The 144,179-nt window shown below is 37.0% G+C and overlaps 6 protein-coding genes and 1 long non-coding RNA gene across 20 annotated transcripts; 4 read left to right on the top strand and 3 right to left on the bottom strand.

Annotated features, from left to right (window-relative positions):
- Positions 1-48,628: 48,628 nt before the first annotated feature.
- LOC122281602 (conserved oligomeric Golgi complex subunit 6) lies at positions 48,629-54,823 on the top strand. The gene is made up of 10 exons (XM_043093249.1): positions 48,629-48,975; positions 49,056-49,203; positions 49,287-49,394; positions 49,472-49,539; positions 51,963-52,086; positions 52,188-52,334; positions 52,457-52,720; positions 52,800-53,075; positions 53,581-53,727; positions 54,041-54,823. The coding sequence occupies exons 1-10, from the start codon at positions 48,698-48,700 to the stop codon at positions 54,560-54,562; spliced, it is 2,082 nt and encodes a 693-aa protein (XP_042949183.1). The 5' UTR covers positions 48,629-48,697; the 3' UTR covers positions 54,563-54,823.
- Positions 54,824-57,829: 3,006 nt separating this feature from the next.
- LOC122281758 (WAT1-related protein At4g19185-like) lies at positions 57,830-68,505 on the top strand. Of its 2 annotated transcripts, XM_043093521.1 has the most exons (7): positions 57,831-58,164; positions 58,684-58,746; positions 58,879-58,995; positions 59,131-59,416; positions 66,786-66,941; positions 67,717-67,868; positions 68,152-68,505. In XM_043093521.1, exons 1-7 carry the CDS (start codon positions 57,950-57,952, stop codon positions 68,354-68,356), a joined length of 1,194 nt encoding a protein of 397 aa, XP_042949455.1. In that variant the 5' UTR covers positions 57,831-57,949; the 3' UTR covers positions 68,357-68,505. The 2 variants fall into 2 exon arrangements, with proteins under 2 accessions (XP_042949456.1, XP_042949455.1); XM_043093522.1 differs by lacking the exons at positions 58,684-58,746; positions 58,879-58,995 and having other exon boundaries at positions 57,830-58,164.
- Positions 68,506-75,009: 6,504 nt separating this feature from the next.
- Positions 75,010-77,280, bottom strand: LOC122281836 (probable carotenoid cleavage dioxygenase 4, chloroplastic). The gene has a single exon (XM_043093641.1). The coding sequence runs from the start codon at positions 77,086-77,088 to the stop codon at positions 75,226-75,228; it is 1,863 nt and encodes a 620-aa protein (XP_042949575.1). The 5' UTR covers positions 77,089-77,280; the 3' UTR covers positions 75,010-75,225.
- Positions 77,281-83,275: 5,995 nt separating this feature from the next.
- LOC122282088 (bifunctional peptidase and (3S)-lysyl hydroxylase JMJD7) lies at positions 83,276-94,736 on the bottom strand. Of its 13 annotated transcripts, none has more exons than XR_006230380.1 (7): positions 93,929-94,735; positions 93,652-93,827; positions 87,203-87,419; positions 86,756-87,103; positions 84,623-84,756; positions 84,426-84,519; positions 84,183-84,344 (listed from the first exon to the last, which is right to left on the bottom strand). XR_006230380.1 is itself a non-coding variant. In XM_043094027.1 (4 exons), the coding sequence occupies exons 1-4, from the start codon at positions 94,592-94,594 to the stop codon at positions 84,130-84,132; spliced, it is 1,128 nt and encodes a 375-aa protein (XP_042949961.1). In that variant the 5' UTR covers positions 94,595-94,728; the 3' UTR covers positions 83,768-84,129. The 13 variants fall into 13 exon arrangements, 3 of the variants coding, with proteins under 3 accessions (XP_042949961.1, XP_042949962.1, XP_042949964.1); XR_006230379.1 differs by having other exon boundaries at positions 84,272-84,344; positions 84,426-84,496; XR_006230377.1 differs by having other exon boundaries at positions 84,426-84,756.
- A 6,145-nt stretch (positions 94,737-100,881) lies between these two features.
- LOC122280889 lies at positions 100,882-105,479 on the bottom strand. Its single transcript, XR_006230078.1, has 2 exons — positions 105,419-105,479; positions 100,882-101,339 (listed from the first exon to the last, which is right to left on the bottom strand). It is a non-coding gene; the product is annotated as an uncharacterized LOC122280889 (long non-coding RNA).
- Positions 105,480-110,961: 5,482 nt separating this feature from the next.
- Positions 110,962-111,750, top strand: LOC122281905. Its single transcript, XM_043093770.1, has one exon. The coding sequence runs from the start codon at positions 111,241-111,243 to the stop codon at positions 111,565-111,567; it is 327 nt and encodes a 108-aa protein (XP_042949704.1). The 5' UTR covers positions 110,962-111,240; the 3' UTR covers positions 111,568-111,750.
- A 9,914-nt stretch (positions 111,751-121,664) lies between these two features.
- LOC122281834 (uncharacterized zinc finger CCHC domain-containing protein At4g19190) lies at positions 121,665-128,544 on the top strand. Its single transcript, XM_043093639.1, has 7 exons — positions 121,665-121,965; positions 122,081-122,143; positions 122,403-122,545; positions 122,720-122,836; positions 125,958-126,159; positions 126,781-126,895; positions 126,992-128,544. Exons 1-7 carry the CDS (start codon positions 121,741-121,743, stop codon positions 128,017-128,019), a joined length of 1,893 nt encoding a protein of 630 aa, XP_042949573.1. The 5' UTR covers positions 121,665-121,740; the 3' UTR covers positions 128,020-128,544.
- Positions 128,545-144,179: the final 15,635 nt, after the last annotated feature.

Genomic DNA, 144,179 nt, shown 5'->3' with positions numbered 1-144,179 from the left:
ATATAACTGCCCGTGTTGAGATGGGGAGTTGCAAAAGAAGTACGGGAAACCAAGTCGGAGGAAAGAAGAAAAAGCACACCAAAGGGAAGAAACCAGACAAGTTAGCAATGCTAGGAGACCACACCGCATTAAATGGGTTAATCAGATAATCGCATTAAATGACTGATCCAAGAGGGCCACACCGCATTATAGACAGCATGGCAAAAGGAGTTCTTGGAAGATTTCCCCTTCTCCCAAGTCACACGGCATAGCCATCTAACTCTTTGAACCGAGTATAAAAGGCTCCTTCGACCACCAGGTAAGGGAGATTGAATCCTCTAGCTAAAGATAGATTAATGCTCATTGTTTCATAAATTTCCCACTGCTTAGAAAATCCAAGTTAACTTAGGCATCGGATGTTTCCCGAGCCACCCCAAGGCCACCTTTCCAATCCTCTCGTCGTTCCTACAGGTCCCTAAAATAGAAGACTTGAATAGCTAAGGACCCAACCTAAAGGTATACGAAACACATCGTTAACAGGTGGCACCGTCTGTGGGATAAGAAAAATTTTAAAAACAAATGTATCCTTTGTATGCTTACAAGAACCCATTTTCAGTTGGTGCGAGACCCAGAAGAAGAAAACTCGGGCGACATGGAGACAAGATTGGCGGCCATGGAACAACTAGCCAAAAGGACCCCCCATGACCCTCCGAGAGTTCATGGATCAAACTGACAACTTCATAAATGTTGAGGATACTCTCCGCGCATTGGCCGAACCTAGACAACAAGAGCTAGAGCAAGTAAAAACCCACACCAAAAGCCACACCTGGGAGAAGGCTGAACTAAAGCAACGAGATGTAAGGAAAGAAGAGCCCGTCATAAGGAGCCTACCACACTAGCACGACCGATCAACATTCATTGTCATGAAGGAGGATAAACAACCAAAACCGGAGGAGTGTCGTTACTACACTTACCACCAGTCAACCATCCACAGCACAAGGCAAGGCCATTTACACTAGGGGGATAGGGCTCTACCCTGATACCCTTTGTCTAAGCAGGTAGACAAGCCATGGTGAGAGTGCTCTCAAGAGAGGAGCCCCTATCGAAGATATTAGCACAGGAGGCAGGAAGCCCCCGAATGAGGGAAGTCGAATGAGGGCCACTACATGCCCCTCCACAACAACCATGCCAAGAGGTGCCCTCGGAGGGAGAAGTCTGCACCATCCCGAGAGCTTTTGTTAGTGGCAGCTCCACCTCATCTAGAAGGAAAGCACATGCAAGAAAGGCCCGATACTGGGAAGTTTGCTCGACCTCCTACAGCCCCACTAAGTACCGTAGAGGCTAGCCCGCTCTCTTGATCTCCTATGGAGAAACTGATGAAGAGGGATTCTTCTACTGGCATGATGATGCCTTAATAGTCACCATGTAGATCTCCAACTTCACCACCAGAAGGATCCTCATCGACAATAGTAGCTTGGCGAATATGTTGTTTTGGAAAGCATTCGTCTTTATGGAAATAGATGTGGCCCAGCTCTTGTCGGCCCTAATGCCAATCAAGGGCTTCTCGGGAGAAACAGTTCAACCAATGGGGACCATCACCCTATCTGTCTTGGTCAGCAATCTGCCCTATACCACCTCAGTCATGGTCATCTTCTTGATAGTGAGAGCTCCCTTGTCCTACAATGCCATCATCGGCCGACCAACGCTCAACAAACTAAAGGCAATTACCTCCACCTATCACCTAAAGGTAAAGTTCCCAACGGCTTAAGGGGTGGGCAAGCTCCAAGGAGAACAAACCTCGGCAAGATAATGCTATGCACAAGAGCTGAAGCTGACGGTGGGAGGAGTTATGCCTAGCACGAGTAGGCACCCCTTATAAAGCCACGACAAGCTCTTGTTGACACACGAGTTGTCCCGATTGGGGGGAGGAAGAGGGGTGCATAAGAAGAAAAAGGAAGAAACACCTCAGGTTTTTTTTTTTTTTTCTCTTTTATGTAGATTCTTTTTTCTGTATAAACTCTACTTAATGAAAGCATTAGCCTTTTTTTAGGAAATCAATTAAATGAGTCTCCAGCTACAATTACTTCTAAACTCCAACTCGACATCAACTAATTACCTCCTCGCAGGGTTATAAAGGGATGAGTGTAATGCCAAATCGCTGCTCTACCCCTCCCGTGGTGAAGAGCGTGTCTGTCCTCAAATAGTCGACACACACTACTTTCCTTGTGGGCATCGACCAACGGGAGTGGGTCCAGTCAGACATATTATCCGAATAGACGACCTCCCTTCGGGACACCAAAGGGCAAGCTGAGCCAAAGGCCATCTCAACCCTCTCGTGGGGGAGAGTAGGCCCAGCTCTGAGGTTGCCTGAACATACCCCGTTCCACCATAACGAAGAGTGGGCACAAAGCCTACCCCTCATCTACCTTTCCTATGCCATCAACGGATGGGATAGGGTCTAGTCAGACACACTGCCCAAGCAGACTACCTCCATGTAAGGGTCAATAGGCGAGACTAATCCTAGGTTAGGCTGACCTCCCCTACAAAGAAGAGTAGGACCAACCCTGAGGCTATCGGAACATTGACCTTATCCTGCTGCGGTGCAAAGTAATCCGATCCGTGGGCTATCGACTACCTCCCTCGGCCAAATGTATAAGGTAGAGAGTGATTTGAGATGCTTTTACCTCTCCCTTGGCGAAGTGTAGGTCTGTCCTTAGCAGCCGACACACATTACCTTCCTCATGGGAGTCAACCAATGGGAGCAAGTTCAGTCAAACATACTGCCTGAACAGACGATCTCCCTTCAGGGTACCAAAGGGCGGGATGAGCCAGAGGCCACTCGACCCTCCCGTGGGGGAGAGCGGGTCTAGCCTTGAGGTTGTCCAAACATACCTCGTTCTGCCATGACAAAGAGTGGGCACAGCTCCAGCCTGGCCCACACTCCCCTTTCCTATGACATCAATGGATGGGAGTAGGTCCAGTCAGACATACCGCTCAAACAAACTACCTCCACGTAAAGGTCAACAAGCAGGACTAACCCTATGTTAGACTGACTTCCCATGCAAAGAAGAGTGGGACCAGCCCTAAGGCTTCCCAAACATTGACCTATCCCGTCGTCGCAAAGGGATGACGACCTTCCTGAGGGGGCTAATGGGGAGGGTGTGGCTTGAGGCACCACTATCCCTCCCTCGGTGGAGTGCGGGGTAGTCCCAAGACTACCCATCTCAACCGCAGAAGACGTCGCATGCTCTAAAAATGAGCAGAGAACCTCGAATCTCATCACGTTGAACCGACAAGGCAGGTTGGTAATTGTCAAGTAAAATAATACATATATCTTGGATTTGATTTTGCATCACGTCCATAAAGAATCTAGACGAATGCGGGCTTATATGCCACTTGTCCCCTCTCATCGAACGCGAGGGTCAATGAGGTGCGCCCAATCTTACAAATCGCATGACCTCCACAAAGGATCTAGGCGAGTACATGCTTACGCGCCACTAGCCCCATCCCACCGAGCGCAAGGGTCAATGAAACGTGCTCTATTTTACATACCGCTCGACCTCCACAAAGAATCTGGGAGACTGCAGTCAAGGCCCTGCTTATGCAGGGCAAAGCCTCAGTGAGAGTTAAAAGTAAGCAAGACATCGTGTGAAAGGAATCTGAGTAGATGCAAGCTTACACACCACCCACCCTCTCTCGTCGAGCGCAAGGATCAACAAGGTGAGCCCGGTCTTACATACCGCACAGCCTCCACAAAGGATCTAAGCGAGTTCTGGCTTACGAGCCACTCATAAGGATCAGCTACGTTAGCCCAGTTTTACATACCGTGAAACTTTTGAAAAGGCCTTGCACGCGCAATACAAGGCCTTAGTAGAAGTTGAAAGTGAACAAGATGTCGCTCAGACAAGTATTTAGTCCTAACAGAGATAAGCAAATGAAGAAGCCATTACACTCGACAGGGTGCCACCCAAAAGGTTATTAATTTATCAAGATTGAAAGACAAATGTCAAGTCTCAATAAACAACCAACATAAGGCTGCCAGCAAGGGGCATGCACAAAGCGCTGGCAAGCAATACGGAAAGAGATAATATAAATGGAAGAACATTTTATTCATCAACTATCAGAACAATTACAATGGGAAGATTGCAACACATCCGCGAGAAACCATGTAAAGAGAAAAATAAAAGTAATCCGCCAGCTACATTAGGCTCGACAAGGAATCGTATGACACCATTGGCAAAAAGGATGGAATTGATGAGGCTGCCGAAGAGGCACCATCACAAAAGTATAGAGGAGCCACAGGAGATGAATCGCCTGGAAGACGAGCCAACAGGGAAGAAGCAAGGAGCGGCATCGGTCAACTCAAACTCCCAAACCACACAACTGTTGAGGATAACCAAGGAAGGAAAACCAGCTTCAGTCAAAACCACTTCCACAAGGTGTGAGGGCTTATATGGACTCATCCAAAGAGGGCAGGATAGTAGAGAGCTCGAGTTGAAGGTAAAACCCTCCACGTTCTCCATGAAGCCCCCCCCCCTCGCGCATCGGCTCAAGCACCTCCTCTTTTCTCCTCCCCTAGCCAGTGAGGAAGTGTCTAAGCCTGAGCAAGCTCAGAACATCAAAAATCTCCTTCGATAACAAGCCTAGGGGAGAAGCCCAGCTCCACACCTGATAGGGGGCGAGCAGAGATGTAAGGACTGAATGTAAATTGCACCGGGAGTTCTAAGATAGAAAAACCCATTGAATGGCCCAGTTGCCCAAAGGAGAGCATGCCTTCTTTTCAAGGCATTTCCTGGTGATAAAGGATGACATAGGTTCCAAAAAAATGTTCTCTAAAAGCTGAGAGAAACTGCCTAGCACATGTCTCCACAAAAGCCCACCGCAAGATGCAATACCAAAAGACTGGCCTAAGGCCAGGAGATCCATTAGAACCAGAAATGGTTGACAGTAGCACAAAAAGAAGATAGAGCCACCAAGTGCTTGGAAAGCAAGCAGGGAGAGGTGATGACAAATGACGAGGGCCAAAAGCGCTATTTATAGGTAGGGGCAATAGTTCACTTTCTGAAGTTCACCGAAGGCCCCATCAAATCTAGCACGAATCTCGCGAAGAGACTCACATGAATCCCATGCCAAATGTGGGGCATTATCCAATGCCATAAATACGAAGAGACAGACGAGCATGCGTTAAATGGCTAACTACTCAAGATCATCACAGAATCACAACCGCACATTGGCCACCGAACTATTCTCATGGGAAGACTTAAAGGAAGTGTGCGGTGAAGGAACTAAAGGGGCAAGAGCATGAGGCATCCCCTCAGTAGGAGGAATCCATCGGCAAACAAATGGATAGGCAAAAAAAAAAAAAAAGAAGAAGAAGAAGAAGAAGAAGAAAAAAAAAAGAGAAAAGAAAAGGAAAGAAGAAGATGAAGCACGAATATTGGGAGGCAATCAGGGCATAAAGGAAATATGTTATTAAATTAAAAGGGCATATGAGAGTAAAGGGACACATGGCATCCATAATCCTTACGAGCACAAACCTAGAGTAAAAGGCTACACAAAGAAAAGAAAAAGATGACAGCACCAAGCGAAGTCAACACCAGGAAGCTTTGCGATCTTCCCTAGAGTCAGAGGGGCTCGTCTTGGCAGAGCTAGGCCTTTGTCCAAGCTCGGAGGGGTGAACCTCGACCTTCTCCAAGCTCCCTCCCCCTAAGTCAGCACTGGCATCATCTCCAGGAGAGAGGTTGGAGGGATCATCATCCTCCGGGTAAAAGGCATCCAGGATCAGCTCCCACCCTATCTCGCCAGCATGGCTGAGAGCAGCCATGTCAGGCTTGGGGTCTCTAGATTCAATTGCCCACAAGTGTGCCTCTAACGTCTCAAAATCCTTTTGAGGATTGAAGAGAACAAAATCGCACATTCTCTTGAGGACCTCCAAGTACCCATGCGACTAGGCTTCATCACGAACATAAAGAGCCTTGTCCACTGCCAACCTCAAAGCAATGTTATTCCTTCCCTCAGAAGGGGTCCTGACCAAAGTGTTGTCGCGAACTCTATTAATGATGGACCTCCTTGACCTTCACCTTCATCTTCTGTGGTGCACTCAGGATCTTTTCCAACCTTTCGAGTGCCGACATTGAGGTTAGGAAGGATAGCAAAAACCCTTGAGTCAGTTGGAATAGCCGGAGAGCCCCCTTCCAACACGCCAATATCGACTTTTAGAAGAGCTACCTTTGTCTCCCTCACCCCTTCCATCACTACCTCGGCACTAGCTCATATCAACGCTAAAGCCAAGATGGTGTCAATGAAAGACAATGAGGCCCCAGCATCGACAAAAATAACCGAAACTTCACTAGCTCCCATTGATGCCATTGCGACCTCAGCCCTAGCTTCAGCCAATGCTCAGCCCCACCCACCTTGCATGGCGAAGAAGAGTAAGACACAGCTTTCAGAGATAAAGAAGGTTTCCTACCTTCTTTGAGGGAGGATTTGGCTATCGAACAACCACAGAAACAAAGACTACCCCAAGGAGCCATCGATGCCGAGTCAGAGCTACTGCGGGAGGGAACATCCCTCCTAGGCTTCTTCCTTTCCCCACTGTCAGCGAGCTAGAGGAATGCCCACGAACCTTGGGAACATTTGACTGCATAGGAATGTGATGATTGTCAAAATGCATGTTTGTTGGGGGAGCCAAATATCGATAGAAGTTTCTCTTGTCTAGCAAGGCCTTGGAGTAAACATATTCCAGGTACACCTTCACCCAGGCCCTATCAACCTTGATCCAACTCAACTCTTCAGGAGTTGCCGATGGCCGAAAGCTCTTGTCCTTGTCTACAGCCTCCCAAATTGGTTAAACAAGGTAGTCACGTCGATTGACCTTGCAGATTGGAAACTCCCATCCTTTACCTAATAAGAAAAAGAAGCTCTGGTTCCACCCCTTCACCTAATTACATTGTGACTCCCATACTTCGAACACACGAATCGAATAGGGTGAAAAGGAACTCACGAGCAATGATCAGGGTGTTTTGAACACACCTCCTCCAACGTTCACTATCAGATGATGTAGCAGGACACCAAAATCCTCCATGCATTAGGATGAAGTTGTCTTGGTGCCAAACATAGGTAGTCTAGCACATCATGAGCTGGACAGTAGAAGGGCAGCCAAAAGTTGCTAGAGAACATGCTTAGGTATAGGGTACCTTCAAGGCGTAGCGTTCAGAGTCCACTGCTCCTTCTTGGGGCTCTCTCACCATGAACTCCATGATGCCTAGTACGTTGAAGGTAGAATTGAGAGACTCCAACTCACTTGGAGTCACCATCGATTGTCAGGAAAACCCATCAAATCATTGGGACTTGGTGTGGACCTTATGAGGGTCTAAACCCCCAGAAGCCCGAGAGAAATTGAAGGGATTGATGTAGTTAGAGCTCTTGGGAGCGGCACAAGAAGACTTCTTAGGAGCCATGAGAATATGAAGATAGAGGAATAATTGGCAAGAAACACACAGAAGAAAGGAAAGCACAAAAACACAAGGGATTTAGAGAAGGAAGACGGTGGTAAGGAATGCGAGTAGGTTCCAAATGACGACGGGGTTAAGGGTTAAATAGGCCTCAATGATGGGTCAGATCCCAAATCATGGGAACGCACACACCTTACGAGGCCAACAAGACAAGCATGAATTCCACAATGTGTACTATACAATGCTATGTGGGAGAGAAAGAGCCGCTTGACAGAACTAAATGGATGCAATAAAGTGCCAAATCCAACTATCAGAGAAAATGCCACTAAAGCCTAAAGAAACAGTCACTGACACCATTAGTGATCGAGAAGCCAAACTAGTGTAATCAAGTACAAACAGTCTAACATGTGCCATAAAAGTCAGGAAGGGTAATAACCACCCATTTCGAAGGCATCAAAATTCAACAGACACAACCACATAAAGGAAAGAACAAGAAGATAAGGGCAAAAATAAATTCCTCCCAGATTAGTCCAATAGGATTAGCAGGATAACTGTAAGGAAATTTTTCCTCCTCTTAGGCCCATGTGACATGCCCATGAGGGACCACAAGAGGCCCATGAGGGACCACAAGGGGCCCAACTCGGCCCAACAATTCTTCTCTAAAGGAGTCATTGCACCCCTTTTTAATACCCAACCTGCAAGCTAAACCAGCTCGTGAAGCAAACCCCACACAGGAAAGATGAATGCCAGGGACAGATGGGACTCATCGCCCTAGCATCCCCACTGACACCTAACACTCGAGGACTTGTACTTACATGTGGGTGAGAAACCTGCATGGCTTTTGATTCCCTGATAGAGGGTATGGGGGAACGCAGCGCTAATCATCTATCGGTAAGACACCACTCTAGGAGCCATGTCACATTAATAGCGTCATCCCTTGGCCCTCACACATCATTAATGGCACCATCCTAAGAGCCAAACAGCATTAAAGAACTCTGATTAGATAATAGTCGAAACAACATAAACCCCCTAATGTAAGTTATGGGATGTCCCCACAAAAACCTTGTATAAAAGCCAACCCCCATGCAAGAAGAACTCTCTCTTAGCTCTCACACTCTAACACAAACTACTAAGGTGCATTACTGACTTAAGCATCAGAGTTTCCCCAGTCACCACCGAGCTCCTCTCCTTTATTTTCTTGAGTGCATAGGTATAAAGACCCAAACTTGAGTTGCTAAAGCCCAAGAAATACAACGTTAACAAGCTAAATAAAATCATAAACTAAATCTTAAAACAACATTAAAATATCTATAATAAAGAAAACTATAAAAATTGTTAACAACTTTACTTTCTATTGTGTGCTTGAACATGCACACCTATGTTATGGGTGGAAGGAAGAATGGTAGTTAAAGTAGTTAATAGGAGGAGAACTAATTAAAGAAGTGGTGAAAAAGGCTTGAGATCAAAACGGTGTGCAAAGATTAATGAGGCAAACAAAACAGTGGGTAGGGAGTTAGTGAAACAGGGAGTTTTGAGAGGGTTGAATTTAGCCTTACAATTAGGGTTTAAATGGTGTATTGTATTTTTAGCATAAACAGTGTGTTTATTCATATGTTATTTCTATAAAGTTGCGGGAAGGGAAATAAGGATATCATCTTAAATATATTGAATTCTTGAAGTGGAGGTTGAGCTTTCTTCAAATAAAGTTTAGTTCTTAATTCTCTTTGTTCTCGAAGTTCTTTTCTTTCTTTTTCAATTATATTCTTCTTGTGTACCCAGAATCCCCTTAATGTTGGTATCAGAGAGGGAAGGTCCTCTCATGGCTAAAGGTACCCAAGCAACTTCTTTGAAGGCCCACGAGGAGATGAATCAAAAGCAACAGAAAGTAATGTAGCAACAGTTGGATGATTAGTAGTAGGCCATACATGTCATCTCTAACAAGTTAGATTAGATGACTGATATGATTAGAACTTTGATTGAGAATCAACGTTTGTGTTCACCTAGGGATGAAATAGAAGAACTTAGATTGGTGGTTCAAGAAGATAGGCAATTCTTGCCTAGGGGGTCAGGTTGGATTTTCCCCATTTTGATGGGGATAATTCTTTAGGTTAGGTCTTTAAGGCCAACCAGTATTTTGATTATCTCCAAACTCCTCCCATTTATAGGCTTTTGATGGCCTTTAGAAAGCACAGTTTGAAGGCTTGCCTAATAGATTGAAGGGTCTTTCAAAGAAGTTCAAGTTGAGTTACTTCTTAAGTAGCCTCAAGGATGAGATCAGGTTGCCTATAAAGATGTTGAGTCCTATTAGTTTGAATGTTACTTCTGGATTGGTAAAAATACAAGATGAGTATGTATAGAGTTCTATAAGGGCCCTTAAGTTACCAGTATGAGTATGACAAGGTAAGTGCAGTCAAAGGAATAATTTACAGGCTAGGAAGGTTTCCTCTATGCAAATGAATGAGAATAGAAGGAAGGGGTTATGCTACAACTATGAAGAGAAGTGGAACCCCACACATGTGTGCAAGAACCCAAAGGTATACCTCTTGTAAGTTGAAAACAATGATGAAATTAAAGGGAGCTGGAGAGGCTCAAGGAAGTGGGGGGAGTATCGGAGGTAGTGGAGTCGGAAGATCAGGATGGAGAATTAGAGATATCACTCAATGCTATCTCAGGTTCTTCTAGTCCTAATACTATGAGGTTATTATTGGTGCTTAGCCAGTAGTGATTTAGGCAGCACCCATAATTTTTTGGATCCACATATTGCTAAGATAGCTAACTTAAGGTGTGTGAGTGGACTCAGCTGCAAGTTAAGGTAGCTAATGGAGAAAAGTTAGTGAGCAAGGGAAGGTGTGAGGAATCTTTTGTCAAGGTTCAAGGAAATAAATTCCCTATTTCATTCAATATATTGACATTGGGTGTTTGTGAAATGGTTCTTGGGGTGTAGTGCTTGAGAACACTTGGCCATATTGTGTGGGATTTCAACCAAATGACTATGCAATTCTGCGTAAAAGGAAGGAATGTGAGGTTGCAAGGCTTGTATGATAGGGGTACTTTCATGATAGATAGGAATTAGTTTTTGAGGCCTTCTTTAGTAAGGAAGCAAGGTTGCAATTACTATCTGTAGAACTCAGTAGTAAGGGGGATGTAAGTCCGTAGGAGATCACTTTCAAATGATCTTTGAGGAACCAACTGGCCTACCATCTCCTAGGTCATCATGAAAAATGGGACTCATCCAATCTAGGTTAGACCTTACAAGTACCCATTATATCGAAAGACGAACACTGAGAAAGCTGTGCAAGACCTCTTGAAGTCTGGAGTTATAAGGCTAAGTTGGAGCCATTTTTCTTCATCAGTTCTCTTGGTGAGGAAACCTACTGGGAGTTGGAGAATATTTGTGGATTATAGAGCATTGAATCAAAAGGCCATCAAAGTTAAGTTCCCTATACTTGTGAGTGATGAATTGCTGGATTAATTGTTTAGAGCTCAAACTTTTTCCAAGTTGGATCTAAGGTCTGGTTACCACCAAATCAAAGTGGAATAGAAGATGTATCAAAAACAACTTTTAAGACCAATAAGGGTCACTATGAATTTTTAGTGATGTCAATTTGGCTCATAATACTCCTGCCACCTTTCAAGGGCTAATAAATTATGTGTTCAAACCCTACCTAAGGAAGTTTGTGCTTGTATTTTTTGATGATATACTCGTGTATAGCAAGCCATACTCTAATCACTTGAAGCATTTAAGAATAGTCTTGGATACATTGAATCGGCACATCTTATTTGCTAAGATGTCCAAATGTAGGTTTGGGGTAGCTAAGGTCGATTATTTGGGATATCACTTGCTTGTTAAAGTGGCCAGTTCCCACTTCCTTCAAATCTTTGAGAGAATTTGTTGGACTCATTGGTTACTATAGAAAGTTTATCAAAGTATATTTCAGCACCTTTGATAGCATTATTGAATAAGAAAGCTTTTGGTTGGTTTGAACCAGTAGAGGTTACCTTTAGAGAGTTAAAACATGTTGTGATGCAACCAAAAGTGTTGAAATTACCAGATTTTTACAAACACTTTATAGTGGAATGTGATGCTAGTAATACTGGATTGGGAGCAGTTCTTATGCAAAAGGGATGGCCAATTGCATACTTAAACAAGGCTTTTAAGGTAAGGAGTTTGCTACTATCTACCTATGTGGAGTTGTTGGCATTAGTTACTATAATACAGAAGTGAGGCCTTATTTGTTGGGTCAAATATTTAAAATTAAGACTGACTAACAAGCTCTTACGTTCCTTTTAGAATAGAAGATGGGAACAAAAGCTCAGCATAAGTGGATTACAAAATTGTTGGGGTATGATTTTACCATTGATTATAAAAAATAGAAAGAAAATAAAGTAGTTGTGGACTTTCAAGAAGGGAAGAGAAGCATAATGCCACCTTGGCATTGATCTGTTTCCTGCCCCTTATAGATTGATAAGTTAAAGGATAGTTATGTATTGTCTCCAAGAAGCCAACACATCTATACCAGGCTTCAAGGTGAAGAAGCAGCTAAGAAACATTATTCTGTTCAACAAGGGCTACTGCTCAAGAAGGGGAAAATGGTGGAGGTACCTTCTTCTCCCTTTAAAGACAAGATTATGTAGTATATATACAACAACCCACAGTCTGGGCATGTAGGGTATCATAAAACTCTACAAGAGGCCAAATTGGATTTCTACTAGGAAGGAATGCTTGGGGACAAAAGAAGTTTGTTAGAGAGTGTGGTGTTTGTTAGACTACAAAGCATGAAACACTTCATCTTGCAAGGTTGCTACAACCCTTACCCATACCAACTCTGCATTAGTCAGATATCTCAATAGATTTTGTAGAGGGGTTGTCATTGTCTCATGGATCCAATATGATTTTCTTTGTGATTAACAGAGTGACAAAGCATTCACATTTCTTCATACTAGCTCATCCCTATACAGCGGTGAGAGTTGCTCAAATTTTCTTTTCTGGGGTGTTCAAACTCTATGGTATGCATAAGTCAATAGTTTCATACATAGGCCATATTTGCACAAGTTCATTTTAGAAGGAGTTGTTTTAGTTGTAGAATACTAATTTGGTGTTCAGTTCTGCCTACCATCTGCAAACTGATGGTCAAACTAAAGCTCTTAATAAGTGTGTGGAGACTTATTTGAGATGCTCTATTGGCTCCAAACCAAATATTAGAGCTTGTGGCTTCCAATGGCTGAATGGTGCTACAATACTACAGTCCATTCTTCCACTGCAGTGTCCACTTTTAAGGCATTGTATGGATATCCACCCCCAAGGCTTTTGTCATATGTCTAAGGGACAACGTCCATTAAGGATGTGGATCAATAATTATGGAAAAGGGAGGAAGTTATGAGATTGTTGAAGGAGAACTTACAGAAGACACAATAAAGAATTAAGTTTTTTTCCTTATAAGAAGAGGAATGTCAAAAGTTTTGAAGAGCGAGATTGGGTTTTCTTGAGGCTACAAACTTATACGTAAAAAACAATGGCTCTACACCACAATTTGAAGTTGGCACTTCATTATTGTGGTCCCTCCAGTTCATAGCTAAGTTAGGGACTGTAGCTTACAAGTTGAACCTGCCAACATCATCAAAGATACATCTTGTTATTCATGTCTCACGTCTCAAGAAGAAGCTAGGCTAGCAAATTATACCTTAGCCATCCTTGCCAACCATCAATAAGGATGGAAGGATCCAACTAGAACCTGAAGCTATTTTGGATAGGTGTTTGAAAAAGGTGGGAAAACATGCAATGACTGAAGTACTAATCAAGTGAAATGGCACTCTTCCTGAAGACAATACCTACGAATCCTTATGGAAGATGAGAGATGTTTTTCTTACCTTATGGGCAAGATCTTGTACTAGAGGGGGAGCTTAGCCATTAGCCTTGTGGTCAAGGCTCATTGAAGAAGGGGGGAATATTATGGGTGGAAGGAAAAATGGTAGCTAAGTAGTTAACTAGAGGAGAAGTGATTGAAGAAGTGGTGCAAAAGGCCTGAGATCGAGATTGTGTGCAAAGATAAATGATATCAAGCCTTCTGCAGCGCTCGGCCATCAGCCTTTTGCTCCTTTTCCAGGAGTTAATCATCATGGACAATCTATTCTTCTCAAATGTGGCTTAATGTCAAGTAAAGATGCAGACACCTTTATTTGCTTATTTTAAGCATGACTAGATTTTATGGGTGGCCAAGCTCTTAGAATGATAATTACATATCAAAATAATACAATGCAAATTGCAATTGATACGGTTTTTCCAACATCTTAGCACCAATGAAGAAGTTACTAGAAAACATTTTCCTCCCACTCTTAATACGAAACAATTCAGGCTTGGATACATAATTGTATTTACGACTCTTTGATTTTTGAAGAATTTGAAGACTAATGGTACATGATGCTTGACACATTCAATCTACATTATAACGATTGGTAGGATTGGTTGTATAGGGAGAGTCGTAAGTCGATGCCCGCTTATGTGGAAAATACATTTTGGGCTAGGATGTCAATGAAATAACAAAGCAAAAGTATGAACGTGTTTTTTGATGATTACTGTCATGGCTAGCCGGGTGGAAAATCCCAATCCCAAGAATGTTCTAAACCCAGCCAACCAAAAAAAAAAAAAGGTCGAAAACAACATCAATTTGGCCAAATCCTAAAACCTCATATTCATTTTCCCCTTCCTCGGTCCAACTCTTCTAGCCCCTAACTCTCTCTCTCTCTCTCTCTCTCTCTCTCTCTCTCACACACACACACACACACCTTAGCCTCCCTCTTAACAAGCCATGACGTTCAACCACCTTGGAGTCACAGTCAACCTCGTAGCCCATTGATCAGCTTATAATTTTGTCTTCTAAGCGTAGAAGCTGTCAAAGTAATACAAGGGTAAATCCCAAGATCGAATTCACAGGGGCAATGGGAATTAAGCAAACCTTTTATAATCACAAGATAAAATATTGACATTTATGGTGACAAGAAATTTTGAAAAGAAGAAAGTCTTGAACTAAAATGTGGACTATTTACTAAGGAAGTGTGGACTGAATCAAGAGTATGATTAGTGGCTATTTTGGAAGTTCAAGCTCGAATTAAACTGAAAATAAAAATAAATCTATGATTCTAAAATTACCAAAACTAAGAGGCTTAGAGAAAGTGTGTAGCAAATGAATTAAACATGTAAGAAACAATAAAACAAACACTTGGGATTCAATTTTCACCCACTGATTTGGAGATTGATTTACTTCTCTTTTCGTCTTCTCTCAACCATGCTCGCATTCCTAGAAGTCATAGTAGGATAATATAGCAATGAACCCCAATTCTTAGCCTGATAAAACTACTTGACAGATTATATAACAATTGCAAAATAGTGAAAGAAAGCCATCAAAGTCTTGTTAATTGTTCAATTATCAATTGTGCCTTTACGTCTACAACTAATCTAAACCAAGAACAAAGAACTTCAATCCTTTCTAGATGTAAATTGAAATATCATCCAACAAATTAATCATTAAAATCACATAACATTGAAGAAAATCCACCCCAAAACAGTCATAGGTTACTCATTGAATCCCAAGCCAAAAATTTAGCCTATCATTTCTAAATTAGCAAAATGCCCAAAAATGATCAACCCTAACATTTCAAATTATTGTATGAAAATAAATGCAGAAGAATAAATAAAACAAGCCGAATGAAACTAATCTGGAAACAACTAAGAAAATAAAGCCAGAAACATAATGAAAATAAAATAAACCAGCCAAAAGAGCACAAATCTGGAAACCCCCAGTCCGTAACGTCAAACGTAGAACTAAAGTATGAGAAAAATTAAATCCAAACCAGCCGACAATCCCCAAGTCTGGAACCACTCAGAAACGTCAAAACTCAAACTCTAAGAATGAAAAAGAAAAACTTGACTAAATGTCGAAACAAAGAAAAATAAAATGAAGACTTTGAGAGAGCATTGCTTTCGCTGACTCTCCTCCTAAACGAAAATGAAAAAACAACAAAAACTAGAAAAGCCTCCCCTATACCCATTCCATAAACCCAAGGGAAAAGAAAAATAAATTCTAGCTTACTAAAAACCCAAAACCTCTTAAATGAAAAATGTAAACAACATAAAGCCAGGAAAATCAAATTGATTTGCCACCTCCATGTCTGAAAACAGAAAATAAATTACTAGCCGACTCCAAAAAGAAATAAATTAATCCTCTAGTCAGTCCAAAAATGCCCACCAACCAAGCTCTGTTCTTTCGAGACCAGCTTTGTGCACGATTTGGTGCTATGGTACGAGCTGAGGAACGCTGTTGCTGCTGTTGTTTCATACACTGCCGACTCTAAGTGTGGTACTCCCATTCTTTTGTCAGCCAGTTTAATTGATAGCACTTTTTCAAAAATGCCCTACATCAATTAGGGTTAAGTGTTCACAATGAGAAGGGAAAAATTGAGATATTAATTTGATGTGGCACGGATGTATAATAAATATTTTCAAGTGTAAATTATCAGAATTTATCAATTGAATAATCAACTACATAATCAAGTGCTTAACTATTTTTTTGGTTAAACAATTAATTCACTTAAACAGCTTAATCATGCAATTTTTACACTTCACCCATTATGTTGCCTACATGAATAGATGGTGATGTCACCACACAAGCCCTAGTTCAAATAGCCCTATTGGACAATCCTTGCTACTGTGAACAAACAACCACAGTGGTACACCTCTATTTTCCTCTCCTAGTCTCTCTCCATCATTTTTTCTCTATAACCCATATGTTTTGTCTCTCTACCAATCTCTTTCATGTTGCATTGCCACACAACTGCTAGCTACCATGACCTTAGTCCCCACTGTTCAAACCACCATCTTGGTAACTTCTCTCTCCTACTAATTTTGTTGAGCTTGTTAAGATTTATATGGTTCTTTGATATGATGACTAGGCCACAGGTGTGTGGAGTTATGGTAATATATGTTGAAGACACGATGTTTGGTGAATGGTTGTAAGTTGAGGTATTAGATGTCGATTTTAAGCATAATTAGAAAAAAGTGAATGATTTCATAAGGTTGTTTGTCATGGTTGTACTAAAACGAAAATGGAGAATTGGGTGTGAAAATGGGAAATGAAAATTTGGGTTTGGTCATGATTTTTTGCTAGTGGATCTTAGATGAGTTACAACGTTGTTTTAGGGAGGTAGTGTAAAAAGTTAGAATAAGCTTGAAAATTTTCAAGACTCGGCATGAGGAGGGGAATAAGTTTAATTTTGGTAAAAAATTGGTCAATTAGGTATGCATGGATAATATAGAAGTATTTGGGGACCTACTTGGAGTGTTTTTATACAACTTATCACCTATTCGAAATGGGAGTTTGTTTGTGGTTGGAAACGTATTGATGATATGTGGCTAGTCTTGATTAAATGTGTTGACCTGTAACGCCTTCAGATTCCGCTTGGGATCAAACGGACATCTAAAGCATCGGGACATGCAACACAAGGTTACATGCCCCCTTTCATGACATAGAAGATACAATGTTCCTAACATACATCTAGCATTATACAATATTCCCAGCAGATAATTATTTTTTTTAGCAATACTATGCACCAAACTAAAAAATCCCAAATACTTGAAACATACTTCATACATAAAAGCATACTAAATGGCCATGATCACAATATCAGTCCAAAATAGTTGTGATCAAAAGAGTACTGGATATACAACTCCATAAGTACAAGTAGTAACCTAATTTAAATACTATGTCATCACGGACGTCGCACCATAGCTTAGTCGACCGTGTTCAATTGGTCAGATTTCGATTCTCCTTCAGGTCCTGTAACAAGATCTACCATTCTGGAGCGAATAGTAGTTGGGACTACCACAATGAGATTTGATTACAAATCTCAGTAAGTTAATAAGAAACTCCCACACAGGTTAATGATGCATGCATGACAGCAAAAGCATGAATACATAATTAAAGTCATAAGTAAGCATAGCATAACTTGACATATAGCATGGCATAACTGACGTAACCTGAACTGAAACGTAAACTGAATTTTACTTGACATAACATGAACTTGAACTTAAAACAAAATATAACTAGCAGCATAACATGAACGTGAACTTGAAACATAATATGAACTTGAAACATAGTATGAACATGAACATACATAACATAAACATCAACATGAACTTAACATAAACCTGAGCATAACATGACATAAACGTGAACTTGAGATTTAATGTTAATATGAACATAACATAACATGAACTTGAACTTGAACATAATATGTACGTGAACATAACATGACATGAATGTGAGCTTGAATATAACATAAACGTGAACATAGCATGATACGAACATGAACTTGAAACTTAACGTGAACATGAACATAACATGAATGTGACCTTGAACATAACATAAACGTTAACATAACATGATATGAACATGAACTTGAAATTTAACGTGAACGTAAACATAACATAACATAACATAACATGAACTTGATCTGAAACTTTACTTAACATAAACTTGGAATCTTGCTTCTTTACTTAACATGAACTTGGACTTGAATTCTGACAATCAAAATGATTTTGCCAGTCGTTTCATCAGGAATATTAAACAATCAGAATGATTTCACCCAACATATTCCATCAAAGATACTCAGACAATCAGAATGACTCTATCATGGGTATTTTAAAACACATACCCTAGCAATCAGAATAATTACACCAGGAGTACCTAGTAATACTCTGACAATCAGAATGATTCCATCACGAGTATTTTAAAACACGTACCCTAGCAATCAGAATGATTACACTAGGAGTACCTAATAATACTCTGACAATCAGAATGATTCCATCACAAGTATTTTAAATAAGATACCCTATCAATCAGAATGATTACGCTAGGAGTATTTGCATAACTGAACTTGAATGGCATTCTGACAATCAAAATGATTTCGTCAAAATTATCTCGTGTGAATTACAACTGGAAATGCTTGGACAATCATAATGATTACATCGCAAGTATGCTAGACATAACTGACTTAAACGTAACTCGAAAGACATGACTTACTTGATATAGAAACATTTTGTAACATGACCGAATGTGTAACAGATATCATACTTAACATAACATACTTGCAATAATGAATATTACATGATATGACATACATGTAACATATGACATACTTCTTGGCATACTTATAACATATAGCAATACATTACAGAATAGATTGTGTAACAGATAAATATTCATGACAGAATAAATCATACATAAGAGATAAACATCTAATGATATGGCATGGCATGGCATATATGATAACATACATATATAAGCTGTAGTTCTCTTACCCATTACACATACATAATAAACTGATAGTAAGTTAAAAATTAACTTACCTCGATCGTCACGTTCTGCGAGAATAAATTGTGAAACACGAGGAACTGTAAGAGGGTATTTTAAAAGTTAAAAATTTAATTACTAACAATTAGAAACATGAGAACAAGCTGACTTAGAGTAAAATTACCATTTTACCCTCTACATGTGGAAAAATGACCATTTTACTCATAACTTAAGAATTTCACATCCTAACTCCAAGAGTTTTCAAAATTTACATTCTTCATGTAAATTGTGTCCTAAACTTAAATATCAATTCAGAAAAATCTAAAACCAATTACAACTATGAAAAACACACTATGGCCAAAACATCCATTTTTGTTGCAATTCCTTCCAACTTCAAAACTCTTAATTAAACCAAAATTTTGCAACAATGATCTTCCTATCTTAAGTTTAAAACCATACTTAAAACATCCATTTAGAAAAAACTAATAATCAACACCAAACTTTTTGTAAAAAGATCGAAACACTTGAATCACAAACTTTGACCCTTAATCAAAACATCTCTAAGAATTTCAAAAAAATCAAATCTTACTTCCAACATATTCATAACATCATCCTTAGATCAACAATGATTTAAACCATCAAACTAAAGTCACAAAAATCACAAAATAAAACTTGGAGTTTTTGGTTTTATACTTAGTCCAAAAACATAAATTTTTTCCTCAACTAGCTTTGATAAATCTCTTGATCAATGGCTTAAGAAGGTGAGATCTTCAAAATAAAGCATTACATGGTTTAAAAATATGTCCTGAAGAATATCCAACTATCAAACTTAAAATCACATGGCTAAAAATCAATAAAACGAGAATCTAATCCAAAAAATCAAATCTTAGGCATAACTGAAATCATCTTGCATAGAAAACTCATATCTTTGAAACTAATACTAAATATCTTCAAAATAATATCCTAACATGAAAATAAGAGACTTAGGATCATCATATAAAAATTATCAAAGCCTTTAAAGTATGATCAAACCACGAAATATTCAAACTTTCTCCAAACAAAAACTGTTTTTCCACTTCCAGTTTTCAAGTTTCTAAATCTAAGAAAGTCTATCATCAAAAACTTTATTCATGCAACAAAACCTCTATGGAAACTCATAAAAATAATCTAACAACACTCCATAAAATGTTTGGACCAAGATATGTCCATTAGCTTGGTCAAAATTTTCAAAACATACATACTCTCCAGTTTCATGCCCAAAATGAGCTTTCCATGGTTAAAAATATTTTTTACCAACCAAATGACCATGTAATGATACGAATAATATATCTACGGAAACTAGACTCAAATAAGAACAACTTTTATGAATGAGTAATTATGTGAAAATACTTACAAAGGTCGAGAATCTCCACGTAAAAAGACCCAGAAATATGCCCGAGAGAGCTCTTTTGAGTTTCTCTCTAAGAACGGGGTGAAGAAGTAATGAAAGGGAAGGAAGTGTGTCTTGCACAACTCAAGACTTCTAGAGGGGGGGATATAGACTTGAATAAACCTTGATTTGAGGTGGATATGTGACATAAAGTAGAGAATAGTGAGGGGTAAGGGACTACCTGCAGAAGCTCTGAGGTATGAAGGTTGATGAGGTGGATTTCTCCATCTCATCAAGGCACGATTGGGTGCAGCTAAGAGCAATGAATGGTCTGCCATGTGGGGGAGGAAAATTCTTCAAGAAGCTTTGACAAGGTGGCCAAATTTGTAGGCCTTGGTGGGGCTCAACCAAGTGGGCTTCAATTTGGGGTTTAAAGGGGGTTTGGTTAGGGTTTGAGATACTATCAAGCCCAAATCTAATTTTTCTTGGCCCAATCAAATTTCTAAGGTTTAAAAGGTTGGATAATGATGTCATAACAAGCATTTGAGAAATTAATAGTATGTGAAAGTGACTTAATCAAGTGATTAAACACAATGTTAGAAATTGGATCAAAAAGGGTTTGAAGGCCAATTTAGGGTTTGGGGAAACTGTTCAAGATTTCTGTTTCAACCAAACTTTTGGGATTTTAATTGGATTCCAACCATTTAGGGTTTCACTAGGGTTGAAATCCTCTTTGATCTGACTCAATTTGGTTGATCAGATGAAAAAGGTTTTGCTTAGGTGGCATGATTTTATATCTCGATTTCCTTCACAAATCCATCTAATGGTTCCTCTTTGTGCCAATTGTTTAATACTATTCACTATGTGTGGCTAAGATCTTACCAAGTGTCTAAATAAAACTTCTCTAACCTAATTTGGACATTTCACACTGTGATTTTGAAAACACTACACTTAGTACGCTTATCGAGGTTACTATTCCCTCCACAAAAATGCGTAATAAACTTAGTACTGAAAAATCCTAAATATTCATATTAACCTACAGTAAAAATCCCTTACCAAAACTCAACCCTGAAGTGCCCCTAAAAATAAATTCACAGTTTCAAACAGCTATTTCGTCCAAAATTATGAAAATGGGTTATTATGTCATTCAATTCTAAATAATCAACTGAGTCTAGTGGAGCAGACCGTAACATATTTTGACATTTCTAACTATCTCAAATAATTAAAATCGCAATTTTGTCATCATAGTGAGTGATAACACTAACTATATTGATAGATTAAAACCTATGCGATTGGTCGATTCGTGAAAACTTATGAGATTTTCACGAGATTTATGAAGTCTATAAAAATTCTACCATTGAATTTCTAGCAAGATGTTACATGACCCATAGGTAGTGGGTGTTTATGAAATATTTGAATGGAAATATGCATAATTACAATAGTTTGGACCAATCTTGAAAGTGATTTTTGGTTGGCTTGAAGTTGTGTAGTGATTGGGTTTGAAGATTGGGAAGCATGTGGTTGTTGTCATGGAGTTATTTAGTACGTTTCATCTAATTTGTTTTAGAGTATTCAGTTATATATTTCTCTTATATACCGTACTATTTTGTTTCTGGTTTTCATCAATTTTGCTCAATCATGTTGTTAGACAAGTTTGGTTGGGCTAATAAAGTCAGGTAATCGGTGCTCCTGTACTAGATTTTACCATAAATTAGCTAAGTTTGAATTTTTGAAAAACTAGTATGTTTCTATTAAGGAACCAACCTCAGTTATTTTCTGCACTACTTTCTGTATCTTAGAAATAAAATGTGACATTTTATCATGACTTATAAACATTAGCAATTTTTATACTCTATTTCTCTACTGCATAAAATGTGAATATGGCATCTGAAATGTTTATCTAGTTGTATGATATGCTTTGGTTACAGGCCTTGCTGCGAGTAATAATAATGGCCTCTATTTTGTTATTGGCCCTGCCACGAGTTACAATTATGGCCTTTGTTCTAGTCTAGCCTTTCCATAGGTATAAAATGTGGCCTCTAATATTATTTTGGTACCAACATCTCTATTCTAAGTGCACTTATATTTTAGACGAAGTGGTTTCTATTCTACTTGGCTAACCACAGATCTACACAACCTTACCACAGAGGTAAACATGGCCTTTGCTTATGTTTCTAGTTTTTTCTATTATCCTTATGCCAAAGGTCTTTTGCTTTAATAATATTGTAATCAAATGCTTATGAAATAATGTCATGTTATTTTTTAGACTCTTTTTCTGAATTCTGTAACAAGCTTATATTTACACACTAATATAAGTTTGCTACTTGCTAAGTTGTTGATAACTTACACGTTTACTAATATACAAAATCTTTTCTTAAGGGGGGGAGGATGTGATAACCTAGTGTAACCTAGGTCCTTACCCATATTTGTTTTATTTTTTGATTTAATCCAAATGGACTTAAGCCTGTAGATTGGAGAAGGTTAAGGGTGTAAGACTAACTTAGGCCATGATCTGTTGATGCAATACATGCCCAAGCCCAAGGAAGAAGCCTAACACTTAGTCATTTCAGCCCTTTAAGGGTTTAGGGTTTGGATTAAGTGAGAGGTGCTGCTTGGATGGATGGCCCTTGAGGTTCCCTATTATGCCCACAACATTTGCTTGGGATGGAATAGAAACTTAGAGCGTTGAGACATGTAATAAAGGTTACATATCCCCGTTCATGACAGTTAATATGTAATGTGATAAATGTTCAATTATGCAGTATTAATATTCTTAAATATCTTGGGTTAAAAGAGCTTTATGTGTTAAAATAAGAATATTAATTAGATAATGTGAATCAACTTTGTTTGGCATGTGAAATAATATTTTACCTCTAATTAAATATAAATGTATTATGTTGTGGGGCTAACTAACATTTAAGTAAACATACAATTGAATCTTGGCCCATTACAGGAGTAAAGCCCATTGAAGCTTGTAACCAAGGCCTACATCTATACAAAATTTGCAAAGAAAATGAAGGCAATTGGCAAGAGAATAAATGCATTCAGTAATTGAGGTATTAGAAGCCAACATGATGCTAATGCAAGCCCACAAGTGTTGTCCAAATAAGAAAAAAAAAAAAAAAAAAAAGCAACCCACATCACAAAATCGAAGCCCATAGAGGATTATTCTGTGTAGGAAAGAAGCTTAACCCATGAAGAATTCAAAAGGGGCAAACCGTGATTTAATTAAAGACCCAACAGTAAGCTAACCTAAGGCAATTTTATGCTATTTTTCTAGAACCGGAGGTTGGGGACCACAAAAAGAAGCCATTACGATGGAGAGGCTGCGATCCGTGGCAAGGAGAGAGAGAGAAGGAGAGAAGATTCAGAGTGTAAAAGGAAGAAGGATTTCTGGTGAAGGGTCAGAGAGTTTTTCCATTTTTATTTATCCTTTCTTTCCTGCTTGGTTCAAACGTCCTTTTCACATTTTTCTGGAGTTTTTTTTCATTTCAGTATTTTTACTAGCTTGTGATGAAGATGATCGGCTAATTTCTGTAGCTTGGGTTGTGGTAAAGCTTCTGTGCTTCTCATTGTGGCTAGATTTTTGCTAATTTAATTTCACACCTTACTTTGTTTAATGACCAAATTTTAATGAGGGAAAGTTGATAAATCTCTTGCTCTTATTTCTTGTTTTGTTGTTGACACTAGGCATAGCAAAACCTTGAATTAAACCTTGAATTTAATCAAAGATTTTCATCAGCTAAGTGTTAAATGAATTTTGGTTGAAGATTAGTGAGAACATTTCAATTATAGGTCTCAGCACTTTTTACACCTTGAGATTATAATTTCCTCATTTTGTTTTATTAATGCCTTAATTGGATTAGTAGAAGAAAGGTAATGCTCAGAAATTTTGTAAATAATGGAAGCAAAGAATGTTTGGACCCATAAACCAAGTATTTCTTTTTTTTTTTTTTTTGAGAGAAAAGGTACTTCATGCATTAAAGCAAATGTTGAATACAAGAAGGATAGTCCTCGATTAGAATACACTCTTTTGATCAAGTAAGGCCAAACTTAGCCAAATGATGAGCAAGTACATTGACTTCCCTAGGGACATATTGGATAGACCAATGCTTTGTCCTAGAAAGCATGAGTTTGACATCTCTTAGGACTACTCCACTTGAACTCCAACTGTATTCTCTGTGTTGGATAGCTTTTACCACTGCAAGAGAGTCTCCTTCAAGGATGATATCACTCAGACCCAGTTCAGCACAAAAGGAGGTAGCTCTCCGAGCAGCTACTGCTTCACCTAGCAATGGATCAGGGTCCAGGTCCAAAGATGAACAAAGGGTCGCAACAATCTGTCCCTCTGAGTCCCTAACTGCCACTCCAATGCCCAGCTTTGACTTGCCTTAATCAATGGCTGCATCCCAATTGGCTTTAAAAATGTTTGGTGGGGGTGTAGACCATATGTTGTTTGGAGACCTGAAAGACTTTTGCTGTTTTGGTTCACCCTCTAGCCAGGCCTTTATAGAATGCAACGGATGACTGACCTGCTTGGAGACTTGGGAAGGGAACTGGAACTGCTGTTCAAAAATCCAAGTATTTCTTCTGTGCCATATTGCTTTTGCCGTGACAGCCACTTCACTGACCTCCAATGGAAGGAACTGGGTAAGGATAGGCTTCAGGATTTCCTTGAATGTTCTTGCATGAGAGCTCAGCTTCTGAATTCTTCTTGAACTCATTGACCACACATCTTGGGCTGCATTACAGGACCATAGAGCATGGGAGACTGACTCAGGCTCTAGTAAACAAACTGCGCAAAAGGGTGACTCAACCATTTTTCTTTTGAATAGGTTGAGATTTGTGGCAAGTGACTCAGTTGCTACTCTCCAGAGGAATGATTTGGTAGCTTGAGTTGCCTTGATGCCCCAAACTTTATTCCAGAAGCTTGAGGATGAAGTTTGGTATGAGGTTTGTCCCACTCTGTTCTCTTTAATTGAGCCTTCTAGATGATAGGCACTCCTGACAGTGAACTTACCATTAGCTGAGCACCTCCAGGTCAACAATTCATTGCTCCTACAAGGACTAATGGGGATCTTACTGATCAATCCTACCTCAGACTTAGAAAATATAACATATAGAAGAGGGAGGTCCCACTGCATAGAGTTTGGATCAATGAGTTCAGAAACCACTGCTTCTGCTTCCAGTATGTTAACAGGTGACTGCACTTAATAGGATGAGGGACAAGGAATCCACTTGTCCTTCCAAATTCGAATCTTGCTCCCATTTCCAACTTTCCACATAAGTCCTTCTTTAAGAACTGGTCTTGCAGAGATGAAGCTTTTCCACACATATGAGTCACTGAGTCTACAGATGGCTGATAGGAAATCTGAGTTAGGAAAGAATTTAGCTTTAAGAACTTGAGCAACAAAAGATGAGGGGTTTTGGATCACCCTCCAACCTTGTTTAGCTAATACTGCTAGATTGAAAGATTCAAAATCCCTGAAGCCCAGTCCACCATTTTGTTTTGATTTTCCTAGTGTTTGCTAGCTCAACCAATGAGTTTTGGAACTATTCTCTTTTCTGCCCCACCAAAAGGATTGTAAGAGCTGGTTAACCCTTTTAAGGATGGTCTTGGGGAATTTGAAGATTCCCATACTATATGTGGGAATAGATTGCAGAACAGCTTTCAGCAAAGTTTCTTTCCCAGCCTGAGACAGCATATTGATTTTCCAACTAGCCATTTTAGCTTTGATCCTATCCAACACTGAGTTGAAGGCTTTGGTTTTACTTCTTCCCACATAAGAAGGTAGGCCCAGATATTTGTCAAAATTTCCTGAAGCTTTAATTCTTGCAAGCTATAGGATGGCATGCTGGGTTTCAACCTTGGTATTACTGCTGAAGAAGATAGAGGATTGTCAAGATTAAGCCTTTGCCCTGATGCTTGTTCATAGTTGCTAAGTACATGTTGCACTTTACCCCATTCTATTGGGTTAGATCTGCAGAAGACTAAGCTGTCGTCTGCAAAGAAAAGATCATTTACATGGATAGCCTTTCGGGCAGCTGGGATCCCTGATATGAGTCCCTACAACTCAGCTTGATTAAGACTGTAACTTAAGAATTCAGAACATAGAATGAATAAATATGGGGATAAGGGATCCCCTTGTCTGATTCCTATAAAAGGAGCGAAGTAGGTTTGGGGTACACCATTGATTAGAAGAGAGTACTTAACAGTGGTAACACACTGCATTACCAGGTCCACCCATTTGCTCGAAAAACCCATTTTAAGCATTACTTTATTCATGAACTCCCATTCAATTCGATCATAGGCTTTACTCATATCAAGCTTTAGAGCCATGAAACCATTATGCTTCCCTTTCAACCTAGTTTGCATAGAGTGCAATAGTTCATAAGCAACAATCACATTGTCAGAAATCAGCCTCCTAGGAACAAAGGCACTCTGAGTAGGGGAGATAAGCTTAGGCAGTATGAGTTTGAATCTATTTGCTATCACTTTAGAGATGATTTTATAGAATACATTGCAAAGGCTAATGGGTCTAAAATCTGTTACAAGCTGAGGGCATTTCTTCGTAGGAATCAGAGAAATGAATGTTTGGTTGATCTCTTTAAAACCCTTTCTAGTGTTAAGTGCTTCAAGAGCTGCTGCTGTTACTTCATTTCCAATATTATCCCAATGTTGATGATAAAAGGCTGCTAGGAAGCCATCTGGGCCAGGAGATCCGAGAGGGTTCATGTCTTTGATGGCAATGTCCACTTCCTGAGCAGAATAAGGCCTAGATAAAGACCAATTCATCTCTTCAGTAACTGAAGATGGAAAGGAGTGAAGAGCAGCCTCTATATTCCTCGGGTTAGATGAGGAGAACAATTTTTGGTAGAAGTCTTGGAAAGACTTGGCTATCTCCTCTTTGCTAGAGGTTAGAACACCATCTTCACTTCTAATTTGTTTGATAGTGTTCACTTTTTTCCTTTGAGAAGCACTCTTGTGAAAATATTTGGTATTTCTATCTCCCTCCTAAAGCCATCTTTGCTTGGCTCTTTGCCTCCATTTCAGTTCTTCTTCTTCAAGATGTTCATCCACTTCTTTTTGTAGAGAGACAATATGACTAGTATACTAGCCAGTGTTAGCTGCTTGTAATACCCTTATCTTATCTCTCAGTTGCTTAAGTAGCCTCTTCTTGTTTCTGAAAGCTTCTATGCTCCATACCTTCAGTTTCTCCCTACAAGTTTTTAAGCCTTTTTGAGTGAAATCTAGCTTAGACCTCTGAGAGTAACCTTGCCTCCATGCAACTTTTACAATTTTGGCACACTCCTCTCTTTTCCCCCAAGCAACTTCATATCTAAAGATCTTCTGTTTTGGGTCTTCCATTTGGACTGGGTTTGAGCTTTGAATAAATAAAGGATTATGGTCTGAGCAAATACTTGGTAGGACAAAAGACTAGTTTACTTCAAAGAGATTCAACCATTCATCATTAACCAGTACCCTGTCCAGTCGACATTTAGTGAATTCAGATCCTATCCTCTTATTACACCAGGTGAATTGTGATCCTATGAAGCCAATGTCTGTAAGACTAGTGTCCACCAAAGCCAACCTGAAGTCTTCCATCTGCTTAAAAGGACGGATAGTGGATCCAAAGTGTTCATCCTGATACAAAATTTCATTAAAGTCCCCTATACATATCCAAGGATTATGGATTTGGAATGAATAAGCATAAAGAGTTCCCAGCTTTCATTTCTTCTAGAGGTTGTAGGCTGCCCATAGAATCCTGTTAGAGTTCCCTTTTTATTACAGTTATCAAAATTTATGGAGATTGAAATATGGTGATTAGAATATGAGTCCAACACAGCATCAACTCCATCTTTCCACATAAGTGCCAAGCCTCCACTATTTCCAATGTTGTCTATTGAAAAGCTATGATCAAAGTGCAGTTTATCCCGAGTGCACTCAACCTTGCCTCTTCTACATTTAGTTTCACATAGAAAAATTACTTCCGGGCTCTTTTCTTTCACCATTAGATGAAGTTCACAAACTGTCCGAGGGTTCCCAAGCCCTCGGCAGTTCCAAACTAAGTGTTTCATGGGGACTGGCAGGGTTGGGGTTCAGCCACTGCCATTCTAGCTTGTTTTGCTCTCCTTCTGGTCATTATGGGCTCTACAGGTTCTACACCAGGCCTTTTCTAATGTTTTGGAACAGTAGGGTCCAACATGATAGTGTCTGGTGGGCCAAAAATTTTAGAACCCAGACCTCTTGCTCTCCTCTTCCACGTTGGCCCTTTTGAAACACCATTCCTAGGGGGTTTCATAGGAGAATTATGAGAAGGGGAACTAACCTGGGTCGTGTCTCTGAGTGGACTAGAGTTTCTAAGTTCAGATGGAACCATAGGAGGACAATGGTTGGACAGGATCCCTTTAGAGGCCAGGGAGTCCTTTGAGAGCACATCACTCAGAAAAGGGGTCTCGAGGCTATCAGAACTTGGCTGTAGTGTATGTCCAGTGTGGTCCCTATTGCTGTTCATATTGCCTTTTCCAAGTAGAGGTCCCTTCAGTTCGTAGTTGTTAGAGCTTCCAAGGTCAGTTTGCTCAAAGTCTGCATTGTTAATCCCAAAAATATTCTATCCCATCCCACCATCTTTGTGCCTACTGTCCCCAGGTTTGGTTTGGCGCCAGCTGCTGGAGTTTTCGAAAACACCCTCCTTCCCGCTGAAAGTTTGAAAGCTTCTCATCTGTGTGTTGGCTCTCACCCAAGACCCGTACTGAGATATGGATCCTTCATTAGATTTTCCTCTTAAAGGTGATGATGGACAGGAGGGCCCTGAGAGTTTAATGGCACCACAATGAAAACAGAACATGGGAAGCCTTTCATACCTGAAAGGTATCCAAAAGCGTTTCTCTCCCAGAATGATAAACCTACCACGGGTGAGAGGTTTCAATATGTTAACCAGAACTCTAACCCTGAGGAAGCTGCCCCAAGCCATTCCATTAGCATCCGCATCCACTGCTAGCACAGTGCCTGCCACTGCACCTGGTTTTTCTCCCATGGTTTTGTTCATGCCAGCAAAAGGCAAGTCGTGCAACTGTATCCAAAAAGGTTCTTCGTTCAAGGCTATATCTTTAGGGGCCAGGTAGCCTTCACAGTTAAACAAATAGACCAATGATCTATCAAATGACCATGGTCTAGCCTCTAAAACTCGTTCCTTTTCCTTAGGACTCTGAAACTCAATTAAAAACCTATTGGACCCGAGGTTCTTGAAAGAGGTCTGGCCCTCAACCTTCCATGCCTTGCTCATGGTAGCCTGAAAAGCTCCCCTGTTAACTTCTTTTTCTACTATCACAAGGGCAGCCAAGCATTTCTGACTTATATCAATGGATATTTGGATTTCCTCTTATGGTATGCATATTGCCTATTTTTCCTCCTCCGTGAGGCAGAGGCCCTCATAAAGACTAGATAATTCTTCTGCCATACACGTTACTATCTAGACTAATAATCAAAGACTAGAAACACTGGAAACCACACTAAGCCTCTTCGAACCATGTTCAAGAGAGAGACCTCTACGTTCTAAAGAACAGTAGAGAGAATACCCCACCTTTCCGAAGAGAGAGGGGAGGATCGAACGTAAATCATAACCCAAGATTAGTGAGAACATTTCAATTATAGGTCTCGGCACTTTTTACACCTTGAGATTATAATTTCCTCATTTTGTTTTATTAATGCCTTAATTGGATTAGTAGAAGAAAGGTAATGCTCAGAAATTTTGTAAATAATGGGCAAAGAATGTTTGGACTCGTAACACAAGTATTTCTTAAATTATTTTAGTGACGCTAATTAAATTTTAGTTACTATTTTGAAGCTTATTTCTGAGTTTGGATAATACATAAATTACAGTTTAATCTCTTTTGAATCATTTAATTTTTAGTAAATTTCCTAAAAAAAGTTACAACTCCGAGACCCTCAAAGTTCAACCATATATTCTATTTTCATCAAATCCATCATTGTGAATATAATAATTTCCAATTTTGCTCATCGTTTATACATTCATACAAAAAAAATCCAAAAATAAATTTACATAACATTTTACTTTATCATATTTCTCCTACATCATTTTATTGTACAATAAACCTTCACAAATACTTTGATTATCATGTGTCCCTATAGAATATGATCCTGAACTTATCCTTAATACAACTTAATACTTTGACACTTGGAAGCACATTTGAGATCACGTTACAATGCATCCTATAAATGCATCTAGCAATATGAAATAACCGTAGCATAATAAGGGTAATTAAATAAAACTTATGCCAGAATAAGCTAAAACACCCCAAAATCATTCATAACCATCATAAGTTTAAATCATAAGGTAGCATAATCTTAGTACAATTATTCTTAATAATAAGTCTCCATGGCTAAATCAACTGCTTCATGCTTTCTAATACGTGAAGAGTTAGGGCTATAAACATCAAAATGAGGTCTAGTTTTTTGTTGGGATCTGGCTCCTCTTCAATCAATTGGGTGTACTGGTCCATCTGGTCCGTCCTCGTCAGGTTCTGACACAACTTTTATCATTCTAAGAGGAATGATATTGGGTCTACAAGGGTTGAGATTTACTTGAAATCTTAGTAAGTTAGACAACTAACGTATACAAAGATAAATTATGCATTATGAATGATAAATGATAAATATGAAATGCGTGCTATGTAAAAAATCAGTATGTCTCTCATCCAGGTTCCTCAATATTTTCAAAAAAACTTTGATGCACATTTTCTTAGAGAATATTTTTCAGTTCAACTATCAAAAACATATGTTTCATCATAACGTTTTCATCATTATTAGCAATTCCACATATAATCATAACATTAATATCATAACATATGGTATCATTACAATTTTTCATATGCACTATCAGTACCTGATAATGACCGTAGTACAACTCATGTTGAAACTACATTGTCTACAGACTCGTTCTCAATGCATTGGTAACATAACATAACATCATCATACCATCATAACATGTTCACCCAATAGCCTTAGGTATCATAACATTTGACTTCGCTTCAGCTTTCTCTAAAAAGAACCCATTTGAAGCCCTTTAACTGTTCTTCGTCAACCTAGGGGTTATCACTCCATTTTTACTTACTCTAGAGTGAACAGATGAGTTCCACTAGGATAATTCCCCATCCTAGCCTTTGGGGTCATGACAAAAATTATTTTCATGCTATGTTTAAAAAACGTTATTCATGAAATGTGCATATGTAGCAAGCTTTTATGTGAAAATGACATTTATATGCAATTTGCTAAAAATGGTAAAAATGTCACATGTCATGTAGGCAAGTAGTCATGTACTCAATGTATCATAAAATATGATGTTTTCATGGTCGAAATGAAAATTATAACATGAATGTGGCATTTATAAATAAATCATAAATAACTTATCAAGGTGTAAGTTAAAGGCCAACTTTCAAACTGCCTAAATTTAGAAAAATCACGGCAGTTGTAATCAAATTTATACTAAGTTAGGATTTGAATTACCAAGGAAGATGTTCATAATTAAAAGGTTTCAAAAATGGGTATTTAAAAAATACCCCTAAACTTTCCAAAATTACTACTAAGGTCTTAATTTTTCACTATTTTCAAACGAATTCCAAATTTAACCAAATTTCATAATCCTCATATTTCCATATTCTAAAACCATATATGCCCTTATAATTTGAAAAATCAAAGTGGAACTAGTCTAAATACACTCAACCCGTGGCGTGCACTCTAGTTGATGCCTAAGTGTAATTTCAACTACTGACCCTTATGAATGCATGCATATTCAATTTCTTTAACTGAAAACAATTACCATAATCATTAATGACATGTTAAAACCTTAATCTTGGGTAAAAAAGTTCATCCCAACACTTAATCATGGCTGAAAACTTTAATCATCATTAATCTAGTCTTTAAGCATGCACGATATCTCTAAGTCTTTTTCATCCAGGAAAGTTTCAAATTGGAATTAAATCATGCATTTTCCTTCTTATCCCAATCACAAGGTTTTTTAAGTGCTCATATTTCAAACCTAGGTGGAATAAATCAAAACTTCATAACTTAAGCATGATTTAATGAAATTTGTGCATGCTTGGATGATCAATACAAGATAGAATTAAAACCTATCATGGCATGCTTTCAACCTCAAATCTAAACCTTCAAAAATCATTCTATGGCATTAACAAATCATATCAAAATATGCTACGACATGCCATCGCTAAAATTCCCACTTAAAGCAATTTAAACACTTAATCCAACCTTAATGGATTTGGTTTTGATTCAAGCATGGTAACAATTTCTAAACTCGACCAAAAATTACTTCAACCCTTAAAAGAAAAACATAACATTCAAACTAAGATCTAGGGCAAGAAAATTACAATTTTCATGGCCCTCTAAAGCTCCCAACACAATAACTCTAAAAAACTCCCAAGAACACTTAAGAACACACCCTTCGATTTACTCTAGATTTTCTAAAGGAAGAAGGCTCTCAAAACTCAAAATGAGGATTGGAGAAGTGGTGTGAAGGAAATATAGGGGGTGAGGGAGGTATTTATAGGAAGCCATGTAGAGAAGACGTTGGCCTTAGTCCATGGTGATTGGGTGATGTGGCCGGTGGTGAAGGGAGTTTGAATTTCCAAATTGGTTGTATCACTTTGTGCAGGTGAATAATAACCCAAATCAAATGATTTTATTCATTTTTAGGTGTTGACATGCAAGGAGGGTGTGTAGGTGCTGCCATGGTGCATCATTAAAAGGAATTAATAAAAAAACAAGATAATGATTTATGACATCAAGCATTGTAGCCTTTAGGTTCAAGGCTAAAATCCTTGGACAGTTTTGATAATTTCTTGACTCACCCTCTTGTCCTCTCTTCATGGTTGTTTTATGCATATCATTAGTCACTCTTTTAATGCTTTTCCAGGTGGTGGAATGTGGAAATTGGCTACCAAGTGATGATGAAGTGGTAGCTCAAAGGAAAGAGGTGAAGGGAAGGTGTTGTCGTGTGGGGTTGTTTGATGCCATCAGTTTTGTGTATTTCTTTGTAGGAAAAAGTTTGGCCAATTTACCATAATGAATTTGAGGGTCTCTTGGGTATTGGATGGTAATGGGGGTAGCGTGAGGGTGTGGGTCATTTGAGAGCAGAAAATTAAACCAAAATGCAAGGCATTCGGTTACCATCCAACTAGTGTTTAGGTGCATTCAATTTTTGGGTTTTTGGTTTGGTTCTTGGAACCAATTTCGTCCACCACTATGCCTACATTGAGACGGGTATTTTTTTTACTAAAAGACAATAATTCCCTTGAGAAGAAGGCACAAAAATTTTAAACTAGGGCTTGTTCAATCCATTGCATACAAGGGCACACATGTGTGCCAATTGGTGTGGGTTTAGGGTGTTGACATGTTATTACCCTTAATGACATGTATGGAGATTTATCTAGGATTCTAATATGATCTAAGAATGATGTAACTGAATAATAAAATAAGATAATTTCATATCAAAAAAGCTAAAAATATTAAGAAAGAAATTAAGCTCAAAACATGGTTTAAAGACCACTAATCATGGGTAAGTTGAGTAAGTTGATTAATGTCCTTAACTCAAGTTAAAAGCTTAATTATGGAAAAATGGGAGTCCTAAAGGTGTGGGGTACCATTTGGGCTTGAGAAAAACTAATGATATGGTATATGTGGGCTTCAAATAGAATTGTGAAAATGCAAGACAAGACTTTGGGCCTTGCTGGGCTTAAGAAGCCCATGAGTAGGAGTTGCATGGTTTATGGGCTTTGGGTTTGAGTTGATAGGAGGCCTTAGTTTTAGATTTTAATAGGTCATGAGAGGTCTCAAAATCCACAAAGATAGAGCTTGAAAGACTTGCCTTAACATAAATGGGCACACTATAAGTTACGCCGCCCAAAAGGCCTTATGCCTTTCTCACAGTTGGGCCAAATCTTTCTAAGACTAACCCACAAAGACTTGATCTCTTATAAGGCTTGGTCTAAGGGTTCTAAATCTTAGCCTATAACATTCTAAGGGTTTTAAGGGCCTTAAGTGAAGTACTAATAAGCCTGTTTACTAAACCGTTCATACTTAACTATTAAGCTTAACCACTAATGATACTAAATGCCATAGTATAATGGTTTAAACAAATCCAACTAACTCCCTTAAGAAAAAAAATTATAAAGAATAATAATAAATCTTATGCTAAAAATATAAAGCCCAAAAATAATGTAGTATTATAAGCTCATTTTAAGCAAGATAAAGGGTTAATTCTAATAGGTAATTAGGCAAGGTGTTATATTCCTTAAGATGTAATCATTAGATCCATAGGGATGGGAGATTCGGTTCATAAGGGATCTGCCACTTGATAAGCATGCAAGACGGCTTCTAAAAGTTACATGAGAGAAGGTTTAGGGTTCAGTTTACTAAAGTATATGCCCAAACCCAAGGAAGCTAACTTTCTTATGGTCATTTGTCACACTTACATAGGGCTTTAAGGCTTTTAGAAGAATTAATGATGAGGAAGGTGAATGGGGGCTTTGGGAAGAGCCATATGTCACTCATGATGGCTCCTAGAAGAATCCATGGATGAAAGAAGATAAGAGGGATTTCGGTTAGGGCAAGAGTCACAGGCCCACCTCGTGCCATTTGGCATTCATGCAATGTCTTCCCCTTAGGTTCATTGTATCTAGACAAAAAATGGATGAAGAGGAGGCATGGAATTTTGATCACCTCAAATGAGGCACCACATGTCCTCCATGCAAGGGACACCCTTACATTCCCAAGAGAAGGCAATGATGAAGGGAAGAAGAACAAATTTTCAACTAGGGCTAGAAGAAATGAGACACTTGGCACCCATGCAAGAGATTCTAAAGACTTTTTACTTTTCTAGAAGATTGGAGAGAATAAGTGTCTTTTTGGGGGCGAGGGGGGGGGGGAAGCATTTAAATGGGGTAATGTATGGCCGAATCTCATACACATGCTAGAGGAAGATCAAAGTCATTTTGTCCATTTTCATATTTCACTCTATTTCTCTCTCTATCTCACCCATTCTAGGTGAAAGCCAAATACTCCCACCATCCAAACACCCTCTATGCACAAGCATAGGAAGGAAGATTCAGATTCAGATGCACAAGCATAGGAGAGATTAGCATGGTAAGAATCTTCATGTTTCTATCTCTTCCGATGAACAAGAGAAGAGTAAAGGATGTGTGTTATGGCCTTGCCATGAATCTTATGGGATGTATGGAGTATTTGGTTCAACCATGCTTAATCTTAATGAGATTGGGTTGTCTAGGGTTTTCTCAAAGAACTTGAATCATTAGTGGCCAAATAAGAAATGAACCCTTGTAGGGTTAGGTCACTTTTGGCCACCACTAGGGTTTCCATGAATGTCTTTCTTCTATTAAGACACAAGTTAGAAATCCTTGCACATCTTCAAGAAACTTTCGGCCATAGAGTTGATGGACACACACAACTATACTCTTTTCACACAACGCACACAAACGTTCATTAGGGCTACAAGGATCAACTAACACCAAACCAATATGGGTTCTATCAATTAAGGGAAGTGCTAAATAACATTCGGCCTATAGTTTCCTCAAGGCAAAAATCTATAAGGCTCAAGGCAAGAGAAGGGCCACAAAGTGAGAAATGAAACCCTAGAACCGAATAGGGTTAAACCCTAGAACACAACACACACATTTGGTTTAAAGTATTGTTGATTTTGATCAGTCTAATGATTGAAACATACATTTTCAGCTTGCTTGATCGTCGAATTTTGAAGTTTTGTAAGTTAGCCTCTAACTTACTCCTAGATAATGTATTTATGTCATGTGTATACTTTGCATTTTTTCATTCAAATTGGATTATGGAATTGTTACTTGTCGCATGTTGTGGTTTATATCTTATATGTACATGCTATGCTCAAATGTTGCTTATTGATTTAAATGTCATGTTTGAAGTTTTGAAAAATGGTGATATGCTTTGTTGAGCTTCTATATGTTATACTTAAGTATACATTTCTCCATGTTATAATTCTTTCAAGCTATAAACGTGATCCACTCTTAATACATGGCATAAATAGATGACATTGCTGCATGAAAGTAACATGCTCACATGTTTTTTGATTATGCATTAAAGAAATAGTATTGTCACAACTCCAAATTTTAGGATGGGGAAATATTCTAGTAGAACTCTTCTGTCAACTCTGAAGTGTCTAAATTGGAGTAGTAACCCCTGGGTTGAAGAAGCACAGTTAATGGATTTCAAATAGGTTCATTTTAAAGGATTTCGGAATGAAGTAGCACCTAATGCTAGTGGATGCAACGCATTAGAAATGCAGTGCATACAAATTGCAAAAAGTCATATCATATGGTCTCTTACATACTCACATCCAATCAAGAGGCCTGGCAAATTGATGCAATAACTAGCAAGAAGCCCACAATGCATATGGGAGCTGTGAGTTGTCCCCCACATTGTTATATGGACAAATGGTTATAAGTGATTGATATAAATTAAAAAATGATATTCTCACATAGTTATTTGTCACGTTGTTACATGATTACATAGTCAACATTTTCAAAAGATCACACACAAGAAAGAAATAAGTTTTTGGTCAAGTTCATTTCCATGCATTCATAATCATGATTTGCCTATACATGCTTATATTATCTTCTTGTACGTTATTGGTTTAATTTGTTGAGATTTCTTGAAATCTCACTATGGTAGTTTCCATTACCATTTCCCCAGAATGGTAAAGGTTGTGACAAGTCTAGGAGAAAGCGATGGGAAAGCGCAAGCATCCTAATTCCCCCAAAGAATAAAAAAAAAAAGTTCAAAGGAAAACACTAGTAAGGGTGACGGATATATAGCCTCTAGCTCTCAACATGTTGAGGGAGATAGTCGCGAAGAAGCAGTCATTGACTTGACAATGCTACTTGAGCATATCAAGGAAGTCTGATAACTGTTGGATCAAAAGAAACGTTGTATTTGAGAAATCGAATGAGCTTACATGTCATCCGTGACTTTTGATGGATTTTGTAAACTTAGTAGCAAGGGTTGTGGTTTAATCATTTTTTATTTTAGGAGTCTCTAAACAAATTCTTTTGGGATTAATAGTTTTTTTTTATTTGTACCATACTTTAATAGCTTAATCTTTACTTAGATATGAATTTTTTACACTGCAAATATTGCAAACTGTTATAAATATGCTAGGTGCATTGCATATTAACTGTTATGAACAACGGGTTTGTAACCTTAAGTTGCATATCCCAATGCTTCAGTCTCCATCCAACTCCCAATACGGTCTAGGGGTGTCACAATTACTATACACTAACACAAGGTTCAAAGAAGTTCAAAATAAATTTCATGGGCTTTTATATTGTCAATTGTGAAGGTCTAGTCCATACTTAATAAGGTTACTAACGAGGTAAAAGTAGTGGATGGGTACATTAAATGAGTGGTATTTTAGGATTTGTATATTGAGAATGATTTTGTTGTTAAATGCAATTGTAGATTGTTTGGATATGGGGAATAATGTGTAAACATGCCTTGTGTGTCATGATAATACTTGAAAAGACATTGTTGCCCTCAAAATACATTCTCGATTGCATAATGAAGGACATGAAATGGAGATATACTTCAGAGTAGTTATGAGGATCTGGTGGATAACCTTGAAGTAAAAATATATGACTCACAAAGAAATTTTCTAAATTGCATTATTAGCATTTGAAAGTTAGGAAAGTTCAAGAGACCAATGGGACATATGGATGTGTTGAAGGACTTTGGGTAGAATGAAAATCAATACAATGACAATGCAACATCCAGTGATCCTGGTGATTAGGGAGAAGCAATAAAATGTTTAACTTATTAGTTGTTCGAATTTAGGGTAAACTTCCATCTGAGTAAAAAGCCTATATGGTGGAAAAAACTATTAATAGATTGAAGACAAAAACAAAAACAAATCAAGTTGGCTTCCTATCTATTTCTATATGTTTTGAGAATGATATGCTTTATTTTAATTATAATGTTGGGTTATGCAGTCTAAATCGAAGCCCTAATAGGAAGCAAACCTTTATGGATCAAAGCAACATGCAAAGCCTTAAACACAACACCAGGTAAGTCTCTCCAAAATATGTTTTACATGTGTTAATTATAGTTGAATTAATAATATGTACTAATAATATATCCATGTTATTTAGTTTTAGGATCACTGTATTTGGAGTCAAGCGAGTACACATTTGGCGCACCTTCCACCATACAAAATGACAAGATAGGAAAATGCAGTAAAGATGTAAATCTTGATATTGGTAAACACTTTCATCAATTGTGAAGAAATGATTTTTTTCATGAGAAATTTGGTCATAACCCCTTCTGCTTTTGCCCATTTGCAATTAGCCCCATGTGATTCTTTTAGGATTAACCTCCTGTGGTATTAAATAATGTAGATCAAATCCTTCCGTCACATTTTTTTTATATCATATCAATTAACAGATGACACGTTTCTTCCCGTGACCCTGCCACGTGTCATTCTATTTTTTCCATTTTTTAAAATTCAAAATGAAAACAAAAAAAAACTATTAGTGATATTTATATTAAAAAAAAATATTGGATGTTTGTAGGATGAGAGATCTCCCCTCCCCATCGGCAACTACCTTGTTGTAGCCAACCAATTCAGGCCCCCATAGGGTGGCCAAGCTTAGGTCGTCACGGGTTGGCCACATTCATTTATGCAACTACTTAGCTAATTTTAGCTTCATTGTTCCCCAGGTTTGGCCAACTTTCAAACTCAACATTCAATTATATCAAACTAACGTTTAAGTAACTTCTTGCCATAATTTGGAAGGTTAGGATCAACCCAACAAAAATCTTTATATGATCTCTCCTTTTATATCAAAGCAAATTTTATTAGACAATCCAATTATGTCAATTAACAAAACAAGCAAATGGCAAACTAGAAAGAGGAATTAAACTTCATGTAGAAATTAAATACATTTCAATACTATTTCATTTCACCTTCTAGTTTTTATAAGTAAAAAACCGTCATCCGAATATCTTATCCTTGCTAGAAGTCTTCATGCATGCTTTTACAACACAATAGCAATATGGTTCATTAATTTATAATTGTGACTTTCTACCACTGCTTGATGTTGACATCTTCCCAACACAAAGTTATGGTCCTTAGAATTAAAAATCAACAAGCAAATCCAACAACATAAACACTATTCCCAACTAGATAACCCATTACTCCCAACAAATAATCAATAAACCAACCAACAATTTGTGTGTACTTTTAGAATCAATATTTTGCAAACTATCCAAGCCAATGTGTACACTTTAAGCATACATAATAAAGCAAACCAACAAAGAAACCCCATACACTGAAGATAATCTAAAAATTGCAAACATACATATAGAATTTCAATAAAATGATTGCATATTGCAAATATAATGAAACAACTATTACTAGTGGAAAATAACATATCATCAAAATTAGCTTGGAAGAATAAGACTCTAGACACTAAAATTGCTTGCTAATACTAGTGCATTGAGTTAGAAAGAATTGCCCCATTCATCTCTCCCTGTATGGTTCCGATTTCATGTTATATGACAGATCTAGATCAACATGGATTAACAAATTAATCTAACAAAATGTATAGACCAGGAGAAAATTGTATAGATCACCGCTGCAATATTAGTTTCCAAGTGAAGAGCTTGAAACCCCAAACTTCAAACCGTTTATAACTTGAAACCCATCCCCAAAGTTGCATAACCATCGGGAAAACATAGAACCATTGTGTTTTCAGTGTCAAGCACTACTAAATCTCATCTGGATGACCAATCAATGATAATATCAATGCATTTTGGATAGATAGGCGCTAAGGTTTCACGATCGAGACCGGTTTAGATGCTAAGGGTTTAGGCTTGAAAAAACTTAATCCGAAAATAGAGATCTATTTCATTTTCTAGTATTTTCTTCTTCTTTTTAACATGGTACTGACATGTGTCAATGTCGCGTGGAAACATAAAATTTTGTAAATTTTTTGTTCGCACATATAGAATTTCCTATCAATAAATATGCCACCTTTAGATCAAAGCATGGAGCCATAGCGTGGGTAAAAAGGGAAAACCATAGTGTCAACCATAGAATGAGAATATAGAGATAAAAGATGCTTAGTTGATGGGATGATTGCTTAACATAAAGACAGGGAATTGTAGAAAGGGCTGACATATGCATTCGAGATAAATCTAAATCCTAAAGGGTTAGCTATTTGCTGCATTAAACTCCAACCAAGTCTCTTCACTAAAGAAAACAAAAATAAAAAATTGTAGAAGGTTTCTACCCATATTATATGTGTGTGTGTGTGTGTGAATATCAAAAGTTCAATTTGAAAGTTTGCAGTCTTAAGAGTTCCAAAGTAGAATAAAAGAGTAGCCATGAACTCGAACCCACAATGCACCAACAAAAAGTAGCTTACTGTGGACGATGGAGAGCTTCAAAGTAACGAGTGCTTGGTGGGCTGGAGAAGTCAGTAGTTGACACACAATATTTGGTTACTTGGAGGCATGATCAAGGGGAGAGAGAGAGAGAGAGAGAGAGAGAGAGAGAGAGAGGTATATGATTTGGAAATTGGAATGAAGTCATCGGGCTGCTCTTTCACCCGTTAAAAAGCAAGTTGGATGATTTCCAACCTATTGTTTAGCTAAACCTGCATTTAACGGGGCAGGCCAGACAAATTTATCAGACGGATTGGGCTATAATTTTTTTTTTTTTTAACAAGCCTAATTTATGGTAGGATTTCCTTTAGGTGATATTCACTGCTATTATTAGCTTAGAATAAATAATATTCATTATTAACAAAAGTGTCAAAATTCAATATTGTGGTTTCTTTACTTCCAACCGATATTGTGGGAAACCCAAAAATAATACACTAGAAGTTAAAAGTAAAATTCCAATATTAAAATATTGCATGATGACATCGGTTTGGTTAACACGAAATATCCTATTGTTTTTGCAACATGACCCAAGTTGGATCCTTACGCACTTTATAACTATAAATATAATTTCTCAGAAGCTAAATACTCAATTTCAAAGTACTAATCCGTTAATCAAACATATTAAGGTATCTTTAACAAATAACCTAGTCAAGGATAAATATGCAAAGCTCTTTGGACAAACACATGAACAGCAGAGGAGCACAGTAGATAAATCACCTCTTAGCCACATCATTAGCAAGGAATAACTAATTGTAATTTCAAGATTATTCTAGAATCTTTTCTGTTATTCACTGCAATGTAAATGAGAGTTTATATATACCATTACAAGTTTGTACACAAATATATGGGAAATGAGAATCATTAATAGAATTGGTGCAAATCATATTCACTTCTAGACCTTCTATCAAACACCTTTCCTGCATTTAGCATGGTATCAAGAGCACAATAGGAGTAGCATCCCCTTCTTCTTCCCTTCTTACATCATGAACCCAGAAAATCCAAACCTTTATGCAACTTCCACCCTTCTCAATTCTCACCTAAAAGCTCTCAATTAACAATTATCTCCTTTGGAAAGCCCAGATTCTCCCATTCCTTAAAGGAAATCAATTGTCTGGGTATGTCGATGGCACCATCATCGTGTCCCCTCCCACCATTGATGATAAACCAAACCCAGAACATCACAAATGGCTTCTCCAAGACCAACTCATAATTTCGACCATTAATTCTTCACTCACAGATACAATGCTCTCCCAAGTTCTTGACTGCACTACCTCTCATGAAGTATGGTTGACATTACACAGCATGTTTTCTACCCAAACCTCAACCCATATCATGCAAACACAATACAAATTAGCCACCCTATAAAAAGGCTCGGATTCTATTACACAATACTTTCACAAAGCTAAATCTCTCTCTCAGCTTCACTTGGTACTTCTGGGCAACCACTCACCTCTATTGAGTTCATCACTTATTTGCTAGCCAGTCTCAATTTTGATTACGAGTCTCTCATTACTTCGATTACTACTAGACCAGATCCCCTATCTCCTTCTCAAGTGTATGGGTACCTGTTTAATCATGAGTCAAGACTCCCCATCAAATTGAGTCTCTCTTGTCCAACACCACCCTCTCTGTAAATAATATTACTGTCAGCCCACCATTTCACTCTTCTGCATCATATCGTGGTCATGGCCAATGGCCTCGTCGTGGACATCGGTCTGGTTGCTCTCATCCCTCCCCTTCCTCCCCTTTTTGTCCTCACTCATTTTCTCACCCCACATATCAAGTTTGTCATAAAATAGGACACTCAGCCATTTCATGTTACTACCCATTCGATCAAAGTTAGGGGTGTAACTAATCCAGTCCGGTCTTGTTTTGGACAAAATTTAGGATCGAACTGATATGCACCAGTTTTACATTTTTTAAAACCTATTATGCACTAGTTATCATCCTAAATCGGTACTCCAGTTTTACCTGTTTCATGTCTGGTTCAGTTCAATTTTTCAGTTTTAATATACTATAATATAGTATATTATAGTTTATAATACTATAGTAATAAAATATTGTAGTATATTATAACATATAGTGATATAGTATTAGTATAATTTTTAATATGCACTATATAATATTAGTATAACTATTAATACAATAAACTATAGTGATATAAAATTTTAAAATCTAATATTATATTGATTAGTAATTTATCATATAATACAAAACTATTTTATATATAACTATATATTATATATAAAAATTATATACAATATAAAAAATTAAAATATATCCGACCCGGTTTTAGAAAAAGAAAAACTGAAACCGTACTAATTTTAATCAATTTTTAAAAAAATAAAACCGGTACCGGATCGAACCAAACTCGGTACCAAACTAAACCTACCAATTCCGTCAGTTCGGTCTGGTTTACCAATTCACTAGTTTTTTTTTTTTTTTATAGCACTAATCAGAGTTATCAAGCCTCACCACCTCCCTTTCTAGTAGCAAACTACACTACTCTCCCCAATCCCTCTCCTCCCACAACAAACTGGTTCCTAGATAAGGTTGCCACCAACCACTTTACAGCTGAGTTGTCCAACCTCAATCTTGGTTCCACCCCTTATCATGGTCCAGAACAAGTCTACATCGGTGATGGGTCGTCTCTCCCAATTTCAAACACTGGCATGGCTCATATTTTCTCTTCTACTAGCAAATTTTTGCTTACCAAGCTCTTACATGTTCTAAATATTACTCGAAACATTTTATCAGTTCGTCAATTCTGCTTGGACAATTTGGTTTATTTTGAATTTAATTCTTCTAGTTTTCTCGTGAAGGACCTGCATACATAAGCAATGTTGTTTGGGGATTCGTTAGGAATGACTTCTATGTGCTTCCCTCCGATGCCGAGTGCACCTCTCCTACCATCTAGTCCCCTTCGGCCTTCATTGATGAAAGAACTACATCACAGCTTTGGCACTCCCACTAAGGCCATCGTTCATCTCGTATGACTTCCTTTACTATTTCTAGTTTTCAGCTTCCAGTTAAAAATAAATATGTGATTTCTCCATGTTCCTCATGTGTTCAAGCAGAATCCCACGCCCTTCCCCATCCCGATCACACGAACCTTTTGATTTATTGTTTTTAGATGTTTGGGGTCCAGCGCCTATGTTGTCAACCTCCACTCATAGGTTTTATCTCTCTATTGTAGATTACTACATAAAATATTTTTGGTATTTCCCATTATATGCAAAGTCCGATGTGTCTACCATATTCATGGCCCTTTTAAGATATGTTAGCAATTCTTTTTCCTCTAATATAATTTCAATTCAAACGGATTGAGGCAATGAATTTTGCTCCATTCACTTGTTATTTAAACAATTTAGTATTTCTCATCGTATTACTTGCCCAAATTCCCATGCCCAAAAAGGCACGGCCGAAAAACGTCATAGACACATTGCTGAGATAGGTTTATCCCTCTTAGCTCATGCCCCCATTCCAACCAAATATTGGACTGAGGCATTCCAGACTGCATTGTTTCTCATAAATAGAATGCCTACTCCCATTCTTCAAAACAAGTCACCATTCCAAGTCCTTTTTGGTCACATTCCTGATTACTCATTTTTACGTGTGTTTGGGTTTGCATGTTGGCCCAATCCACAGCCCTTTAATAACCACAAAATAGATTTTCATTCCAAATTGTGCGTATTTATCGGCTATACACTTGACCAGAAAAGGGTAAAATTGCTTGCATATACCCACTGGTAAACTTTTTGTGTGTCAGGAGATTACCTTTGAGGAAACACATTTCCCTTTTCAAAATCTGCCCAACCCATCCACATTAATGAGTCCATCCTTATCTAACCCATGGCCTCTCACTCTTCCCACTATTACTTCTCCTACTAGGTCTCTCTCTTCTTACTTGGCCCAATGAATACCTCCCTTACATTCCTCCAGCCTAAACCTAAGCTCCACTTCACCCTCTCTATTTGATAGATCTTTTTCCCCTGATACAAATCCTAATGTATCACTCCCTTCATCTACTTCCCCTTCTCCTCCATCCATTAGACCTCCCCCTCTACATCCCATGGTTACCCGCTCTCTAGTTCATATTCATCAGTCATTTGTGTATTCTGATGTTACCATCTCATGGCCTAGAAAACCCTCTACATCTTTGGTTGAATCTCTCTTAGTTCCTAAGAAACCTTCCTCATTCACAGAAGCCTACAAATTTCATGAATGGCATCTTGCCATGAATACCGATTTCCAGGACCTCATCCATAATTGGGGACCTTGTTCTCCCTTCTTCGAATTTCAATGTCCTTAGGTCCAAATGGGTCCTCACGAGTTAACGACACTCTTGAGTAGTGTAAGGCTCACCTTGTCACCAAGGGTTTCCATCAACGAGCCAGATTAGACTATACCAAGATCTTTAGCCCGATTGTCAAACCAAGCACCATTCAGCTTCTACTTCCCTTCTCATGCACAACAACTAGCTCATCCATCAACTTGACATCCAGAACACCTTCCTACATGGGGACCTGGAGAAGGACATCTATATGTAGCAACCCCAAGGGTTTGTTCACTTTGATTTTCCCTCTTACGTTTGTAAATTGTATAAGTCAGTCTATGGCTTGAAACAAGCCCCTAGTACTTGGTTTTCTAACCTTAGTGCTAAACTGTTAGAACTAGGTTCTTTTAGTTCCAAATCTAATTCCTCATTATTTATTTACTCTACTTCTCATATGTCAGTTTATGTGTTAATTTATGTCGATGATATTATGGTAATAGCATCTAAACCATCTCTAATTACTGAGTTTATTTATGCTCTAAGTTTGTCATTTCCTGTCAAAGATTTGGATGCTTTACATTATTTACTATAGTTAGAAGTTCATCGTGATGCTACGGGTCTTTACATGTCTCAAGCTAAATACATTTATGATCTATTAACTAGGACTAATATGATCCTTTCCAAACCTATTAACACTCCTATGGTAGTTTCTTATAAACTCACAGCCCTTGAGGAAAATTCATTCAAAGATCCACATCTCTATCATAGTGTTGTAGGAAGCCTTCAATACTTTGCCTTCACACAACCCGATGTTTCTTTTGCTGTCAACCAAGTGTGCCAGTTCATGCATTTACCTCATCTTTCTCATTGGCAAGCTATCAAGAGGATTCTTCATTATATTCATCAAACACCTACTCTTGGTTTAGATTTTCCACCCAGCTCCATCCTTGAACTCATGGCCTTCTCTGATTTAGACTGGGCTGGTTGCCCTTATTATCGGAAATCAACTGGAGGTTTTTGTGTCACTTTGTGCAAGAACGAGTGGTTGCCAAGATGCTCAGAGTCTCTTTTATTTCAAGTTGGATATGTTCGCCAGTTTCTTCTGTTTCAATACCTTATGAGCGGAGAATAAAACATATGGCGAGTCTGCAATAGGCACAGACTGTTCTATAGCATCAGAAACTGCATGCTGCAACTCCACTGACCCTTAAGAATCAGCTGGCCGACATCCTCACCAAAACTCTCTCAGCTACAAGGTTCTCTACTCTCTGTTCAAGTCTCACAATCTTGTCTGTGCTGCTTGAATCGAGGGGAGATATTAAAGCATCTTCAACAAATGACTCAGCCAAGGATAAACACGCAAAGCTCTCTAGACAAACATATGAACAATAGAGGAGCACAATAGATAAATCACCTCTTAGCCACGTCATTAACAAGGAATAACTTATTATAATTTCAAGATTATTCTAGAATCTTTTTATGTTATTCACTACAATGTAAATGAGAGTCTATATATACCATTACGAGTCTGTACACAAATATATGAGGAATGAGAATCATTAATAGAATTAGTGCAAATCATATTCTCTTCTAGAACTCCTGTCAAACATCTTTACTGCATTTAGCAAAAGACATCTTAAACAGTTGTAAAATAACATTTGACCCATGTCTCAAGGGTCAATCATATTTTCGAACCAAATATGTTGGGAATAAACCTTTGATGTTGTTAGGTCCTCAAAAGGGTACAAGGTTTTGGCATATGATTGCTAAATGTATCCCTCTAGTTTTGAGTAATTCTAAATGGAAACTTAATGATAGAAATGTTTTCTTTTGGTATGATAAGTGGATCAAGCAGGGGACTTTTCCCGAAAGTTTACTAGTGGTTGAGTAGCCTCTTTTAAAAATTAAGGAATGCAATCTTGAAAGTGGTTGGGATGTGGTATTATTAGAAAGGTTGTTGGGCATCGAAACAACTGATATTGCTCTCAAAATCTTGCAAAATGTAAAGAGGGAGGAGATGTGTTAATTTGTACCAAATCTGATAGTGGTATTTTTACCACTGAATCAACTTGGGAGTGGATTCAGGCTAGAGGTCTTGTTTTGGAGGAGCATAAGTGGATATGGAATAATATGCTTACTAAAAAATTTTCCGTTCTAATGTGGAAGGCGTGGCGTGGTGCACTGGCTGTGGATGATAAACTAAGAAGGATTGGGATTCCTCTTGCTTCGAAATGTGACTGTCGTAGGCAAGGAATATATGAAGATCAAATCATGTACTCTTTGACGGGGAGATTGCAATTAAGGTATGGCAGAAATGTAGTTCTCTTCTAGGATTACCGATTGGTAGAACACGGCGTTAAACTGCTCTAAGTTGGTTTAGGAGAGCTTCAAATTCATCTCAAATAGGTGTCATTCTAGGTTTGTTGCCTACTATTATTTCTTGGAGATTATGGAGTAAAAGATGTTCTGCACGTATGGAAGGTAAATTTGAATCGGTACATGCTGTGTGGCATTCTATCAAACACTGGATAGGTGTGATTTTTCAAGGAATATCAAAGGTTAAGAAGTTTACTCAAGCTAACTCTTACATCCTTAACAACTTAAATATCCCTTCAATTCCTATTCATCAAAAGCAAACTCAATTTATCTCATGGTCCAAGCCACCATAGGGCAGAGTTAAACTAAACATAGACGGCAGTAGTCTTGGCAATCCGGGATCATCGGGGGCAGGTGGCATTATTCGGGACATGCATGGTTATTTGTTGTTTGCTTTTTCAATTAATCTTAGCTATGGCGCTAGTAATTGTGCAAAATTGTGGGCATTATTAGAGGGTGTAAAGCATTACTTGCTGCTTAACTTTTTATCGGTTGACATTGAAATGGACTCAAAGGTGCTTTTATCTTGGTTGCAAAAAGCTCGATGCGGAATCTGGTATTTAAAGGACTACTGGGAGGAATTTCAAAAGCTGCTTCTTGCGATTGACTACATTGTTTGTCACACTTATAGAGAAGGAAACGTAATTGCTGATTGGTTAGCAAGATTTGATGCAAGGGAAGGTGATGCTGAATGGCTTAACATGCGAGATTTGCCTCATATGTTGCATGGTTTGCTTAGAGAGGATAAATGGGTACTTCCTACTATTCGGTGCCAGGGTCAAGCTTAAAGCTTTTAATGTTGTGGTGCATTGCCCTATTTCTTTGTTAGTTTGCATTGGTTATGTTTTAGTTATAGTTTTATTTCTGATATCGGTTATCTTTTGAGATGTTTGTTCTGGTATTCCTCGCCTAAAGTGAGATCTTTTAATTAAGAATTTTGTTATGTATAAATAAAGTCGTGTACTAATCTGTGTATTAATACTGATTCTTCATATTCAAAAATTAAATTAGTATTATCTTCAATCAAATTTATTTTTTGACTAATTACATTATAAAAAAAAAAAAAGAAAAAGAAAAGAAAGGCGGGACCAAGATCTCCTCCAACGGATCCAATTAACCAAAATTTTCCTTGTGCTGCTTCGTTTGAAATCCCATTGTACCCATTTGCCGAGACAGAGAGAAGATTTCTGGGCCTGCTCTGTGGTCTAGGATCAACCGATGAAGGTCCAGCTCACACGAAACTAAAAACAAACAACTAGGCCATGTCCCTTAGAACTGTTGTTATTGGACTTTGAATTGGCCCATACTTTTCCGCGAGTGTTAAACAGAAGGAAATATCGAGCTGTGAATGCATTTGATTCAGAGAGTGAGTCAGAGATGGCGACGTCGGCGGTTGGATTGGCGCCGGGGCTATCTCGGAAACTGAAGAAGGTGTTGGAATGTCGGACGGACTCGCCGGATCTAGTGTCTTCTCTGAGCACTCTGTCTACGTTCTACACGGAGAACAACCCTCGGTCTCGGCGCAACCTGAAGAGTGCCATCGAAACCCGTGCCCTCCAAATCAACCTTGAGTTCCTCCGAGCCTCCGAAGCTGCCCAACAGGCCCTCGATCGCGTCGAGGAAGAGGTCAACTCCCTCTCCGACTGTTGTGACAGGTGTGTGTATGTCTATTTGCCCGAGATGTGAGACGAGCTAAGATCTCACCTAAAACTTGTGTCTTGGCCCTGTGGCGCAGGATTGCGAAGGCATTGAACAGTTGCAGTGCTAGCACGGGAGATATTATTAGTACAACGGAGAGGCTCAAACAGGAACTTGAAATTACTACACAAAGACAAGAGATCGTTTCGTGCTTCCTTCGTGATTATCAGCTCTCCAATGAAGAGGTTTTAACCTTGTTCATTGGATGTTCGTAAATCGTTATATTACTGTAGATTGACCTCAGTTTACTGGTTCTCCCTTTTTGTAGATAAATGCACTAAGGGAGGAAGAGCTCAGTGATAACTTTTTCAAGGCGCTTACTCATGTTCAAGAAATTCATGCCAACTGCAAGATCTTGCTAAGAACGCATCACCAGGTTTAACTTCTTCCTACTTTTCTAAAGGCTTAAAATTAGTTTTTGTAATGATCATTCACATGAGCCCCTCTTTACAGCGGGCAGGCTTGGAGCTCATGGATATGATGGCTGTATACCAAGAAGCAGCCTATGAGCGCTTGTGCAGGTGACACTTATCTTAAATAAACAATTTATAAAACGTATATTAGCCTCTACGTCATATATTAGCCTCTACGTCTTCTCCCCTTCCAAATTGGTAGAACGAATAAATCCGGATCCGATCCCCTTTTGAATAACATTATCTCTTTACTTCATGGAACTAAGCTCCATTTTGTAATCACGCTAGTAGTCCTATGGGCTGTGGTTCATAATGCTAGTCGATATTTGTCTCTTTTATGGACAAGCATTTGAACTGTAGTTTTCTTATAGAAATTGGTACTCTTCTCTGACGTTTTTATTTTTTGGGCTAAATATCTCTACCTGGTTTCTTCAGCTGTTACTGGGCTTTTCTTGTATTGATTTTAGTTTTTAGTGGAAATGTGGAATAGTGTGCATCGTTTTGATATAATGATTGTGGATTTTTTTGATAAGTTATAAAGAATTATTACTTTAAAAAATATATATATAAGAAAAAACTCACAATCATTCTGTTGAAAGCCATGTTTATACATTTTTTTTATAAGTAATAAAGAATTATTACTTGTCAAAAAATAAAAGGAAAAAACTCACAATCATTCTGTTGAAAGCCAAGTTTAAATATTATTATTGTCGCCGTTGTGGTTGACCATAGATAACCTAATTCACCTAAACTAGGGTAATTTCCTGCAGTCAATGGTATCAATCGTTTCTAGAAGAAAACCTGCCCCTCAATCTGCATGATGGGGTTTTATGGTTTCAGTTTCAGGGCACTAGCAAGATCCCTCACCCTAATTGTGAATTATATATCTGTCTTAAGTTATAATACTTGAGACCTGCTCTTGGTTTCGATCTGTTTTTGCTTTCACTAACAGTGCTTGGTTGCTCGTGAACCCTGATGTATTTCTAAGAATTGCTAGTCTTACTCCTCTTGCTCTACCAGTATAGTTCTCTTAACTAGATATCCATATCAAAGCAAATTCGTTTTCCTGTTTCTTTTCAAATCTTCTTCACCCAAATTTATCGTCCGATATGTCTTTTTAGCAATGATTGGATAGGTATTTTTTTTACAAGTTGGGTAGGTGTTTTTTTAGTAATATAATTAATATTACGAGCCAAAGGTGCCATCAGGTACACAAGAAGTATACATGAGAGACACCAAGGTAGTAAGAGTAAAAAGATAAAGAAAAAGTCTGCAAAAATAATGTTTGAAAAACTAAAGATTGCTGCCATCCAACGATATAGAGATCTAAAAAGGAAATCCTTTAACTCCTCCATGTTCTTCTAGCAATTCCTGATGCTAAAGTATTCCTCTATTTCCAAATGTACCATAGTAGACAAATCGGGATCGTTTCCCACAATCTTTCACAATGTATGCTACAATCTTCCACTGATGTTGCTAGTAGTGATTGGATAGGGTATAATCATATTTTTTTTTTTTAACAAGAAATCGAAGATTTTATTGGAGAAATGCAAAAGGCATAGTTGATGTATTTTGGAAGCATATAAGTGGAAAACCTGATGAGAAAAAGAAAAGAAAGAAGAAATCATTAGAATCTCCAGAATCTACTCAGATAAACAAGGTCTTGAAAAATAAAGAAAGTTCTAAGCTCCATTGTCTGCACTCGGCCTTCAAAATTTCTAGCATTATTTTCCCTCAAAATATACCGCACTAGATAAATTTGGTGGTATTTTCCATACTGTTACAGTTTATGGGCTATCTCTGATTGGCAAAGAGATCTACAATTCTTGTGGACATATCCCAAGCCATTCAAATTGTACTGAAAGGGTCATTCTACAGAATACTGGCAATCTCACAGTGGAGTAGAAGGTGGTCTATAGATTCTTCGCTCTCTTTGCACATACAGCACCAGTCTGTTACAATGATATGCAGTTTCCTTATGTTCATGGTGAGGATCCTTTTTAAAGAGGCCATCCAAGCAAAACTAGCTGCTCTCAGAGGCATACTAGTCTGCCAAATAATTCCACAAGGGAAAGGGTTGTTATCCCGAGGTATAAGGACTTTTTATAAAGATCAGACAAGAACTTCCTTGTCTTGGTAGGGGCCCAGAAAATTGCATTACACTGCAGAGAGTCATGGAGAACTCCAAGAGATTAGCCACTGAAGTGTTTTGCGCCAATATTATACACCTATGTGAGAGCTTCCTTGAGGTCTCTGCTACTACACCACGAATCATTTCAAAATCCAGTTCTAGTCTCCTACAGCCACACCCACCACAAGTCTAGTATGTTTAGAAAACAACCCTATCTTCCCCTAATATTTTTCCCTCACCTCACTCCATAATAGGTTTAATAATTTATAGCTCATATATATTGATATCCTTTTCTTAATATGTCATAAAATTTCATTAAAAAGCTCTTATATATTGATTCTTATTCCTTACTCATTTTAATTATCAATTATTTAATTATTTAATGTTTATGTCTGCCTAGGTGGGTTCAAGCAGAGTGTAGAAAATTAGGTGACACTGATAATCCTGAAGTTAGTGAGCTTTTGAAAACAGCAGTTCGCTGCCTCAAGGAGCGCCCTGTTCTTTTCAAGTATTGTGCAGAAGAGGTGATTGAGTAGACAGCTTGATAATCGACATACTTAAACATGTTATATGCCTCATGGTTATTCCTGTAGCTTTTCTCATGTTTATTCATTATTGCATGCAGGTGGCAAATATGAGGCATAATGCATTGTTTAGAAGGTTTATAAGTGCTCTTACGCGTGGAGGACCTGGTGGATTGCCTCGGCCCATTGAAGTGCATGCACATGATCCTTTACGATATGTGGGGGACATGCTAGGGTGGCTGCATCAGGTGTGACATGAATGCCTTTTGGTTTTTTGTTAACGCCTTTTAATAAGGCCTTTATTTATTTATTTTTATCTGTACTGAGGCCTTTTAAATATAGATAATAATTTTTTTTTGTATGTAAGCAGGCTTTAGCATCTGAACGAGAACTTGTTCTTGCATTACTCGATCCAGATGCTGTGGTAGATACTGGACCAACTGCAAACCGATTTTCCAAGAGGCTGGAGAGTGATTTTGCAAAGACGGAGTCTGACTTGACATTTGTTTTGGATAGAATTTTTGAAGGTGTTTGCCGGCCATTTAAAGTGAGAGTTGAACAAGTTTTACAGTCTCAACCTAGTCTTATAATTTCATATAAACTCAGTAATACGCTGGAGTTCTACAGCTACACTGTGAGTTGAGTTCTTTTTCTATTATTTATATTACTAGTTGTTTCAGATACCTTTTTATAACCATTTTGATGAATTGTAGATATCAGATTTACTTGGGAGAGAAACAGCTCTCTGTAATACTCTTTGGGCACTGAAGGATGCAGCTCAGAAAACATTTTTTGATATTCTGAAAACTCGTGGAGAGAAGCTTTTACGGTATCCTCCCCTCGTTGCTTTGGATCTTTCCCCTCCTCCTGCAGTAAGAGAAGGAGTCTCTGTACTTCTTGAAATCATCCAGACCCATAACAGCATGATGGTTCCTGCTTCAGGGAATTTTGATCCAGTGATATCTGCTTTACTTGATCCTATTATTCAGGTTGTTTTGCTTGATATCTTCTGGTAAACAGCATATGCTTAGTAATTTGCATGACGTTGTAACAGAGTAGCCGAAGTATTTCAGTGTGCTTGATTTTTCCGTAAAATTTGATTTTATGTGAAGATCATTTTAAATGTATGGGTTCATGTCATTGTCGGATGGTATAATCCCACAAACATGTTACCTATATGTGGGATCCTTCAATCAATCAAGTGGTTCAGGTTGGCACGCTGAGCCTTGTAAGCCAGATTTGAGGAGTCTACCTGTGTGATCGTGTTAACACGATGCTAACATAGCAATGAGCAATTTCTTTGCTTGCCTTCTTTGGATAAGCTCATTTTTTTGGACTGGATATGGTTAAACTAAGTTGCTCGATCTTTAAAAAAACTTGTCTAATAATTGAAAACGTGATTTTTATGTTTGGTTTGAATTTGTGGATTGTTATAACCTGTTCTTTTGTGTGTAGAATATTCCCAATGAAATTTATTACCTATAATCACTGCAGATGTGTGAGCAAGCTGCAGAGGCACACAAGTCGAAGGGAGCCAATTACTCATCAAGAAGAAGTAGAATGAGTTCTGACACGGGTCAAATGAGTAAATCATCAGTTGATGCTATCTTGTCAAATAGCAGCTCTGCTCTGTCCTCCCAGGTCCGTGCTAGACTGTGTTCAAGTCCTCTGCATTTATTGCTTGCCAGATTTCAAGTATTTCTTTGCCAGTTCTAATGTGGTTCTGAACTCTTTTCCAGTCATGTTTCTTTCATGGATTTACATGAACATGCATGCCATTTTCTGAATTATCCCACATTGCTTTTCTAGCGACAAAGGGATCTTATGTATTCTTTACTTGGTGTAGACAAGCCTTATGTATCTTCCTCTGTTTTTTTTTTTTTTTTCTTTCTTTCTTTTGAACATTCAAAATTATGTGATTAATAGTTTCTTTTTTAATAATGAGTTTTTGCAGAATAATGAAACTCCTTCAAAGATCTTCCTCATCAACTGCTTGTCTGCCATCCAACAACCATTGTATGGACATGAGGTTGCAGCTGAATATGTGAAGAACTTGAGAGCAATGATAAATAATCACTTGCGCATCCTTGTGGAAAAAGAAGTTGATTCCATCTTAGGAAGATGTGGCCTGTCTCAAAAGATGCATCACTTCCATAGTTCACTGAACAAAGAGGCCGGCAAGACAGCAATTTGGGCCCCTTTAGCAGAATTAGAGGAAACATCTCCAGCTTCTCTTTCAGATTGCTTGAAGGCTTTCTTTGGGCTAGTATTAAGAAGTGAGACTTCTCTGCCAGAATTTGAGCAGATGCAGGTTCCAAAGCTGCGATCGGAAGCTTGTATCCAGGTTGCTCAATCACTGGTTGAAGTTTATGAACTTATATATGAGGCAATCATGGATCCTGAGAATCGCTATCCGGACCCCAAATCGCTGGCAAGGCATCCTCCTGATCAGATAAGGACCATTTTAGGAATATGAAGCTCTATGAGCATAATTCTCTTATACATATCTTTGTTAGTTTTTGTTTTCACAAAAAGGCAATACACTACTTATTATTACCAGACTCATATGGAACAACTCTTTTTCCCTACCGACAAACAAGCTGTGTCATCCATTTGACATAGTATCGATATTCTTTTGTCCTTGTCACTTTGTGTTTCGATAGTCTATTGTACGTGTGATTCATAGGTGAGTTGTTTTGGACATAATGAATAAATTTTTTCATTTATCTTTTTCCTATTTATTTGTTAATATTTATTTTGTGCAATTTATGGATGTGATGTTGCCTGAGTAAATTTTCCTTTACCTATAACATGGTTATTGTAGACTATCATCTTTCATGGACTTAAGTGAAGCCTTCTACCACTCCATTTGCATCTGGTCATGCCAGCATTTTTTTTTTTTTTTTTTAAAGAACAAAGTCTGGACTAATTCCGGTCTGGTCGCCACAGCTCTTTTGACAGCTTGTCTAGCTAAACATCTGCAATGCACATTAAAAAAGAAAAGGATTATTCCATGAGCATTCTAGAGAATGACATTGAGTGGTGGTCTTTTCCGGTAGAATATCATCATCATTGTTGTTATTACTAGTGTTTCAAGCATATAACCGGAGACAGAAGGGTTGTTTATCTGATGTGAGATGGTTCTTGAGAGGTCCGCGTGCTTTCTTGATTAAACTTTTTTTTTTTTTATGCATTAGATAGAAAGCATCAGCTCGTAAGTCATCTCTAACTACGTTATATGTACTTTATAATAAAAACTTATTTTAGAAGTTGACTTAACACGTCAAACTAAGCAGTTTTCTTGTTTTTTTAAAAAAATAAAAATAAAAAAGTACACGTGCTGACATGAATTCCTGTGATTGAACCATCACGGAGCATGATGTCAGGCAATTAATTGCAAAAAAGTGGTTTGTTCTTTAGATATTATTTATAGGAAAAGTCTTTTTTTTTTAATAAATAGTGTATGGTAACCCTGATCTAACGGTTCAAGTTTGTTTGCTTTTTTAATTTACTGGCAATCTAGTGGAAAAATACGGGACCATCTCTGAGGACTCAAGTTGTGAAAAAGGTGGGTTTCCAAGTTGCATCCAAGCAAGGAAGGACTCGGGTACACCAAACTCGTTGCGTGCACAAGAATGGTTGAATCTAATTTCTGGACCTAAATGAGTCATTTTTGGGTAATATGTCATATTCCAATGTCAGTTTCGGGCTTCCAACTTCCAAGACATGCCATTGACCTCTAAATTCTAAACCCACTTGGGAATACTTTGCTCTAGCCAAAACCGAACAGCAATCTTTCCTTAAGGTCCATCGAAGTTAAACACAAATAAGATCAATTCAATTTAGTTTGATTTTAAGTGAGTCTAACATATAAGCATTAAACTCTTAAATTACTAAACTCATCTCAACTCAAGACTTTTTTATATGTGGAACCCACAATCTTTTTCAACACAACACCTCTTTACAAGTCGGATCTACAACTTTTTTCAAGTTTTCATAAATACATCTAAACTCATCTTAACATCCAGACACGTCTAAATTCATCTTATTTAGGTTTCACAAAACTCACTCTATCATTGCAACTCATTAGTATTTATAAAGAATTCAATTTATCTCAACCCAACTCAACATTCAAACAAGACCTAAATTGTCGCATGTTAATTTTTTTTTTAATAGATAAGGTTAGATACAGTATTAGGATATTCGAAGTCTAATTATATATATATATATATTAAAAGAGATCTCAAATTTAAAAATAAAATAAAATAAAATGGATGTATTTTTTATCTCAAACTGGAGGATCTGTTTAAACTGAAGACTCATTCTATCATAAAAGCCCATAGGAAAGGTCTTTGGGCGATCAAAGGAAGTAAGGGAGACCAAAGTTCATCAAAATTACACATGCACACGCCATTTTTCACGGAAAGATAGAGACTTCATATAGTTATGTGATCATTCCAAGTATCAAGTGATGATCTACACCGATAAATTCTGAATAAGATAAATATTATGTATGAGTCTATATATACCAAGTAACCTTTGATAATAAAAGATCCGAATTCTCTTTTGAATTATGAACTCTTGGGTTGCATTTACTAACTTAAGCACCGATGTTTTCTCAGGTGAATCATACCAGAGCCTCTCATCAATACTTCATTGAATGGTTACAGAGAGAAGTGGGACACGTCTTTAACTCAAACTTACTCATATTTTTTCAAAAACAATTCACCAAAGTTACATACTTAGTAAATATCGTTCTTCTTTGTAATAAGATGGACTGTGTCTATACTATATAAATGCTAGACAATTCATTAAATGATTGTCGTTTTAGAAGGAAACTTTTATTCAAAAAATAAATTATACGGATTATTTTCCTTGTAAAGAATGGATTGACAACTGGACAATTACCACTAGGCTTGAACAAAAAGCCTGAAAATTTGACCCGACCCGTTTTTCGAATTAACCTGATCCGATAACCCGACTCGTTTACGGTTAAAATCAGAAACGGGTATTACCTGTTACCCGATTTTAACATATACAGACTACAGTTGATTTCCTGGCCGTCTGCCCGTCTCCCCTGAAACCCTAACCCAACTGAGCGATACGAGAGGGAGAGAAGCAAGAACATGACGACCCGTTTCAAGAAGAACCGGAAGAAGCGCGAGCACATCAGTGATGGGCACGGTCGTATCGGTAAGCACAGGAAGCACCTGGGAGGTAAGGGAATTGTCGGAGGGATGCACCACCACCGATCCTCTTCGACAAGTACCATCCGGGGTACTTTGGCAAAGTCGGCATGAGGTATTTCCACAAGCTGCGCAACAAGTTTGTGATTTGGAACTGGGATATTGACTCAATTTTCGTGATTTTCGTGGTATTTATTGTGATATGGAACTGGGATGATTTTCGTGGTTTCTCTGTTATCATCATATTTAGTATTCGGTTCCATCCGATGATGATTTTAAGACGATTTTCGTGGTTTTGATTGTGATTTGGAACTGAGATGATTTTCGTGGTTTCTCTGTTATCATCATATTTGATATTCCGTTCCATTTGATGATGATTTTCGTAGTTGTTATTGAGAGAAATCTTCCCCAACCCAACCCAAACAAAAACGTAATCGGGTAATCGGTATGGAACAGATTCGGGTAGGGTCGGAAATCTGTGTTTTAGGGTCGGGTCGGTGAACAGTCCTAAATTTACCACTGAAATTAAATGTATATTTTTATCCCTTTGTACTCGAGTATTTAAATATGAGGTTTTCAAGTTTTAAGCCCAGGCAGAAGGCAGGATCGACTAGCCATTGACCCATCAACCAAACAACAATCCCCAACCCCATCAAAATCTTCTTCGCCGGTTTCCAATGAGAGAGATGGCGGCATCAGCAGTAGCCGGCGGTGGTGGAGTAGACGTACGGAAGGCTCATATAGCCATGGCGATGGTTCAGTTATTCAACGGAGGGTACCATGTCATAACCAAAGTGGCCCTCAATGTTGGGATCAACCAGCTCGTCTTTTGCGTCTTCCGTGACCTCATTGCCCTTTCCATCCTTGCCCCCGTTGCCTATGTCCGTGAAAAGTACCTTCTCTTTCTTTTCTTTTCTTCGATTCACATTTCTTGTCGCTTAATCACTTTTGCTTCTTCTTAATTACCATTTATCAATATGGGTAAATGGTCATGTTTGGCATTGATGCTGCATGTGAAGCATAAGGAACTCCCAATTTGGGTATCCAAGATTTCCTGTTGCAGACGAGTCGAATCAGTTTCTTTCATTCAGTACATCGACAACTTTGTTCCTGTTGTCTTACTGTCCATCCCGTTAGTTTTTGCGTAGAATTACTTTCCATAGAAAAAACCCAATATAGGATTCATTTTAATGCCACCGTTTCGGATTTTCACTGTTATTTTTTAGACGCTACTGCAAATTATATTCTGTAATGTCATAGATTGCAGAATAAAATTAGCTGATTCAGTATTTATATATGATATGCAGACTGGTTCACAATTGTTATTTGGATCAAACAATTTTTGTATCCTTACTAATATAAACTGTCCATTTACAGCATCTTGTAAGATTTATTTTTATCCTCTCTGTAGGCGGGTAAGGCTACCGATGACTAGACGCCTCCTCTTGTCATTTTTCTTTCTTGGGTTAACTGGGTAAGTTAGGATGCTTTTTAGCCTCAATCGTACTGGTTTATTTATAGATTACTCATCATTTTATTGTTTATCTGTAAAACTGTAACAACATCCGATTGATCAATCTATCTTTGCTGCTTTAAATCCACTTAGGATATTTGGGAACCAGCTTTTGTTTCTTATTGGTCTTGGCTACACAAATCCAACTTATGCTGCTGCCACACAGCCTTCAATTCCAGTCTTTACATTTCTATTGGCTGCAATGATGGGGTCAGATTGAAAAATTCTTACCGTGCTTTTAACTCAGCTGATATTTTTTTTAGTCATCTCAGATACACACACTTGTTTGTTTGCTTTTCAATGGATTTGACTTGTTCAATATCATATGTTGACTTGTTCATGCAGTACAGAAAGAGTGAACTTGCTTCGAACTGAAGGTCAGGCCAAGGTTGGAGGCACACTCATTTGTGTTTCTGGTGCCATACTAATGGTTCTATTCCGTGGCCCAGCTTTGATTGGAGTTGCAGAACCAGACTTTTCAGTGCAAAATGAAATAAGTGCCAGGGGTCAGCCAGAGCCTGCTGGATGGTTAATGTCTAGTTTTATGGAGTTCGGAATTGACCATTTCCACCTTGGAGTTTTATGCCTAATTGGGAACTGTATGTGTATGGCTGCATTTCTAGCCATTCAGGTACACATCCAGATCCTTTTGTTTTTAAATTGTGATTTGCAATGAAAATAGTTATAGATAAATAGATGAGCACTTCATGTGCATGGCTTTCTACATTTTTTGTTTTTTTTAATGCACTACTACTTTGATTACTTTGAAAAATAAAATGTAAGACAAAGTTAGATATATTCTGGCAGGTTACTGATGTTGTTTAAACACTAGCTGATATGGGGTAGAGGAAGTCCCTTTTTATGCAAACCAGGGAGCTCACAATAAGAAGCTCCATATCCCAATAAAATGTGCTTAGGATTCATGTTGGTGCAGGACAACATGGGAGCATTTGTGATTATTGAACTATTTTGCTATGAAGGTGGTTAGGATCAAGTGTAGATCATTTAGGAAAGTGGAGAAGTGTGGGGTGGCAAAGTAGAGTGGAGATAACTTGTTTTTCTTTGAAATCACACGAGGACTCATGGAGAGATAATGAGATGGGAACTTTGGGAATTTTAATGATGGTGAAGGAAAGAACTAGTTGGAATATCATTGAACTAAGAGACCTTATGTTCAACTCTCTTTATGTATGGATGGCAGCATCACACAATAGCTTCCATTCCCATAGCTTTCTAGAATTTATGGAATTGTGTTATTTTTCTTTATCCCTATAGTTGGATGTTCCCTATTATAAACTTATAGCTGGGTTATGTCCCTTTCACTTTAAATAAAATTTTCTCTAATTATAAAAAGAAAAGAATATAAGCAAGAAAGGGAGAAAGAGCTGCTGATAAAATCAGTAAGTAAGAGATAATAGAGAAAAAAACTAGGGAGGAAGAGAGGGAGATGTTGGGGTGTGGGGGTGGGGATCCAAATTCCAAAGTATAGCTCAATTTATCTCTGCACCTCCAAAAGAGTGCAAGTTACATCCTTTTCTAGCTAGGACTACTGTTTTTTTTATAAGTAATAGACTTTATTAAAAGCAATGAAACTAGGCAGAGCCCATGTAAACAAGAAGTATACAAGATGAGACCTAATTACATTCTAGAAAGCTGAAAAGAAAACAAAAACTCATTAACACTCTCTCCCCTCAATACTATAGTAGAAAACCACTGAAAAAGAGAAGACAAAAAGAAATTCCAGATATCTCCCACTGCTCTTTCCCTGTTGTTGAAGCATCTGTCATTCCTTTCTGTCCATAAACACCACAATAAGCACAATGGTATCATCCTCCATGCCGCATCCAGTTGAGAGTTATTATGATTTCTGTTCCGGCAGGCTAAAACTTTCACCACCCTCATAGGCATAACCCAACTCAGCCCAGCTCTACAAAGGATACCTACCCATAACTCCCTAGCCACCTCACAATGAAGAAAAAGATGATCAATCAACTCACCATCCTTCTTACACATTAAGCACCACTCCATAATAATCATACCACGCTTGCTCAGATTATCGATCATCAAAATCTTCCCTAGAGCAGCAGTCCAGGTAAAAAAGGCAACTTTAAACAGCACACAAACCTTCCAAATACTCTTCCACGGAAAAGAAACATGCTGTTGGGCAGACAACACCTTATAAAATGACTTAACAGAAAAATTATTGCTCCCTGAATGTTTCCACAGCAAACTATCACTCCCAATTGCACCTATCTTTATAGAATACAAAAAAAAGTAGGGAGTTGAGAAGGCTTACTTGGTCTATTAATTATGATGGCAAGGATGGAAAGGAGGGGAGTACAAGTCGTAGTAGAAATAAGGGAAGGGCTGTTTCAGTTGTTAAATGAAGCCAAAAATTCTGAGCTGGAATGTAAGGGGGTTGAATGAGGTTAACAAACGCCTCCGGCTACGATCTTTGTTGAGACAATGGAAGCTGGACATTATTTGCTTGCAGGAAACAAAATTGAAGATTATTACAAGAAGAGTCATAAGGAGTTTATGGAGCTTCCAATTTGTAGGATGGTCCTATTTACCTTCAAAAGGGGCCTCGGGGGGGGTATTAGTTATGTGGGATAAAAGGGTGGTGGAGAATATTGATGAGTTTGTGGGAGAATATTCGGTGGGGTGCTTGTTCAAAAACTTTGAAGATGGGTTTGCGTGGGCTTTCGCTAGCGTTTATGGTCCTAATTTGGATTGTGAGCGGCGGATGCTTTGGGATGAACTTGCAGGCATGGCTTCATGGTGGGAGGTTCCATGGTGTATTGGAGGAGATTTTAATGTGACTAGATTTCCTAGCGAAAGATTGGGGGAGGGTCGACAAACTCTTGCTATGAGGGAATTTTCAGAAATTATTTATGAGCTGGAATTAATGGATGTACCACTAATGGGGGGTGATTATACTTGGTCCTCAAACCAAGCCTGGTCAAGACTAGATAGATTCTTAATATCTCCTTCTTGGGAGGAACATTATCCAGATCTCTCTCAGAAAAGGCTCTCTAGGATTTGTTCGGACCACTTTCCCATTGTGCTGGATTGTGGAGGGATTCCAGGGGGTAGAAGGCCTTTTAAATTTGAGAATATGTGGTTAAAACATGAGGGGTTTGTGGAGTTGGTGGGACAATGGTGGAGCTCATATCATTTGCAGGGCAACCCGAGTAATGTATTGGCTGGAAAGTTGAAGGCGTTGAAAAAGGATTTGAAGTTATGGAATGAGCAAATATTTGGTCATGTTACGCTACAAAAAAAAAAAAAAAAGATCTGTTTCAAGAGTTACAAAGCTTGGAGGGAAGTGGAGATGAGAGCAATCGCAAAGGGCATGTCGTTGCTGATTTGGAAAGAGTGATTCTTATGGAGGAAATTCCGTGGCGACAAAAGTCAAGGGCTTTGTGGCTTAGGGAGGGAGATAGGTGCACAAAGTTTTTTCATTGCATTGCAAACTCTCACAGGAGGTTCAATACCATTGAGTCCCTAAACGTGGATGGCGGTGCACTTACAAATCAAGCTGAAATTAAGAATCATGTGGCTGGACACTTTGAACACTTGTTATCAGAACCTCATGATTGGAGACCTACTTTAGACGGATTAGATTTTGAGCACATCGACCAAAGTAGTATGGTTTGGTTGGAGAGACCATTTGAAGAGGAAGAGGTACACATAGTAATCAGGAAAATGAATAAAGACAAAGCACCGATCCCGGATGGCTTTACTATGGCTTTCTTTCAGAAGTGCTGGGAGGTGGTGAGGGAAGATGTAATGCAGGTTTTCCAGGAATTTTTCACATATGGCAAATTCGAGAAGAGTTTGAATGCTACTTTCATCGCACTGGTCCCAAAAAAAAGGGTGCTATAGAGGTGCAAGACTTCAGGCCTATTAGTCTGGTGGGGAGCATTTATAAGATAATCTCTAAAGTCCTGGCTAATAGAATGAGCACAGTTATGGATAAAATTATCTCTAAGACTCAAAATGCTTTTGTGAGAGGGCGCCAAATACTGGATTCGGTTCTTATAGCAAATGAGTGTTTGGACTACAGGATCAAGTCGGGAGAGCCAGGTATTTTATGCAAATTAGACATGGAAAAGGCCTATGATCATGTCAATTAGGACTTCTTGTTATACATGTTGAGTAGATGTGGTTTTGGGACAAGATGGAGAAAGTGGATGAGACATTGTGTCAACGGCTTGTTTCTCAGTGTTAGTAAATGGAGATTCAGTGGGCTTCTTTAATAGCTCGCGGGGATCACGACAAGGTGATCCATTATCACCCCTTTTATTTGTCATCGTAATGGAGGCCCTAAGTCGAATGCTGTCAGCTGTGGTGGAGGGGTGTCTTGGCTGGTTTTGTAATGGGAAACATTAACATCTCACATCTATTGTTCGCAGACGACACATTGCTGTTTTGTGAGGCAAATGCAGGACATGTACAAGCTTTGAAGGCCATTTTATTGTTTTGAAGCAATATCGGGGTTAAAAATTAATCTTGCAAAGACGGAGATGGTTGCGGTTGGTGAGGCGAGGAATATTAGAGGGTTGGCCAACATTTTGGGATGCGGAGTCTCTTCTTTGCCATTGAAGTATCTTGGCCTGCCCTTGGGGTCTACTTTTGAAGCCAAGGTAATTTGGGAGGAGGTGTTGGAGAAATTAGAGAATAAATTGGTCGGGTGGAAAAGGTTGTATTTAACTAAAGGGGGGCAGACCACTCTTATCAAGAGCACACTATCCAACCTTCCTACATACTACTTGTCTCTATTTCCTCTCCCCGCCAACATAGCAACAAAAATGGAGAAACTTCAACGTGATTTTCTGTGGAGTGGCTTAGGCGAGGAGCTCAAATTCCATCTAGTAGGGTGGAATAAGGTGTGTACTCCGTTGAGAGATGGGGGCTTGGGGGTCCGGAATGTGAGGGCCTTTAATGAGGCATTATTAGGAAAATGGTTATGGCAGTATAACAAGGAAAAGGGAGCCTTATGGAAAGAAGTGATTGATATGAAGTATGGAAGTGAACGGGAGGGTTGGTGCTCTAAGGAAAGTAGGGGGACTTATGGGGTGGGGTTATGGAAGTACATAAGGAAAGGTTGGTGTACCTTTGCTAGTAACACTCGTCTTTGTGTGGGAAATGGTAGGAGGGTCAGCTTTTGGAATGAGGTGTGGGTGGGAGACATGGTTCTAAAGGAGGTCTATCCTAATATTTTCAGAATTGCTCGGAACAAAGAAGCAATGGTGGCTGATTTGAGGGTAATAAGCAATGGTGCATAGGAGTGGACTATAAGTCTTACCCGGGATGCACATGATTGGGAAGTTACCGGGATGGTGGAGTTTCTCAGCTTGCTGTATAACACGGTTATTGATGCTACAAGTGAGGACAAGATAGTATGGAAACCTTTGAGGAAAGGGAAGTGTTCTGTGTGCTCCTTTTATGATACAATTACTATGCAGCGAAGCCACAATTTTCCTTGGAAGAACATTTGGAGGAGCAAAGCACCTAAAAAGGTTGCATTCTTTGTATGGACGGCAGCATTAGGGAAGATTCTTACTATGGACAATCTAAGAAGAAGAGGCATAATCATAACCGAATGGTGCTGTATGTGCAGAAAGAATGGTGAAACGATAGACCACTTACTTTTACATTGTGAATTTGCTCGGGAAATCTGGAATTTTTTCTTCAGCAGAAGGGATATAGCATGGATCATGCCGGAAAGAGTGATAGAATTAATTGCAAGCTGGAGAGGAATTGTGGGGACACCACAGATTGCGGCTGTATGGAAGATGGCTCCTCTTTGTATTCTTTGGTGTATTTGGAGTGAAAGAAATTATAGACTTTTTGAGGATCAAGAACGTTCCATAGAAGAGTTTAGGAGGTTTTTTTGGAAGACTTTATTTATGTGGGCCATCGCTCTAGAGCTGAATGGTCTCAGTTTCCAAGATTTCCTTGTATCAGTTACTAGATCCTAAATAGGTGTATTCACATGTATACCTCCAGTGCACCTGGAATATGCTTATTAATAAAATTTCTTATTACTTATCAAAAAAAAGAATACAAAAAACTCAAAAAGCCTGCAATCTCATCAAGTTCCCAATCCTGGGCATTTCTTTTGAAAATAATATTCCAATGTATAGCCCCATTGACACAACACGACACAGCACCTCTAAAACAGCAACCTGCTGATTACCAACCAATCTGAAAACTACCGGGAAAACAGCAAAAGGAGGTTTCTCACAATACCATTCATCAAACCAAAACCGGATTCTATCCCTAACTCCAACCTCAAACTTGATATGTTTTTCAAAAATATTCCACCCCTTTCTACTATATTTCCAGAGGCGAACACCATAAGACCCCCTACCCTCCTTAGAACACCATCTCCCCCACTCACACCCGTACTTCCGATCAATCACCGCTCTCCAAAAAGAATCTCCTTCCTTTTGATACCTCCACAACCACTTCCCCAATAATGCCATATTAAAAAAGTTCAAATCTCTCACCCCCAATCCACCATTCACAATCGGAAAAATCACCCTTTGCCAATTCACAAAATGAAATTTATTCTCCTCCCCCAAACCATCCCATAAAAAGGCTTTAAAAATTTTTTCAATCTGATTAGCCACTCCCACCGGTAATGGAAATAAAGAAAGATAATAGATGGGAAGGTTGGAAAGAGTGCTTTTGATAAGAGTTAACCTCCCCCCTTTTGATAAGTAAAGCCGCTTCCAACCCGACAATCTTTTCTCAAACTTCTCCATAACCCCATCCCAAATCCTCCTAGCTTTAAAAGATGCTCCCAAGGGAAGTCCAAGATATTTCATTGGAAGAGAAGCAACCTTACAACCCAACAAATCCGCCAAAAAGCTGACATTCCTCAGCTCACCCACCGGCACCAATTCCTACTTTCCCAAGTTCACCTTAAGGCCCAAGACAGCTTCAAAACACAGCAGGACAGCTCTTAAAGCTTGAATATGGCAAGCATCAGCATCACAAAAAATAAGAGTATCATCTGCAAAAAGCAAGTGAGAAATAGAAATATCCCCATTACTATTGTTTCCCACTGAGAAACCACCAAGAAAGCCTCCCACAGCTGCCTCCACCATTCTACTCAAAGCCTCCATAACAATAACAAAAAGGAAAGGAGATAATGGATCTCCTTGTCTCAAACCCCGTGAAGACATGAAAAAACCACAAGAGATACCATTCACTAAAACAGAAAACCGGGCATTAGTAACACAATGTTTAATCCAACCACACCACCTCTCCCCAAATCCACACCTTCTAAGCATATAAAATAAAAAATCCCTGCACACATGGTCATATGCCTTCCAAGGAGTAATTGCATTCTTGTCCACTGAAAAACAACTAAAACAACCCACAAGTTATGAGGATAATTCAAGTACAACAGCAGACAGTTGACGGAAAAAGGAGGGGGGGGGGGGGGGGGGGGGGGGTGGGCTGCTCTTAGTAAGTTCTCTGCATTTTTTATTATGTGTATCTTTTCAACTAACCAAGTTAAGTCCAGCTATATCCACTCGGTCGACAAATGCTGTTGAATTTTAGTTTGTTTACATGGCAACTTAGTTCTTCATGGTGAACTTTATTCGTTAAAACAATTAGTTCATATGGATATGGCATATCAAACAATGGGGTGGGCGGAGGCAAGAGTTTCGATTTTTAATTTTGATAGAAGTGATCATGATGATGATAGCGATAATAACAGGATGACAGTAACAATGTAAATGATAAAGAAAGGAAGGATTATAATAATAAGAAGAAGCACACTCTGTATCAAGAAATTGTAAAGTAGCTTACACTGATTAGAGAAATCGAGAGACCCCATACATTTCTTGTAATGGCCCAATGGAAGGCCCAAACCACATGGCCTATACTCCAAAAGGACTAGTCAATGATACAATTGACTTTTGTGTTTTTTGGTAAGTTAATCTCTGTGTATGCTGAATGTGTGTGGAAACTTTCAGGCTCCACTTCTAGCAAAGTATCCTGCCAGCCTATCAGTCACAGCATATTCCTACTTCTTTGGTGCTCTATTGATGGTGACAACAGCATTCTTTATGACCAATGAGTCAACAGACTGGAGTTTGACAAAGTCTGAGCTTTTTGCTGTCATTTATGCTGTAAGTTTTTTCTATTAAGAATATCTTTGTCTTGAGTATGAATTTTCTCCTTGCCAATTCGATGCTTGTCTTAGCTGTAACTCCATCTGACTTCAAATAACTCTTCGGTGACTTTTCATCCTCTGGGGTCATTTAACTTTTAAAGACAGTTCATTGTGATAACTTTGTTTTCAGAAGAGGGTGGTCCTCACTTGATCATGATTATGGTCAATGTTGTGATGGTTCGCCTTCACTAACCCTGTAAGGTAGAGTGCTTCTATTTATTTATTTTAATCTTGAGCATCTTGATGATTTTTCATCCTCTGGATCCATGTGATCTGCTGGTTATTTTAACTTTTGAAGACAGTTTATGGTTCTAACTTTGCTCTCTTAAGAGGGCTGTCTTTACTTACGAAGATTATGGTCAATATCATGATGGCTCACCTTCGCTAACCCTATAAGGTGGAGTGCAGTTTTTTTTTTTAATAATCTTTCGATAGTAGGTGATTTTCCATCCTCTGGGTCCATGTGATCTGCTGGTTATTTAACTTTTGAAGTCAGTTTATGGTTATTTAACTTTCTCCCCAGACTTCACAGTTCACCATGGTTCATTTATAACAGTTGATGACTTGGTTCCATGCATATTTGTAACCCTCTTACAAGTAATAGAATGTTATGATTGTATCTGACATTACTATTACTCGTGCATGTATGCTTTTCCCTTCAAACTTTACATTTTTGTATCTAGCACATGGGGGAAAATTATGGTTAAGTGCATTGCTCCTTTTGTTCTCAGGGAACTGTTGCATCTGCCATTAATTATGGACTCATAACGTGGAGCAATAAGATGTTAGGCCCTGCTTTGGTTGCTCTCTACAATCCACTACAACCTGCAGCTTCTGCCTTCCTTTCCAGAATTTTTCTTGGAAGTCCCATCTATTTTGGAAGGTTTTGCTCCAATCACTCCTAGTACACTTTTGCTGACTTGCTTTATTTGTTAATTTACCCTGGATATAATGTAATACATCTTGACATGCTTAGTCAATACATCTTGTAGACATCCTTTTTTTTTTGTCCCTTTCCTCCCCTTACCAAGTGATATGTTTCTGTTAGTGTTGTTTCAAGAATATCCTTTTGATAATAATCAAAATTTCTCGATTTCTGTAGTTCTTAATGGAATTTTTATTAGAATGGTGCTGCTTACTTCGTGTTTTTTTACATGTTGAAACAGTGTTTTAGGGGGATCTTTAATCATTGCGGGTCTTTATATGGTCACCTGGGCATCTTATAGAGAAAGACTAGCAGCTTCGGTGATTGTTCCTACTCGGGCTACTGAGCCGCTCGTTCACAAAGATCCATCGATTAACAAGATTCCGTACCAGAGAAGTCTTATTTTCTCAGGGCCATCCACTACACTGCCAAAATCCTCAGATTAAGACATTATGTGATGGGAAGTGGTGTAAAGCTTCTCTTTTCTACCATACACTTTTGTTCACATAAGATAGCACATCTTGAATGTCTTTTCCATTCATTAACTGTCTTGAAATTAATGTCCAAAGAAATATAATTTTCTGTGTTCTCTATATTCAAAGGATTTTATCTTTCCCATTTAGATTTTTTGGTACATTTTTGTCCTTTGATTTCGTGGCTATATATTATATATAATACAGGATAATGCCATGGGGCAGCCTAGCTTGTACCACTAGGCGTCTCCTAATGTATTTTTTTTTTTTTCTCTTGAATATTTTTTTATTATCTTTAACCGTCAAAGAAAAAAAATAATTCACTTTTTACTAATACTCAGTTTCATAATCATTAAAAAAAATATATGGAGAGTGGTCAAACCCAGACTGGCTATCATTTTCCATATAATATAATATAATATATATTGAGTTTTGTTTCCCTAGTTACATGGTTACACGTTTCGTCTATATCTTCACCACAATTGTTCTGGGCCAGGAGCTCTCTCCGTCTCCGATTGCTCAGTAGTATGAAATACAATGGAAGTGGCCCCCTCTCTATAGTGAAGGAGGAGTTTAATTATTATTCGTATTAAAGTAATCTTCTCGCTTTTGTTTGTTTGATTGTATGCAAGTAATGAAGAGAACTCAAACTCATACATGAGTGTTCCTTACACGACACGACAACCTGGAGTGCTGCAGAAGCATCAACTTTAATGAAAAATAGTGTATCTTGCGAAAAATGATATTTATAGTTTTAAAGTATAAAATGTTATATATTTATTTAAAAAAATAAATATTAGATTTATATAAAAAAATAATAATAATAATTAATTTTTTAATAATAAATTTTTATTTTTATTTTTATTTTCTAAAAAATGTGTTTTGGGGGGGTGGTGTGTTTTGGTACTGGCTTTCACGCAATTGTTATTAGGGCTGAGCAGAAATCCGAAAATCCGACTCCGGCTCCGACTCCGCTCCGACTCCGACAAGTCAGAGTTTTTTCTCCCCTGGAAGTCGGAGTCGGAGTCAGAGTCGGAGGTGGAGCTGTCCCGACTCCGCTCCGATCCGACTCCGACTCCGACACACCGACTCCGACTCCGATTAATCCTCCGACTCCGACTTCCCTTCCGACTCCGACTCCGACTTCCATCCCGACTCTGACTCCGATTTTCACTCCGAATCCGACTCCGACTCCGACGCCGACTTCCACTCCGACTCCGACTCCGATATTGTGCATATTTTATAAAAATATGTGTTATCAATATATTAACATCTAATAAATAATAATGTATAAACATTATAATGAATAATATAAGTTAATATAGTTAGTATAAGTTAATTTACATTACTAATTTACTATAAGTTACTATAAGTTAATATAGTTATTAGTTACACTATAAGTTGCTAATTACTATACCTTATATAGTTAATTTACATTACTAATTTACTATAACTCTATAAGTTACTATAAGTTACTATACCTTATATAGTTAATTTACATTACCAATTTACTATAAGTTACTATATAAGTTACTATAGCTTATATAGTTAATTTACATTGCTAATTTACTATAAGTTACTATATAAGTTACTATAGCTTATTTTATATTTTACATTACTAGTTTACTATAAGTCAATATATAATATATAGTTATATTATATATAATATATAGTTATATATATACTATATATATTAAGGGCTTATATAGTATATAGTTACTATACTATGTATTTTTTATGCATTAATCATATATATTTATATGTTTTACTAGGTAGAAGTAACGTGCAATGCACGTTTATCTAGTTTAATGAAATAATTATTTTAAAAAAAGGTATATATTTCATAAAAAAGAAAATTGATTTCAATCGATAATTTAAAACATATGGAAAAAAAATGTGAAATCTAGTAAACATTTAGGGTAATGATAGTTAAATATAGAATAATAATTACATACTTGTATAGATTAAATTTTGGTTTTAATTTTGGTTATGTATTTTTAATTTTATGTTTTAATTTTGGACCTTTGGTTATGTATTTTTAATTTTAGGTTTTAATTTTGGTTATGTATTTTTAATTTTAGGTTTTAATTTTGGTTATGTATTTTTAATTTTAGGTTTTAATTTTGGTTATGTACTTTTAATTTTAGGTTGTAATTTTGGTTATGTAATTTTAATATGTGTATTTGGTTTTAATTTAGTTTTTAATTTTGGTTGCACATTTGAATTTAGTTTTATTTTTTATAGTGATAGATTTTGAATTTAGTTTTATTTTCTAATGTGATAATTTTGGTTAGATAAATTAGAAATCTCAAATTATATTTTTTAAAAACATTGATATAGAAGCTCAAATCCGATTAAAGTTGTAAATTGTAAAATTAAAATGTTAATTAGGTCAAAGAAAAAAGGCTAAAAAAAAGTCCAATAAAAAAGCCCAACAAAAAGCCCAACTCCGACTCCGCTCCGACATGTCGGTGTCGGAGTCGGAGCGGAGTGGGGTGTAAGTGGAGTTGGAGTCGGAGGTCGGATTCGGCCTCCGACAAAGTCGGAGTCAGAGTCGGAGGAGGCCAAATCCGACTCCGACTCAATCGGTGCTCAGCCCTAATTGTTATCGACTTTGAGGTTGATGTAGCACCGATGAATCCATTATTCCTCGTGGGCCTTCTTCTTCAAGTCTTGCCACTTCTGTTGACGAAACTTTCTATTGTTTAGGTTGAAGATGGAAAATGTTCCCAAACATAATAATAATCAATTTCAATGTGATTGCTGTAAGAATCATATAGGAGGAGGTTAGATTGTCACTAAATATTACTTGAGGTGAGTCTAGTCCATTTTTTTTAAAACTTTTTTTTTTTTTTTTTTTTTGTTATCTTCTTATGCATTTCAATTTAGCCCATTTATGATTTTTTTTTTCCCATTTTCCCCTACCTCACAGCCAACCCCAAGCAATGTATCATTTTTTATATTTTTCCATAGAACATCACTAAATGGAAAATTTTTATTAAATTTTCAATAATTATTAATGTATAAATTAAAATAAATAAAATTTTACAAATGAAATATGTGCTAATGGCTAAGTAATGATTTTTTTTTTTAAATATTACCATCAAAGTTCCAATAATTATTAATGTATGAATTAAAACAGTAATGAACTTTTTTTATAAAAAATATTATTAAATTTGCAATAATGATTAATGTATAAATTAAATCAAATAAAATTTTACAGCATTTAAAATTTTATTTTTTTATATTTTAAATTCTTAATAGAGTTTTTTGTAAAATTCATATATTAAATGGAAAATTTTAAATGAACTATGTGCTAACAACTAAATAAACAAATGCAAATATTAGAGGAAAAATATTTTTGCCTAACATTTTTGTATGCCCTAATTATTTGTAATAACGTCTAATGTTCAAAATTTTTTTAAAATATTGTTTTGCATTTTCTTCTATATTTCAATTTACTAAATATCCTCAAATAGAGCAGTAAATTCAACCACCACCTTGTTAATTAGTTTATTTAATCTTAGTAAATATGATTGATTACTTTCTTTAATCTTAATGTAAGAGTGATTGATAGGGTGAAGGAGACTTATGACACTAAGTTAACATGAAAAAAGCTTATGATACAAAAAAGAATTAATTCACTGTTAATCCATTGCCCCACAACAAACTTTAATTTATTATTTTACTTCAGCATATTTAATCAAATAGATGTAGAAACAGGCTTTATGATTGTTTTGTTCTTAGAAAGATAATAACATGATATTTATCATCCATATATTCTCAAATTTGTACGAGATTTTTAAAATATAAGCACTGATGAATTTAAATGGTGTATTTTCAAATCAGCTCGCTAATTACATATAATGAGTTTCATAATTTTCTTATGAAAAATGTACAACTCATCACATGTTCATTTAGATGAGAAATTCAATTCATGATCTATATAATATATGTTGATCAGTCCAAGATTAAATCCCTTATCAATACTTATATATATATATATATATATATATATATATGTATGTGTGTGTGTATAAATCCCATAAAGCGTAACCCTTCACTACCCGCACCCTATCAAAAAATTTTCCCCATTCTCTCTCTCTCTCTCTCTCTCTCTCTCTCTCTCTCTCTCTCTCTCTCTCTCTCTCTCTCTCTCTCTCCTAGATTTGCCACTGCCAGCAAGCCCACTATAATCCACCAGTCACAAACTCGCCACAGCCACAATCTCCTTGCTCTCCTCCACATTCCTCATTGTCGAGACACTCCACCGTGAGCCAAACTTGCCCAACAAGCCATTGCCCTTGACGAAAGCCACTCGACATTTCTTCCTTAGTGCTTCTTCGCCGTCGTTCAGTTGCGCCATCCCCAGGCTAAGCCTCTGCTCATTTATTTCCGTCGATGAGCAGTTCTCCTTCACGGCAATCTCTTCCTCTCTGTTCGCTCATCTCTCCCACCACCAAGCCCTTCCTCCTCCCCAAGCCCGAGGCCCATAGCCCTTTTTTCTTCCCTCGCATGGACGGCTTCTCTCTTTACATCTCTTTTCTCTCTTTCCTCCCTCAGATCTGCCATCGATTGGCGCTCGCCATCACCCACGTGCACACCGGACCTCCATCCCTCGACCATACCCTCCTTCCCTAGCCAACGCCGACTTTTCTCTCTCCCTCATGTGCCCTCTCCCTCATGGCATGAACCACCCCACCACTGCCATGTTCTCAAAGGTTAGAATTTTTTTTTTTTCCAAAATTTTCGGAAGATTTGTGCGTGGTGGGTATCATGATGGAGTTGTTGAGTGTTTTTGGTTGGTGTCTTTGTAGATCTGGATAGATTCCTTAAATCTAGTTATTTAATGGTGATGGATTTTGGTGTTCCAAGCACGATTGGGCTAATATTCGTATTTGGTGGGAAGTATACATGTATTATACATTGTTTTTTAATTTGGTTTGGTTTGAATATATGCGCATGATTTCTTTTTTTTCACTCAAGTTGTGAAAATTTCAACAGGTTACATATTGTATTTGGGTATGATTTTCTCTCATGCATATGCATATAATTTGTTTAGTTTTTTTTTTTTTTTTTTTTTTTGCTGAATCTATATGCGCATGATGTGAATATAGTGTAAGAAATTCACTCATGCAACACTAAGAGAATGGAGGAAGGAGAAACATACCAAGACTGTTGAGATTCACGAGGAGATTCAGGAGGAGGAGCAACACTTTTTTTTTTTTTTTTTTGCAAGCAAGCAAGAGTAGACAAAAACAAAATGCAAACAGAAGGAAAATATTAAGAGATTGATAGAGAAAGTGATAAAAATTCAAATATAAAATGACAATGATATGAAGGCAGTGAAGAAAAACAAGAACTAAAAGTGACCGAATTTGGATGCAAAATTAGGGATAAAAGTAAAAAGAAATCAGCAGCTCAGAAATGTAAAATGACGGAATGACAATTTCGTAAAAAAATAAAAATAATAATTAGCAAAAGAAGAATAGAAACACTGAAGACATCATTTAAGAATATAACTAAGGGCAAAATGGAAAATAAAAAAATTAGACAAAAATATTGTAGATAGTGGATTCTTACTTTATTATAAGAGAAATACTTTTTGCAGTTGGCTTGCAATCGTGGAGAAAAAAATGAATTAATATGGGACCTACATGAAAAAAAAAATTATTTTTATAACTTTTTTTTATTCATGTAGGTCTCCCTGAATATAAAATAATTTTTTTATAATTTTTTTTATTCATTCCGTACAGCTGACTCCACGCCGACTGCATTTGCCGACTGTATCTAACAAAGCCCATTTCTTAAGAAAGTGATGTGATTTTAGTGGCATGTAAGGCCCTCGCACCTATGCTCATAGGTCAAGGCTCGTCCTTTAAATCCATAGTATACGATTTCAGGGTGGTGCACTTGCCATTAGCCGAACATGTCCCAAATGTGATGTATCATCCTTCGTCATATCTTTTAAAATAAGAAAAGAATAAATAAAAAGAATAAAAAAGAAGAAAGAAGACAAGATTAAAGAAAGATATATAGACAGGGCAGGGAAACTAATTCCTGCGTCCCCACTGTAGCTAAAGGGCAAGAGAGAAATAACCTAACAGTGGAAGAGAATAATCTTTTTGTGGGTCATAAGCCAACATGTGACTGTCAGCTAAAAACTACAGTTCCCACTGAAAATATGTCCAAAAGCAAATTAGCTGTAGCCTGTAAAATTGAGATTCACCGGTTGATATCTGGTTTTGACCACGGAAAAACTCTTTGAAAACGGGGTTGTCGTTTAGAGAATATTGGTATTCTAAAACCAACATGTACAGTTGCATGCATGCTCAAGTTAACAAATGCACGATTTGATTTGCATTAATATTAGAAAAACAGTAATGATATGGGTATAACTCTTTTTTTCTATAATTATATTTTAAATTGAAGATATTTTTTTATAAAATAATATTATTTTTTATAAATTATTTTATAAAAATTTCCCTAATAATTTAATAATAATTCAGAGTTGTAAAAATAGTACTCCCATCAAGTATATCATTTTGGACAAGAGTAAACGATCATGGAAACTTGAGGGTTTTCTTCGGCCTTCTATCTCGAGTTTGGCCCTTATATGACATTAGTGTAGACAAGTAGTGAAATAACTTTACTATAATCTGTACATGAATGATGATCGAAACATAATATTAATCGATCAGTAAATATATATATATATATATATATTTGTTGTTTCTTAATTCAATGTGAAGTGAAGTGACATGACGACCTCTGATCCATCGTCCAAACACAGACACTTGTGCAGCAAAACCCTTGTATGTTACTGGATTAATTGGAGGAAATTATAGGGCTTTGAGGTCGCTTTCTCTCACAAATAATCCGTGAAAGCCATAGGGTACCCTACGCGGCAGCTTCACGGCGGCCACAACATCAAGATTCGGAGACTTGGCATCCATCACCAAGAACCTCGACTCCCCTGCGTTCTCGTCATGGACATAGGATACTACGTACCCATCGTCCTCCTCTGCCTCTTGGTTACTCTCCGGCGCCTTGGCCACGAAGAAAGGCTCTCCACCGTAGCATCCTGCCCCAAACATTCTGCTTGCCACTATGCAATCCTCACGCTCACCCTTGGAAACGTCCAGCTTCACCACTCCTGATATCTTGGGCATTGGATCACCCACAGCTGCGTAAACGTACTTGTTCTTCCTCCCCACGTATGCCTGATTTATCACTGCAAAGTCTAGATTTCTTGCTGAAATGGGATGCCTTGTAACAATTCCCGTCCTGAGGTCGATCCTCACTTTTTCCACCATAGCGTGGATGAGGTCCATTCTCTCCAAAGTATGCTCCACCGACAATATGTTTGGTGCCACCATCACTATTGCGTTACCATCCTCTTCGTCCCATGCATTGATGGCGTGTATGATGTTGAAGCCCGGCACGTCGAACCATCTCATCTCCGACTCGTCCTTTGCGTATCGAGGGATAACTCCCAGTCTGGGCACTTTGGCTGGGTCCGTTCCCACCGGAGACCCTCCAGCTATCATTTCCAAGGGGTTCATTCCTATCTGTATGTCTGCAAATATGGCGTACTTCTTGGTAATTGCGAAGTCATGGAGGAAAGAGGGACGGACCATGGAAAATATGGGCACGTCTGGCTGTTTTGTACCGTTCGCATCAAACCGGAAGAAGGTCAGAAACGGAGGAATCGGGCCATATCGAAATGCAAACGCCTCACCAGTTTCAGGGTCTACTTTGGGGTGAGCAGTCATGCTCATAAAAAGCTGACCATCAAAATCATGGCGACCTAGAGTCTCGATGTCTCCGTTGGAGGTCAATCGAACCGAGTAAGGGAGATCGGACTCACCGAGTGCATAGAGACGATTGCCAAAGAAAGCCAAGCTGGTGTTTGCGAGACCTATGCCGTTAGCAGGGTTGAATTGACCGACGACTATTCGGGCAGCAGAGAGAGCACCCCGCGCTGCCGAGGCAGCAAGGCCATTAAAGCCCGAGAAGACATTGGGAAGTAGGGGATAGCCAGCGTCACGCTCTGCGGTGTACTTATAGGTCTTGACGTAGCGGCTACAGAGTGTGGCTTTGCCTTGGGAGATCCGAATGGAGTGGAGCATGCCATCGCCGTCAAAGAGGTGGTAAGGCCCACGAGGGAGGAACTGTGGATTGGGGCCATTGCGAATGTAAGCACCATCAAGAGCCGCCGGCAGGGATCCTTGTATCACCTCACACTCTGTAGGGGGAAGCTCCTCGATCGGAGCAAAATTGTTATAAAGAACATTTCTTGGGTCCACCGAAGGTCGGAGGGGAGGGTCTATGAAATTGTTGATGATGTCGTCGAACGCATTGAAGAACACTGCCGGAACTGACATCTCTGCTTGTTTCTTTAACTCTGGTTTTGCCTGAGATTTCTTGGCCAATGGTGTAGCAATCGATGAAGAAGCAGACTTCTTCGATAATGGTCGACCGTTGGCATTTGGAGGTCGGGGTAATGTTGTGGTGGTGGGGGTTGCAGAAGTTCTTTCTGTTGGGGGTTGTTGGGTTGGTTTTTCTTCAATCCTAACAGAAGAGACATTGAGGAGAGGACCAGAAGCTGATGCTGGGTGTAGCGTTCTCATCGTTTTGGTTGGGGAAAGCAGTACTTTTGGAATGGCTAAAGTAGAGAGGAAAGAGGAAGAGAAAGAATCCATGTTGTTATCGTTGTTGTTGTTTTACAAGAAGAAGATCAGAGCAACATCAATTACAACAAATTTATACTCACAAGAAATGTTGAGGTAAGGTTGATGCCGACACCATTGGATGATTTCTGCAGGGAAGTGAAGCCAAAGGCTCCGGAAACGAGCATTTTGATGCCATCGCTGTTGGATGATTTCGGGTCTAAGGAGTGATTGTAGGCCAGCCAGCCAATTATTGTCATCGAATGCCCAGATATTAGAAATTTAGAGGGGTATCTTACCGCTCAGGCTTGCCTCGATCTGGCTATTATTATCTTGGTTAAGGGCTTGGCAATGAGAATTCTCATATGAGAATTTTGAGTTTTAAAATTAAATATTAAAATATTATATTTTAATATTATTATTGTATTAAAATTTGAAAAAGTTAAGAAAAAGTTAAATTGTTTATTATATTTTATATGAAAATTTGAGAAAGTTGTAATGATGAGATGGAAATTTTATGTTTGAGATAAAAATTTCTTAAGACCAAGCAGAACCTAACTCTTTCTGCACCCAATCCGGTGTCAGCCATGCTTGATGATGTGACTTATTTTAAATAATTTTATATTTTATAAATATAAATATATTTAAAAATAATAAAATTTAATATAAAGGATAATATTTTTTTTAAAATAATAATATATTCAATTTCATATTTGGCAAAAAGTCTTCTCTTTTTGACAAATAAATAACAAGAAAGAAAAAAACGCATATTTTCAAAGATGTTTTCAAAGTGTACACTGACCCATAGGAAATGGGAAGAAAAAAGTGGAAACGAAGAAATAATAAAAAGAAAACTAGTCTTCTTATTATGACCGGTAATATATGACATGATTCGTGGACAAATACGACATAAAATAAATACAAATTAATAAATGAGTTTTGATTTAAAAAATAATTGATTCAATAAGACATAATTAATAAACGAGTTAGTTGTGTGTCAACCCGCAAAACTTGCACAACTCGTATAATACTAATATATTTTATTTTTGAATTTTATAAATATTTAGTCTTGTATGTCTTTTTTTGTTATTGGGAATAAATTATATTAGTATTAGTTTTTTACTATGTTACATCTTAACCTATTAAAATTTTTTGTTAATATGTAATTTTATTTTAGGAAAATACTAGTTTCCTTATATAGTATTAGTTTGGATATTGATATAAAATATTTTATAATGAATCCAGTTCTTGTTGTGAATTATTTATATAATTATCCTTATATTATATAAGAAATTATATCAATTGAGTTAAAAAATAAATATACGATCAGCTCAACCCATTTATATAAAACGGATTGAAATAAATTAAATGAGTTGTATCCAGATTAACCCAATAAAATTTAATCAGAGCATTAGCATCAGTGTAGCCACCTCATTAATTAGCCAAAGTTGCCTAATATCAAACATTTTGCCTTTTACTTGTCACATTCAAAACCTATTCGCTCATTGAATTATCATCTAAACTCTATATAATAATCAAAGATTATTAATTTTAGACTTTATTACTTTTTAATCTAATTCGTTTTTGTCATATTTTATAGTTCTATCAGTCGTATGTTAATTTCTAATCAAATAAAATAAATTTTGTCTTAAGTTTCGTAATTTATAACGTACACTTTTTCGATAGTTTTATATTTAATAACATAACCATTATTTTGTTTTGTTAATTAAATTATTATTTTTACTTCCATGTTAATTATTGTTCATTGCATGTAGATGTAGAGTTGGGTTGGATCAACTGATGATAAAAAAATGAAATGGCCTTGCTACGGTGAAAGTCATATTTATTGATCTCAAACTTCTTTATATAGCTCAAAGGCTGGTTAGTGGTTGGATTTATGTTACCTAATTCAAAGTATAAGTCCAAATTTAAGTTATATTAGCTATCTTAAGGTTTTATTGATTTAGCAATGTCAATACTCAAAATCGGATTGAATTCAAATTTTAAAATATAATCCGTTTAATTAAGAAGATTGGCCAATTTAGATTGATATATATAAGTTACTACTTATGATTTGACACCTCATAAACATAATCCAACTCGAATTACCGTCCCCACTTTATCTTTTTCTCAACGGTGACATGAGTGGTCCACCAATTTCTTCTATCCTATGCCACCCAATTTTTCTTGCCATCCAAATGAAATGTAAAATTACTTCCTCACCAATAAATCACTCACAATAATGTTAGAATTGATATAAAGTCACGTCGTTATTATTACGATGCTGAATGGGATCATATCTACTGTTGAAATGGGCTCCCTAGTCCCTATGCAAGCTTGAAGCGACGATATAGAGTAAGATACATGAATTTAATATAAAAATATATATAAAATAATCGAGTTTAAATTTGATATAAATGAATTATATGTAGTAAATGTTATGTAGATGATTAACACAAAAAGGAAGTAAATTGAGTTGTATTTAAAAATTAACTATTATAAATTAAATACACAATATAAAATATAAATAAAATATAAACAGCAATAAATATAAAAAATAAGGGTAAAAGAAAAACAAACTCAGTATGTTAATGATATTTGGGGTTATTGTCTACGTCCTTGCCTCAATCTACTCCTTGAGAATTTTCAAATTTACTATTCAACCTCCTTCAGGTGGAGATAGAAACCTATTATACCTTTGAACAACGCCGCTACAAAGGATCTATATAGAATACCCTCTATACTTGCAATCACCTTATACGTGGTGATTCAAGTATTCTCTTTATAGAACATTTTCTATATACACAGGAATTATACACACATTTTTACTGATACAAGAGTTGATACTGGATAGGTTATCAGTGAACACTCCTCAATGAGTAAGATAAGAACAATACAGCGTAGACTATATCTCTCTCAAAATAAATAAGAGTTAAGGCTCAATGCTTAGAAAAAAGAAAATGAAAGTTTTGAATGAATGTTGTATACTCTTGGTGTTGTAAATTTGAAACTTTCAAATGATCTATTTATAGGCATATGAGATTTCATATTCAAATTTAAAAAAATTCACATGTCAAAGACAACATCATTTACTTTTTCAAAAAATTCAAATAAAAGTTTCTTTTTTTTCTTTTGTCAAAGACAACATCATTCACTTTTCAAAAATTTTAAACATAATCTTTTTACTTTTCGCATATGACAAGATGAGTACTATTTATTTTTCAAAATTTTCAAACAAAATTATCTACCTTTTACAAAAGTCAAAAAGAGCATCAATCACTTTTAAAAATATTCAAATAAAGCATGCACATGTGAAAGATGACAATCAATCAACTTTAATATTTTCAAAATTCAAACCTTTAATCATGTCATGCACATGTGAAAAATGACAATCAATCATCTTGCAAAATTTTCAAATTTAATTTTTAAAATATTCATGCACATGTAAAAAATGTATTTTAATGCTCTATGATAAAATATTAATTTTGAGTCTTAATCCTAATTTTAAATTTTTAAAAGATTTACAACATTACTCTATGAGCTTTAATGTAAACTTGTTTTCTTGATATTCTTGAGTCTATTGTATAGACAACTTGAGGTTGAGACTAATTTATTCTTTGAATTTATTTGTTATTATCAAAATCTATTTATAGATATATAACTATACGAAACTTGAAACATTGACTTCAACAGTCAAAATAGACTAATTTGATAAAACACAATTAATAAATAGATTATCAACTCATGAAACCTTCAATAAATCCATATAATATAAATAAATTCTATTTTCAGATTTTATAACTATTTAGTTTTATATGAATTTATGGTTAAATGATGTAATATTAATATTGGTATTTGACTACTTAATTATTTTATGAAAACATTAATTTATATATATTATTGATTTAGATATTTATCATAAAATATTTTATCATGACATCAGTTGTAATTGTGAATGATTTATATAGTTATCTATGTATGATATATGAAAGTACATTAATTGGGTCAGAATAAATATATAGGTAAACTCAATCATTTATATCAAATGATTTAAAATGGTTTAAACGGATCGTGTTCAAGTTATTCCAATAATAGTCAATTATTAAACTAGTTATTATGTGAATTGTGTTGTATCACCTACTATTTATGTGGATCGTGTTAGGGTTTTAGAGTCTTAACATTTTTAATTAAATGAGTCGTGTTTAGATCAACCGTTTAATCTAATATTCATGAATTTATATTACACTAATATGATTCACAAATACGAAGGCTTCCATGCATATTCAATAGTAGATGGCAACACAAATAAAAACAAAATAACAAATAAAATAAAATTTGAAAGAGATGCTAATTGTTGAGAATTTGAGAGGAAGAACCTTCTTTATAATTTAAAATAACCTTTAAAGCTATCAAAATTTTCAAAAACTCCAAAAATCCCTCCTCTATCCTCATAAATGATCTAAATATCTTTTAAGTTAAGAAGTTGTTTGGACAGTGAAATGATATTAAATGATTTTAAATTAAAATTAAAAATTGAATGAAATATTATTTTTTTAATATTATTATTATTTTAAATTTAAAAAAATTGAATTGTTTATTATAATTTGTGTAGAAATTTTAAAAAATTTTAATAATAAGATAGGTTAAGAATATTTCTTAATCCAAACGATCTCTAAGAAAATCCAAAATAAACCCTAAGAAACAAACTCACACGTCCTTCAAAATATCTAATTAAAACTATTTTTTTTTTTTCCTACAAGATCTAGCTAGCTTGAATCTCTCTCTTCATCTTCTTTTTTACCCTTCTCAACCATTAGAATTTCGGATGAAAATCATTATTCCCAATCAATGAATTCAGCCACCACGCATGGTTGAAGATGGATGATATCATGATATTTTTGGAGGGCCATTAATGCAATTGGGGACCATCACCCTACCCCACAAAAAAATTATTCATTATGCTTTCAGCAAGCTAGCTAGGGGCTATGCCATTATAACGACCACTATTATTTTTAAAAATGCTACAACTATAAAGATTTTTTATAAAAAATATTTTATAAATTGAGATCATTTTATATAATTCGTTTGATCTATTTTATAATAAAAATAATTTAATAATTTGATGAACCATATCAATTTATGAGATTATTTTGTATAACTAAAGTATTTTTCATTCTTTTTGGCTATAAGTGGGAAAAATAAAAAGATTCTCCAATGAAAAGTGGATAAAAAGAAGCAAAATTATATGAGGTGCAGAGGAGCTGCTTTTACAAATAGAAAAATATTTGATTAATTAAAATATTTTTTATAAAAAGAAATTTATAAATTAATATAACTGAATAAGATAATATTAAATTATAAAATAATTTTTTTATTGAAAAACACATTAAAGGATAAAATCAAATCATTTTATTAACTTATTCTAATAATCTAATCTAGTATTTATTTTTATACATATTGATCATAAATTTAAAGAAAAATAGTTGAGAATGGAGGATATTTTTTTATGTACCATAAATGCAAAAGGGGACCATCTCACTACCCCTAAAAATATCCACCATTTTGCTTTCAAACAGCAAGGGGATCATGTGATCCTCACAAATTATTATTATTATTATTATTATTTAATAAAATTTAGTATTATTATTATTATTTAATAAAATTTAGTATTCTTCTCCAAGGGTTGTCTGTTAGTGTCAAATTGGTCTTACAAAATTGGCTCAAATTGATTTTGGCCTGTAATAATTCCCACCAAAGCCTTTCTATCAGTTTTTTTTTTTTTTAATAAAAAAACATAACAAATTTTTATGATTTTTCATTTTCCTATTTGGTTCTCGGAATTTCAGAAAAATAAAGACATCCTTCATGTCCCAAGTTCGGTATGTCTATGTTCTCAGCAAGAACTGGACATAAATTGGAATCCTTAGTTGTCTTTTTTTTGTTTTTTAATTTTTTAATTTTTATGGTTTCTGCTATACATGTTTGATAAGAGATTGCTTGGACACGCCACCACTGTATGAAGAGGACGTGATGTTGTTGTTAATTTGGACCAATCTCCTCCAAAATAGGGTATGAACTATGAAGCACAATAAATAAATAAATAAATAAATCATCTCTAATTGTTGGATGATAGCCTTAATTTTTCTGCTCCAAAACACATCCATATGAAGGTGGTGGGACCTGATATTGGGATCTATCTATATATGACTCTCAATGGCAATGGACTTAGAAAGAGATAATGCAATTCCTCAAAAATGATTGGAGTTCATTACAACACGTCCACTGTTCTACAAATCATCATCGTCTGGAAGCTGATGGCTTGAGCCCTACCCAACACTGTTTTTTGACAATGCAATATCATGGCAGGTTTGATGATTTAGAATGTAAATATCAGCTTTTTCCTGCTCTTCAGGGACTGGTTAAAGAGCTTTTGTCAGCAGGGTACGGGCCCCGCTGCCCACTCCTAAAAGAGATTTTGTCAAAAGCAATATTTACATATATTATGCTCTGAAGCCATTCTTTTACCTATTGAATTTCTTCCAATTAACGCCCAATATGATTTCATAAGAACAGCAACCCAACACGCACGCAAGCTCCATCTGTTTCTAAGACAGCTAAACAGGGCAACAAAGAACAAACTCCATGCTTGTTCGATGCATCCTAAGGATAGTAAAACATTAAAATCCTGTGAAAAAAAAAATGAACTCAAAACTTAAATAAAGGGAACTAATATGAGCTGTATGTATATAACCTATATCTTTGGAATTCAATTCAAGAATCCCATAACAATTAGGGAAGTTACATCTCATTGTAATAAGTAGTAACCGAGGTAAAAAGAAAAGGCACATCCCAAAATTTTACCGGGAGAGGAAATCCATGGTGAGTGAGCCATCATCTTGATGCATGTTAATGACTAGTCCAGTATGCAAGCTCTGGTTAAAAGAACATCTTACTCACATTAGCATGCTTTCTCTTGCTTTAAGCATTCTGCAATCTCTTCTTTCTAGGATCGATCTCTCCATGCCGGGAGGATCACACGTCAACATTCTAGCACCCCAACTAACAAATTAGACCTCATTCTTCTTTAGCACTGTCAGTGGGTAAATTTGTCACAGATTCATCAGCACCTAATTTGTCCTTAAAGCCATATGCAAATGAATCAGAGTCTGAATCCAAATCCAAGTCATCAGACATTGTTCCAGGCAATGTTGGATTATGAGTTGAGCGGTAAGGAACTGATTGCAAGAAGTTGAAATAGGCATACTTGATATCAAACTGCATATCATACCCTGCAAATATGTTTGATCTTAGCAACTAACAATCATATAAAAGCTGAATCCAAAAAGGTGAGAAAAGGACTTGAACATTACAGTAGTTTATTGCAATAGTCCGCCCTGCAGCATCTGGACTCTGTCTAACATGATGAAACCACATACTTGGCCTGCGTCAACTCCACAATCCAGCCTTAAAATTAAAACTCGAATTATGTTTAGAAGAAAGTGCCACATCAAATGATAGGATTAAATATTAAAAGAAAAACTCAAGTTATGATCAGATAAAAACACACTTCTGATTTCTTCTCATATGCCACCCTCAGAGGATTGCTCTGTTCACTAAGCTCAAACACAAACCAACCACAAAACTATAGTTCCCCTTGAGATCCCAAGCAAAAACACCCCAAGTGAATGTCCGTTTGGTTTCCTGCCACGTCAACAAGTTCAGGTAGACTACAGGTATCACCATTGACACAACTCATCAACTCTTTTATCGAGACAGTCAATTACTGAAATAAGTCTCTTGAAAACGACATTAAAAAACAAATGGGAAAAAAAACAGGAAGAAATTTTAAAACACCTCAATTTCCCTAAGCAAAGACTAACTATCCAGTAACTGGGAGCATGGTCTATCAAACTAAATCTGTTCATTTCCCTCTTTATGGGACAATTCTTATCTACCAGCAAGCAGCAAGCCATTCCAAACATATCCTCTACAAACGAGATCCACACTCAAGATTTGTAACATTGGCTAGTCCTTTTGGAGCATAAGCCCAAATGCAACTTGGGCCGGCCTTCCTTGGGTCATTAGAAATGGTATCGGTGACAATCTCAACCAAAGTGTGGAACTTGAGCCATGCCTCCTACGATGGAGTGGCTTGAGAATGTCGGATATTTAAAGGGGAGATTGTAATACCTCAGGTTTACTATGAGAGGTGGTTAATGGTGAATGTGATTCCACATTTTTTGATAGGTAATTGCACAACACATTTACATTTCCACATTACTTAGAAAAGAAAAGTTATTGCCCTATATAACGATTTCAGCAAGCTCTATTTGTCACATTGACTAGTTCTTTAAGAGTATAGACCCCGTTGTGGCTTGAGCCTTCCTTCAGTCCTTATACTGTTTGACTCAGATCAGGTAAATTCAATCTGAGTTTGCTTTAAGTCAAAACATCATCATGAAACTGGCCAAAGGAAGAAAAAAAAAAAAATTTAAAAAAAAAAAAAAAACCAAAATAAAACAAGGCATGAGATTAGCTACTTAGGACCACTCCATTTATACAAGTTTGACCCAAGTGAAGTGCACTTTTCTTCCACAGAAACGAGTTTGGCATCTCTATCATGAATACCATTCATCAGTTATGGTCAAACTAATGCACTCAGCCTATGTATTTGACAGTATAGAGCATGCTAAAAGACTGGAAAGATGACCTCCTGCCTCCCCAAAAAAAAAGGGCACAACATTGAAATGTTGAATTTCAGAAAACAATGAGAGCAATTGTTAATTGACAGATTTGAAGTTAGAAGTATTGTCTAATAGTTCGTTTTCTTTCTGCTTTGACATCTGAGCTGTGGTTATGTATAACTTCAAAGACTTCCTATGTAAGCTGATTTGTATTTCCTTTCATTCTCTCTACTCTAATGGTTCTATGCACTTTTCCTGTGGATGACTGATCAGTATCTCACACAGAGAGAGATAGAGAGAGACAGAGAGAGAGGAGCTCTTGAATGGAAAGAAAATCACTGTTTTCTTTAATCAGATTAGTCTAAAGTAAGAAGCAGAAATCTACCATCAGCTTCTTCTAGGCTCTTCAAAGACAAGGTGGTATTTTGGGAGATAGTCCATATGTGAATTACATGAAATCGAGTGGCCGATGCTAGGTGGATAAATAAAGCCGGGGGAGGTTGTCAAGCCTTGAGGGAGATTTATGAAGAAGAAATACTCATTAAATCTTAGTGAAACAAGTGGAAATTTTTTTATAAGTACCAAAACAAATGGAAAGTTGAAGACCTTTTCCAAAGAGGGGAAGAATTTTTATTTTATTTTTTTGAATAAGCTTCCATTAAACTAAAAAGTAGGATACAAAAGAAGGGGGTGGGGAGCCTAACAAAATACCCCATTACAACCAATACAGCGCATATAATTGAAAACAAACAAAGGGAAACAAAGGGGAAGAATAAGATGCACAAAAGTTAAATGGAAATCAAAACTGGGATCAAAGAATTATTTAATAAAGTACAAAAAAAAGATTATAACAAAAATCCAGCAGCAGTATAGACCTGACCCAAACATATAATGAAGAGAAAGATAACCCTTCTAACTTAAAAGCCTTCCTGTTCACAAGCCAATGCATGCACTAGCAGTTGACACTAACAGCATATACCTTTTTTCATTTTGTTTGGAACAACATATATACTTACAAAATTTATCATAAGAACTTCCCAATTTTCCAACTGTCTTAGAAACATTAAATCACCCACTGGAAGTTGCTAAATTCAGGATTGATATCCTCCCTCAAGTCAGGAGGGCTTTGCATTGTAGTCAAGATGAGGTAAAAAGGAGCCCAGTTTTTCCAATCCCTCATTCTATGAGAAATAACAATTCCATCAACGTTTATCATGGGAAATTCAACAGGATGATGTCCTCCAGTCTTCTCCTAAATAAGAGAAGTATCACCTCTGAAACCATGAAAGATCCTCTATAATCTCATACGCAAGAAGTACTTAACAATTAGTTTGCTCAAACATCTTCATCACATTTTACCGTTCCTACCCAAAAAACAAACAAAAAGTAAATAAATGAATGAATATCCAAATTTATAATAACGTACAAAACATATTTAATGGGAAATTATGGTTAGTAGATACCAGTTTTATAAACTTATATGATACTGATCCAGTTCTAACCTAAAAAGGTCAATTCACATTGCTGGATTAGAAACCATTTCCTTGAAGTCCTCTAAAAGAATTGACCTTCGCAGGATCAGGTTCTTTCATGAATCTCTAACTTCCATTGATTTTGAGACTGTCACTCAGTTGAACATTTTTTCTTGCAGTCGGAACTTCAGAATAGTTGAGGATTTTTCTGAAATAGGTCCCGGTATTAGAAGTCAATCTTGATTGAATTAAAATATGGAAATGAGATAATGCTCCACTTGGGGTGTGGAGGAAACCACGATACAAACAAGTTACAAATCACAAGACCTGAAACCAGTTTTCTGAACACCCAAATTACTAATGCTACTCCCCCACATAAGTACCACCACATACAACACAATATAACTGCTATACTCCGATTTAGTTGCCACATAGCTACATAGTCACAAAGATGCCAACAGTTAACATAATAAATGCTGGTCTATAAAATAATTGTGGTACACTTTCTTGGACGTGCAAATCACTGCCCTCCATTACACAATAACTGCTATTCTCCACTTCCACTCATTTCTGGAAGCTTTGGGGTCTATCGACCACCTTCCCCACCACCGGTACCTTGTCCCCGAGGTTCACCTGTAACCTTTACCTTGAATTCCGAATTTTCAAATATTTCCTCAACTACCCTTGCAGTGGTCCTAAAATGAGGAAGGTATGTGCTGTATTGCAGCAATCCCATGGAGTAATCTCCCATTAAACCTAAAGGACAAACCCTTTCACACCTTTGTTGCATTTCATCCATGAATACATTTTGTCTTGTGTCACCATCGGTTTTGATTGTTGCATTAGTGTAGTTTGTGTCTCAACAGGAACAATTGCCTTACTTACCTCGGATTTGTCAGTCTTTTTCTTCGGAGACATTCATTCATCACGCATTCTAGCCAACAATTGTTTCTCTACGAGGTGTTGGACGAAACATCCAGGCTTCTGATATGTATTCTCTAAGATCCCCCAGAAAGGCTCATATCAATGCATTTTTGTGGCCAGGCCAGTCTCTTAAAATCCCATTGATAATTACATAATGTCGCCCATCTACTTGATGTGAGAGAGAGCTTCATCAAGATTTTGATAATTAGTTGGTCCAAGTCGTGTCAAAGCTCTTGCTCAACGACCTCCCAAGTGGTCGATTGTTCCTCGCCTTGATTAGCTTTTTGTAACCATTGGAGTCACTGGTTGGCCTCTCCCTCTATATACACAGCTTTCTGCACCTTCTGATCATGGGGAGTCTCTTGGCACTCAAAATACTGACCCACTAGGTTTATCCAATCAGTTGGATCATCACCTGTGAACTTTGGAAATTCTAACTTTCCTCCCCTTACATCAAATTGTGTGTAGCTCGAATCCTTGTTGTCCTTGCAGCTTTTGGAGAAAGAATGTGATTCTTCAATTGTTGGAGTATTCATTTGTCTCACTGGCATTTAAATCAGCAATACTTTGATTTCCTTCGTGGCATTGTCCAATTGTTGCATTCAGTCAAATGTTCGAGCCTCAAGATGATGCAGACCTTCATGCACGTTATGTACATCATGTTTCAACTTCTCAATGTGTTCCTTGGTATTGGCATACTGCTCTGATACTAGTTGGTAGGTCCAGTTATTATAAATCAATATAGATTAAATTAAAATATGGAAATGAGATAATGCTCCGCTTGGGGTGTGGAGGAGAAACCACAATACAAGCAGGTTACAAATCACAAGACCAAACACTAGTTTTCTAGACACTCAGGTAACTTATACTCCCCACATAACTGCACATACAACACTACATGACTGCTATACTTCTATTTAGTTGTCACGTATCTACATGGTCAGACAGATGCAAACAGTTAACATAATATATGCTGGTATATAAAATGATGTACACATTCTTGGACATGCAAATAACTACAATATATTACACAGTAACTGCTATTCTCCACATCCACACATTTCTGTAAGGTTTGGATTTTATCGATTTATCGATTTAAAATCAGTTCAGGTAAAATATTTTGAAGCATGTAAGATATTCTAGTTCATTCAAAAATTGAAACTTTCTAATGATAATGCTTTTTTCTTTTTTTAAGTAAACGATTACATTGACAAGAATAGGCATAGCCCAAGTACACAAGATGGTATACAAGAGGTAACACCTATTTAGTAAGAAGAAATGGAAACAAGAAATTCATGAAAATCACGGCCGCTAAAATCTACAATTGTGACACATAAAAATAGAGTGCTGACAAAAAATCATCGAAGTTCTTCTAATGAACACTCCTTGTCTTCAAACAGCTGGTCATTTCACTCCTTCTATAGGCACCAGAGGATACAGATTGGAATCATTTTCCACATGGCTGTGATTTGTGGAAGACCTCATAAATTTTTCCAATTGGCCAAAAGACCAACCACTATGGCAGGCATAACCCACACTAGCTCTAACCTACTGAACACTTCATCCCATAATATTCCAGCAACCTCATAGTGCAATAGAAGATGATCCACAGTTTCATCACGTTCTTGCACATACAGCACCAATCCACTATTATCACCCCGCATATCCATAAGTTATCCATCTTCAAAATCTTACCAGCGATGTTGCCCAAGAAAAAATGTCGCAATGAGGATATTATAGCTGTTGACAACAATGGTGAAGGACCTCGCAGGATTAGTCGAAATGTACGCAAGCTGGCCCAGACACCCATGAATACTAAAAAAATAAAAAATAAAAGATTTGGGATTTGAATGCAGGAGATGATGGGGAGGAAATTATGGGTTTGTCATTGGTGCCTTGTGAGAAAGAATGTTTAGAGTTGGGAGTGCAGTTGGGAGCTGTGTCTGGGGAAAATGTTGTTCCCCTTGTATCTCTTCCTCCGATAAGCAATACAGTGGGTTCATCATCAAATTGGGTTTTGCATAAGGTTAGCAAGTTTCAGCAGTGTGTGGGGATTTCTTATAAAGGATGCGACGACCAATTTATAGCACCACTCACTGCGATTGAGGCGGGCCACTCGCTTGAAGCCAAATCAAGATTTAAGAAAAGAAGAGTTAAAACGTCTTTCTTAGAAAATCAACTATGAGACTAAGGGAGGTAGTTCAAGTCGAGAGAAGACTAAAAGGAAAGCATTATGGAGCAATCCTCGTAAAGGGAGTTTCGGGTGGAGTAGTAGTCTTAAGGGAAACAAGGGGTTGGGGTTGGGGTTGGGATTGGGGAGATGTGTTCTGTTCCCATTTAGGCTTGGTGTATTTCGGATAGATTGCTCATTTTCACAGACTTATTGGTCATTAGGGGCTCTCTAGTATGGGCTAGATGTTCCTTGTATACGCCCAGTGTACTTGGTTACTCCTATTGATATTAATATATATATAATATTTTTACTTATAAAAAAAAATGCCGCTTTGGGAGGCACCTTATTTCACCAAATCCTTTTCCATGGAAATTGATTATTTTTCGGTTGTGTGAGAGATATATGGAAAGAACGAACCACGAATGTACATTTACCTGCGGATACCCACCACAACATGTCAACTCCTTGAGTTCTCGCATTCATGGAGTATAGAAGACTAAGGCCTTGTTTGGATTCAGAAACCATCTTAACTCATTTCATCTAATCATTACAACTTTCACAAACTCCCATACAAAATACAATGAACAATTCAACCTTTTCAAATCTCAAAACAAAAATAATATTAAAAATTAATATTCTAACAATATTTTATTCAACTTTCATCTCATCTCATCATAACTCACTATCCAAACCTCCCATAAAGAACTCCTCAAAGCTGCCAACATCCCAATCTTGGGCTGCCCTAGTGAAATTCACATTCCATTGGACTAGGTCACTAGATATCTCCATACAATTAGCCACTGATGCATTTTTCTCACATGCAGTCCTGAAAATTGAAGAGAATGAGTCCTTTACGGCATTATCTCCACACCACAAGTTGCTATAGGATTTTATTCTAGAACCATCACTCAACACCAGTCTAATGTGTTAAGCAAAATCCCCCCACCTTCATCTAATGTGCTTCCATATTCCCACTCCATATACCCCATGTATCACTGACTTCCATATGGCTTCCAGTTCTGTATTATATAGCCACAACCATTTCTCATGTAAGGCTCGACTGAAAATCCTCAAATTTCTAATACCCAACCCACCAAAAGAGATTGGGAGCATACCTTATCCCACTTGACTAGATGAAATTTGAATTCATCTCCCAAGCCACACCAAAGGAAATCACGATAAAATTTCTCGATACGGTTCCCCACACTTGCTGGAATTGGGGATACAGATAAGAATAAGAAATACACTGGTAAATTAGATAGAGTTCTTTTGATTAAGGTGTTCCTACTGCCTTTCAACAAATACAATCTCTTCCAACCTGCATTCAATCTTTTCAATCACTGTATCCCAAATTGATTTAGTAGGGGTGTCAAATCATGTTAACGAATCGTGTTCATGTCGTGTCAAAATATATATATTATACTATATAGCTCAACCCTAACCCAACCCGTTAAGATTATCGTATCAAAATCTCAAACTCTAACACGACCCATTAACATAACAAGTCGTGTCGTGTTAACCTCTTTTAACCAATTAGTGAATATTACGAAATATGTTAACACGACACAATATGACCCGTTTCAAATTGTTTATGTAATTTGATTGAATAGGCCTGAAATCAACCCGTTTGACCCAATTAAATTTAGCATAATTTTACATAAATTTTAAAACCACAATATTTATAAAAATTATAAAGTTAATTACAAGTCCAAAATTACAATCCAAATAATAAAAAGATCGAAATTGAAATTCTAACAATTTTACTTTTAAGTATAAGGGTATAATTGTAACTTTAACTTTCTTAATGTGTCATAATGAGTTGACCCGTTAAGTAATCGAGTTTTAACAAGTTAACCCGTTAAGACTAAACCCTAACCCGCTATTATCATGTCGTGCTCGTGTTAGGTTAACGGATCGTGTAACATATTGTCATCCCTAAGATTTAACCCTTGAAGCTGCCTCAAGAGAAGACCAAGGTAATTCATGGGAATAGAGGAAACCTTACATCCAAGAGTATTAGCCAGGATGTTGCGAACATTACCCACTAGCACCAATTCTGATTTGTCAAAATTCACTTTCAACCCTGATGCCGCTTCAAAGCATAGTAAAAGTGCCCTCAATGCCTGAATTTGGTTTTGTTTTGCCCTCGCAAAATATCAGTGTATCATCTGCAAACAAGTGAGAAATGTTAAGAGAACCCCCATTAGGGTCACCAACCAAGAATCCAATGATAAAGCCACTATTAACCAAGACTAAGACCATTCTGCTAAGCGCCTCCATAACAATACAAACAAGAGTGGGGACAAAGGGCCCCCTTATCTTAGACCTCGAGAGCTATTAAATAAGCCAACTAGACTGTCATTCACCAAGACTGAAAACTCCACCATTGAAATGCACTATCCGATCTACGAGTACCATCTCTCCCCAAATCCACAACTCCCAAGCAAGTAAGAACTCCCAATTAACATGATCATAGGCCTTCTCTATATCCAACTTGCATAGAATCCTCAGATTTTCAAATTTAAGCCTACTATTTAGGCATTTATTGATGATGAGAACTAAGTCCAAAATTTGCCTATCCTTTACAAATGCATTTTGGGGTTTTGTAATGATCCTCCCCAAAAACTCTCCTAGGCAATTTGCAAGCACCTTGAATATGATCTTATACACCCCACTCACAAGACTAATGGGTAGGTAATCCTTCACCTCTGATGCCCTAATCTTCTTGGAAATGAGTGCAATAAACGTGGCATTAAGACTTTTCTCAAATTTTCCAACCGAAAAGAATTCTTGGAACACCTTCATTAAATCCTTTTTCACCACATCCCAACATGATTGAAAGAATCCCATAGAAAAACCGTATGGACCAGGTGCTTTGTCTTTGAGCATTCTCTCTACCACACCGTGAACCTTGATTTCCTTAGTAAGCAACATGCTCTCAAATCATAGAAGGCTCCATACAATCCATACCATCTATATTTAGTATCTCAATGGTATTAATTCTCCTATGACAGTTGGCCACTCTGTGAAAGAATTTTGTAGTTCGGTCTCCTTTCTTTCAACCACAATGATCTTGATTTTTGACGCCAAGAGATCTCCAATAAAATAACTCTCTTATTCTGACGTTCTAATGATAATGCTAACGTTCTACTATAATTAGTCCAGATTTAATGCTCAAGTATAATAACTGTTACTTGAGTTGCAAACTAAATTCCTTTTCATTATATAGTTCAGTGCACTTGGCCGGGGTTAGTTTTACCTTTGAAAAGAATTTCATCATACCAATTCAATTATGTGTGCGACGTTGTTCAACGAACAGAAAAAAGGATCTGGTAGAACTTACAAGTAAAGAATCTCTCCAGCCTTGACCGTACACTCAAAGGGTTTTGGGCCGTTGAAATACAAGGGGAATCTGGACATCGCACTGTGTTTAGCCTCCGGAGAAGGATACGGATCCACACTGCACCAAGGTACACATCTCATTGGCTTCTCAGACTCCAATGTAAACTTTCCAGTGTCCTGCAAATCAAAAACACATACAAGCGAATTTACAAATTAAGATAGGACTTGCCGTAATTTTTGGGGCTTTTTCCCTTATCTCACTCTAAAGGTCTGAAAACCTGGGAATAAGAATAACGCGCGGCAGGGTAGTTGCGGATGTACATACGATGAACATCGGTGGGAGGAAGCAGCAGGAAATGCTTCTCACCGGAAACGACGGCGTAGAGATTCTCGTAGTGGTCCTTGTGGAAAGAGGTCTCGGAAAGATGGTTACCAACCCAAAGATTAACAGCTTCAGGGAGGCATCCGAGGGCGTCGGTGGCCCAAGGGATGTGAGCGTCGCAGTCCTGAGCCAGCGCCGAGTACTCGGACCGGAAGCAGTCGTTCTGCTGCTGGGCATACGCCACGAAATTGGTGGAATGGGGATTGACGATGAGATTAAGAGCTTCCGGGAAGGGCATACGCAGGGCGTGTGCGGAGGCGAAGCAGAGGGTAGATGGGTCGTCGGAATTTATGGGGACGGCAGCGTCGGCTCGGCCATTGGGGGTAAGGTGGAGGGAGACATGAGCAGAGGAGAGGGCTCGAGTGAGGTAGGAATCGTGGGACCAGGAGGAGAGGGCGGGCCAGTGACGAGTGGCGTTGGAGATAACACAGGGCTTGTTAGGGGACACAAAGTCTCTGAGGAATTGGAGAGGGGTTGGGGGAGAGTCCAGCCTCTCTACTCCCCCGGAGTTCCCCAGACTCAGCTCCCTAGCTTCCTCCCACAATGCCTCAATCTCCCTCATACTGTACTAGGACGGCAAAGCCAAAACAGGTTTGGAGATGGCGGCAGCTCTCTGGAGATTCGGAGATGTTCTTAAAATCGTTGGCTCAACACCGGATAGACACAAAACACTTGAAAAGCCGCCACGTTTGGTATAAAAACAGGAAAATATTGCTCTGCCCTTTTTTGTCCCTCACTTTGGTAGTTTATAATTTAGGACTGTACATTTAATCTCCTTTCAAAAAAAAAAAAAAACAAAAAGACTGTACATTTAATCCAAAAAAAACCGACCTGAATATCCAACTGTTCTGGTCCGAAAATACCCGAACCGAATTAAAAAGGATAAGAATGATGAAATTCCGAACCAGTTTTATTCGGATAAAATGGGTCCGATTATTACTCAATACTCAATTTATTTATTTTTATAGTTTACCTTTCAAGTTTTAACGTAGCTTTCATCCTTCAGTCAACTTACAGCTCCATTGATGTCCAGTGCCCACAACCTCCATATCAGTCTTCACTTTTCAGCCATCATACAAGATAATATGAAAGAATCAGTTTTCTAAATAGACTGTTTATTCCTAAAGCTTTAGATAATAAATTATGATGAGATGAGCTTACCAAATGGTGTTATAAGGCCATCACATTTGGAAGTTTGCAATAGAAGTAGGAATATCATGATGTTAAAGAGAAAAAATTGAGGATTTTTGTTTGAAAGTTAGGCATAATGCAAGATTTTGTTCTCTCTTGCATTCTAAGACTAATTGTTAAATAGAATAATGTATTTCAGCTTCTTTAGCTATTTTTAGTTTATTGGGTTGTAGTGCGTTTTTTTTTTTTTTTTATAATTGATAAAACTCCTATGTTTCTTTCAATGAAGCTTTCAAGTATTCCGATTGAACTATGAGCTTTGTAACCAATTGAACCATGAATGAATGATAACATGATGTATATTTCAAAAAAAAAAAAAAAAAGCCTTTAAGTATAACATGTATTCTAGTTTTATATTGTATTATTCTTTAATTGATTTGTAATGGTATCATTAACCCAATAAACCAATATATATAAAGTAAAACCGGTAGTAGCGAAAGAGGGCCAATTTTGTGGCTCACAAGATTGCAAATGAAAGGTTGCTACTTTATAAATATATTGTACTATTCTAAAAAATGTTCTCCAATGTTGACAAATAAACACAACTCCCGTTGATAAAACAAAATCCAAGGGTCAAAGCAAACGCTTTAAAAGAGCAAGTTTAACACAAAAATGAACCATGTTAGAGTCTCTAACATCAACCAAAAATGATAAAAAATATATTGATTTAATGCATTAACAAAGAACAACATGTAGCCCTGTGGACAATCCTTTAAGTTTATTAAAAAAAAGGGTAGTCGGTTAATTTTCAAAAAAAAAAAATGGATTCAGGTAATCAGTTATTTTGGTCGATTCGAAACTTTCTGTTTCGAAATCCTGTATAATCGGATCAGTTCGGAACCTTACTTTTTAGTCCGGGTTGCGTAGGGTGTTCAACCCTAGTTTATATATTTATATTTCCTAGAAAGCATGGACCAAAAGCGTTGCCTCGCCCATTGTAAAGAGTTTGGTCATGTATAATTATATTTTTATATTATATTATATATATATATATATATAATTTTTTTATTAATATAATTGATCAAAATAATTATTTTCTATTAAAAAATATATAGTCAATTACATTAATAAAGTATATAAAATATATATATAAATAATTATATATAAAATTTTTACTTTATAAAATATGCACCCCTTATAAAGTAGCACGCTTTTTTTTGTAAGATATTTTTTATAAAAGAGATTTGCACTAGTTTTAAATAACTATTTAAAAATATTTGAGATATTTGGTTATAAAAATGTTATAAATATTCGAGAATTATTTGAGGTTAGATTTTGAGAGATGAGAGAGAAATGTTTGAATAAGAATATTTTTTAAAATAAGTATTATATTTGAATTTGTGAAAGATAAATATAACTGAAAAAATTGTTTATTTTGTGATTGGTAAAATTTGTATTGATTTTTATGTTTAAGTAGTAATTAGGTAATGATTAAAAGAAATGTTAAAAATTTAAAATAAAAAAATATTTTAAGATTTAAAGATGTTTTTTAAAAAAAATAAGAAATTTTAGAAATTTATAAGAAAAAACAAACACGGCTACTCTTAATAGAAAGGCTCGTCTACAAAACTATTTTATAAAATTAAATTTACCACATGATTTTACATGATACACTAAATTATAAAGCTTTTATTATTATAAAGTTAATTAATATTAAGCCACTAAATTTTGATATTTGTGTAAATCTAGCATTTTTTATTTTTTTAAACTACAATAATATACCTATAATTGTGTGCGATATAACCACTCCAACGAAAGAGTTGACACCATTGGGTAACATTAAGGAGTTGAGTCAAATGAATGGTAACTTTCCAACTCAAATTTCCACTATTTCAAGGTCGCGTGACTGTAATCTTGATGAGTGTAAGGTTAGTGGAGTGGGGGTAAAGGGAAGGTGGAGGAGTTTGTGCACTTGGGCTTAATGTGGCTTAGGGCAGGTTCGGCAAGTAAAATGAGATATAAAATTTACATCTCATCATTATAATTTTTACAAATTTTCACACAAAATATATAAACAATTCAATTTTTTTAAATCTTAATTTAATTTTTTTCAAATTCTAAAATAATAATAATATTAAAAAAATAATATTTTAAACTTTCATCTAAAACTAAAAATTTTCATCTCATTATTCAAACCTATCCTAAATGTGGCCAAATGCCTACTTGTTGACACTATGACCATTTTTAATTGGTTGGATATAAATAAAATAAAAGAAAAGAAAAGAAAAGGGAAAACAACATAATCAAGGCAGTTATAAGAAAACCCATAAAGTCGATGTAGAATCTATCACGCTTGCAAATGTCCATGTGGAAGCCATTGAAGCAACCATATCTGCAAAGTATAGCTTCTAAAGATGGTATACAAAGATTTTAAAAACATATGTCATTGGAGTCAAAGGGTGCTCTTTCTATTGAGCACAAGTTATAGACATTGGCAGTGGCTAACTCTCAACCCCGTCGGGAGCCATGAAAACACTAGGTTAGAATTCTCATAGGCTTGAGAACCCACGAGGAATTCGCACCCTTCAAGACATTGTCAAGAAGGAAGATCCCGATATCGTGTTTGTCCCCCCGGCCCAGGGCCCAAAGTCTGAGCCCAATATCGCGATATGCCCAAGTCAACCGAATGATCCATCGACCCAAAAAAGGGGTTCCTGGCCCCTAATAGAAGGTGTTTTACCGCCTTGGAAACATGGAAAAATCACCCTAGTGCAAAGGAGGGAGAAGCACGCTACCTCAACGGAACTGATTCCTAGATAGCCTTGAGTGAACAGGAGAGTACAAATCGTGAGAAACCCTCAATCTTCTAACGGGAGAAGTAGGAAGAACCTAACCATGTGCAACTCCTGGCAGAACAAGGCAGAGGGTCACCGCATTAAATGCATCCCCCAGAGAGCCACGCCTCATTAAATAAGTATGGTGAAAGGAACTACAGAGAGGACACCTCCCTCTACTGTAAAGTATGGGCATCTAATCCCAAAGACCAGATATAAAGACAATTCGTAGGTTTCAGGTTGGGGGCTGGTCTCTTTGAACTCTTTTTAGACACACTAAATTCTCTACTTTCCTACCCTTTGCTCCAAGACGATATTGACTTTAGTATCAAAGATTTCCCAACCACCACCATGGCCATCATCTCATGGTGTTTCCTTTTTTGTGTCCGTAGGCCCAAAACTAAAGACCTGAGCTGCTAAGAGCCCCGTCCAAGGGCGTATGAAACATGATGTTAACAATGTTCTTACAAGAGACCAAAACGAAGGCAAAAGCTATGGAATTCTATAAGTTCTTTCTTAATTTTGTGCATTGTTTAACTGTTGATAATACTGGTAAGAGTGGAGGTTTGACTTTATTGTGGAAAGAAGATGTTAATCTAACTATACTAAATTATTCAAAATATCATATTCATGCTATAATTAAAATTGAGGTTGAGGTTCCACAAGAATGCTATCTAACGGGAGTCTATGGCCACCCGGATACAATTTATAGATGTGAGACATGGAGCTAGACAGATTCTTGGCAAATTCTCAGTGGTGTCGATACTTTTCAAAGGCTATAGTGTATCATAGAGCTACTGCTTACTCGGATCACTTGCCTATATAGTTAAATACATAAGGATTTTTTAGGCCAAGCAAGGGTAAGAGACCATTTAGAAATGAAGCTATGTAGGTTGGTGTGGATGGTTGTGAACAAATTATCAGATATTCCCGGCATGAGGGTTCTAGTTATAGTTGTATGGATGATATTATGCAAATGATAGCAAACTATAGCCATCACTTGGTTAAATGGAATCAAAATTGTTTTGGTCGAGTCCAATCTCAACTAGCTAAAGCAAAACTGCAATTATAGAAGTTACAAGAGACAGATCCTACCTGTGAAAGGCTTGAGGCCAATATTTTTACTAGAAAGGAAGTTCATGTGGAGGCAACGATTAAAAGCTCTTTGGTTAAAATGGGCGAGATCAAAACTCAAGGTATTTCCATTCTAAGGCAACACAGAGAAGGAAAAAACATTATATTCTAAAATTACAAAATGAGAGGGATGAATGGCAAGAGGATGAACATAGAGACAAACTGATAGTGAATTATTTTCAATTTTTGTTTACAGCTGCTTCTGATAGGAGATCCTTGGATATTTTAAAGGGTGTGGAGCAGAGGGTTACTAGTGAAATGAATGCTGATTTGCTTAAGGAATATATGCAGATAAGGTTACTCAAGCTTTAAAACAAATGCACCCTACTAAAACTCCTAACCCAGATGGTATGGCTCCAATATTTTTCTATAAGTATTGGTCTATCATTAGAGAAGTTGTTACTAACTTATTGTTGTTAACTTGTTGTACTTAAAACTCTGAATACAACTGCCTTTCCTAGTTCTTTAAATCATACTTTTATTTCTCTGATCCCTAAGAAAAAATCACCACTAAGGGTTGCTGAGTTTCACCCAATTAATTTATGCAATATTGTTTATAAGCTCATTTCAAAGGTGCTTACAAATAGACTAAAGAGGATTCTACCATACATGTGTCTTGCACTCAAAGTGCTTTTGTACTTGGGCGATTGATTACAGATAATATGTTAGTGGCTTATGAACTGATTCACTATTTGAAGCATAAAAGGCTAGAAAAGCAGGGTTATATGTCTATGAAATTGGATACAAGTAAAGCTTATGACAGAGTTGAATGATATTTTTAGGAAAAAGTAATACAAAAGTTAGCTTTGCTCATAGATTAATCCAGCTTATTATGTTGCGTGTTCAAACAATTTCCTTCTCAATTTTAATTAATGGTCTTCCTACTGCCCCTATCATCTATAGTAGTAGGTTAAGGCAAGGGGATCCACTATCTCCTTACTTGTTTATATTATGTACTGAAGGTCTTATAGGCCAACTAAAAGCTGCTGAAAATAATGGTTCTATTATGGGAGTAAAAATTTGTAGAGAAGCTCCAAGATTCAATCATTTACTTCTTTCAAATAATAGCATTCTTTTCTATAAGGCAGATATGATTGCCAATAGACATATCCAGCTTCTATTGAAACATTATGAACTTGTTTTAGGCCAAAAGATTAATTCAAATAAGACTGCTATGGTTTTTAGTAACAACAATACAGAAGAAGTGAAGGGTACAATTATGTCAATGTAGCATGTTCAAAGCTGCCAGCCGTATGAAAAATATCTTAGGTTACCACCTGTTATTGGTAGATCAAAAACAAAAACATTTGCTTAAATAAAACATAAAGTTTGGAGAAAACGTCAATGTTGGAAAGAAAAACTTTTGTCTCAAGGGAAGAGAAATTCTTATCAAGGCAATGGCTTTAGCAATTCCTATTTATTCAATGAGTTACTTCATATTACCTAAATTTTTATGTGCTGAGTTAGAAAGTATGATGGCTAGATTCTGGTGGGGTTAGAAAGGTATTTAGAGCATTGGCAATGGCCTAGCCATTTTCAAGTCTAAAATGGAACTCAAATATGATCTTTTAGCTATAATATGGACTTCTAGCTAAATTAGTCCACATTGGACTAGCTATCTTAAACTCTAAATAATAATATAATATTATTTATTTTAATAATATTTGATTATTATTTTTTTTTTTTTACACTTCAGCTAAGTAAAGATTGCAAGAACAATAAAAACAACAAAAAATAATTAATAAAGTAATGACCCAGGCAACACCATATGTCATTTACATCACTGTTCTTATTAAAATAAGTGATCCGCTAATGCATTTTCACAAACACAAAGATGAACAAACCCTGCACTGCACCAGTCGAAGACCACCAACAGCAGAAATTAAAATGTACAATTCAAAAATAGCCAAAACAATCTACAAATTACCCCAAAACAGCCCACAAATTACCAACACAATTCAGCTTCAATTACAAAAGATGACCTCCAGTTCATAAATTGCCAAAACAGTCCTATGGAAACAGATTCACCAGAGACTTCAGGATCTCAGCCTGCTGCATAACACTCATACACAATCAAGCTCCTCAGATGACATGTCCAGTTCAATGGATTAGTGGAAAGCACCCCTTATTGACCACTACAAAATTAACTGGTATGCAGCCATTTGACAAGAAGAATTGCAAGGTGGACATTGGCTCTATCATCGGGAACTGGGAAGGACAAGTCATGGAACCATGAAGATGAACAAAATATAGAGTCAATGGTGTCATTGCACAAAATATAGAGAGTAATGCAACAATGAAACTTTAATAAACAAAAAAACTGAAATAAAATATAAATGATATTATCAATATGGTGTAGAATCAAAACCCAAATGCCCTTTGATTGACATTGTTGCTCTAAATGAATCCAACATCTTCTTTTACAATTTGAGTGGGTAGGTAAAATCATTTTGTAAGATTAGAAGTCTAATAAAAAAAAAAAATACAATTCAGGTGCTATCTCATATGCATGCAAATAGTTCAAAGGCCAAAAGTTCAATCAGAAGAGGAAAACAGTTCCCCACGACAATTCCAGAAGAAACTAATTATATCAGACGAACATAAGAACAAGCGCTTCATAGTATTTATTGATCAAGTGCATATGATTAAACAAAATATTATAAGCAGAAAATTCTGAGAGGAAAGAATTAGCCTTCTTGGCCTCAAAACCCATGATTTTTCACAAATAAAAACCACAGAGTAAGTACCAGAAATATCAAATTTCTTGCTCCCACGAATACAATAAAGTTTCACATCAATATTCAAACTGGGGTCCTAAAGATATTCAAACTGGGGTCCTAAAGATAATCACACCAAGAAAAATAAAGGGAATCACACCACGTAAGTTCCACCACATGAACTCCTTCCTTCAAAATGTAATTTTCATTAAGGAAAGCCAAAAACTATACTTCCCCTGAACCAAATGATGAAGACTCACTAAGTTCCCCTGAACTATACTTCCCACGTAAGTTCTGCTCGAAAAGCACAACGCTTTCTTCATCAAGGAATTACCAACCCAAGTAAGATGTCTTGGAAATGATCGACAAGGTCATTTGTGCCAGATTTCAACACAGAGTTCATTGAATTTAACAATTATATCAAAATCTATATCCACTAACTCTTATCAGTTATCAACATTCCCAGCTTTTCCAACCCAACATACATTCAAACCACCAAAAATAAGCTAGGTTCAAAACCGATATTTGAAGGAAAAAAAGTTCAAATAATTTACCCTTCTGAAGCCAACAGTCATCGAGTGTCCCTCTATGTTGATCTCGGTAGTTAGGGCAAAATCTTGGTTGTAATTTACCCTTGTGACTCCAAATACGCAAATGGAAGAATGGAAGCTGGGTAAGATTTCTCTGCAAATGAAAATGAACTAAAACAAGAGGGAGGGAAAGGAAATGGAAGGGAGACGATGCAAACGGAAGCCGTCGATTGGAAGGAAAGAAAATGGAATTGTCGGCGTGAGAGAGGAGGAAGAGAAAGAAAATGGAGCAAGTGAAAAATAAATTATTGCAGCAATTGGGAGGGAGAAAGGAGATGGAGAGCTTCGGCATAGAGAAGAAGAGAGAAATGAAAGAAAGGGAAAGTAGAAGTTGAAAACCGAGGGAGAGAAAACAGACGATGGAGTGAAGGGAAAATAATAAAATAAGATTTGGTTCTGCTACAGTAGCTCGCCAAGTTTGGCAGAGTGGATGGAATTACTGTAACAAAAAGTTTAAACTTTTGAACTTTAGCTAGTTCAATGCAGATGAATTTTCATCATTCTAGCTAAAGTTTGACGAGCCACTGGCATTTGGCTAGGCCAATGCCAGTGCTCTTAGAAACGAATTCATTGGCTAAGTTGGCAACACGTGTGAATCAAAGTTTAAAGGAGGGTTGATCTTTAGGGATATGAGAACTTTTAATGATGCTCTTTTGGCAAAACAAGGGTGAATGATCTTACAATATGAAAACACTTTATTGCATCAGATTTACAAAGCCAGGTATTTTCCAAATGTGTGTTTCTTTTACTCATCTTTGGGTACAAACCCATCATATGCATGGAGGGGAATTTGGAAAGCCAAGTCTTTATTATTTTAGAGATGTCAATGGAGGGATGGGAATGGCACATCAATTAAGATATGAAAAGATGTATGGATCCTTGGGCATCAGGCTTTAAATAAAGAACTGCTATTGACAGTGGGGTATAAGGATGATGACATGGTGGCATCTCTTATTGATAGAAGCATAATGTGGTGGAATGTTGACAAAGCTAGAGCTATCTTTAATCCAAGTGTAGCACCAGATATTCTCAAAATAGTCATAAGCCCAAAAGAACATGCAAATAAGTGGATCTAGAAATATAAAAGAAATGAAACTTTTAGTGTAAAAAGTGCTTACAGATTTTTCAGAACAATTTCAACAAAAGATAAGGGAGAGGGTTCTCATGCTTACAATCATAATCAGGTGTGGAAAGAAATTTGTCTTATGAGAGTCACTAATAAAATAAGAATCTTTGCATGGAGAGCTTGTTGGGACGGTTTACCTACCAGAGAAAATATGAGGAAGAGAAACATGGAGATTGAGCCTACTTATGTGTTTTTTCAACATGAGCTAGAAGATCTTTCACATACTCTCATTTATTGCCCTTTAATTAGAGAGATGTGGAATAAGCATAATGCTGCTAGGCTTTGTGGCATAGGAGAAATAAAATAATAATAGAGCAGCTTCACTTGGAACCATAACAAGTCATTGAGCATGTTTTTCTTTACAGCATGCTCATAAGAGTTTAACTATAGTACCCCCTACAAGAGCGGAGAATATATGTTGTTGGCAACCACCACCCTCTAATTTTCTCAAACTAAATGTGGATGGTGTGATGTTCTTTGATCTACATAAGGCAGGTGTGAGAGCAATTTTAAGAGATGAGCATAGAAATGTGGTAATGGCTACCAGTGAAATTGAAAATGAAGTCTTTGATCCTGAATCTATCGAACTAATTGCAATGTTTAGAGGTTTACAACTGTGTGCTTACTTGAAATTTTCTAATCTAATTCTTGAAAGTGATAGCTTGTTAACGGTGTGGGCTTTGCAAGAGAATGAAGTCTCCTTTGCATGCATTGGGAATCTAATATTTGAAGTAGGGCTGTACATAAAATCGAGAAAACCGACTAGAACCGATCAGACTGGCCACCTGAGCAAGGAATCGGCCGAAACCGACAGAGAACCTGTCGGCCGACAGTAGGATTTAAGCCAAACTGACGTCAGCTGGCTACTTCGTAGTTCAACCTAGGGAAAAACCACTGAACCGGCCGACATCAACTTATATATATATATATATATATATATTTTCAAATATACTTATATGAAACGACGTCGTTTTGGGAACATAGGTTGTAAAAAAAATATAAATGCAACGGTGCCGTTTGAGTTAAGCCAAACGACACCAACTAGGGTAAAAGCCTCCTTACAACCATTCTTCCTCATTTTTCCTTCGAAATTCCCCCCCTCCCCCAGTTTTATTACAGATTCTCCCCAACGGCAGCCACCACCACAGCCAGCAGCCTCCCTTTCCGATGCAACAATGACATCTCCTCTCTGATGTGGCGATCACAATACCATCTCCCTCTCCCTCTCATCCCTCTCAGGGCTCTCAGAGCCTCTATCTCACTCTCAGGTCTCTTATCTCCCTTTCGTCTCTCTCTCACTCTCTCTCTCTCTCTCTCTCTCTCTCTCACTCTCATGGGATGGTTGATGTTTATTGTTTGGATTTGTATAGTTGTTATTGTAGAATCTATATTATTGAGTGTTGAAAAATGCCTATGACAATATGACTCATTGGAACCAATGTTCACACTGATGAATCGACGGCAACCGGCCGAAACTACGCAGACTGATTTTACCACTCTCCGTCGATTGGTTTCTGTGACGCCCCCAAATTCCGTTTGGGATCGGACGGACATTTGAAGCGTCGAGACATGCAACACAAGGTTACCTGCCCCCGTTCATGACATATAAGATGCAATAATCCTAACATGCATCTAACATTATGCAATATTCGCAGCGGATAATTTTTTTCTTTAGCAATACTATGCACCAAACTGAAAATATCCTAATACTTAAAACATACTTCATACATAAAGATCTATTGAATAACTAAGATCACATCACTATTCCAAAATAGTTATGATCCAAAAGTACTGGAGATGCAACTCCATCGTATAAGTAGTAATTTAACTACTATATTAACATTAACGACGCACCGTCGTTCAATCGACTGTGTCTAGTTGGTCAGCTCCTGATCCTCCTTCAGGTCCTGTAACAAGATCTACCATTCGGGAGGAATGGTAGTTGGGACTACCACAGTGAGATTTGATTACAAATCTCAGTAAGTTAACAAAAAACTTCCACACATGCTAATGATGCATGGATGACAGTAAAAGCATAAATGCATAATCAAATTCATAAGTGATTAAAGAATAACTTAGCGTACAACATAGCATAATTGACATAACTTAAATTGAAACATGAACTGAACTTGACTTGACATGAATTTGATCTGAAACTTGACTTAGCATGAACTTGCTCTGAAACTTGAATTAACATGAAAAATACATACTCCACAGTTGTTGTGGCCCCATGTATTCTACACAAACTTGACTTAACATTAAAAATACATACTCCACAGTTGTTGTGGCCCCATGTATTCTACACAAACTTGACTTAACATGAAAAATACATACTCCACAGTTGTTGTGGCCCCATGTATTCTATGTGTAAATACATACTCCACAGTTGTTGTAGCCCCATGTATTCTACACAAACTTGACTTAACATTAAAAATACATACTCCACAGTTGTTGTGGCTCCATGTATTCTACACAAACTTGACTTAACATGAAAAATACATACTCCACAGTTGTTGTGGCCCCATGTATTTTACGCATCACAATTGTAGTTAAATACATACTCCACAGTTGTTGTGGCCCCATGTATTCTACACATCATAATGTACTCAAGATGAAATGTGACTGGAATACGAAAGGACTGAAGTCCTGACGTAACATAACGTGAATTGAATATAACTTAGAATACATGACCAACTTGAGATAGAAACATTTCGTAACATGGCATAACATATAATAGACAACATATTTAACATGACATACTTGCAACAGTGAATATTACATGACTTGACTTACATGTAATAGATGACATACTTAGCATGACGTACTTGTAATGTACAGTAATACATAACAGAATATATTATGTAACAGATAAAAATTGATGACAGAATAAATTCTGTATAATAGACAATTACATGATAACTTGACATGGCATGACACATATGATAACATACATACATACACTGTAGTTCTTTTACTTAGCATACATACACAGTAGACTGCTAGTAAGTTAAAAGCTAACTTACCTCGATCTTCGCGTTTCTTATAAAACCTTAAGTGCGATCACGAGGAACTGTAATTAGTGATTCTAAAAGTTAGAACTAAATCACTAAAAATTTGAAATATGAAAAATACTAACTTAAAAAGTAAAATTTTTAGTTTACTCTCTACATGTGGGAAAATGACCGTTTTACCCATAACTTAAGGATTTTGCATACTAACTCCAAAAGTTTCCAAAATTTACATTTCTCAAGTAAATTTTGTCCTAAATTTAAATATCAACTCAGAAAAATTTAAAACAAAACACAACTATGGAAAACATACTATGGCCAAAAAATCCATAGGCCATTTCCCTTGATTTTTGTTGCAATTCCTTCCAACTTCAAAACTCATGCTTAAATCAACATTTTACAACAAACATCTTCCAATCCTAAGTTCAAAACCATACTTAAAACATCTATTTAGAAAAACCTAATAATCAACACCAAACTTTTTTGTAAAAAGATCCAAGCACTTGAATCATAAGTTTTGACCTTAAATCAAAACATTTCCAAGAATTTCAAAAATCAAATCTTACTTCTAACATATTCATAATATCATCCTAACATCAACCATGCTTTAAATTATCGAACTAAAGTCACCAAAATCACAAAATAACATTTGGAGTTTTTGGTTTTACACTTAGTCCAAAAACATAAACTTTTTCCTCAACTAGTTTTGATAAATCTCTTGATCTATGACTTATAATTATATGATCTTCAAACCAAACCATCACATGGTTTAAAAAGATGTCCTAAAACATATATAAGCTTCTAATTCAAGATCACATGGTTAGAAATTAACCAAAACATAAATTTAGCCAAGAATATCCACACTTTGGCTTATTTGAATATCTCTTTGCATAAAATTTCATATATTTGAAACTAACATCAAATATCTTCAAAATAATAATATAACATGTATATAAGATACTTAGTATCCTCCAATAAAATTATTAAAGTCATTAGAATAGGCTTAGACCACCAAAGAGTTAAACTTTCTCAAAACAGAAACTGTTTTTCCTCTTCCAGTTTCTAAGTTTCTAAATCTAAGAAAATCTTTCATCAAAACCTTTAATCATGCAAAAATCCTCAACCAATAGTCATATATACATGTTAACAATACTCCATAAAAATTTCGGACTAATATCTATCCATTAGCTTGGTCAAAAACTCCAAACTATAACATACTCTCCAGATTCACGCCCAGAATGACTTTTCCATGGTTAAAAATACTTTTGACCGACCAAATGACCATGGAATGATACGAAAAATACATCTACGGAAACTAGACTCAAAGAGGAACAACTTATATGAAGGAGACTTTATGATAAAACACTTACAAAAGCTTCGAAATGGGTGTGCAAAACAACTCCAAAAAGCTGTCCGAGAGAGAGTGTTTGGTATTCTTTCAATGGAAAGCATAAATGAAGATAATTTCGTGGGGAGGGGTGACTGGAGATACTTGTGGATAAGATATGGAAGAGATGAGGCTGGAGTGAGAGTTAAGTGTAGGACTCTCTTACCCGAAGTGAGAGTTAAGTGTAGGACTCTCTTACCGGAGTGAGAGTGGAGTGTAGGACTCTCTTACCTAATAATATCTACAAAAATCAACTCAAGATATTTTTACCCAATAATATCCACGAAATTAGCTTAAAATATTTTCTAAATGTGGAGTAGACTTGGAAGAGTAAGGTGGTTAAAATCTTTCCATGTGTATTTTAAATCTATGTTCTTCACATATTTTCCAAATGTGTATTTTGCTTAGGTGTCATGATCTCACACCTTGATTTCCTTCACAATTCCATCTAATGGTTTCTCTTTGTGCTAAGTATCTAATACTATTCATTATGTGTGGTTAAGATCTTGCCAAGTATCCAAATAAAATTTCGCTAACCTAATTTGGACATTTCACACTGTGATTTTGAAAACACTGCGTTTAGTATATTTACCGAGATTACTATTCACTCCAAAAATAAACGTAATAAACTTAGTACTGAAAAATCTTAAATATTCAATTAAGCCTAGTGGTGTAGACTATAATGTATTCTGACACTTCTAACTATCTCAAATAATTAAAATCGCATTTCTGGCACCATAGTGAGTGATAACACTAACTATCTTGACAGGCTAAAACCTATGCGATTAGTCGATTCGTGTAAACTTACGGAATTTTCACAAGGTTCTTAAGGTCAAAAGAAATTCCACAATTGAATTTCTAGCGGGCTGTTACAGTTTTGGTTGGTATCTTCCCCTAAAATCCATATCGGTTTAGTTTCGGTTTTGGTCCAAAACCGAAACCGAATGGTCGGTTTTCACCCCTAATTTGAAGTGTAAAATTTGCTACATCTCATTACTGAATACAAGGTTCAACATATACAAATGATGGGAAATGAGGTTGCACATCGCCTAACAATATATGCTTGGAGAATTGAAGATATTGCGATATGGTGAGATGTTGTCCCAGACTGTTGCTCCGACTATATGGCTGAACAACGCTTATTTGTAATGATTATTTCTATTGGTTATGCTAATTGACGATATTATTTTATCAAAGAAAAAACTAGTATAATTGTGTTACTTTATTACAATTAGTTTCAATTTTTATAACTATCTTTCATTTAAAATATAATTATGTCTATTATTATTTTTTTAAATCATGATGATCTAAATATTTCATTTTATAGAACTAAATAACAACCAAAGCATCCGTATGCCCGAGATGAAATATTATTACTAATATGATTTAAATTTTTTGTGTACTTATTGAGCTTTTATGAACTAGTCTAACCAAATATACCTAAATCATACAAATAATAACTTTTAAAACCAATGACTATACGAATATAAACAGCAAATGCCTAAAAATTTACGATGAATCTCAAAATCAATATTTCTTTTTCATAAGCATATAATTTATTATAACACGTGGAGATTGGAGATCCCTTCAACCACTTTTAAAATATTCAGACTTAGGAGTTAACTCTAAAAAGAAATTAAAAAAATAATAAAGGAACGAGAACTTAGAAATAATGATTTTATGTTAAGTAAACCACGAGATAGAAAAACATTCTCAAAACAATTTAGATTCTATTTAAATAGTGAAAGTATTTTATCTTATTTTATTATTATAATTTTGTTAAATTTTTGTATAAAATATAATAAATAATTTAATTTTTTTAAAAATTTTTAAATAATAATAATATTTAAAAATAATATTTTATTTAACTTTTAACTTTTATTTTAATTTATCTCGCCTCAACTCAATATTTAAACAACATCTTAATCCTAATTCAAAAACAAAAAAAATGTTAAATTGGCGCTCGTGGGACCCATGCCAACATTGGAGGTTAATAAGCACAAAGGGGTTAAAAAGATGAATTTGGTTACTTTTTATTTTTATACACTATATTTACTATTATTTATTTTATTTAAAAAAAGGCTGAATTTATTATTAAAAGAATAATTTTTATATAGATTTCCGATTTAACTATTTTTTTTTTTAAATATTATGTTGGACAGCCTGGACTTTAGATAAACCTTAGGATAAAGGATTAGTTGAAGAGCATTTGGATTCTCTGCATCAGCTTGGACGTGACCGTCCACCAAGCCAATGGCGAGCATGCGACTTTATTGGATAATTGTTCAAAAACTTAGAAAGAATATCATACGCAGATTGGTCCACACCCCCCCGGCGGCGCTTCCTTTTTTATTTTTATCCTAGCAATTAACTATTTAGTAATTTTACATGTAATTAAAATAAGTAAACGTACGTGATCGTTTTAAAAAATAAAATAAAATTTATTATTAAAATATTAATTTTTTTATATAAATTTAATATTTTATTTATTTTTTCTAAATAATTATATGCCAATTATATAATTCACAATTATAAATATATTTTTTTTAATTATTTGAGTAGCTAAAATGGAAAGTGATGCTCATAATAACAAACAAAAAAAATTTCTCCTATCATTTTTATATCACATATCATATATAATTTTTTAATTTTTAATTTTTAATTTTTTTCTCTTATTAGATATATGTGCTGTATAAATAATGAGTAAAATAATTCAATTAGTTTAAAAAAAATTAAAAATATAAATAAATAAAAACAAGTAGAGTGTATAGTGTGGATGGATGATTGTTACTCATAAGAAAATAATATTGTTTGGATATTGAGATGATTCAGATAATTTAAGTTGATTTGTAAATAATAGTATTTTATAGATTTTATTGTAATGTGTTTAAATGTAAATATGTTAAAATTTGTATTTAAATATATAAAATAGATTGAAATATAATTAAAATATAGAATAAATTTTATCAATATTTAATTTGAGAAGAGTCAACCAAAAACGCAACAAAAACGAAAAAAACCCTACAATGGAATATCGGGAAGTCTCCGGCCATTAATGGTGACGTTTCCATTCACAACTCTTTTTGTTTCTGATCATTTCCAAGTCTTAAAAGCAAGCTCTTCGAGGGGCTTGAGGTGCTGAGATAGCTAGATAGATGAAAAAGCTAGAACACCTCAGACAAATCCATGTTTGAATTAAAAGGAAACATCTGGGTTGTCTATTCTTGATATCGACCATCAAATTCTGATTAACTTTTTTCTTTTATCTTTTGTTTTTGCTGATGGGGTCAGAGTCTCCCCAAAGAACAGCATGTTGCTTTTGTTTCTCCACCAAGAAGAATGATCTGCAGAAAAGCAGCAGCAAAGGGTTTGCAGGAACAAACATGGAGGACAGAGACTGGGAACAGAAGGATGAGATTTTATCTGATTTAAGCACCTTCTCTGTTGACGAACAAGAAAGGAGGATGAAGAAGGCATTGAAGGAGGAGGAGAGGGTTAGTAGGGAGGCTGAGAGGGTTGTTCAATGGGTAAAGCAAGAATCAGCAAGAATGGATGCTTCACTGATCAACGCTGTGCTCAGCAAGAATGAAGGAAAATCAATCAAGTAATGGTTTTTTATTGGAAAAAAAAAAAAAATCAATCTCTTTTGTTTTCCTTTAGATGCACAGATTGGAAACTGTGAATTACTTGTTCATGGCAACTGCTTTTCATAGCTGAAAGAATTTGGTATAATCTTGTGTGTAAATGAAGACATTGGAAGAAACAAATTAAATAATTGTTTTGTTCACAAAGTCTTGGATATTTAAATTTATTTTTATAAATATTTTTCCTAAATTCATAACAAAAATTTCATGTGCACTCACTATTACATATTTTTTGTGTATTTTATTAATTTGATTAGCCGCATCATTTTTTTTTAATATAAAGTAATTGATTTTATCAATCACATCAGTAAAATGTGTAAAGAGTATATAAAAGTGACTATATATAATAAAAAAACGTCTATTATTTTTTCAGCATGAAAAAGAAAATTGAGAAAATTTTCTGGTGATATTAGTCAAACTTAACCTCTAAATATTGGCTTGTTAAAAGGCGTGTGTTTTGAATGTATTATACTAATCCATAATCAGAGGTGCTGAATGTTGACTAACCAAACCAAGAATCTATGATTGACCTTCTTTGAGAGGCAATTTGAATTTTGGATGGATTTACATATGGGGATCTCTAACAATGAAGAGCCATTGCATAATTATTAGGTTGGTTGAAAAGAGTTGAACAGGATCTCCTAGAGTGGGGTTTTGGGATGTTTTAGAGACTATGTAGGAGATGATCTGAGAAAACTCAATCAAATAACCCTTTATGTTTAGATGCATCTTTACCGTATTTCTTTTGCAAAAAAAAGTAGGATTTATAATTAAAAAATAATTTTTTAATAAAATTTTTAATAAAAATGTACGGAAATTGCACATTCTAAATTTGTATAAATAATTTTTCTTTTATTTCAAAGCGAAGACGAATAGCGATGCTAATCAATAAATCTGACAATTAAATTGGGATGGAAAGAGGCATGGCGTGCAAGGCAATATATTTATATTTACTGTTATGCTTTGGAATGGATGTGGTGTTATTTGGGTTTTAACACCCTCCAATAAGAGAAAGCCATCTCCGCATTCCACAACTTAATCCAATAGGTATCACAACTGATACCTGCCAAGATCAAAAGTGGAATTGGAGAGCCTCATCTTGTAAAAGTCATGTCCTCAATGCCCGAATTTGGTTTTGTTCTGCCTCACAAAATATCAGTCTATTATCTACAAACAATAAGTGGAAAATGGGTTACGGCAACGACGATGTCGTCAACTTCGATGGTCATGGCAGCGACGATCTTTACTATAATGGAAGAATGGATCTTTGGAAAGAGGGTCTTGGTAGGAAGAGAGGATCGTGGGAATGGAAGAATCGGTCTGAAAGAGGGTGATAGCAGGGAGAGATAGTCATGACCATGGGTCTGGGAGATTGGAGGGTATTGGACGATGGTCTTGGATAGGGCTGTAAAACGGTCGGTCCGGACTGGAAAAACCGACCGGACCGATCGATTTGGTCCGGTCTGGACCGAACCGAAAAATATAGGGTTAAGGTTCGGTCCATGATTCCTTGGACCGAACTAGTTCGGTCCGGTCCACGGTCCATGATTCCACGGACCGAAGTGGACCGGACCGACCGAATTAAAAATATATATTTTTATTTTATATCTATATTATTTTATATAATTAATTATGTAATTTTCATCTAACATATTCCCATTTATAATATAAAATTTTAAATATGTAATTACAAAATAATATTCTATTATTTAAGTAGTGTATATTATCAATTAATTATAACCAATTCACCATTAACTAATTACTAACATCTACATTTATATCTAATTAAAGTTATTAGATAAATGTTTTGTAAAATACCTAAATTGTAAGTAAATATAAAACAATTGATAAATTATAAATTAACTAACCTAATACGAGTTTCCCGTTATGTATATATGTATATAGTATATATATTATAATTTATATATAAATATAATTTATAATTTAGAATATGTATTATGTATGTATATATAATTTATAATATGTATCATTGACCATATAAAATTTCTTTTTAATAAGTTAGTTGCATAATCTACATTAATAATTTACTTAATTTTAATTTAGTAATTTAAATAAAATATTTAATTGATTTATTTAGAAAAAAAAGAATAAAAAAGAATAATTGGATCGGACCAAATGGACCGATCGAATGGGACGGGACCGAATGCAGACCAGACCGAACAGACCGACTAGATATTTGGTTCGGTCCAGTCTGAAAAAATGATAAATCGAAAAAATAATGGACCGAATCGGATCGGACCGAACCGTTTTCACCCCTAGTCTTGGAGGAGAGGGTCAGTCTATAAAGGTCTTGATTCGGTGTTGTGCGGTTCCATTCTTAGACCCATGGGAGGACAAGGTGGCACGCACCTATTGGAGGGTATTATTTGAGGTTTAACACCGTGACCTTCCAAGATTTTCTCTTATGTTTTAGTATCAAGGGAAATAAATACAAGCACGCCGCCAAAAAAAAGGGCATCAAGGAAATAAATGTAGGAGTGGGGAAAATTTTTAACCAAATGCACGAGGATCTTTACTAGAATACATATCAAGGGAATATAAGTAGCAATGTTTTTGCTTCGGCTCCTTTCAATTTCGTCATGGCATCTTGGTCTGGTTCATCAAACAAAAATGGAACAAAGAGTAGAGGAAATTCTGGATCAAACAACTACTACAAAGATACGGGAAAGAAAGCAGCTGCATTGGTATCTTCGATCAAAGAACATGAAAGGATGCGGGATGAGGCAATAGAGCGTCGGAAGATGGTAAACGAGCTTCTGAAAAAGAATGTGGACGAGCTAGCAAAGAAGAAGACAGAAGAGCTTGCGAAGAAGAAGACATCCAAGAGTGCTGCCGATTGTACGAAAAGTGGCTTAACTTGCCATGTCAAGAGAAAGCCATTTTTTCTTTGCATGCATTAAATGCAAGCATGCTTTGCAAACCAAAAGAGAAACATATGGTTTGTAGGTGCCAGACTTGATTGTCTACCTAAGCTAAAAGTTTGACATGCTTTGTCTAGTAATTCTCACGCCAAAAATAGATGTGCAACTGTACCATGTAGAGCATGCATCTGAAAATTGATAGAAGTGAGAAGACAGTCTAAGAGATAGGTTAATATATAAAATAAATAACAAAATTTATATTTTCTTATTAACTTAAAAACTTATGATTTTATATCATATCATAGTAGAGATTTTGAATTTAAATTCTAATCCTATACTATATTTTATTTAATTAAATATTTCTTGTATTGAGCTATCTATTGAGGAGGAATCTGACTCACATGTGAGGAGAGCGTTAAGATATAAAATAAATAATAAAATTTATCTCTTCTTATCAACTTAAACTTTAAAAATAAGTGATAATTTCACAAGATATACAAATAGTCAATTGAAAGTTTTCTCTTTGACGAGCTTGTGAGGTTTAGGTGTATTAAGTTTTTGGATTTAAGTGGTTTGTTACCACTCTTTTGTACTCCACTTTTGATTATTGAACTATTTTTAGATTGTCTCTGGCCGCCGGTGGATATAGACTATTCTTCCAGCTGCACCACTTAAAATCTTTTGAAGACCAAGATATCTAATGATCTCACAAATGCGTTGAGAATAGAAGGTTTGAGATTTGAAGAAAATATTTGTTTTCTGCAAGTTTATTTCTTGGCCTTACCAAGAGGAATAATAATTAAGGTATTTGCAGACTAATAAGAGTGTCCAAAGCATTAGCATGACAGAAAATGAATAATCATCCCTGAATAAGATGTGAGAGAAAAGAAAAATATTATTTAAAGATCTTTACATTACAAACCATCCATATGATATAATTTAATTTGTAAGATTTAAATTTTAATTTTTTTTTTTCAAATCAAATTATAATACACGGATGGTGTAACCTTTAAGGGTTGGCTCAAGTGGTAAAATGCTTTGGACTTGGGGTATGCTCTCCCTAGGTCTAAGGTTAAAATCCTCTTGGGTACAAACAATCTTTAGGCCATCGGATTGGAGGATTTTTTTTCTTAAATTGTTCAAGGTGCACTTACGAGAAATTTCTTGTCGATAACCTGTGCACCTTCAGAATTAGTTGAGACGTTGTTCCTGAGTACCTGGTACCAATAAAAAAAATAATATACAAATGGTGAATGGTATAAAGACTTTTGAATAAAGTTATTCGAAAAAGAACGAGAACATGACTAGGACCAAACTTTTGCTTGAATGAGGAAACCCATGAGATCTAAAACTCCAAAATTAAAAAAGCAATAATAATGAGTCCCAAAAATAATAAAATAGCGGGAAGAAAAATTCTATTTGTAATCCTGAGTAAGGATCTGCGTATGCAGTCTCATTAATGAATGCGGGTAAAAGGAAAAAAAATCATTTTAAAAATGATATTATTTTAATTTTAAAGTTTTTTTTTTTAAACATAACTATATAGGATTGCATGAACAATCCCCCCATTTTGAAACTATATATATACTAACTCTAGTGGGAATCACCTCGTCTTATACCTCTTTTCTATCTTAAAAAGGTAACAAATGGATTTGTTAAGGATAAAATGGTAATAAATGGATTTGACAAGGATAATAAAGTAGTTAAGATATAATTGCATGGGTAGTGACAGGTACTGCATTATTACTACCAATTTACTCCTTATAAAGTATTATAAATTTTTTATTTTTCTATCATTTTCTTTTAAGTATTTTTTTAACATTCTTAGCCATTAAGAAAAAATTAAAAAATGAAAAATAATATATATTTTACTAATAGTCACTTCCTTAATCATTAAATAAATAAAAAAATTAAATACAAAAGAATAGTAAATAGGTAGTAGAAGGGTAGTAACCCTATCATTTTCATAATCGCATTACTTAATTCAACAAATCTAATTATAAAGTCAAAATGATCAAACAATCACCTAATATTAATTGGTGGTGCTATAAAGTATCTATAATATTAGTATGTGAAATGCTGCTGGACGGTCGGGCTATTTAACTTAGAATAGCAGCCCTCCAATCACAACTTGCCACGTAAGTAATTCTATTGAAAGTATAATGAACCTCGTCACACTAGATCTTCATGAATTGGAACACCTTCATCCTCACCCTTGTCCCTCGCCGTCATTCTCACCATTGTCCGTTGCCATTGTGCTCATTGTTTTCCGTCCTCGCCATCCTCACAGCCATTGGTCATGTGAAAAACAATTGGTTTATAACAACCACTTCGCAATACGATCACTTTAACAACTGAAACAAAACCAGAAACCCAAATCGATTGGCCCGCTGCATTTTCATCGCCCATCTCTTAGTCAATTTTTCTCCCACTGAATCATGGCTTTGTCGAATTCATCTACTAGTCTAGAGCCCAGTCTTCTGCAAGCAATTACATACTCCCAATTTCTTTAATCACAAAAAAAAAAAAAAAAAAAAAACCCAAACCCAAACTGAGACTTGAGGCTTATACCAGAGTTCCCTCCGAACATCTTCGAAAACCTAGGTAAAGGCAATGGCACAAATCTTAGAAGTTGGTAGATTATAAACCATAAACCATAACAATCGGGGTGAGAAAGTTAAGAAATCGCGCTAAACTTCTAGTACAAGTAATGGAAAAAGGAAAATGGGTAACCTTGAGGTCCAAGAGGCATTGGATCTGGCAGAGAAATTCGCGAAGAATGGCCATAATATCGAGCTTAAGTAGGCACTTAAAATGGGGGTTATTAGCCTGAATCGTAAAAACCCCAATTTTGCTTTTTTTTTTTTTTTTCTCTTTTCCTTTATTTTCTCCCCCCAACGAACCAGAGGAAAAATAGGGATGATGAGATAAGGAAATTTACGATGGTCTGGTGTAAATGGGGAGGAGGAAGTGGATCGAATTTCAGAGAGATGGGACTTGGAGGCTTCCACAGCGGAATTGATGGCCTCTTTGACGACCTTCTAGTAGAGCTGTGCTTGTTGGGTGCCGTGCGAAAGGGGGAGCTCTAGCCAGGGCGATGCCACCGTTTGGGTCGTGCTCCATCAATGCCACCGTCTGGGTCGAGTGCCATCGGTGCCACTGTCTGGGTCAACCGTCGTTGGGGATGAGTGTGGGGACGAAGTTGAAGACGAAGGAGTGAGGGGCATATGAGTCTCAATCGGGTGTATGCAAATGCAAGATAAAAACAATAAGCATATTACGTGGCACGAGTCTATTAGAGGGCTGTTTTTCTCAGTTAAATAGCCGGACCGCTCTCCAGGTTAACTCTATTAGTATCTCACTCTCACCCATTACACTAATGTGAAACTACCCATTAATTTTTAAATCTAACTCTTATTATTTTTTTTCATAACATGTAAGACTTCATTCAAACTGGAAACCCATTATACAAATCACAAGAGAAAGCCCACTGCCTAACCAATGATGTACAAAGAAAAGCAAAAAAGCAATTAATGAGCATCATCTAATAAAACCTAATTAAAGATCACATATGGACAAGTATTTCACCATTATAGGGTATCATTAATGCTTTGAGCATGCCATGCTCATAGATGTGCAGCTTCATTAACCTGTCTTCCCATATGTAAAATTTCAGATTTGGAAAAATAATGAACAATGTGCTGTATTTCTATCATTAAAGGCCTATGTGTTGAGAAAGAAGCATTCCCATATTTAATCACGACCCTAGCTTTCCTTCTTCTCGGGTAGTGATCCCTGTCTATCTCAACACTAGCTTGCCGACCTTCGTGGATCTTTGCCTGACTCTCTTGTTGAAGTGGTGCTTGGTCTTTTGTTAATCACTGTTCTCATCTTAGCCTCTTGTCTTTTCTCCTCCAATGAGTCGTGTTGTTCTTCTAGTTTCTCTTCGTTAGAGTCTCAATTGAAATGGTGGACCCTATAAGTGGGCATCCCAATTTTGACTAACACTACCACCTCGTGTTAGTAAGTGAGGGTGAAAGGGGTTTCCCTCGTTGGAGTTTTGACGGTGGTCCGGTAGGCCCATAGCACCCTGGGGAGTTCCTTTACCCAAGCCCCTTTCTTCTTGTCAAGCTTCTTTTTCAATATTGCGAGCTTGTTGGTTGCCTTAAATTGCCCGTTGGCCTATGAGAGTCTCGAGGATGAGTATTTGAACTTGATTCCCAAGTTTCTACACTAGTTACGATAGTGATCCGAGTCAAACTACCTCCCGATTCCTTAGATTATGTAATGAGGGATGCCAAATCTGCACACTACTGCCTTCCATAGGAATCAGGTGATGTTGTTTGCCATTATCGTCACCAGTATTTCGGCCTTCACCCATTTGGTGAAATAGTTGAGAATAACGATCACAATCTTCACACCTCCTTTGCTTGGAGGTAGGGACCCAACTAGGTCAACTCACGACAGTGTGAAGGGCCATGGCGACATGATCAACTTCAACTCCTCTTTTTGGCATTAGGGTATTGAGGCGTAGTCCTGACACTTCTTGCATTTCTAGACAAGCTCTTTTGTGTCTTTGAGGGCCTGTGACTAGTAGTATCCTGCCCTTACTACCTTTCCTGCTAATGCTTTCCTGCCTGACTGGTTGACGCACACTCCTTCATGTATCTCTGTCAGGATATACTGTACTTCTTTGGGTGAAACGCATCTTAGGAGGGATGCAGAGTAACCCCACAAGTATAAAATTTCGTCCACAAGGGTGAAGCATGTTACCCTATTCTTGATCTTCCTCACATCCCACTTCTAGTCGGGCAGCTCATTGGTATCTAGGTATTTGATTATCTCTGTGGCTTATTTTGGAGCTTCAAGCCTTACCTTTGAGGCCACCGTCTACGGTTCTAACCACCGTTTGTTCTGGTAGAGGGATGTCTTCCTACTCGAATGCACTTGTTGGTTCTCGGCCCTAGGCACTTGTTGAATTTGAAAATACTAAAAGTGTTTGCATCTTTCCCCCACCAACATCAAGTGTTTCTTCAGCTTCTTACTCTTCTTGGTGAAATCCCCTAGGACTTGGTTGACAATCACTTAGGAGTCGGCTTTTACTTCCACTTCATTGGCACCCAATGACTCAGTAATTGTTAACCTGACTAGTAATACTTTATACTTTGCTTCGTTATTGGTGGTTTTGAATGCCAACCTGGTGGCATAGTTGTGTTCTTCTCTGACATTCCTAACAATATCCACCCCCACTTTATCCTTCAAATAACAATGAGTACAATTCCCACCAACTACTATAACCATTTTTTGTAAATTAACCTTTGTAGGTAAGCTATTGGTACAAGCCTTGCAAGCAAAAGTTTTCACTTTGTTAGGGAGGGATAAATGCCATAGTTTCCTGCAAAAAATAGATTGCTGTTTGAGTGAGAATTTTCTACACCATCATTTTTATGTACCATCTTCCTAATAAAATGATAACCAAATTTATTTGCACCACAAACAAACTTATCAATTGCCTAGAAATGGAGAAAAATATGGAAAATCTGCTCAGCCACATAAGAAGGAAAAATATTTTTGATCAAATCTTCATTCCATATTCTAGACAAAGTGTTAAATAACATATTAACAGTGCCATTCAAGGGTAATAATTGAGAAGATTGAGAACTAAAAACCTCCAAGCTTGGTGAATCCCATAGATCTGTTCATACATTAATGTTTTCTCCATTTCCAACTTGCCATATACAACGAATAAGAATATCCTTTGCTGTGAAAGTGCTTCTCCACTCATAGAAATGATTGTAAAATACCACTTGGCTCTAATAATCTTGAACAACAATGAATCAGAATCATGAAGTAATCTCCAACCTTGTTTATCAAGCAACGCCAAATTAAAAACCTCTAAATTTCAAAAATCCAATCCTCCAATCAACTTTTATTCACACATTTATTCCAACTAACCCAATGAACTCGCTCAAGACTCATGTTGTCCCCACCAAAATCTAGTGAACATATTCAATTCCTTGCAAAAAGACTTTAGTAATTGAAAACAACTCATAATGTAAGTAGGTAATGCCTGAGCCACTGTCTCAATAAGAAATTCTCAACCAGCTTGTGATAAAATTTTCTCTTTCCACCTTTGTAATTTGTTCAAAACTCTTGATTTTAAATTTTGAAAAGTAGAAGAACGAGCATGCCCAACAAAGGATGGTAAACCCATATACTGAGTATGGTATTGAATTGATTGCACATTCCAAAGTGCCTTAATCGAATTCACCTCTTCCTCCCCAACATTTATACTAATTAATAACTCCGTTTTCTTCAAATTTATATGTTGTTCAGATGCATTTGTTAAGTGCCAAATTGCAGAATTTTCTAACATGTTAGCTCTAAAAATAACAAACTGCCATTAGTGACGAATAAGTGAGTAATCGTTGGGGTACCATTACATACCCTTACACTCCTCATCAATCATCTATTTTCATCTTCTTGAATGAGAGAGAATAGCCATTTAGCACATAAAACAAATAAATACGAGATAACGGATCACCTTGTCGGATACCCCGATAAGGGAAAATGGACGATGTAGGCACACCATTAAGGAGTATCTTATAAGACACCAAAGATATACACGATAAAACCAATGATATCAATCTAGAATCAAAACCCAAACGAAGCATCACTTGTTCAAGAAACTTTCATTCCATCCTATTATTAACTTTACTCATATCAAGTATAACAGACATGGCACCCTTTTTACCCCACCTTCTCTTTCGGATTGAGTGAACAACTTCATAAGCAAGAAAAACATTATCCGTGATGAGCCTCCCCTTGAAAAAATCACATTGAATAGGAGAAATAAGTTGGGGTAAAATAATTTTCAGCTTAGTAGTGATCATCTTAACAAAAACGAATAGGTCTGAAATCTTCAAGTTTTTCAGGTGTCCTCTTTCTCGGAATCAGAACTATATGAGTTGCATTTAAATCATGTGTGAAATCTTAATTTTTTTAAATGATAAATTTTAGGGTATTACAATATGTAACATTTTACAAAATGAATTTAGGGCAAGAAGAAATTCAAACGTTGAAGTCGGTTGGGCTGGGCCGAAGGTAGCTGTGGCGAGAGATCAAGGCCTGAGCCTAGCAATTTGGCCCAAACAAGCCGAAAAAGACATAGCACAGTCGTGTCTACCATCCGCGGTAGAATGCAGAGAGGAAAATCAGAGGAGAGGGAGAAAGATAATCGGAGTAAGAGTAGAGAATGGAAGGAGAAGAGGGAGAGGGACTAAGGCTGAGCAAGAGGTTCTCTGACAAGGGCCCTGATGGAGAAGTGGATTACAAGACGAAGGCCGGCACCGCGTGGAGCCATTCGTATCTCAACCAAAAGCCATGGCATCCCCTTTCCTATCCCAACCAACGCCGCAAGTGGATCGCAGAGCAGACCCACGCCCAACGCCAGCGTCGAGCCGAGGAAGTTGCTCGCGAGGTATCATACTATTCTTTTCAATATCTCTCTTCTCTACTTCTAACTTTTCCTCCCTTATCTTCACATTCGGATTCATTACTTTTCTTTGTATCGATCTCTCTCTTTCTGCTTGCAGTACTCTCAGGAGCAGGAGTTCTTTCGGCAGACCGCTCTCATCTCCAAGAAGGAGAAGGAAAAGGTCTTTCATTTCTTCTTTGCTTCCTTCGTAATATTTTTCTCTTTCCCAGTGAATTAGGTTTATCTCTATCCATCTATTGCTCTGATATATTTAATTTACCTTTATATGCAACAATTGTGCTTCCATTGACTGGAAACTCTCCAAAAGCCAATCCAGTGCAATATCTCACGATACCGTTTTCAGTATTTGATGTGTGGATTACCATATTTTCTTTTTGTTCTTTTGCAATTTTGTATAACTGTATGCTGTAAAATAATAGGTGGAGATGATGAAAGCTGTTAGCTTCATGTATGTTCGTCCACCTGGTTACAATGCCGAAAGTGCCAAAGCTGCAGAGATTGCTGACGAGAGGAGAAAAGAGGAACCGAATGATCCACTCGCTGACGGGGAGTCCACTGCTATGTACCATTTGCATCTCTGTATTGTTTTTGCAAAATTTTAATTTGGGACTAATTTTTCCCAGAAAGGAAGAAAAAATGAAGAAAAATGGTCTTTATAGTAGTTTCTTTATTTTCCGTACTATATTCACCGTGTTTCGGAAGATAAAGATTAATAGTTATGGTGTTTCTCACGTAGGCCACCAGAATCTGTTCCCGTTAGAGGTGAAGAAAAGAAGAAACCAAGACCAAAAGATGTTTTTGGGCGTTCATTGCCCACCGAAGAAGAATTTGAAGTCTTAAAAAATGCTCCACGGTATGTATGGATGTGCTCTCATGCATTGCAAAGCTTACTTGGCAGTTGCTTGACGTTATACATGCATGAATCTGGACATTGTGTTATTTAAATTAACTTGAATAAAACAGCAAGTTTTTAAAAAGCTACTGAAAATGTTGCAGATTGTACAGATTGAGAGTTCGAGTTGTGTCCTTAATGTTTTTTGTTACAACTTATTGTCTGCAGAACTGTATCAACTTTGTGGCTACTGTTGGTTCAGTGTTATGCAGCATATATAGCGTCATTGCTTTTGTTTGGGAAAAAAATTGCTCTTCTTCTTTTAAATAGTACAAGTAATTGCATTAATGACTGTTAAACACATGAAAGGTAAAAGATAAGTTGAGGTTGGATTTTGGAACTTGTTCTAAATCCCTGTATTAGATTCAATAAGCCAATGCAACCAAAAGAGTAGTTCCTAAGACCATAATATACATCATGACAATGTTATTCCTATATCTGTAAATTTAAGGTTCTAGGCAGTTTCCCATTGTCGAACTGAGAAGTTGTTAGATCCTATTTCATTATTTATAAAGCCATTTAGAAAATTACACTTGATGTTGGAGTTTCTTTATTAATAGAATTTAGACCCTTTTCTATTGAACTTGTTCACTGTCAATAAAGGTTAGATAATTATATTCTTCCATTTTATTTAACAAAAACAGGTGATTTGCTATTTTATACAGTGGTGTAATTGTTTTGATATACATGAATTGACTACAAATATTGCATTTGGGTAGTGATTAGTCTCGTGCATATGCCTGGATGCAATGATTTAACCACCAATAGTGTGGAGAATTTAGAATATTGTTAGGCCTTGTGAGTTGATCAGTGGGGGTTTGGAATGTTAGCTCAAAATGGTGGGACTTTTTGGCTGATGATTTTGGTTGGAAGCGTTTGTAAACTCTTGGTGAAGGCCTGGCTGTCAGGCTGAAAATGGATCTTGGGATATTGTTGCCGCTCTCTCAGAACACTTCTATTTAGTGCTCATAGCATGTATGGTCGTTTTAGTAGTTGAACGCCTAGATTAATCACCAAACTAGAAGTTGTCAAGTCTTTACAATCACATTACCTGTTGCCATTTAATCTATATGCTGGACATAGTCAGTTTTGGGTGGAATGGGAAGAAGTGGATTTTTCTTTCCATTTACTTAATTAGATTTTTAGTTTGACTTATGTTACTCCTCTTGGCTTCTTCAACGGCTTTAAAGGGTTGTGTGAAGGAAACCGCTGCCTACAGCTTTAGAGGGCGGTTTTTTCTAGTTTACAAGTTGGGAATGGATCCAGGGGAGTTGTGATGGTCTCTCTTTTGTTGTTTGCTGATGAAAGCTTTCCTTTTACAATACTAATATCAGACACATATTTTGTATTGTAAAGTGGCATCAGGTTTTGAGATTGAATTTTGACAATGGCAATATTGTGAGTTTGGGGTAGGTTGGAGGGATTGAGGAGCTGGTGGCGATTTTTGTTGTAAAGGGGGGGTCCTTTACTGCAAAATTTTTGGGCACGATTTATTCTTTCGTGTCATAGGAAACTTCACCAGCCTCTTGGAATCACAAGGAAAATCTCCTTATCTGTTTGATTGAGTAAAGTCTGGAGATAAGTAGTCAAAACTACCTTTTGATGAGTAATATAAAATTTTAGTAAAAACTAATAAATAGGCATAGCCCATGTACATAGGAAGTATACAACAGTGAACACCCAATTACAGCTTAGGAGCTAGAAAGTGATACAAGAAGATCATACAAGCTGGCTCCATTAAAAACACTGGCAGAAGCCCAAAGAAATAGAGTATGGAAGAAGAAACTTTTAAGCTCATCAGGTGAACGTTTCCTATCGTCAAACCTTCCATAATCTATATAGGAATTCTTCTGGTATTATTACTTGTTGTACACGATGGGGTCCATAATAAAATATTTTATTGTCATATTCAATGATGCCCATTCAAGTTGATTTCATCTAATTCAACAGTTGAACAAATGTGAGTTTTAATAGGTGATACGTCATATTACCTTAAATGAATAAAATCTTAATATCTTGATGCAATGATAACTCAATCTAATGAACTTTTCTTGTAGATTGTTTGTATCCGTATGAATTTGTAATGATAGTTCTGATTTTGAGGTCCTTCTCTGCATGAAATTGATTATTTTTACATGGTTTAAAGTAGGGGTGTCAAATCGTGTTAACGGGTCGTGTTCGTGTCGTGTCAAAGCATGTATATTATACTATATAGCTCAACCCTAACCCGACCCATTAAGCTTATCGTATCAAAATCTCAAACCCTAACATGACTCATTAACATAACGGGTCGTGTCGTGTCAACCCGTTATGACCCATTAGTGAATATTACGAAATATGTTAACACGATATAATACGACCCGTTTCAAACTGTTTATGTAAATAGGTTAAATAAGTCCGAAATTAACCAATTTGACCTAATTAAATTTAGCATAATTTTATATAAATTTAAAAATCACAATATTTATAAAAATTATAAAACTAAATACAAGTTCAAAATTACAATCCAAATAATAAAAATATCGATATTGAAATTCTAACAATTTCACTTTTGGGTATAAGGGTATAATTGTAACTTTAATTTTTTTAACGTGTCATAACGGGTTGAACCGTTATCAACCCCGTTAAGCAATCATGTCTTAACGGGTCAACCTGTTTTGACCCGAACCTGTTAAGACTAAACCCTAATCCGCTATTATCGTGTCGTGTTCGTGTTGGGTTAATGGGTCGTGTAACATATTGCCACGCCTAGTTTAAAGGAGCACTTAGCTTTTCTACCAGTTGATTTATCCAAAAGCAATTTAAGTCAATATATGTCTGCCTGAGACCTGTAGTTTGTGTATTATCCTTTAGAACCTGTAGAAGATAGCTGGTAATATAAAACTTGTTTCAGGATTCTGACGGTTATTCTTTTGAATGATATGTAAAGCTTGATGAATTCTCTACGTGGTGTTTCCCTCTACTTAGCAGATGCTCTACTTTGTAATTGAAATCAGTTACACATTTGTTTTGAGTATAGCATGTGTGGTAGTGATTAGCGAACACTGATTTAGTAGTAAATTTCAATGATTTATTTTTCCAGGCTGGAGACCGGTGTTCAGGGAAGGGCGAAACCATTTGGAGTGGAAGTTCGCAATGTGAAATGTCTAAGATGTGGAAATTATGGTCACCAAAGTGGTGATCGTGAATGCCCATTGAAGGATGCTATAATGCCTAATGAAGAAAGTCGATTGAAAAGAGATGATCCCTTAAATGCAATCCTTGCCCACACAGATCCTAGTGAGGTCAGTCTTATCCCATCCTCATCCGCACAGATTCCATAGGTTACCCAGGACCTTGGCTAAAAGCCAATTTTTCCTTGTTGCTCACAAATGCCTATTTCTTGTCACTGTTTAATTGGTGAATGTGTAAGATTCTATTGGTGGCTTTGGCTTTATGCGAGATCATTTTTTTACTTCATTCTATCCCTTTTCACCACTTGAACTGAATTAAATTAATGTTATTTACTGGCATCCATTGGCCTCTCTGTAGCACATGGTGAAATCGTTTTGGTAACTTCCTTATATTCTTTTGGCATGGGTGCCAATCCCACCTTTGAATGGATAGCTTTTTATCTCAGTTTATAAGGCATATGTCCCCATTTTGCACCTATAATTTTATTGTTTGCAAAACCATATTTTGTCTCCACATGCACGTGTATATATATATATTTTGTGTTAAAATAAGGTCATTTTGTTCATAAAAGAAAAAAAAGGTCATTTTGAGTAATTTTTACTTCTAAATTTGGTTTCGGGAAGGGATTACCTGGAATCCAGCATACTTATATTGTTGCTTTGCTATAAGGTCCCACAGTCGGGACTCTGGACTAATATCAATTATCCTGTGTTCTTTGGCCTATTTTACAGCCGCTAAAGTGGGAGCTCAAGCAGAAACCAGGAGTTAGTCCTCCGCGTGGAGGGTTTAAACCAGATGACCCTAACCAGCAAATAGTTGCTGAGGACATATTTGATGAGTATGGAGGTATCTACTTTTTCTATTCCAGGAACTTCTATGACAATTTTTATGTTGTATAAACTAGGATGCTCATGTGATGACTGTCATCGCTCCATTTGGTAGGGTTCCTGAGTGGGGATAATATACCCGTGCTGCTGACCAACTTCTCTACCAAACCCAAGAGGAAGTCCAGAAAGAAAAGGAAGCAAAAAAGGCAGCACTCATCACCTAATAGAGAATTGAAGGATCCAAATGAAGACGAGTTATCTTCTGCGGATGGGTTGCAGAGGTCAAAGAAGAAAAAGCGTAAGATGAAGGAAAGGCAGCATAATGATTCTGAATCAAGTTCAGACAGTAGAGAGTTTGACAGACATAAAAAGAGCAGACACAAGCATTCTTATTCATCTGAGGATTCTGATGCTGACAAAAATCTTAGAAGTAAAAAAGGCAGAGACAAGGATTCTACCTCATCTGGAGACTCTGAACTTGATAGGCATCATAGAAGTGACACAAGCAGGCAAAAGCGTTCCTTTTCATCTGAAGATTCTGACCTTGATAGGCATCTTAGAAAAGACAAAAGAAGACACAAGAATTCCTATTCACCTGAAGATTCTGACCTTGATAAGCATCATAGAAGTGACAAGACCAGACACAAGAATTCCCATTCATTTGAAGATTCGGACCCTAGGAGGCATCGCTGGATGGATAGTAGTAGACACAAGGGTTCATATTCATCTGAAGATTCTGACCTTGATAAACATCATAGAAGTGACAAAATCAGACACAAGAATTCCCATTCACTTGAAGATTCGGACCCTGGCAAGCATCTCAGGATTGATAGTAGTAGACACAAGGGTTCATATTCATCTGAAGATGCTGACCTTGAGAAGCATCATAGAAGAAACAAGGGCTCTTATTCATCCAAGGCTCGTAACCAGAGGCATCATAGAAGAAATGAGAGCAGACACAAAGGTTCTTATTCATTTGAAGATTCCGATGCTGAGAAGCATTGTAGAAGTGACAAAAGTAGACACAAACACGCCTGTTCGTATGAAGATTCCAACCCGGAGAGGCATCATAGAAGGGACAAGAGTACTCATCCACATAGATTTAATGATTCTGATGAGAAGCATCGTAGGAGTAAATATTGACATCATCATAATCACCGTCGTCACCACCAGTCCGATCCTTCATCAGAATTTGACTTCAAAATTCGATATACTGGAATGAGCAGGCTGGATGATAAGTTTTATCTGATTGCTTGCTAACAAATCTTAGCCGTGAAAAAAGGAGAAACCAAAGGATTCAGCTGTCTCTTGGGTTGTTTATTGTGATCAGGGGATGCTCATTCTTAATTTTACCCCCAAGAAGCTCTGTTCTTGTCTACTAACATTCTGGTCGTTGGGTGAATTGGTTGTGTAACCCTGCCCCTTACATCAGCTTTCCATCATGGTACTGCATTGGAGCAATCTTTACATGGGACCAGAGCTTGAATTTTCCGTTAAGAAGCTGATAACTTGTGCAATGTGGATTGACGTTCCTGGAAAATTAATTTATGTTGTTTAGGGATTCATTCGAATTTTATGGAGCTTCGAATTATCATCCCATGCACTTGTGGATCTATGGCTTTTGCTAGATCGAACTCATGAAATACATATATAGCTCTGTTGATTAAAGTTTATATTTTATATATATATATATATATATTTTCTATCAACAAAAAGGAGTAATAAGATTTTTTTAATTATTAAAAATTATTTTTAGGAATAATTTCACTCATGTGATGAATATTGTCCACAATTGTCTATTTATGTGCATTCAATGAGATTTATGCAAGGAAGACTTAAATAAAATGTTATTCACAACTTGGAATTTAATGTCTCATTACTTAGTTATAAAATTAGACATTTTATCTGATTAGGTTAGGGTGTAGAATTATGATGATTTCTCTTAAATATGGAAGTGAAGACTTTTGATCGACATGTGTATCTTCATTCCACTAAACAAGAACAATGAATAAAATCGAGTAATGTTATATACAGTCGTAGAATGTATAAATGTAATGTAATCGTTTTGAAAAAAATTAGAATTTACTATTAAAAAATTAATTTATTTTCATGTGAGTTCTGTATTTATTTACTTTTTTTAAAATGATTGCACAATGCTTGTATACTCATGACTGTGACTATCGTTTCTCTTTAAAGAATATGATTCTTAGAGCAAAAGAACTTAATCAATAACTTGAGGTTTAAGAAATTATATAATTACTAGTTGCACGAGAAAGTTATTAATATCAATTCTGTTTATAATCTAATTATGAAAATTTTTAAACGTAGCATTACTTGATTCCTAGTTGTAGTAAATTAGATAAAGAGAGAGAGAAGATGAAGTGTGATAGAAGGAAGAATGTGAAGTGTTACGAAGTTGTACAACTTTAAATTAAATTTTTAATTCTATTTATAATCCAATTATGAGATATATATATATTTTAATGTGGCAAAGAAAGAAGCAAGTCATTATTAAAGAAAGAACTGAAGCGAGAGGCAACTAATTACCTTTTTAACTAAATCCATATAAAAATAAAAAATTTAATGTTCATCATAACAAATGCATGCAATATAAAATGTAATCCACTACATATTACATTATTTGATATTTATACATAACATTACAAAATATAAAATTATAAGATATGAGCTACAAAATCAGGAGCATGGTCTTTTATTAAAGCTAGTTAGTTGGTAGTGTATTTAGTCAAACATTTTGTATTCAGTTAAGTTAGGCCCAGACTATTTTGTAACTTGTATATAAGTCGAGCACTTATTCTTTGTATTTTACTACTTTTTTGACCAAAACATTATTGACTTTGAAATACATCCAGAGAGCACAAAAAGGGAGTTTTTCCCCAACTCTCGTGTTTTAGGTTTTCTACATGGTATCAGTAGCGAATCTGTGACGCCTCCAAATCCCCACATACGGATGCGGGGAAAACGAGACGTCCGGATGATGACAACACGGGTCACCACCCTATCGACGAGTGCCAAGTGTGTGTAAAAGTAACAAATGTGCAAAAAGAAACACGCAGCGGATAACGAAAGTCATAACTAAGTACCAGAATTTTTCTTAGTTTAATACAAAGCTATTCGAAACATACATACTAAAATATTACAAACTACAAATATTATACAAATCCAACAACAAGACATTAACTTCCACTCAATACTCCGGCGGAGCCACATCCTCGGGCTCAGCCTCCTCCCCCTCTTCGATCTCTGTACCAAAATCTACGGTACCAAAAATGGTGCAACAAGTAAGTAAGATCCAAACACCACTAGATAAAAACATATTAACTCAAACAACATGCATGAAATAATGCAAAGTACATGTTCCATAAAACCATATTTTTCCACGCACGCCAAATATCCCATTTGACCCCAAAAACATATTATTTTCCAAATCTCGCCAAAAGTCTCATTTGGCCCAAATCCAACTCATATCCAAAAACCAATTAATCCGTATGCACCATGACCTCCCCTAGGGGTCATCCGCACACCTTGGCTCTTGTGCCATACCACAGGTAACGACCACGCGTTCGACACCTAAACGAGTGATGTCCAGTTCCGTACCTCGCGCGTTCGTAGCCAAGCATCCTCTAGCCCTCGCCAGCGAAGGGCCACGGAGTCGGTACGAGGAGTGTTACCATCCCGCTCGCTCCCGTTGTCGCCCAACAACAACTCAGTGGACATCACTCAGTATATTACGCTCCCGAGTGAACAGAGGAGCTCCACCGAGATAATACCCCATCTCGGCTTGGGGTTATGATACACACGCACCCGAAAATCCATTGACGCCAACAAAAGATGATTTTCTCAATAAAATAAAATGCACATGCATGCACCATGTAAAATGCAACCACAAGGCACAAACCAACCAACCAAGCACAAACAGCCAAACCAATCAACTCCGTCCTCATTTCATTCGACCCCCGAACTCTTCGGACTCAGTCCGGAATCAACCAACCAACCAGATAATATTTATTGTAAGAGCAAAATATATTTAAATCTAAAATTAGAGTTTGAAAAATACTTACAGCGCTATACGGTATTTTTCGAAAGCTCGCGGTGTTGCAAACGGTGGAGGAAAAGCAACGTAATAGTATATTTTACACTGTGACCATGGGTAATAAATTACCCACTTTCGAACGGGGAAAACCCAAGACACGAAATTGATAAGGAATGACCTTGATATGTTTATGAAGTTAAAGGAAGAGAGTTTTGGCCGTGGGTAGCAGTGGAAACGACGGTGGAAGGCCAAAAATGGGCTGAACGGAGTTGAGCTCGTGGGAGCTGCTCCGGCAACGGATTGAGGCCGGAAATGGGTACGCGGGAGAGGAGGAAGAAGAAAGAAGAAGGAAAGAAAGAAAAAGAAGGAAAAAGAAAGAAAAAGGAAAAAGAAAAAGAAAAAGAGAAAAGAAAAAGAAAAGAGAGGGAAAAGAAATGAGGTCCAGTCCTCACTCCGGAACTCAAAAACTGATCCGCCGAAAATGATTTCAAAAACATAAAACGACTAAAATAAAATAAACACTACATCAAATAAAATAAAAATCAATTAAAATACAATAATTTAAAATAAAAGAACTATTATATTAATTAAATTAAAAACAACCCTTAGTGAAAATACACATAAAAGCGGGTCATCACATCCTCCCCCCTTAAAAACAAATTTCGTTCTCGAAATTTGTAAGATCAAACACCAACTTGAAACAAGCCACATAAATCCACTGAGACCAAGATTAAGAAATGTACCGTCATTACTCAAACAATTAGGGGTATTGCTCCCTCATGTCAGCTACTCTCTCCCAAGAGAAATCTTGAGCTAACGGATCAACCCATGCCACCTTTACCAGAGGTATCGTCTTGGATCTCAACTTTTGCTCTTTCCAATTCATGATCTGAGACGGAACAACCTCATAAGTAAGGTCCGGTTGCAACTGAATACTCTCTGGGTCGACAAAGCGCGGCTCTTGTTGTCCAAAACTTTTCTTCAAGGATGATACATGGAAGACATCATGAATATCCCCAAAAAATTCTGGCAAAGCAACTCTATAAGTGACGGATCCTACCTTCTCCAAAATCTGAAAAGGGCCGACATACCTCGGATCCAGTTTCCTCTTCTTACCAAAACACTTAACTCCTTTCATGGGAGAGACTTTGAGATAAACCCAATCACCTTCTTCAAAAGATAACTCTCTCCTCCTGGTATTAGCGTAGTTTTTCTGACGACTCTGAACTACCACCATTTTATCCCTGATGATCCGAACTTGGCTTTGCAATTCTTGAATTATTTCGAGCCAAACTATTTTATTCTCCCCAACTTCATCCCAACACAAAGGCAATCTGCACTTCCTCCCATAAAGAGTTTCGTAAGGAGCCATCTAGATGGTTGCATGGAAGCTATTATTATACGCAAATTCTATGAGCGGCAAGTGATTTTTCCAACTCCCTTGAAATTCCATGACACATGCTCGCAACATATCTTCAAGGGTTTGAATGGTGCGCTCTGATTGGCCGTCCGTTTGCAGGTGATATGTAGTACTGAACTTCAACTTAGTACCCAATGCTGCCTGCAAACTTTTCCAAAATTGAGATGTGAACCTTGGGTCCCGATCCGACACAATACTTTTCGGTATGCCGTGCAGCTGCACTATCTCTTTCACGTACAAGCGTGTCAACTTACCCAAGGAATTAGTGTTATTGATAGGCAAGAAATGAGCACTCTTCGTTAACCGGTCAACAATCACCCAAACAGAATTCTTCCCACCAAGAGTTCTCGGCAAGCCCACTACAAAATCCATCGTGATGTTATCCCACTTCCACTCAGGAATAGGGAGGGGTTGGAGCATACCGGCGGGTCTTTGATGCTCGGCCTTGACTTGACGGCATGCGTGACATTTCTCGATATACAAGGCAACATCCTTCTTCATTTCATCCCACTAATAATTTTTCTTCAAGTCCCGGTACATTTTCGTACTGTTGGGATGAACTAAATAAGGGGCCGCATGAGCTTCTACCATGATCTGCTTCTTGAATTCTGAATCTTTAGGGACCACCCTACAATCTCGGAACCGAAGAATTCCATCTTTATCCATACTGTAATGCAACGGCCCTTGAGATTTTCTGACTCTTTTTCTGATATCCAGCAGCTTTGGATCCTTTCTTTGAAGAGTCTTCAATTCCTCAAAATTAGCCACTTGAATATTAAGAATTGAAGATAATACTTCCTCTTGTTGTAAAATTTCAATAAGGAGCCTTCTCATCCCACAAAGCAAAGAATCCAATCCTAACGACTCGGCCTCATCTTCCAAGTGTGATTTTCGACTCAAAGTATCAGCAACTATATTTGCCTTCCCCGGATGGTACTTGATCTCGCACTGGTAGTCACTGATTAGCTCTAGCCATCGTCTCTGCCTCATGTTCAGATTCTTTTGGAAAAATAAGTGCTTCAAGCGCTTGTGATCGGTGTATACTTCGCAAGCTTCCCCGTACAAAAAGTGCCGCCAGATCTTGAGAGCAAAAACAATCGCAGCCAATTCTAAGTCGTGCGTTGGATAATTCTTCTCATGATCCTTTAGCTGACGGGATGCATAAGCAACAACCTGTCCTTCCTGCATAAGGACACAACCCAATCCAAATTTAGACGCATCGCTGAAGACTACGAATGGCTTATACGGTTCTGGGAGTGCCAACACTGGTGCAGTCGTCAACCTGTTCTTCAATTCTTGGAAGCTTCTCTCACACTTGTCTGACCAAACAAATTCTGCATTCTTCCGAGTCAAAGTTGTGAGAGATCCGGATAGATGAACAAATCCCTCCACAAATCTTCGGTAATATCCGGCAAGTCCCAAGAAACTCCAGATCTCACGCACTGTCGTCGGACGCTGCCGTGACAAAATGGCTTCCACCTTACTAGGATCAACAGCCACTCCGTCTCGGGAAATCACATGCCCAAGAAATCTGACTTCCTCCAACCAGAATTCACATTTGCTGAGCTTGGCATACAACTGGTGTTCTCTCAATTTCCCAAGAACTAGACGAAGATGATAAACATGCTCTTCAACATCTCGGGAATAAATCAGTATATCATCAATGAATACTACCACAAATGAATCTAAATAAGGCCTAAATACCCGATTCATTAAATTCATGAAAGCAGTAGGGGCATTGGCTAACCCAAACGACATCACCTTAAATTCATAATGCCCATATCTCGACCTGAAAGCAGTTTTGGGCACAACCTTGTCTCTTATCCTCAACTGGTAGTATCCTGACCTCAGATCAATCTTCGAGAACACAGCTGCTCCTTGAAACTGATCAAACAAATCATCTATCCGTGAGAGAGGATATTTATTCTTGATGGTCACCTTATTTAATTCTCGATAATCGATGTACATACGGAGGGTTCCATCTTTCTTTTTAACAAAAAGCACTGGTGCACCCCATGGCGAAGTACTTGGTTGAATGAACCCCTTATCTACCAGCTCTTGAAACTGAGTCTTCAACTCTTTCAATTCAGCCGGTGCCATGCGGTAAAGAGCTTTATGTACAGGAGCTGCTCCAGGTTCCAAGTCTATAACAAACTCTATTTCACGAATAGGGGGTAGCCTAGGCAAGTCATCCACAAACACGTCGGGGAATTCTTCAACAACGGGAAAGTCTAACAAAGACTTCTTCTCAGACGGCGCAGACACCATCTGGACTAAGAAGGCATCCGCTCCCTATGCAATCTCTCTTCTTGCTTGAATTGCCGATATAACTACTGGCTTTTCTTTTAGCTTACTCCCCGCAAATTTCAGACAATCCCCATCTGGAAGCTGAAAGTTAATTACCCGACTTCTGTAATTAATACTCGCAGAATATCGGTATAGCCAATCCATCCCAAGGATGATATCAAAACCCAGCAACTTAAACACAACCAAATCAGCATCTAAAAACCTTCCATCAAAATTTAATGGGCAACCCAAAGCAACCTTGGAACACCATACCACTTCACCATTTGGTAGAGCCATTACCAATGACTTCGGCAAAGGTTCCCTAACCAAATTACACATCCGAGCAAAAGTGAAAGATACAAATGATTGTGATGCACCCGAATCAAACAAAGTGCAAGCATAGAATTCATATAAACGGACTCTCCCTGAACCAAACACATAAACCCATGAAATCCAAAAATAAAAGAGAAACCAAAGCACACCAAAAATCAAATCCAACATTAAAATTAAATTAGATCCATACTTGTAATTACTCCAGCATCATGGGTCACTGGTGCCTCATCATCCACATCTCCGGGTGTGACAGCATAAACCCGAGCTTGCACTGTTTGCCTTTGATTTATTCTTCCGCCCCGTATACCTCCACGGCTTTCTTGAACTCTAACGAGGCACTCACGAGCGAAATGTCCCACTTGGCCACATCGGTAACAATGGGGTCCACCACTTAGCTGACACTCGCCCTCATGAGCTTTGTTACAAATTTCGTAAATTGGCACCCGTCCTCCCATACGTATACCTGAGGATGCTTGTGGTCGAGTCCCAGTCCGCTAAACAAATTTCTGAGGTGAACCCGAACTACTTTCTTCACCAGAAAAACTCCGCCTCTTATGTCCTAGAGGGGAGCCCATACTCAGATTATTCTCTCGCTCCACAAGAGTGGCCAAATCCACTAAATCCTGAAAAGTGGATATCCGGTGGCTGACCACCATTCGGCATATATCTGGACGTAGACCCTCCTGGAAACGTTCGGCCTGCATCTCCTTCGAGGCGATGAGGTGGGGAGCAAATCGCCCAAGTTTTATAAATTTCCGGGCGTACTGTTCCACGGTCATGCTCCCTTGGACCAAGCTTGAGAACTCTCCTACTTTTTACCGCCTTACAGAAGCGGGAAAGAAGCGATCATTAAACTCTTTCTTAAATCGCTGCCAGGTCACTGCGGCAAAAGATCCCAATTCTGATTCCAGCATTACTCTTTTCGTATCCCACCACTCAAAAGCGGTGCCTTGCAACAGATAGCTGGCGTAGAGTACTTGTTGCTCCTCAGTGGAACCACACACCTCAAAAATTCTTTCCAAGTCTCTAACCCACTTTCTAGCTTGAAGTGGATCCTCTTCTCCAGTGAAGTGTGGAGTTCTATGCGCCAGAAAGCGCTCATAGGTGCATCCAGCTTGCACCATGCTACTAGGCCCTCCTTGTAGTCAAGGTCCTCCTTGTTGCCAAGGCCCTCCTTGTTGTGGCCAAGGACCTCCTTGTTGTGGCCAAAACCCTTCTTGTTGCGGCCAAGGCCCTCCTTGTTGGGGCCTAAAATTCCGCTGCATAAACTCAGTCATCTACCTTATCGCTTGGGCTTTGGAATCATCTCTCGGTGTATCATCCTGAGGCCCTTGAGTAGATTTCCTTGGTGTCACCATTTTCCTGCCACAACACAACCTTTGACCCCCTTTAAGAAAAACAAATAAAACCAACAACATAAAACCAAAAATCAAAACCAAACCACATAACAAGAAACGAAAGAAACCAGCATGCAATAACATAACTAAATAAATAAAACAAATAAAACATGTAAAATAGCGACTTTACTTAAAATAAATTTTAAAACACAACTTTAAAAACATTCTGGTACTACCTACGGGACATGTGGTTTTACCCAGAGCTAAACCGCTCTGATACCACCTGTGACGCCCCCAAATCCCCACATACGGACGTGGGGAAAACAAGACATCCGGATGATGACAACATGGGTCACCACCCTATCGACGAGTACCAAGTGTGTGTAAAAGCAACAAATGTGCAAAAAGAAACACGCAGCGGATAACGAAAGTCATAACTAAGTACTAGAATTTTTTTTAATTTAATACAAAGCTGTTCGAAACATACATATTAAAATATTAAAAACTACAAATATTATACAAATCCAACAACAAGACATTAACTTCCACTCAATACTTCAGTAGAGCCGCATCCTCGGGCTCAGCCTCCTCCTCTTCGATCTCTACACCAAAATCTACGGTACCAAAAATGGTGCCACAGGTAAGTAAGATCCAAACACTACTAGATAAAAACATATTAACTCAAACAACATGCATGAAATCATGCAAAGCACATGTCCCATAAAATCATATTTTTCCACGCACGCCAAAAATCCCATTTGGCCCCAAAAACATATTATTTTTCAAATCTCGCCAAAAGTCTCATTTGGCCCAAATCCAACTCATATCCAAAAACCAATTAATTCGTATGCACCATGACCTCCCCTAGGGGTCATCCGCACACCCTGGCTCCTGTGCCACACCGCAGGTAACGACCACACGTGTGACACCTAAACGAGCAATGTCTAGTTTCACGCCCCGCGCGTTTGTAGCTAAGCATCCTCTAGCCCTCGCCAGCGAAGGGCCACGGAGTCGGTACGAGGAGCGTTACCATTCCGCCCGCTCCTGTTGTCGCCCAGCAACAACTCAGTGGACATCACTCAGTATATTACGCTCTCGAGTGAACATAGGAGCTCTATCGAGATAATACCCCATCTCGGCTTGGGGTCGTGATACACACGCACCCGAAAATCCATTTACGCCAACAAAACATGATTTTCTCAATTAAATAAAATGCACATGCATGCACCATGTAAAATGCAACCACAAGGCACAAACCAACCAACCAAGCACAAACAGCCAAACAAATCAACTCTGTCCTCAATCCATTCGACCCTCGAACTTCTTGGACTTAGTCCGGAATCAACCAACCAACCAGATAATATTTATTGTAAGAGCAAAATATATTTAAATCTAAAAGTAGAGTTTGAAAAATACTTACAGCGCTATATGGTATTTTTTGAAAGCTTGCGGTGTTGCAAACGGAGGAGGAAAAGCAACGTAACAGTGTATTTTACACTGTGGCCGTGGGTAATAAATTACCCAATTTTGAACGGGGACAACCCAAGATACAAAATTGATAGGGAATGACCTTGAGATTTTTGTGAAGTTAAAGGAAGAGAGTTTTGGCCGTGGGTGACGGTGGAAACGGCGGTGGAAGGCCAAAAATAGGCTGAATGGAGTTGGACTCGTGGGAGATGCTTCGGCAATGGATCGAGGCCGCAAATGGGTGGGTTAGGTCAGCAAGAGGTAGGGAAAGAAGCTGTAAAGAGGTGGTGGCCAGAAGTGGAACGACAGTGCCGGAATCGGCAAGAATCCGTGAGGCTTAGAAGGGGCGTAGGGGGCTAACGGCTGGCCGGATGGGGGAGATATTTGGTGGGGTGGTGCGCCGACCAGAGGGGGTTCGAACACCAATGGTTGTGTCAGCCACGTCGGTCGGCGGTTGTAGGAGGTCTGGGCTGGTCAACTGCGGCGACGAGAATGGGAGAAAGGGGTTGCTGTGCGTACACAGGAGAGGAGGAAGAAGAAAGAAGAAGAAAAGAAAGAAAAAGAAGGAAAAAGGAAGAAAAAGAGAAAAGAAAAAGAAAAGAGAGGGAAAAGAAATGAGGTCTAGTCCTCACTCCGGAACCCAAAAACTGATCCGCCGAGAACGATTTCAAAAACATAAAACGACTAAAATAAAATAAACACTACATCAAATAAAATAAAAACTAATTAAAATAAAATAATTTAAAATAAAAGAACTATTATATTAATTAAATTAAAAACAACCCTTTAGTGAAAATACACGTAAAAGCGGGTCATCATAGAATCAATTTCTTCCGCTGATCTCTTCGTTTTGATCTTCTTTGATCTCACAATATGTCTTCTTCTTCATCTTCTTCTTCTTCTTCGCCAACTGTTATTGACAGTCAATACACAATCACTCCAGTCGATCTTTCCAACACTTCAATTGTTTCTCCCAAACTCAACAGCAAGAACTATTATTCTTGGAGCCGTGCGATGCTTATGGTGATTGGCTCTCGGAACAAGATCGGGTTCATTGACGGTAGTCTTCAACCTTTGTGTTCTACCGATTCGAATTACAATGCATGGTTTCACTGTAATTTGATGGTCTCTTCTTGGATTTGTGCTTCGGTGACTCCAGAAATTGCATAGGTAATCCTTTACATAGAAACTGTTGAGAAAATATGGAATTTGTTGAAACATAGATTTCAACAAAGTAATGAGGCTCGGATCTTCGAGATCCAGCAATCTCTTAATAGTATCACTCAAGATCAGTCATCTGTGAGTGATTACTTCACTCGCCTTGAGTCTTTATGGAATGAATGGCATCAGTTTTCACCAATTCCTATTTGTACATGTGGAAAATGTGCTCTCTGCACTTGTAATGTTCTTGAATTTGTTGCTGCTCGTGAGGAAAAGAATCTTATTATGCTTTCTCTTATGGGATTGAATGAGAACTATCTCACTACTAGAGACAATATTCTTCTTATAAAGCCTTTTCCTTCATTAGATGAAATTTATTCTCTGATTATTCAAGAGGTTCGCACCTCTTCTTTGAATCAAGAGAGTATTGCAATGGTAACCTCTCAAGTACCTTCGAATTCGGTTGTGGCTGCTGTCCCTAGGAGGAATTTTTCTTCCACTGGCCAAAGGGAACCTCCTCACTGTACATATTGTAACTGAAAAGGACATACTCGAGAGAAGTATTTTGAACTTCATGGATATCCACCAGGCTGGATATCAAAGAGAAAGAATTCAAGTGATGCAAAATCTGATTATCACCGTCCCTCTGCCAATCAAGTGTCTACTTCTCTAGAGGCAAACACAGTTCCTAATCCTAGTCAAGTTCTTTCTCAAGAGCAAATTCACCAACTTCTCAATGCCTTGCACACTCAACTTAAACCAGACTCTCCTCTAGGCTTTCCTTCTCCATCCAATTCATCACAGCCTACCAGTTATGCCAATATGGTAGGTATTTCCTCTTCTTTTTCTTTTGTTAATTCTACTTTCTCATCACAATTACATTCCCCGAATTTTGGATTGTTGACAGTGGAGCTATAGACCACATGGTCTGCTCTTTGTCTCTTTTCACTTCACCTCCTAAATTTGTTAATGCCACTGTTAGCCTACCAAATGGTCATTTTGCTTCCGTGACTCATATAGGTTCAGTTAGGCTTTTAGCAAGCTTAGTCTTACATCATGTCCTATATATTCCTTCATTCACTTTCAATTTAATTTCTGTGAATAAACTCACCTCAACTTCTAATCTTGCCATGATATTTTTGACTAACAAATGCTTAATTCAGGACCTGCTTGCTTGGAAAACGATTGGAGTGGTTGATCAAAAGAATGGATTATATTTGCTGAATTCTAGTTTTTCATCATGTCTTGGTTCTCAGCTTTTACCTTCTCAGTTTTTCCATTACGTTTCATCTTCAATTTCTGCAAATAAACTTGCTTCGTAGCATAGTCGATTAGGACAAATGTCTTTGTCCCGAATGCATTTGTTACATGATGTAATTCCTGATGTACAATTTTAGCATAATAATGATCAATGTCAAATCTGTCCATTAGCTAAACATCATAGACCTTCTTTTCCTAGAAGCTCAATTAAATCCACTCTACCTTTTGAGCTTATTCATTGTGATCTTTGGGGACCATTTGCTGTTCCTACTAATAATGGTCATCATTATTTTTTAATAATAGTTAATGATTTTACTCGTTGCACTTGGATTTATTTGCTAAAATTCAAGTCCCAAACTCGCAGCACCATTGAATCTTTCTTGGCTATGGTTGAAACACAATTTTCATCCAAAGTCAAGATTTTTCGTTCTGATAATGGGATAGAATTCAACCTGTCCACTCTCTTCTCTTCCAAAGGCATTATACATCAGCATAGCTGTCCATACACACCACAACAGAATGGAGTTCTTGAAAGGAAACACCAACATTTATTAAATGTTGCTAGGGCTCTCAAATTTCAATCTAACATTCCTTTATCCTATTGGGGTGATTGTATCATGACAACTACATACTTAATCAATAGATCTCCTTCCTCTTTGTTAAACAATAAGTCTCTTTATGAGCTTTTGTTTTCCAAGAAGCCTTCTTATTCTCATTTGAAGGTATTCGGTTGCTTATGTTTGGCTACTAATGTCTCTCCTCATAAGACCAAATTTGATCCTCGTGCTAAGAGGTGTGTATTTCTTGGTTATTCATACGGTACCAAGGGATATAAACTCTTAGATCTTGATACTAAATCCATTTTTGTATCTTGTGATGTTGTTTTTCATGAGACTTCATTCCCTTTTCAACTTCAAAGTCAGACTTGTGATTCTTCATCAGATCTTGTTCTTCCTGTTTGTATTGATGATATTAATTCTTCTCTGCCAATTCATGTTCCCCCTTCTAATGACATTAGTCCAGACCATCATGATCTGATTGATACTATTCCTAGGAAATCTTCTCGGATCAAAAAGCCACCCTCTTATTTGCAGGACTACCATTGCAAAATGGTCCAAACTTTTGATCAATCTTTACTCTCTTCAGGTTCCACACAGCAGGCTTCTAATAAAGCTTTTGATATCTCAAGGTATCTTTCTTACACTCGTCTTTCCCCTGCTCACAAAGCCTTTAGCATCTCTATTTCCACTCATCCTGAACCCAAAACTTACAAACAAGCAGCCACAGATCCTAAATGGCAAGAAGCCATGAAAGCAGAAATTTTAGCTCTTGAAAATAACAAAACTTGGACAGTTACTGATTTGCCTCTAGGAAAGAAAGTAATTGGTTCTAAGTGGGTGTATAAGGTGAAATACAAGGCAAATGGTAGTGTTGAAAGATACAAAACACGTCTTGTAGCTAAAGGTTTTACCCAAAAGGAGGGAATTGATTATGCTAAAACATTCTCTCCTGTTGTTAAAATGACAACAGTTCGCTGTTTTTTGGCATTGGTTGCAAGTCAAAACTGGTTTTTAGAACAACTTGACATAAACAATGCATTTTTGCATGGGGATTTAGAAGCAGAAGTTTATATGGTGATCCCACCTGGGTTTGCTAAAGAGGGGGAGAATAAAGTGTGTCGTTTGTTGAAATCTCTCTATGGGTTAAAGCAGGCCAGCCGACAATGGTTCCAGAAACTAACCATTGCTCTTTTATCCCTTGGTTATAAGCAATCCAAAGCTGATTACAGCTTATTCACAAAGGTGCAAGGTTCTTCCTTTACTTCACTTTTAGTATATGTTGATGATGTCATTATTACTTCCAATACTATGTCCTGTGTTGATCAAGTGAAGTCTTATCTTCATGATCAATTTCAAATCAAGGACTTGGGCCAGCTGAAATATTTTTTGGGGTTAGAAATTGCACGTACTTGCTGGAATTTCTATATCTCAACGTAAATATACCCTTGAAATTTTAGAAGATAATGGTTATCTTGGTTGTAAACCTGTTGAATTTCCTATGGATTCCAAGCTTAAATTGACAAAATCTGATGTTAACGTTTTGGAAGATCCATTTCCGTATAGGAGGCTTACTGGGAGATTGCTATATCTCACTATAACTAGGCCAGATTTGTCATACTCAGTTCATTCTCTGGCACAATTTATGGACAAGCCTTGTAAATCTCATTTGGATGCTGCCTACCGAATTTTAAGATATATCAAAAACACCCCTGCACAAGGTTTGTTTTTTTCCAGTAGCTTCCTCTGCTCAACTCAAGGGTTTTTCCGATTCTGACTGGGCTGCTTGTGTTGACAGTAGAAAATTCATTACGGGATTTTGTATATTCCTTGGTGATTCTTTGATTTCTTGGGGGTCTAAGAAGCAAACTACAGTGTCTAGAACCTTCGCTGAAGCTGAGTATCGTGCCTTAGCTTCCACCAGTTGTGAAGTCATTTGGCTATTACAAGTTCTTCATGATTTGCATATTTCTCATTCTTCACCTGTTTCTTTATATTGTGACAGCAAGTCTGCTCTTTCCTTGGTTGCCAATCCAATTCATCATGCTCGTACAAAAGCATGTTGAAATAGATTGTCATTTCATACGAGAACAGCAAGCTAAAGGTGTTATCAAGACGTTTTATATTGCTTCAACTCATCAGTTGGCAGATATTTTTACTAAGACTCTCGGTAAAGTTCCATTTTAGCATCTCCTATCCAAGCTGGGCATTCATAATCTTCATGCTCCATCTTGAGGGGGAGTATTAAAGCTAGTTAGCTGGCAGTGTATTTAGTCAAACATTTTGTATTTGGTTAAGTTAGGCCCAGACTATTTTGTAACTTGTATATAAGTCGGGCACTTATTCTTTGTATTTTACTACTTTTTTGACCAAAACTTTATTGACTTTGAAATACATCCAGAGAGCACAAAAAGGGAGTTTTTTTCCCAATTCTTGTGTTTTAGGTTTTCTACATCTTTCATAAGTGATTTAATCTCACACCAAATAGTAACTTCAAGTGAGAGATGAGAGACATACAACCAAATAGTTCATTGTTGATTCCTGCAGCCAAGAAGTCAAACCATGTTTATGCACTCTTCAATTCTACCTTCATAGACTTGAAATAGGAAAGATGATAGTGTCAATACGTTGCTTTAATCAAACTCCATTACACAAGAGCAAAGAATTTCCACCAAATAAATGCATTACTTTTTGGAATTATTTCATCAAAGAAATGTCACAGCTGCATGCTAAACATCCTTAATATAAATTTACTATGTTGAGAGGCATATTACAGCTGTGGCATACACGTGTCACATGGGACATTAAATATCTAACATTCTCTCACTTGATCCATGTGACTAACCTTATTTTAGACTCAATGAGGTCAACAATATGTGCACAAAAAACTAATCCATCTTTAATTTAAATTGGTCATCATAAATACTATGGTCAAATGAATCACTAGAGTGAGTCATGTCAGTTGTACATCAATAAGGCGACAAGTCCCTTCCATATACCACAACACTAGCAACCCAATCAACCATGGTTCATAAATGAGAAGTATCACAAACTGGTCCAACAAAAATTGTCTTTGTCAAAGACTTCTTGTCATCATTTATCCAATCCCAAAACAAAATAGGCATTAAGGGTTACAATCAAGACCCATCCTCCGAACATGTTCCTTAACTGTCTTTGGTGGTAATCCTTTAGTTAATGGATCTGCAACCATGAGCTCGGTATTAATATGTTCTATGAACACTCGTTATTTTTGAACTTTCTCCTTAACGACAAAATACTTTAACTCCATGTATTTAGCACCATTAGAGTATTTGTCGTTCTTGGATAGAAATATAGCTACAGAATTATTACAATAAATTCTTAGAGGCTTCTCAATAGTGTCGACAATTCTAAGTTTTGAGAGAAGATTTCGTAGCCATTAACCATGA

Source organism: Carya illinoinensis, chromosome 11 (assembly GCF_018687715.1).
Source record: "Carya illinoinensis cultivar Pawnee chromosome 11, C.illinoinensisPawnee_v1, whole genome shotgun sequence".
NCBI classification, from domain to species: Eukaryota; Viridiplantae; Streptophyta; class Magnoliopsida; order Fagales; family Juglandaceae; genus Carya; species Carya illinoinensis.
Note: the sequence above shows the minus strand (reverse complement) of the source record. Positions and strands in the feature narration are given on the sequence as shown.

Excerpts from the sequence above, each read along its gene's own strand:
- LOC122281905 (XM_043093770.1), top strand. The coding sequence starts at position 111,241 with ATGGGGTCAGAGTCTCCCCAAAGAACAGCATGTTGCTTTTGTTTCTCC.
- LOC122282088 (XM_043094027.1), bottom strand. The coding sequence starts at position 94,594 with ATGAGGGAGATTGAGGCATTGTGGGAGGAAGCTAGGGAGCTGAGTCTG. Across the intron at positions 84,497-93,651 it reads GCTGGAGAGATTCTTTACTT|GCCAAGTATGTGGTTTCATC; the intron begins GTAAGTTCTACC and ends GAGTTGACGCAG. Across the intron at positions 84,345-84,425 it reads GACTATTGCAATAAACTACT|GGTATGATATGCAGTTTGAT; the intron begins GTAATGTTCAAG and ends ACATATTTGCAG.
- LOC122281836 (XM_043093641.1), bottom strand. The coding sequence starts at position 77,088 with ATGGATTCTTTCTCTTCCTCTTTCCTCTCTACTTTAGCCATTCCAAAA.
- LOC122281758 (XM_043093521.1), top strand. The coding sequence starts at position 57,950 with ATGAGAGAGATGGCGGCATCAGCAGTAGCCGGCGGTGGTGGAGTAGAC. Across the intron at positions 58,165-58,683 it reads GTTGCCTATGTCCGTGAAAA|GCGGGTAAGGCTACCGATGA; the intron begins GTACCTTCTCTT and ends TCCTCTCTGTAG. Across the intron at positions 67,869-68,151 it reads AGTCCCATCTATTTTGGAAG|TGTTTTAGGGGGATCTTTAA; the intron begins GTTTTGCTCCAA and ends ATGTTGAAACAG.
- LOC122281834 (XM_043093639.1), top strand. The coding sequence starts at position 121,741 with ATGGAAGGAGAAGAGGGAGAGGGACTAAGGCTGAGCAAGAGGTTCTCT. Across the intron at positions 122,144-122,402 it reads CCAAGAAGGAGAAGGAAAAG|GTGGAGATGATGAAAGCTGT; the intron begins GTCTTTCATTTC and ends GTAAAATAATAG. Across the intron at positions 126,160-126,780 it reads CCCACACAGATCCTAGTGAG|CCGCTAAAGTGGGAGCTCAA; the intron begins GTCAGTCTTATC and ends CCTATTTTACAG.
- LOC122281602 (XM_043093249.1), top strand. The coding sequence starts at position 48,698 with ATGGCGACGTCGGCGGTTGGATTGGCGCCGGGGCTATCTCGGAAACTG. Across the intron at positions 48,976-49,055 it reads CTCTCCGACTGTTGTGACAG|GATTGCGAAGGCATTGAACA; the intron begins GTGTGTGTATGT and ends CCTGTGGCGCAG. Across the intron at positions 53,728-54,040 it reads GCTCTGCTCTGTCCTCCCAG|AATAATGAAACTCCTTCAAA; the intron begins GTCCGTGCTAGA and ends GAGTTTTTGCAG.